The 105,848-nt window shown below is 44.2% G+C and overlaps 1 protein-coding gene and 1 pseudogene across 1 annotated transcript; both read right to left on the bottom strand.

Annotated features, from left to right (window-relative positions):
- Nucleotides 1-4,044: 4,044 nt before the first annotated feature.
- Nucleotides 4,045-4,162, bottom strand: LOC126210905 (5S ribosomal RNA; annotated as a pseudogene).
- A 47,969-nt stretch (nucleotides 4,163-52,131) lies between these two features.
- Nucleotides 52,132-103,552, bottom strand: LOC126210377 (uncharacterized). The gene is made up of 6 exons (XM_049939606.1): nucleotides 103,451-103,552; nucleotides 77,200-77,331; nucleotides 72,951-73,176; nucleotides 64,297-64,382; nucleotides 59,264-59,417; nucleotides 52,132-52,395 (listed from the first exon to the last, which is right to left on the bottom strand). Exons 2-6 carry the CDS (start codon nucleotides 77,275-77,277, stop codon nucleotides 52,301-52,303), a joined length of 639 nt encoding a protein of 212 aa, XP_049795563.1. The 5' UTR covers nucleotides 77,278-77,331; nucleotides 103,451-103,552; the 3' UTR covers nucleotides 52,132-52,300.
- Between the last annotated feature and the right edge of the window lie 2,296 nt (nucleotides 103,553-105,848).

Raw genomic sequence — 105,848 nt, 5'->3', positions numbered from 1 at the left:
CTTCTGCAGACTTCCTGAAATATGTATAAATTTGAATTTTACTATAGTGTTCCCCCTGTCCTGTCTAATAATCTCCCAGTCGATGTCACCGTTTTTCGAGACGTCATTTTTGTAGTCTCTCCAGACGCCTCGTTGTGGAGCTATGATAACTGTCACATCAAAATATTCTCTCCAAACAATTCTTTGTAAATCCTTGAAACCCAATGACTTCGCTTCAGTCAAGATACTAACAAGAATTTGTAAAATGCCATGAGCGGCATTGCAGATTGTGACTTTCTATTGCGATATTTTATGCATAGCGCTATCATGAAAGGAACATACACTGGCCAATACGAATGTAGTTTTTAGGTGGTTTTCCACACTATTCTTGGAGAACGCTAGGCTCTATAATCTGTGACTGTGTTTCGAATAAAATAACTTTGTGTTTGCTCCGGCGCGATGAACTCACTGTGTTGCCTGATTTCTACTCGTGTTAAAGAACCCCCCGCCCCCAGCATCCATCTTTAATTTGCACCGCTGGATAAATAAATAGCTGTTTTAATGTTGTCTTTGCGAAGGTTGCTGAATACCGTAGTTCGAAGACAGGGTAGTCAAGTATCAAGAGTGGGTACAGCTAGACAGAGCATCAGCAAACTTTGCGCTTCTGGTGCGTAAGTTCCTTGATGAACAGCTTCAAGGCGTGGTACACCAGCATCTGCAGCCATACTGAGATAACCACCACGAAGTCCGGTCCTTGACACGCCAGACGACTCATTCTGCATAATGATCAAGTCAGTGTCCGTACAAGAGTAACTGAGAATTGGGAAAAATTGTTGAGCGTTTCAAAGCATAACTCCTGAGATACTCCACAAGGTGTGAAGGAGGACATGCAGAGACACACAGGTTTCTATGCGAGGCACGACGGTGCACATACGTATTAGTTGGGTACATAGTTTTCATGTGTAAGTTTCCAGCTCCATGACTGAGTAGCCAGCATGACAGGCTGCCATACAAGTGGCACATATTCGATTCCCAGCTGAGTAGGAGATTTTTGTCCACTTGCGGACTGGGTGTCGAATTGTCTTCATCATCATATCATCCTCATTGACACGCAAGTTGCCAGGTGTCACCTAAGCTAAAAAGACTCGCAACAAGCGACTGGAGGTCGTAGACACACGAGATTTCATTATAGACTACTGGCCATTAAAATTGCTACACCACGAAGCTGACGGGCTACAGACGCGAAATTTAACCGACGGGAAGAAGATGCTGTGATATGCAAATAATTAGCTTCTCAGAGCATTCACACAAGGTTGGCGCCGGTGGCGACACCTACAACGTGCTGACATGAGGAAAGTTTCCAACCGATTCCTCATACACAAACAACAGTTGACCGGCGTTAACTGGTGAAACGTTGTTGTGATGCCTCGTGTAAGGAGGAGAAATGCGTACCATCACGTTTCCGACTTTGATAAAGGTAGGATTGTAGCCTATCGCGATTGCGGTTTATTGTATCGCGACATTGCTGCTCGCGTTGGTCGAGATCCAATGACTGCTAGCAGAATATGGAATCGGTGGGTTCAGGAGGGTAATACGGAACGCCGTGCTGAATCCAAACGGCCTCGTATCACTAGCAGTCGAGATGACAGGCATCTTATCCGCATGGCTGTAACGGACCGTGCAGCCACGTCTCGATCCCTGTGTCAACAGATGGGGACGTTTGCAAGACAAGAACCATCTGCACGAACAGTTCGACGACGTTTGCAACAGCACGGACTATAAGCTCGGAGACCATTCCTGCGGTTACCCTTGATGCTGCATCGCAGACAGGAGCGCCTGCGATGGTGTATACAACGACGAACCTGGATGCACGAATGTCAAAACGTCATTTTTTCGGAAGAATCCAGGTTCTGTTTACATCATGATGGTCGCACCCATGTTTCGCGACATCGCGGTGAACGCACATTGGAAGCGTGTATTCGTCATCGCCACACTGGCGTATCACCCGGCGTGGTGGTATGGGATGCCATTGGTTACACGTCCCGGTCACCTCTTGTTCGCATTGACAGCACTTTGAACAGTGGACGTTACATTTCGGATGTGTTACGACCCGTGGCTCTACCCTTCATTCGATCCCTGCGGAACCCTACATTTCAGCAGGATAGTGCACGACCGCATGTTGCACGTCCTGTACGGGCCTTTCTGGATACAGAAAATGTTCGACTGCTGCCTGGCCAGCACATTCTCCAGATCTCTCACCAATTGAAAACGTCTGGTCAATGGTGGCCGAGCAAGTGGCTCGTCACAATACGCCAGTCACTACTCTTAATGAACTGTGGTATCGTGTTGAAGCTGCATGGGCAGCTTTACCTGTACACGCCACCCAAGCTCTGTTTGACTCAATGCCCAGGCGTATCAAGGCCGTTATTACGCCCAGAGGTGGTTGTTCTGGGTACTGATTTCTCAGGATCTATGCACCCAAGTTGCGTGAAAATGTAATCACATGTCAGTTCTAGTATAATATATTTCTACAATGAATACCCGTTTATAATCTGCATTTCTTCTTGGTGTAGCAGTTTTAATGGCCAGTAGTGTATGTAAGTTTTGACCTAGTGGGAACTTCACAGACACATTGTAGGTATGGGCATTCACTACAGGTGCCGTTCCAACTGCTATCAACAATGCTGACTTCTCCACTATAATGTGCAAGTCCACGGTTTGTTTCGTTTCCGGAGCTCACACAAGTATCAACGGGATGAGCACGAGACGCATACATGCTTGACACCTGTCATCCACAACGTTAATTTATTCTAGCTATAGTGTGTATGTCTGATGCGAAACTGCGATAGACTGGAAGTAGCAGAACTTCTGAGACCTAAAACTGTAGCTGGGGGTGGTCTGGTCTAGGGATCACTAGCATAGTGTGGAAGCGAATGAAGTGTTTCTGGTAAGGGATTTTTGGTGTCGCACAAAGCAGCTGCTGGATGGACCAGAACTTCCAGACTCGTAGCTGCGTACCACTATCCAGAAGTACACCTTCACAGCTGCAACAGAAGACAACAGCATCAAGATCTCGTCACTTAACAAAGGCTCCAGTGCTTGTGTGGTTCTGATTCATAAGTGAGTTATACACAACTACTAACAATTTGGCATTTTTTAAAAAATATAATGTAGTTTGTAACGCCAACATTGGTATTACCTATACTTAGCTTATCCAACTTCTTTGTGTGCTTTTACTTAATGTGACTTCTGCATCACCAAGCTCTTTGATGTAAGATCTACGTAAATATTTTATTCGTTATTTATGTCACAATAATGAATATGGCTGTAAATTTAAGAGTAGCGTTCTCTAAAAGAATAGAAATGTTAAAACTTTACTCGCAGTACTGGTACTTGCGTAGGGAACTTAGGATTCGAATCATGTAAAACATAGATGGAAGTTTCTCTGCAACGACAACCGCATGTCGGGAATAGAAAAGATGGATTTGGAAGTCGAATTGCAAGATTCCCCTGTGCCAAGAGTTAGTTTGTCGCTTGCAGGCAAAGTGTTCGCATCTTGTATGCTGAAAGAGGCAAGTAGGGAAGCAAGATTATTTAATATAGCCTCGGATGTGGAAGAAATTTGCCTCATTACTCTTGGGATACATAGGTAATCTGCCTACTATGAAAAGCACGCTAAGAACAGAATTTTCAGAGCCTGTTATACAACAACATCTGCTGTCTTTTTTGAGCAGGAAATCGCCACAGCCATCAACTTCGTCTCAGAGATTCAGTTGAGTACTGTGTAACTGAATGGATCATTGCGTGGTTGATTATGCAATAATTAGTTTGTGTTCGATAAATTTTGTGCAAACTAAACTCCTCCCTCACAGGCCATGAAGGCCCAACGGCACCGACCGGCCGCCGTGTCATCCTCAGCCCACAGGCGTCACTGGATGCGGATATGGAGGGGCATGTGGTCAGCACACTGCTCTCCCAGCCGTACGTCAGTTTATGAGACTGGAGCGCTACTTCTCAATGAAGTAGCTCCTCAGTTTGCCTCACAAGGGCTGAGTGCACCCCACTTGCCAACAGCGCTCGGCAGACCGGATGGTCACCCACCCAAGTGCTAGCCCAGCCCGACAGCGCTTAACTTCAGTGATCTGATGGGTACCGGTGTTACCACTGTGGCAAGGCCGATGGCAAATTTTGTCTTGTGCGCCCACATTTTATCCTTAGTAACTTACCTAGACTGCTCCTGTTCCAAGTGCTGCGATATTTCCCGGTTTCCTATTTTATTGAACTGGAAAGTAGATTATTTCTTTGAACTTTAAATAACTTTTGTGGAGCAGTAGTTTTTTTTTAGCATTTACTGAGTTTTGTTTCTTAACTACTCCTTGTATTTTTCACAGAAGGATTGTTAAAGCTTCACCAAGGTGTAATTGCCAAGAAAAGATCTAAAGTGCTTTAGGTTTATTTATAAATAACTCATCTGCTACCAGTCACGATTTTCTTTATTTTATTTTTCGCACGACGCGTTTCGGGAAATGATTCCCCTTTTCAAGTGCGTTTTTTTGTGTTTGTTATGTCATTCCTATGTGATGTTGTCGATGTGTGAGATCCTGATTCGTTTTGTTGACTTTGTTGCAATATAGAAGAAAACACGCCGTTTTTAGTTGGTTGTCGATCTTTTTGTGATGTTAGTGGCGAAAATTGTAAGACTTTGTACTAACAGTTTCCTTATGGTCCATTTGTGCAGAGTCTTATATATTGCAGTAAAGTCAACAAAATGAAGCAGGATCTTACACATCGACATCACATAGGAATGACATAACAAACACAAAAAACGCACTTGAAAAGGGGAATCATTTCCCGAAACGCGTCGTGCGAAAAATAAAATAAAGAAAATCGTGACTGGTAGCAGATGAGTTATTTATAAACAAACCTATTGTTTTCAGAGTTGCAGGCTTTCAGTACCATTTATAATGGATCAAATCTTATAAAGTGCTTTACTTAAATGTCTTTCTTATTCAAATATCAGAACACTATCAAAGTTACCTGAATAAAAGTGTAATCAGTCATAGCAGTTACTTCTAGTGAGCTTAAGAAATAATTAATATGCAAATTTGTAATAATATGTTTTTTCATGTACAGGGTTATTACAAATGATTGAAGCGATTTCACAGCTCTGCGATAACTTTATTATTTGAGATATTTTCACAATGCTTTGCACACACATACAAAAACTCAAAAAGTTTTTTTAGGCATTCAAAAATGTTCGATATGTGCCCCTTTAGTGATTCGGCAGACATCAAGCCGATAATCAAGTTCCTCCCACACTTGGCGCAGCATGTCCCCATCAATGAGTTCGAAAGCATTGTTGATGCGAGCTCGCAGTTCTGGCACGTTTCTTGGTAGAGGAGGTTTAAACACTGAATCTTTCACATCACTATGCGTGAAACTTTCCCGCACGCGTTCAACCGTTTCTTCGCTCACTGCAGGCCGACCCGTTGATTTCCCCTTACAGAGGCATCCAGAAGCTTTAAACTGCGCATACCATCGCCGAATGGAGTTAGCAGTTGGTGGATCTTTGTTGATCTTCGTCCTGAAGTGTCGTTGCACTGTTATGACTGACTGATGTGAGTGCATTTCAAGCACGACATGCGCTTTCTCGGCTCCTGTCGCCATTTTGTCTCACTGCGCTCTCGAGCGCTCTGGCGGCAGAAACCTGAAGTGCGGCTTCAGCCGAACAAAACTTTATGAGTTTTTCTACGTATCTCTAGTGTGTCGTGACCATATGTCAATGAATGGAGCTACAGTGAATTTATGAAATCTCTTCAATCATTTGTAATAGCCCTGTATTTGCAGCAAACATCGTTTTAATACTGTGTTGTAACAATACTAGTCAGCCTTGATCTTAGTCACTAATAGATTTGTTTCTAGTCCTCCATACAAACTGTTGAGCCAGCTTTGCTTTCCAGATTATAATTACTGTAGTAACGAAGTGCAACTACCAATTTTATAACATTTGTGTGTCGTTATAAGTAACTGGCTTCCATTATTCAAACTACTTCTAATGCAGTGATCACATGTCGTGTCAGTGCTCTGTTTAGTTTACAGAAATAGATACTCCCTGATAAAACAAATAATAATCTGAATAAATAAGATAAAGGTTTGAATACCATTTCAATGGCAGTGTTTCCCAATACTTAAACTGATTAAAGATAGTCATGTCTAAGGCTGTAGTGCTCCATCATTAATAATCATTTACCTGCAATGATCATCAGCTTTCTGCTTTCACAAATAGATAGCAAATGTTACTGAGAGCCAGTTATTGCCATAATGTTTTAACACTCCTGTGTTATTCATGACAAACGATTGGTATATTGCTTGCTAAATTGTACTACTGTCTCGTGTCCTATAAGCAAAAATAGCATTCCATTACAAAGAAAACACCATCAGTTATCGTAACTTTCTTTGTGAACAGTGCTAGTAAGTGGTACAACTTTTTCTAATTAGGCTGGCGACCGTTTCCTTTTGCGTAATTGCAGATTATTTTACTGCTAATAGAACCTTCGTTCGATTCTCGTTTCTTCCGTTATTGCTTCTTTCAGCGGCTATCTTTAGATAAATGAACAGTAATCCGATACCTTAACCATTAGTACAGAGTCGCGGACAAATCCAATATTTTTCACATAAGTAATATTATCGTTGTACTGATAATGTAGTTGTAGCCGGTAGTTTATAACCTGTATCTAAACTGTCAAAATAGAATTCTGAAATCAGGAAAGATACCATATTGCTGGGACACGCAAAACGCATCCTCACAGTCTAAACAATACATCACACGCAGCAGTTACATGGCCAGCACTCGTGCAACAACCATGGAACTGATGCCGCATCAGTAGGCGTGATGAACAATACTCGTACAACAGCATTAGAACTGATGTCCCAAATAGCAGTTGAGACCACTAACGGTTCATTTTCACTCAGCTGTCGAAATGAACACTGCCAGCGTTTGTTCACTCAACTTCAAAAACACAGTGCAGTCCAGCAGAATCTGAGGTCCTAGCCAACAGCTGTAGATGGCTCTCATACACGTGCTCCAAAGAGAAATGGACTTGTATCTGGCGTCCGCATCTCGTGGTAGTGCGGTAGCGTTCTCGCTTCCCACGCCCGGGTTCCCGGGTTCGATTCCCGGCGGGGTCAGGGATTTTCTCTGCCTCGTGATGACTGGGTGTTGTGTGCTGTCCTTAGGTTAGTTAGGTTTAAGTAGTTCTAAGTTCTAGGGGACTGATGACCATAGATGTTAAGTCCCATAGTGCTCAGAGCCATTTGAACCATTTGACTTGTATCTGGCATTCCAGCGAAGGATCACAATCACCAGTTACACAGCCTGAACAACGTGGTGCAGCGCTCCTGAATCTGGCATTCCAGTAGCATTTGAGAGGAACAGTGAAGCGTGTCAGTCATGTCCCACCCTGCAATTCAGATGGAGGCTGACGGCTCTTGTTCAGTCTCCGGACCATGAAGTTCAGCAGACGTGGATTTCGTTGCCCAGGCAGTAGTTGAGATACATACTAAGGTCTCCTTTCGACGTAGTGTGTACAACAATGGACTTGGATCTTGAGTCCAAACCACTAGTTGGACACTGGAGGTTCAGAATCACGCAGACTGACTAACACAGCGCAGTGGACCTGAAACTAGCGTTCCAGCCAGTACTGTCCTAAGGTAGTGTCAAAAAGACTTGTTCCCAACTGTTCTCACATATTAGGTATCATTAGAGAAATATGTTATCTTCAATGGACTTGAGTCTGCGATTGTTAAGTGAATGTTGGCAACTCTCTACACAGGCCTTGGAATTGCCGAGGACTCTAAAGGAATTACGTGGGCTGTGACTGTACAGATGCAGACTGTCCGTGTAATGTCTTACTGGAGTAACAAACTGGGTCCTATGGGACAAATGCAAGATCCCTTACTTGCTAATGTCTTACAGCGGTGACAGATTGGGTCCTATTATAAGTATACAGGTGGAGATCCCTTACCTGTACTGAATATGTTTGCGCCCAGACCTAAGTAGCCAGCTGAAAAAGCCACCTCGAGGTCCCTCAAGAAGTAAACCAGGTAGGCGCCGGACGCCACAGCATTCCCATACAACCAGCACTGCACCATGTCCCGGCGGTGCTGCGTGGAGAGAGAGAAAGCATTTATCGATATATGGCAAACTTCGACATAGTTTAGAAACAGTTTCGTAAGTATATACGTCGATATTACACTGTTGATGCATCGGCAGTATCGATAAATTTCCTCAGTATATACCAGTCTTAAACAAATCCATTTTGTATACACTCTTCAGGATAAACACTGTTTTCATAAATGGTTCAAATGGCTCTGAGCACTATGGGACAACATCTGAGGTCATCATTCCTCTAGAACTTACAACTACTTAAGCCTAACTAACCTAAGGACATCACACACATCCATGCCCGAGGCAGGATTCGAACCTGCGACCGTAGCAGCAGCGCGGTTCCAGACTGTAGCGCCTACAACCGCTCGGCCATAACGGCCGGCACTGTTTTCATACATTATGCCAAAAGAAACTTGATACGTATTGAACATCTACATACGAATACTCTGCACCTACTGAGAAATGCATGGCAGAGAGCACATAACATTGTACCACATGTTAAGGTTTCTTCCAGTACCAAATGCGTATGGAAATTTGTCGTCAGATCTTAAGGGACCTAACTGCTGAGGTCATCGGTCCCTAAGCTTGCACACTACTTAATATACACTACTGGCCATTAAAATTGCTGCACCAAGAAGAAATGCAGATGATAAACGGGTATTCATTGGACAAATATATTATACTAGAACTGACATGTGATTACATTTTCACTCAATTTGCGTGCATAGACCCTGAGAAATCAGTACCCAGAACAACCACCTCTGGCCGTAATAACGGCCTAGATACGCCTGGGCATTGAGTCAAACAGATCTTGTATGGCGTGTGCAGGTACTGCTGCCCATCCAGCTTCAACACAATACCACAGTTCATCAAGAGTAGTGACTGGCGTTTTCAGTTTGTGAGAGATCTGGAGAATGTGCTGGCCAGGGCAGCAGTCTAACATTTTCTGTATCCAGAAAGGCCCGTACAGGACCTGCAACATGCGGTCGTGCATTATGCAGCTAAAATGTAGGGTTTCGCAGGGATCGAATGAAGAGTAGAGCCACGGGTCATAACACATCTGAAATGTAGCGTCCACTGTTGAAAGTGCCGTCAATGCGAACAAGAGGTGACCGAGACGTGTAACCAATGGCACCCCATATCATCACGCCGGGTGATACGCCAGTATGGCGATGACGAATACACGCTTCCAATGTGCGTTCACCGCGGTGTCGCCAAACACGGATGCGACCATCATGATGCTGTAAACAGAACCCAGTGATACGAGGCCGTTGGGATCCAGCACGGCGTTCCGTATTACCCTCCTGAACCCACCGGTTCCATATTCTGCTAACAGTCATTGGATCTCGACCAACGCGAGCAGCTATGTCGCGATACGATAAACCGCAATAGCGATAGGCTACAATCCGACCTTTATCAAAGTCGGAAACGTGATGGTACGCATTTCTCCTCCTTACACGAGGCATCACAACAACGTTTCACCAGGCAACGCCGGTCAACTGCTGTTTTTGTATGAGTAATCGGTTGGAAACTTTCCTCATGTCAGCACGTTGTAGAAGTCGCCACCGGCGCCAGCCTTGTGTGAATGCACTGGAAAGCTAATCATTTGCATATCATAGCATCTTTTTCTTGTCGGTTAAATTTCGCGTCTGTAGCACATCAGCTTCGTGGTGTAGCAATTTTAATGGCCAGTAGTGTAACTTAAACTAACTTACGCTAAGGACAACACACACACACACACACACACACACACACACACACACATGCCCGAGCGAGGACGCGAACGTCGACGGGGAGAGCCGTGTTGACCATGGCAAGGCACCTGAAACCGCGCGGCTACACCGCGTTTGATAACTGATTGCTTAAATACCTTTCTGTAACCTGTAATTGGTCTAATTTTGCCCTGGGTTTCTTTATGAGATGAAGGATAGCTCTAGACTGTGACTGAACATTCTTTCTCGAAATACTGTAAGAAGACTTTTGCACCATCATTGGTGTCTTATCTTCAGTTGTCTGCTATTTAAGCTCTTTCGACTTTCCTATAATCCTGTTCCTTGGATCAGACACATCTGCGACCATTCATTCCATTCTTCTGGCATGATAATGTAATCAGGTTGATGTCTTGGCAGCAAATTCGCCTGATGTGAACGTGACGACACACATCTGGGACGCTATCGGGCCCCACTAACAGCTGGGCGTAATACGAGGGCAGGTGCTGAAAAGTAATGCAGAGGAATTTTTTATTCTGTTCTCAATATCAGTTCAGGCATTACGTATCATGCATATTATTTGGTCGATTTTCCCGATTCGCTGATTCCAGTTGCAACCCTTTGCCTCTAGACGGCTCGGAATTGTAGCGAGTAAGATGGTAGTGTCTAATTTTTACTGTTGGCACTACACACGCTGGCAGATGACATTCACCGGGCTTTCACCATACCCACACTTCGCCATCAACTATCCACATTGTGTGCCGTGGTTCGTCACTCCACATACCTTTTTTCCACTTTTCAATCCTTCAATGTTTACGCTCCTTACACCAAGCGAGGCGTCGTTTGGCATTTACCGGCGTGATGTGTGGCTTATGAGCAGCCGCTCGATCATGAAATCCAAGTTTTCTCACCTCCCTCCTAACTGTCATAGTACTTGTTGTGGGTCCTGATGCAGTTTGGAATTCTTGTCTGATGGTCTGGATAGATGTCAGCCTATTACACATTACGATCCTCTTTAACTGTCGGTGGTCTCTGTCAGTCAACAGACGATGTTGGCCTGTACGCTTTTGTGCTGTACGTCTCCCTTCACATTTCCACTTCACTATCACATCGAAAAGACTCGACCTAGGCACGTTTAGGAGTGTGGAAATCTCGCGTACAGACGTATGACACAAGTGACATCCAATCACCTGACCACGTTCGAAGTGTGAGTTTTTCAGAGCGCCCAATTCTGCTCTCTAACGATGTCTAATGACTACTGAGGTCGCTGATATGGAGTACCTGGCAGCAGGTGGCAGCACAATGCACCTAATATGAAAAACTTATATTTTTTCGCGTGTCCGGATACTCTTGATCACATAGTGTATCAAGCCTACTGACGCCATTTCAGAGAGTGAATAATGCTTTACTGAAAATTAATAACAGATTCTCTGCAGACGGAATTTCACAGTACATGTAAATTAGTACTTCTCAGGGTCACATCGCACCATTAGAAATAAAGCGCGAGGATAAATCAATAAACCAAACAGAATATTCTAAATTATTATGTGTTTATATTGGTAAGAACATGAACTGGAAGTTACACGTTGTAGATCTTCTTAAATTTCTAAACTGTGCAGCTTTCACTTTGTGACTAATATCAGATTTTGGAGATGAAGATATTTTTAGTCGCGGCATCTATTCTGGGGTAACTCGTCATTGAGACAAAGTGTGTGTCGCACAGAAGTGTGATTAAGAACGACGTGAGGTGTCCGCTCTAGAATCAATTATTTCAGACAGTTCAGTATACTGACAACGCCCCCACAGTATATTTATTACCCTACGAAGGTCGTTCTCAGCAATGATTCACAGTTTGTAAACAACAGTAACAGTTATGAATATAACACTATAAGGAGAGATTCTTTACACAGTCAGTCACTCAGATGTAGTTTAGTGAGGTATCTAGCCATAAAAACCCTTTACCACCTACCCAGTTACTCACAAAATTTAATGGATGGTAAAACTAACAAGTACAAGCTCAAAACATACCTGCTTGACAAACGTAGAAGAATTTCTCCATATGTAGCAATGTATTTATGTTGTGTATGTGTGTATTTAAGAGAGGAAGTGAGAGAGAGGTGTTGAAAATAGTTAAGTGTTGGTCACTATATGAAAGACAAAAAAGTTGAGAAATCATGCAAATGGTCATAGTGTTGCCTTTCATATTTTCAGCTGGGAGGATGTACTCGCACTATAATTATAGAACTGACTCGTTTCTTATCAAAAGGAGAGCTGGCAATTATGATCAACGAAACGTTCAAATAACTAACTACAATCACTACCTATTTAGAATCTCTCATCTGCCCTGGCATCGTACACAAAGTTAATAATATAATTTAAACACTTACATATTCAAATTCAAACATTATTTGTGGATTGAAAGGTTTCAGTATCTTAAAAGCCAAATTATTTACTGTATTCGGTTGCCGCCAGAGAGGGTGACTTAACAGTCTGTAGCCGAGTGCAGATATATGACCTTTACTTACCCTTAAAGCACCAAAGAACAGCACGAGATCCAGTATAATGGCCGCAACGGGCAGCAGCAAGATTACCACCACAATTGCCAGTCTGACTGCAACAATACAACTTACTGTAACCGACAGGTTCTTCCTCTAGTAACGTTATATATAATAACAAAACTAATTCCGAACAATAGCCCAGTGTTAGAGCAGATTGCCATCTTGGCTACTGAACGAACCCAGAATGATTTTTACTCACCAGGGAACCTTCCCATCGCAACCCCCCCCCCCCCCCCCCCTCAGATTTAGTTATAAGTTGGCACAGTGGATAGGCCTTGAAAAAATGAACACAGATCAATCGAGAAAACAGGAAGAAGTTGTGTGGAACTATGAAAAAATAAGCAAAATATACAAACTGAGCAGTCCATGTGTAAGATATGCAACATGAAGGATAATGTGAGCTCAGGAGCGCGTGGTCCCATGGTTAGCGTGAGCAGCTGCGGAACGAGAGGTCCTTGGTTCAAGTCTTCCCTCGAGTGAAAAGTTTACTTTCTTTATTTTCTCAAAGTTGTGATCTGTTCGTTCGTTCATTGACGTCTCTGTTCACTGTAATAAATTTAGTGTCTGTGTTTTGCGACCGCACCGCAAAACCGTGCGATTAGTAGACGAAAGGAGGTGCCTCTCCAATGGGAATCGAAAACATTTGATCGCAAGGTCATAGGTCAACCGATTCCTCCACAGGAAAACACATCTGATATATTCTATACGACACTGGTGACGGCATGTGCGTCACATGACAGGAATATGTTGTCGACCCACCTAACTTGTACAGTTGGCGAATGGGTAAAAAGATTCTTCTACCTTGCCCGGTTTAGGTTTTCTTGTTGATGTGATAATCACTCCCAAAAAAGTGATGAAGACATAACAGTTTGTCACATAAATTGCAACAAATGAATGCAACAGTTTTACAGTCGCACAGTGTTTCCTGTGCTCTGTCAAAACATATGTTTTTAACGTTTTCAAATTTTTGCGTGTGTAGACCGTCGTGTGTTTCGATGTTTGTTTACGTGTAAAAAAATGGCTCTGAGCACTATGGGACTTAACTTCTATGGTCATCAGTCCCCTAGAACTTAGAACTACTTAAACCTAACTAACCTAAGAACATCACACACACCCATGCCCGAGGCAGGATTCGAACCTGCGACCGTAGCAGTCGCGCGGTTCCGGACTGAGCGCCTAGAACCGCTCGGCCACCGCGGCCGGCTTGTTTAGGTGTAGCGTCCCCATACTACTGCGCAGTTACCTCGCATCGGACGGACGGACAGATAATAAATGTCTGAAAATAAAAAAAAATAAAATTATAACCCGAAGGAACCAAGGACCTCTCGTTCCGCAGCTGCTCACGCTAACCACGGGACCACGGCGCTCCTGAGCGCATGTTATCCTTCATGTTGCCTATCATGCGCATAGACTACTCTGTTTATATATTTTGCTTATTTTTTTCTTAGTTCCACACAACTTCTTCCTGTTTTCTCGATTGATCTGTGTTCAGTTTTTCAAGGCCTATCCACTGTGCCAACTTATAACTAAATCTGAGGGGGGTGCGATGGGGAGGTTCCCTTGTCAGTAGTGTGCTGGAAAGGATGCACCGCCGTGTTTGTTTTAAAATAGTTTGTAATGATATTTTAAATGAAAACCGTAACTATATAGATGCATTTATAGATGGGTATAAGCAGGATGACCCTCTTGGTTGAGTGTATCTTCATGTTTCGTTCACCTAAACCATTTACTGTGTATGATGCACAGTTGCATACGATTTTAAGGACCCTGTAGCAGATGGGACATATACATGTTGAGAAATTTCTTTTCATCACTAAACTCCGTAAGTCTACATCTACATCTACATGGATACTCTGCACATCACATTTAAGTGCCTGGCAGAGGGTTCATCGAACCACCTTCACAACTCTCTATTATTCCAATCTCGTATAGCGCGCGGATAGAATAAACACCGATATCTTTCCGTACGAGCTCTGATTTCCCTTATTTTATCGTGGTGATCGTTCCTACCTACGTAGGTCGGTGTCAACAAAATATTTTCGCTTTCGGAGGAGAAAGTTGGTGATTTTCGCAACGAAAAACGCCTTTCTTTTAATGATGTCCATCCCAAATCCTGTATCATTTCTGTGATACTCTCTCCCACATTTCGCGATAATACAGAACATGGTGCCTTTCTTTGAACTTTTTCGATGTACTCCGTCAGTCATATCTGGTAAGGATCCCACACCGCGCAGCAGTATTCTAAAAGGGGACGGACAAGCATAGTGTAGGCAGTCCCCTTAGCAGGTCTGTTACATTTTCTAAGTGTCCTACCAATAAAACGCAGTCTTTGGTTAGCCTTCTCCACAACATTTTCTATGTGTTCCTTCCAATTTAAGTTGTTCGTGATTATAATACCTAGGTATTTAGTTGAATTTACGGCTTTTAGATTAGACTGATTTATCGTGTAACCGAAGTTTGAGTTCCTTTTAGCACCAATGTGGATGACCTCACACTTTTCGTTATTTAGGGTCAGCTGCCACTTTTCGCACCATTCAGATATTTTTTTCTAAATCGTTTCGCAGTTTGTCTTGATATTTTGATGACTTTATTGGTCGATAAACGACAGTGTCATCTGCAAACAATCGAAGACGGCTTCTCAGATAGTCTCGTCAGGAGATTTCAGTAGTGTTCTCCCATTACGAGCAAACTCTGTTGTCACCACAATGAGGGAGTCCTAAAAAGCAATACCACCCTGCCTCATGAAGGCTCGATCTTCGGTTTTTTTGGCAGAGGAGAATTAACATGTTTCCATTGCTTGGTTTGCTCCTCTGCTTAGGGGTCACCGTGATACATCTAGCACTTGTTGGTGGTGATTTGATGGCTAAATACAACAACTGGCCGGCCGAAGTGGCCGTGCGGTTCTAGGCGCTGCAGTCTGGAACCGCGGGACCGCTACGGTCGCGGGTTCGAATCCTGCCTCGGGCATGGATGTGTGTGATGTCCTTAGGTTAGTTAGGTTTAACTAGTTCTAAGTTCTAGGGGACTAATGACCTCAGAAGTTGAGTCCCATAGTGCTCAGAGCCATTTTTTTACAACAACTGGATAGCCCTGATACAGATGGGACATTTCCTTTCTGTGCAGGTGTCAGCAGTCGTGGATCACAATGGGCGGCATACTTTGTAATAAGTGTAGTAGAAGTTGTTGAAAATCGATGTCTCAAAGATTTTCAATTTTTCCCCTGTCGCCTCAAGCGTGTCTTCAAGAACAAGTGCCGGCTGTTGTGGCCGAGCGGTTCTAGGCGCTTCAGTCTGGAACCGCGCTGCTGCTACGGTCGCAGGTTCGAATGCTGCCTCGGGCATGGATGTGTGTGATGTCCTTAGGTTAGTTAGGTTTAAGTAGTTCTAAGTTCTAGGGGACTGATGACCATAGATGTTAAGTCCCATAGTGCTCAGAGCCATTTGAACCATTTTTGAAGAACAAGTGCCTCATCATCCCTTGCGAGTCCCAGTTCTCATTCAGTCTTGTTTGACCTTGCTGAAGCGTCTGTGCCATCTGACCTCTGTGTCATGTGATGGTTCATTGGAGTTGCACACATCCACCACCTCAGTATGGATTGCTGCAACGTGGTTCCCTTAAAAAAGCACAAGAAAACAATCATATAATACTCCATTTTATCACTGCGTTACGCCCTTGCGAAACTTGGTTATAACTGCCTTGGCAGTGTGCTACGGTACTTTGGTGCTGTGAACTGAATTTTTAGTAGAGGTGGCGGTTATCGCTGAAACACCTGGTTTTCGGTTATACCGGTTTTTTCATCTACATCTTAAACTAACTGTTAAACCGCTCAAAACAACCGGTTTCTCAAATAACTGATTTTCGGCTTTCTGTTGCTATTATTTCAAAAGGAAACGTAGACATCAAACAAAGACTGAGACGTTCTGAGATTCGCTCAGACTTTTGCAATATACGTTGCAAGATACATATAATCAAAATACCAAATAAACAGGTAAATGGAAGAAAAACCAGTCCATGTCCCGTTCACTCCTTTTCCCGGAAAGCAGTGACGGGTTTACTACAAACAAATTCTCCAGTATTCTGCTAATGATTCTAATTTTTTTGAATCTCTGCTCAAAAAGCGTATTCTAATAGAGGCTCACTCCACTGTTTGGTATACGAATAGTACCGAGCGAGGTGGCGCAGTGGTTAGCACACTGGACTCGCATTCGAGAGGACGACGGTTCAATCCCGTCTCCGGCCATCCTGATTTAGGTTTTCCCTGATTTCCCAAATCGTTTCAGGCAAATGCCGGGATGGTTCATTTGAAAGGGCACGGCCGATTTCCTTCCCCATCCTTCCCTAACCCGAGCTTGTGCTCCGTCTCTAATGACCTCGTTGTCGACGGGACGTTAAACAACACTAGCCTAACCTAACCTATACGAATAGTAAGTGCTAAAGAGTGAAAACTGAGGTTGGAGAACTTGAAGTTTGCCGTTTCCAAGTGTAACAATCAGATAAAGGCATATTATGTAGACACAAGCAGCAACTTCTTATTTTTATTGTTAACTGTGAATTAATTGTTAAGTATTTAATTTATTATTGTTACCATAAGTATCTTTCTCTTCATTGTTTCATGGAGAGATAGACAAATAATAAGCTGTAAAATTCGTAGCCTTCTATTTCTTTAATTTTTTCGGATGAAACACTGGTTTTAAATGTATATCTTCACTTCTAATTGTATATCTTCACTTCTAATGGCAATTTGAATATAATTGATTTTTTATTACCAAAACCAAAAATACTCTTTCAAAAAATCTACATCTGTAGTAGATAAAATATAGTGTTTACCAGGAACAATTACGTGACAATAGCTAAAATTTCAGTATTGACTTAATCCACTGGCCAGTATATATGATCCAATCTGTTCATACAAACTCATTCAATAATTATTGATCTATGTGTTGACTGCTTTCATCAGTATCATTTAAAGGCGGTACCAGTCTTTTGAAAGCAAGAGAACTTCCTACCAGAACTAATTCTTTCTGATTTTCATTTAAAAATCAAAAACTGTAACATCACTGCTATGGCAAACGGGTATATTGGTTTTATAACCGGTTGTAAGTAAAAAAAAAACTGTTATAACCGAGACCAAGCAAAAACAGAAAAATATCGGTTATTCATGACTAAAATAACGTCATCTGTTTTAACTGGTGGGCTTTTCCCATCCTTAATGTGCAGTAATGCCTTCAAACAAACCGAATTTAATTACATAACTCTACTTTTTCAAAGTGATAGTTAAAGTTTTGTGCCCACGTATCATAAACATCCATTGCTGTCGTGGGCAACGGTTGACTGGTATGCAGGTAGACAGTGAAGTAAGTATATCATATGTACCTCCGAGACTGTGCTCTGACCCAACGCCGGTGATGAGGGACATCCACTGCCACCAGCTCAGATCAGCGTTCCACGAAATGGACCACGACACGAATCCAATGACCCCGACGTTCCCCAGCTGAAACATAAGACTCCAACTCACCTGAGGTTTCCTGTCTGCATTTACATCACATCCACACTCCGCAGCCAGTCACACAGCGTGTAGCAGAGCTTACAACATTTCCCGGACACAAGCTCTACATCTATAGCTACATGACTACTCTGTGATTCACATTTAAGTATCTGGCAGAGGGTACCTAGAACAACACTGACTCTTTCTCTGCGCCGGCCGTGGTGGCCGAGCGGTTCTAGGCGCTACAGTCTGGAACCTGCGCCCATAGCAGCAGCGCGGTTCCGGACTGAAGCGCCTAGTACTGCTCGGCCACAGCGGCCGGCTGGTTGTCTGTCATACCATACCTCACATCTAGAGAGAAAACTTGCTGAAAATATCTCCAGAAAGGCGTGTGATTTTTTGTCGCAAGAGCGATCTGATTTACGAGTGTTGCTGATACCATCACAGGTGAAAGTGGCATCACCAGTAAATAGTATTAATGGGATTCCTCAGAAATTTGTATTTATCCAACGATAAAATTCGAATAGTCTATCATGATCCCTTTTGAAATGCGTCCGTTGACTTGAATGTTCAGATGAGATATGACTACACCACTTGCTGTTTTTACTATGTTGTAAGATTTAACGTGTGTCTTGACGTGTAATCTAAGCATTGGGTAGCCTCTTATTAAAGTATTTGTCTATGCGTAGTTTTGTATGGAAATGAAACATGGACGAGAAACATGATACTGTGTGTGTGTGTGTGTGTGTGTGTGTGTGTGTGTGTGTGTGTGTGCGTGGAGGAAGGTAAAACATGTAGGGGGGGAGACAACGGTAGACTACAAAAATCTCATTCAACTGACCATAGGTTGCCATATACACTCTAAGATGAAAAAAGGAGCATAATGAAGGAATTATCCGAATGGCATGGAAATCGGTAGATGTGATGTGTATGTACAGACACACAAATGATTACACTTTCAGAAAAAAATAGAATTATTAATTGCCGGCCGGGGTGGCCAAGCGGTTAAAGGCGCTACAGTCTGGAACCGCGCGACCGCTATGGTCGCAGGTTCGAATCCTGCCTCGGGCATGGATGTGTGTGATGTCCTTAGGTTAGTTAGGTTTAAATAGTTCTAAGTTCTAGGGGACCGATGACCTTAGAAGTTGAGTCCCATAGTGCTCCGAGCCATTTTTTAGAATTATTAATTCAAGAGAAAGAAGGCGGGCAACAGTCAGCTTGGTATTCGGCCCCTGTGTGGGGCTCGCCGTCGGGGCCTGGAATCTCATTGACTGGAGTAGAATTCTCTTCAGCGATGAGTCCCACTTCGAAATGAACACCGATGATCAGCAGAGACACGTCTGGAGGCACCCCGCTGTACGTCCCGTCATCCAGGAGCTGTGGTCTGTGCTGCCATTTCTTTTCATTAAAGGACCCCTTTGATTTTTATCCCCAGCACCCTCATAGCGTTGTCGATGTTATTCTATGCCCCGTTTTGTTGCCCTTCATGGCAAACCATCCTGGGCTTACATTTCAGCAAGGTAATGTCCTGCCCGCACACGGCGAGCGTTTGTGTTTCTACTGCTTGTCTACGTGTCTGCCAAATCTCTCCCCAACTGAGAACGTTTGGGGCAGTATTGGTAGGGTCCTCCAACCATATCGGGATTTTGATGATCCAAAGCACCAGTTGGACAGAATTTGGCGCGATATCTCTCAGGAGGAGTCCAGGAACCCTGTCAATCAGTGCCAAGTCGGATAACTGCACAAGGGCCGGAGGTGAGCGGACGCGTTATTGACTTACTGAATTTGTGAAGCTGTTCCCCTTGACTAAATCATCCATTTTTTTCAGAAATTGCAATCAATTGTTTGTCTGTACATGTACATCACATCTACCGATTTCCATCCCGTTCGGATAATTCCTTCATGATGCATCGTTTTCTTCTCTTCTCCTTACAGCGTATATGAGATTGAAAAAGAAGCAAACTGCCTGTAGAAACAGATGTTAACTCGTTCCACCCTAGTATCCATTGTGGACGCTAGTCCTGACGATGGTCTACAAAGCAATACACCGTTTCGAAATCAACAAATATTTGTTGAAAATACGATATGCAAAACTGCAACCAGTCACCTTTTTGAATAATTATGTTTTATTCCATGAACCGGTTTTCGAACCTTTTCAGGTTCATCTTCAGATGGTTTCAGGAAATCATTATTGCTAGCATAATGCTGGGTGCCGGTTCTATGACAAAAAGATGGAACACACTTTAATGTATCGCCACGACCATAGCTTATCTGCAGATATGGATGTAAATTTAGTTTTTTAGGTACTACGACAGTATATGCGGCTTTTTTCGGTTAGTGTCCATCTGTCTGACTCAATTTTGATGTCCACTTGTTATATCACTACACACACTTCCACGCAAACTATATTAATTTACACTCTGACAGCGAGACTTTTCCAGCATTCGCTTTACAACTGTTGCTTATAACAAAGATCTTGACAGCAAGATATGGCACAGGCCTACTTTGCACAGAGAAGTAATAAAAGAAGAACGAATTACATCTCTGTGAAAAGTAGGCCTATGCCGTATCTTTCTGTCAAGATCTTTGTTATAAGCAACAGTTGTAAAGCGCTTGCTGGATGCTGGAAAAGTCTCGCTGTCAGAGTGTAAATTAATATAGTTTGTGTGTGTAGCGATATAACAACTGGACATCAAAATGGAATCAGATGGACACTAACCGAAAAAAGCCGCATATATTGTCGCAGTAAGTAAAAAACTAAATTTACATCCATATCGGCAGATAAGTAACGGTCATGGCGATACATTAAAGTGTGTTCCATCTTTTTGTCATAAAACCAGCACCCAGCATTATGCTAGCAATAATGATGTTGTTGTTGTTGTTGTTGTGGTCTTCAGTCCTGAGACTGGTTTGATGCAGCTCTCCATGCTACTCTATCCTGTGCAAGCTTCTTCATCTCCCAGTACCTACTGGAACCTACATCCTTTTGAATCTGCTTAGTGTATTCATCTCTTGGTCTCCCTCTACTACTTTTACCCTCCACGCTGTCCTCCAATACAAAATTTGTGATCCCTTGATGCCTCAGAACATGTCCTACCAACCGATCCCTTCTTCTAGTCAAGTTGTGCCACAAACTTCTCTTCTCCCCAATCTTATTCAATACTTCCTCATTAGTTATGTGATCTACCCATCTAATCTTCAGCATTCTTCTGTAGCACCACATTTCAAAAGCTTCTATTCTCTTCTTGTCCAAACTAATTATCGTCCATGTTTCAATTCCACACATGGCTACACTCCATACAAATACTTTCAGAAACGACTTCCTGACACTTAAATCAATACTCGATGTTAACAAATTTTTCTTCTTCAGAAACGCTTTCCTTGCCATTGCCAGTCTACATTTTATATCCTCTCTACTTCGACCATCATCAGTTATTTTGCTCCCCAAATAGCAAATCTCCTTTACTACTTTAAGTGTCTCATTTCCTAATCTAATTCCCTCAGCATCACCTGACTTAATTCGACTACATTCCATTATCCTCGTTTTGCTTTTGTTGATGTTCATCTTACATCCTCCTTTCAAGACGCTGTCCATTCCGTTTAACTGCTCTTCCAAGACATTTGCTGTCTCTGACAGAATTACAATGTCATCGGCGAACATCAAAGTTTTTATTTCTTCTCCATGGATTTTAATACCTACTCCGAATTTTTCTTTTGTTTCTTTTACTGCTTGCTCAATATACGGATTGAATAGCATCGGGGAGAGGCTACAACCCTGTCTCATTCCCTTTCCAACCGCTGCTTCCCTTTCATGTTCCTCGACTCTTATAACTGCCATCTGGTTTCTGTACAAACTGTAAATAGCCTTTCGCTCCCTTTATTTTACCCCTGCCACCTTTAGAATTTGAAAGAGAGTATTCCAGTCAACATTGTCAAAAGCTTCCTCTAAGTCTACAAATGATGTAACTTCCTGAAACCATCTGAAGATGAATCTGAAAAGGTTCATGGAATAAAACATAACCATTCAATAAAAGTGACTGGTTGCAGTTTAGTATATCTTATTTACATTCAATATACAGTCACGGTTCTAAAATATTCGTAATAGATAAGCATAATCAACAAATATTAGTCGAAGAAAAACAAAGTTCGTTTGCTGTGGCTGAGCAGTTCTAGGCGCTTCAGTCCGGAGCCGCGCTGCTGCTGCGGTCGCAGGTTCGAACCCTGCCTCGGGCATGGATGTGTGTGATGTCCTTAGTTAGTTAGGTTTAAGTAGTTCTAGGTATTGGGGACTGATGACCTCAGATGTTAAGTCCCATAGTGCTCAGAACCATTTGAGCTTTTCAACCTTAAATATGAAATTGTTCTGCCAAGAACAGACCGAAGAATCCCTCTTATGTTGTATGTCTTTACTTTGAAACTCACCAAACTGATGGAGGCTATGAGGAGCGTCGCCAACCGCAGGTCGGTGATAATGCAGCAACAACTGGCTGTTCTACAGCACATTCTGGCCGGTGAGTGGTTTCTGTTGGTCAGCGATGCCAGAGATGTATTAGTACATGATCAGAGGAAAAGAAAATTAATCATAGGCGCCTATAAAATAATAATGTAGTGCTAATCTTTAAAAATACAAATACTCATAAAACAGTTTCTAAAATATTTGTTGTCGTTGTTGTTGTTGTTGTTGTTGTTGTGGCGGTGGTGGTGGTGGTGTTGATAATGGTGATGATGATGATGATGATGATGATGATGATCGGCTTCAGTCTGGAGACTGCTTTCATGCATCCTGCATGCTATTCTATCCTGTGCAAGCTTCTTCATCTGCCAGTACCTACTGCAACCTACATCCTTCTGAATCTGCTTAGTGTATTCATCTCTTGGTCTCCCTATACGATTTTTAATTTCCACGCTGTACTCCAATACTAAATTGGTGATTCCTTGATGCCTCTGAATATGTCCTACCAAGCGATCCCTTCTTCTAGTCAAGTTGTGCCACAAACTTCTCTTCACCCGAATCCTATTCATTACCTCCTCATTAGTTATATGATCTACCCATCTAATCTTCAGCATTCTTCTGAAGCACCACATTTCGAAAGCTTCTATTCTCTTCTTGTGCAAACTATTTATCGTGCACGTTTCACTTCCATATATGACTACTCTCCATACAAATACTTTCAGAAACGACTTCCTGACACTTAAATCCATACTCGATGTTAACAAATTTCTCTTCTTCAGAAACCCCTTTCGTGCCATTGCCAGACTACATTTTATATTATCTCTACTTCGGCCATCATGAGTTATTTTGCTGCGTAAATGACAAAACTCAAAAATGGCTCAAATGGCTCTGAGTACTATGGGACTTGACATCGGAGGTCATCAGTCCCCTAGAACTTAGAACTAGTTAAACCTAACTAACCTAAGGACATCACACACATCCATGCCCGAGGCAGGATTCGAGCCTGCGACCGTAGCAGTCGCGCGATTCCAAACTGAAGCGCTCGGCCACCGCGGCCGGCCGACAAAACTCATCTACCACTTTTAAGTGTCTCGTTTCCTAATCTAATTCCCTCAGCGCCACCTGATCAAATTCAAATACATTGCAGTACTTTTTACCTTTTTTTACGCTTATCTACTGTCCTCGTTTGAAGACACTGTCCATTCCGTTCAACTGCTGTTCCAAGACCTTTGCTGTCTCTGACATAATTACAATGTCATCCACAAACCTCAAAGTTTTTATTTCTTCTCACTGAACTTTCATTCCTACTCTAAATTTTTCTTTGGTTTCCTTTATTGCTTGCCCAGTGCGCAGATTGTATAACATTGCGGATAGGTTACAACCCTGTCTCATTCCCTTCTCAACCGTTCCTTTCGTTTCATGCCCTTCGACTCTTATAAATGCCGTTTGGTTTCTGTACAAGTTATAAACACCCTTTCACTCCCTGAATTGTACCCCTGGCACCTTCAGAAATTCGAAGAGTGTATTCCGGTCAATATTGTCAAAACCTTTCTGTAAGTCTACGAATGCTATACGTAGGTTTCACTTTTCTAAGACAAGTCGTGCGTTCAGTATTGCCTTACGTGTTCCTAGACAGGGTGAGTCAGTAACTACTGCCACTAAGAATAACTACGAAAGTATGAAAAGAGCTGAAAAGTTTGCCGGACAAATGTTGCATGGGAAAACGGGGTCCATAATAAGACGTTGGTTTTTTGTTGCTAGGTGAGTTCGCTTCAGAGATAAGAAGGTCAATTTTGTTTTTTTAAATGGGATGATGTAGTTTGGTACTTATTTTCTGATAGCGGATATCGAAACGAATCCAATGATGTGTAACAGTAAGGTGTTTGGAGGTAAACTAAGGTAAAAAAGGTGGCATGAACGTCCATTTACAGAAGGTGTTCGAAGTGATGACCATTGGTGTCAATGCAGTGCTGCAATCTTCTTCTCATGGTTTGAGTGGTATTCCTTATCACATCAGCACTTATCGAAGCACATGCTCTGACAATTCTATCACGCAAATGTTCATGTGTAGTTGGAATGTCTTTATAAACAATGTCTTTCACGAATCCCGACAAGGAAAAATACAGAGGCGTCAAGTCTGGCGAACGAACCAGCCACGACACATCTCCTCCGCGTCCAATCCAACGATTTGGGAATTGTCTCTGCAACTCATTTCTAGCCATCAGCGAAAAATGTACCGGACACTCATCGTGTTGATACCACATTGTGTCCTTGTTCCTAAAGGTATCTCCTCCAATAACAGACCTAATGTTTCCTGCAGGAATGTGGTGTACTTCCTTCTATTAAGAATTCGTTCGAGGAAATAGGGGCCTGTAATTCTGTCCTCCAGAATCCCACACCATACATTCAGCAACCACGGTTTTTGATGTGCAGCTTGCCGCAGACAACATGGATTTTCAGTTTCCCAATAATTCATGTTATGCGAATTTACATTTCCATGGTTCGTGAATGTAGCCTCGTCAGTAAATAAAATCAAATTTATAGCTGTGTCATCGCCGTGAATCTGAAGTTGAACCCATCGGCAGAATTCAGTTCGACGCATACAATCTGTGCCAGTTAATTCTTGGTGGAGACTGATGGTAGTAAGGATGATATTTATGGCGATGTATGACACGAACAACACTACTCTGGCTCGTGCCAGATTCCCTTGCGATTTGACGCGAGCTAACACAAGGATCTCAAACCTCAGTGGCAAGAGTACCAATTTCCGTTCTAGCGTTAGTGACTTTCATTTGCCGGATATGTTTCCGATGCCTTAAAGATGCAATTGTCCTCAAATTATCTTACACATATTTAAATGTACAACATGTGGGGTGAGTACTTTGAGGATAAGTTTCTAGCTCTCAATGAATTTCGTTAGCATTCTCCGTAAATGAGAAGCATATCGACTTGTTCTTTGGAGGAATATATCATTCACATTCGCTTGATTCGACGATACTAGTCTTACCGTTCCTATTAGTGTTGTATTGCGAAACCGTCGAATTGTGTTTACATGTCAATGGCACGTTGGATGAATACTCCGTATCGGGGAATATTTGCTATTTTCATGATATACGAGAGAGAATTGTCAGAGCATGTGCGTCGATAAGTGCTGATGTGATAACGAATACCACTAGATCCATGATAAGAAGATTGCAGCACAGCATTGATACCAATGGTCATCACTTCGAACACCTTCTGTAAATGGACGTTCATGCCACCTTTTTTACCTGCGTTGACCTCAAAACACCTTACTGTTACACATCATTGGATTCGTCTCAATAGCCGCTATTAGAAAATAAGTACCAAACTATAGCATACCATTATGGCCCCCGTTTTCCCATGCAAAATTTGTCCGACTAACTTTTCAGCTCCTATCATACTTTCGTAGTTATTCTTGGTGGCAAGAGTTAGCGACTCACCCTGTATTTTCATACAAATAATAAGTTACGGAATTACAAACTTTTGTTAAAATTGCTCCAGGCGTTCTTCATTTGTGCTTTTATCACGACCTTTCATCTCCCATTCCCCGCCATAGGGCCGCTGGGATTGTCTTACAGTCACAATATTACTATTATAATTTTTTTTTAATGCTACATGTGATACGTGTGCCCAGTTCGGCACAAGTTGCTTCAGGCGCTACAGAATTAGGCTGTTACGTAACTGTCTTTCCACCCACCTCCGTTCCACCCCTTTGACTGAAACATCATCAGGATCATCACTAATGAATTCAGCGACCCAGACAACTATAGATTCGATACTAATATAGGTCGTTTTCAAATATTCTTTTTATTTCGTGGGGCCGGCCGAAGTGGCCGCGCGGTTCTGGCGCTGCAGTCTGGAACCGCGAGACCGCTACGGTCGCTGGTTCGAATCCTGCCTCGGGCATGGATGTTTGTGATGTCCTTAGGTTAGTTAGGTTTAACTAGTTCTAAGTTCTAGGGGACTAATGACCTCAGCAGTTGAGTCCCATAGTGCTCAGAGCCATTTGAACCATTTTTTTTTTTTTTATTTCGTGGCTTCTCAACCCAACCCCATAGGAGTTGTAGTGGTATATTACCCCACATTTTTGTACATATAATTTAAATAATTACTCATGCACATAAAAATATGGTTGAAACTGCTCCATACATTCTTGAATTATGTTTTAATGCCACTACATTATCACCTGCACCGCCACCCTTATGGGGGTGGGAGCTTTCTAGCCCGACGGTGCTTCTTTCCATATAGTAAGCGACATGTGTACTAAGTGTGATTGACATCGATGCAGTGGCTTAGGAGATGTGGAATATATGTACGTATTTGTTTGGACAGAAAAATAACTTAAGATGGCCGAAGTATATAAAACATATAGTGGCCTCGGAAAGAAAAGCGTTAGGAACTCTTTGCTGAAGCTGTTTGTCTGGAGTGTAGCTTTGTGTGGAACATAGACGACAAGCAGTTTAGACAACAAAAAAATAAAAAGTTTTTAATTACGGTGTTACAGTAGAATGCTGGAGATTGGATGGGTAGACTGTGTCTGTTGATGAACAGATTCTGAGTCATGAAGCAATCACCAATTCGGTATTGAAGTGTAGGAGGTAAGAATTGTAGAGGGAGACAAAGAGAGGAATACAGTAAGCAGGTTCAAATAGATACAGGTTGCTGTAGTTATTAGTAGATGGAGAGGCTTAAAAAATGGTTCAAGTGGCTCTGAGCACTATGGGACTTAACTTCTAAGGTCATCAGTCCCCTAGAGCTCAGAACCACTTAAACTTAACTAACCTAAAGACATCACACACATCCATGCCCGAGGCAGGATTCGAACCTGCGACCGTAGCGGTCGCGCGTTTCCAGACTGTAGCGCCTAGAACCGCTCGGCCATCCCGGCCGGCGATGGAGAGGCTTCCACAGAATAGAGTACATGTAGAGCTACATCAAACCCGTTTCCGGGATAATGACGACAGTAAGAACAAGATACACGGAAGGGTTTCATGTATTATAGTAGTATGTTGTGCTCTTTTGTGTTCCCCATGATTCATGTACACTGCTTGACAATTGCTAAGGAGCAACTGACAATTGCTAAGCAACCGACAATTCCTACGGCATACTCAACCAGTGATAGTAAAAGGAAAGGACAGAAAAAAGGAAGATTAAGATTTAATGTCCCGTCGACGTCGAGGTCATCAGAGGTGGAGCAAAATCTCGGATTGATTCAAGGATAGAGAAGGAAATCGGCCGTGTCCCTTCAAAGGAAACATCCCAGTATTTTCTTGGAACGATTTACGGGAATCACGGAAAACCTAAATCGGGATGGATGTACGCACGGTTGCACGTCGTCTTCCCGAATGCGAGTTGAGTTTGCCAACCACTGCGCCCGCTTCGCGCGGTATATGTAAGCTAGTAAAAGGAAACATAAAGGGCGAGACGTGTTAACTGCTGCGATACATTGGCACGAAAACTGTATGCTTTCGACAGATCATTCAATACGGTATGTGACGAAGCTGGTTGTGGAACCGATTAGTGAGTTATTGTTTTTGGTGCGGAAACATGTCTGCAAGAGATTATTTGAATGCTTAGGATAGTAGACGAGCAACTGGACGGCTTGAAGCCGGTCAAAGTGTCACTGCTGTGGCCACACTGATGGTTGTGTCCAAAAGCTGCATCTCGCGATTAAAAAAGGCAGCTGAAGGCGAAGAAAATGGTATGCGAAAGCGAACCACCACACCGCAAAAGGGTCGATACGAGCCCCCCTACCGAGCGAGGTGGCGCAGTGGTTAGACACTGGACTCGCATTCGGAAGGACGACGGTTCAATCCCGCGTCCGGCCATCCTGATTTAGGTTTTCCGTGATATCCCTAAATCACTCCAGGCAAATGCCGGGATGGTTCCTCTCAAAGGGCACGGCCGACTTCCTTCCCCATCCTTCCCTAATCCGATGAGACCGATGACCAAGCTGTCTGGTCTTCCCCAAACCAACCAACCAACCAACGAGCCCCTAGTGGCGAAAACAGACGCGTCTCTGCCCGAGCCATTTCTCGGCGATTAAATCGAGCCTGTTCAGTGCATACCACTTCAACCACGCATCAGCGTGATTAGACGTGGCAGAAGCAGCAAGCACCGGCACGCGAGTGTGATCCTCAATCGGAAGCTGATGTCAACACATCTTGTTTATGTGACCCAAATTTTACTGCGAACAATTGGACTTTCTGAAGAGTATGGGATACCACCTTCGTCAATCAGCTACTTCTCTTTTATTTACCGAAGGCATTAGCCTTTGTATTGTGACTGTCAAATTGCTTAACTGTACTGGGCACAATCTTTAGGCTTTAATGGCGCACACATTCCATTTTTCTGTCTTGATTCCGAAGATATTTCAGGAACGATGCGAACTGCAACTCAACACAGTTTTAACTACCTTTTAATCTAATGGTTGCAAAAATATAATGGAAACGACTGTGACGGTTTGAACTTCCTCTGCTCGTAAATATGCATTTGTTTATCCTTTTTTCAATTCTATGTACATTGATGGCTATATCCCGTTGCTTCTCGGAAGGTCAAATAAGTGAACAAATAAAAATCAGCAAGCAGTTCTCACAGCAGGCCCTCGACACCGCCTTGTTTTAGTGCTGAATTGTAGGATCTGTACCTTTTTACTGAATACGATGGTCGTGTAAAATGTTTATTAAACCGTATATAAAAATTCAATTAGACGTCATTGTGCAGTAAATCACGCGGCAGCCTGCGACAAATATATCGACTATCAACGAGAGGCAATCATCCGTCAACTGAAAGCCAGCTTTTCAAGCGAAGTAAGTTACCACTTAATAATAAGATTTGTTTGTACACTACTGACCATTAAAATTGCTACACCACGAAGATGACGTGCTACAGACGCGAAATTTAACCGACAGGAAGAAGATGCTGTGAAATGCAAAGCATTCACACAAGGATGGCGCCGGTGGCGACACCTTCACCATGCTGACATGAGGAAAGTTTCCAACCGATTTCTCATACGCAAACAGCAGTTGACCGGCGTTTCCTGGCGAAACGTTGTTGTGATGCCTCGTGTAAGGACGATAAATGCGTCCCATCACGTTTCCGACTTTGATAAAGGTCAGAGTGTAGCCTATCGCGATTGCGGTTTATCGTATCGTGACATTGCTGCTCGCGTTGGTCGAAACACAATGACTGTTAGCAGAATATGGAATCGGTGGGTTCAGGAGGGTAATACGGAACGCCGTGCTGGATCCCAACGGCCTCGTATCACTAGCAGTCGAGATGACAGGCATCTTATCCGCATGGCTGTAACGGATCGTGCAGCCACATCTCGATCCCTGAGTCAACAGATAGGGACGTTTGCAAGACAACAACCATCTGCACGAACAGTTCGACGACGTTTGGAGCAGTATGGACTATAAGCTCGGAGACCATGGCTGCGGTTACCCTTGATGCTGCATCAGAGACAGGAGCGCCTGCGATGGTATACTCAACGACGAACCTGGGTGCACGAATCGCGAAACGTCCTTTTTTCGGATGAATCCAGGTTCTGTTTACAGCATCATGATGGTCGCATCCGTGTTTGGCGACATCGCGGTGAACGCACATTCGAAACGTGTATTCGTCATCGCCATACTGGCGTATCACCTGGCGTGATGGTATGGGGTGCCACTGGTTACACGTCTCGCTCACCTCTTGTTCACATAGACGGCACTTTGAACAGTAAGCCGGCCAGGGTGTCCGAGCGGTTCTAGGCGCTACAGTCTGGAACCGCGTGACCGCTGCGGTCGCAGGTTCCAATCCTGCCTCGGACATGGATGTGTGTGATGTCCTTAGGTTAGTTAGGTTTACGTAGTTCTAAGTTCTAGGGGACTGATGACCTCAGATGTTAAGCCCCATTGTGCTCAGAGCCATTTGAACTATTGTTTTGAACAGTGGACGTTACATTTCAGATGTGTTACGACCCGTGGCTCTACCCTTCATTCGGTTACTGCGAAACCCTACATGTCAGCAGAATAATGCACGACCGCATGTTGCAGGTCCTGTACTGGCCTATCTGGGTACAGAAAATGTTCGACTGCTGACCCGGCCAGCACATTCTCCAGATCTCTCTCCAATTGAAAACGTCTGGTCAATTGTGGCCGAGCAACTGGCTCGCCACAATACACCAGTCAATACTCTTGATGAACTGTGGTACCGCGTTGAAGCTGCATGGGCAGCTGTACCTGTACACGCCATCCAAGCTCTGTTTGACTCAATCTCCAGGCGTATCAAGGCCGTTATTACGGCCAGAGGTAGTTATTCTGGGTACTGATTTCTCAGGATCTATGCACGCAAGTCGCGTGAAAATGTAATCACATGTCAGTTCTAGTATAATATATTTGTCCGATGAATACCCAGTTGTCATCTGCATTTCTTCTTGGTGTAGCAATTTTAATGGCCAGTAGTGTAATATGGTGGCAGTGGAAGGAGTAATACAAAATTCCTCCCTTTCAACAAATTCCCTGTCTGTTTTGAGAGCTCGTGCTACTGATATTATTTGATCAAAAATTCCATATTTTTTTAGGACGTTGATCAACCAGGGAGGAACTCTTCTGTGAGAATTAGCTTCAGAATTTCTCATCAGATAGCTGTGCACTTGAAACCATTGGCACAAAGTGAATTTATTACAGAACGCCTTGTGATAGCAGCGGAAGAGCTGTACCCACTAATGGTTCCACAGCTACAGTCCGTATGACCTTCTCGAGCCACCATAATGCGGCGAATTGGAGAATTAACAGAAGATTTGGATGCTCAGCTGACAACGAATGTTAAAGACTGTGTTCTATTTTCTTCGTCTGTGGATGGCTTTCTTGACTTGTCAGACACGTCACAGCTGGTAATCTTCATTAGGACAGTGAGCAAAATGCTTGAAGTTCGCGGGAAGGTGTAAGATCTCACCCCATCGAAGGACACAACAACAGGTCAAGACATGTTCTATGCGCTTATGGAGAAGTTTGGTCTGCCGTTGGGAATTATTGACTTTCCTAGCGACAGACGGTGCTCCAGCTATGTCTGGCGAAGTCAGTGTCTTAGTAAGGCGCATCCAGAGAAAAACGAAGTATCGTTTTCTACTGGTTATCCCTGATCACTGCCTGATTCATCAACAACATTTGTGTTACAAAAGTGTAAAACTGAATAATGTAATGACCTTGGGAGTCAAAATCACTGTTTCTATTTGAGCAAAAATATTCCATTAGCGATGGTTCAAAGCGTTTCTGGGCGATTACGAAGATTTCCCTCATTTCTGTGAGGTTCGCTAGCTCAGCCGTGCTAAAGTTCGGGTAGCGCTTCATGGAACTGCGCGAAGAATTATCGTTATTCATGGAAACGAAGGAGGAAAGTGTTCCTGAACTGTCGGATGATAGATGGATTTGTGATTTAGCCTTTTTAACTGTTGCAACAGAGCATCTTCGCAACTTGTGTGTATCACTTCCCTGAAAGGATAACCTCATCATCCATTTCTGTGACGAAATACAAGAATTCAAGATGAATCTGTCCCTCTGGGAAAGGCAGCCTGTGGCTACAAACGTCTCTTACTTTCCGAAGCTGTCAGCCTTAAAAAACGTTGCCAATGCTGCAGATTTTGGAGCGTATAAAGATCTTCTAAGAAAATTGCGTACTCAATTTTTAAAACAAGATTCATTGATATTTCGCGTTTGTAAGCAGGTTTAGCAAGTTTTGCTACTCCAGAATCTGTGGACGTCGATTCTGTAAGACTACCTCTCCAAATGAAAAGCATAGATCTTCCGTGCGATTCAAAACTGAAAGATAGGTATCAGAGCAGAAAGAGTGTAAGTGACTTTTACAAACATTTGTTATAGAAGCGTTACCCAAACCTTTATCGTCATGCATCGTGGATGCTTAGTCTGCTCGAGTCAGCGTCCAATTCTGAGCATTTTTTTCCCCCTAATGAAACTGCGTGAAACACGATTGGGATGCTCCATATAAAATTATCATCTGAAATGTGTTTTGAGACTGAGCTGTGCTTAATCAATCATCCCAAACATCGAAGCTCGCACACAGAGAAAAGTAAATAAATGTATAAAGCCGCAATAGAAAACTGCGTTGGATTAATTTCGTATATTGCCTCTCTTATTCAGTTTTCTAGTTTTGCTCTCCAATTTTCTATCATCCATTAACTTTGGTATTTAGTGCGTATTTACATTCCTTTTCTCCTTTTTTAGTTACTGTCAATGTAAATGTTTTTGGCTTTAAGACTACTTTAATAAGGGTCTTAATTAATCGTTCAACAAAATGGTTCAAATGGCTCTGAGCACTATGGGACTAAACATCTATGGTCATCAGTCCCCTAGAACTTAGAACTACTTAAACCTAACTAACCTAAGGACATCACACAACACCCAGCCATCACGAGGCAGAGAAAATCCCTGACCCCGCCGGGAATCGAACCCGGGAACCCGAGCGTGGGAAGCGAGAACGCTACCGCACGACCACGAGATGCGGGCAATCGTTCAACACGTTTAATTAGAATTATGGGTCCCTTTCACTGTTCCTTTAGTATGCGTACCCCAGTTGCTCACCAGAGTATTTACTTACTTGTGACTAAATAATTTCAAATGCTGCCTTCCACAGAAAGAGAATAAGTCAGATTTGCACAGCGCCCTTTTGGCTGCCACTGACAAGCGAGCAGTCACTGCGTTTACATGTGACACATCTTCCGGAAGACGAAAATGGAACTTCAGAAACAGTTTTTCGCTGTCGTGGTTACCTGTTAAGGACTGAGGTGGATTTGCTAGTTCAGCTGAATATGGCGTCTGGGAAACAGCTGATACATTATATGATTTAGCCAGCACAGTCGGTAATACTCTTCAATTAGACGAGATGTAAACATCTTCATTCTAATACTCCTACTTATCCTTCACTGTACAATAAGCCGCTCTGGCCGTATTAGCCGAAAATTTTTAAAAACAAGACAAAAATTGATAGCCCACGCTCGTTTCAAAACCGGATGCGTTTACATGGGAGCGAAAATCGACTGTGGAATTGTAGAACCGGTAACCAGAAGTAGATTTCCAGAATCGATTTTGCAATGTTTACATGCCCACACCTAAGCAGAATTGGGAAACCGGTTTACGAAGTACGGGTTCTAGAGCACCATGTAAACGGGGCTCCGCGTTCCTGCTCGCCTACGGAGCCGGAGCAAAGAGAGGAATCACAAAAATGGCTCTGAGCACTATGGGACTTAACATCTGAGGTCATCAGTCCCCTAGAACTTAGAACTACTTAAACCTAACTAATCTAAGGACATCACACACATCCATACCCGAGGCAGGATTCGAACCTGCCACCGTAGCGGTCGCGCGGTACCAGGCTGAAGCGCCTGGAACGCCTCGGCCACAACGGCCGGCTAGAGTAATCACACTGCACTATACAGCGCTACCTTGAACGGCCCTACTTGAAAGACATGCTTCTCGACGAGTTTCACCTCTCAGAACCGTGCAAGTACTGAAAACCGGCCTGAGAGAGGGTGAAACAATATCCCCGACAGTTCGGTAGCCAGCATGAGTCACAGTTGCAAATCTGCATCAGTGGTTGAGGACGGCATATTCCATACTGACAATCACAAACCCCCCTCAGATTTAGTGGTAAAATGGCCCTGTGGATAGACCGTCGAAAACTGAACGCAGATGAAGCAAGAAAACAGGAAGAAGGCGTACTGAACAGTTGTTGTTGTTGTTGTTGTGGTCTTCAGTCCTGAGACTGGTTTGATGCAGCTCTCCATGCTACTCTATCCTGTGCAAGCTTCTTCATCTCCCAGTACCTACTGGAACCTACATCCTTCTGAATCTGCTTAGTGTATTCATCTCTTGGTCTCCCTCTACGACTTTTACCCTCCACGCTGACATCCAACGCTAAATTTGTGATCCCTTGATGCCTCAAAACATGTCCTACCAACCGATCCCTTCTTCTATTCAAGTTGTGCCACAAACTTCTCTTCTCCCCAACCCTATTCAATACCTCCTCATTAGTTACGTGATCTACCCACCTTATCTTCAGCATTCTTCTGTAGCACCACATTTCGAAAGCTTCTATTCTCTTCTTGTCCAAACTAGTTATCGTCCATGTTTCACTTCCATACATGGCTACACTCCATACAAATACTTTCAGAAACGACTTCCTGACACTTAAATCTATACTCGATGTTAACAAATTTCTCTTATTCAGAAACGATTTCCTTGCCATTGCCAGTCTACATTTTATATCCTCTCTACTTCGACCATCATCAGTTATTTTACTCCCTAAATAGCAAAACTCCTTTACTACTTTAAGTGTCTCATTTCCTAATCTAATCCCCTCAGCATCACCCGATTTAATTTGACTACATTCCATTATCCTCGTTTTGCTTTTGTTGATGTTCATCTTATATCCTCCTTTCAAGACACCGTCCATTCCATTCAACTGCTCTTCCAAGTCCTTTGCTGTCTCTGACAGAATTACAATGTCATCAGCGAACCTCAAAGTTTTTACTTCTTCTCCATGAATTTTAATACCTACTCCGAATTTTTCTTTTGTTTCCTTTACTGCTTGCTCAATATACAGATTGAATAACATCGGGGAGAGGCTACAACCCTGCCTCACTCCCTTCCCAACCACTGCTTCCCTTTCATGTCCCTCGACTCTTATAAGTGCCATCTGGTTTCTGTACAAATTGTAAATAGCCTTTCGCTCCCTGTATTTTACCCCTGCCACCTTCAGAATTTGAAAGAGAGTATTCCAGTTAACATTGTCAAAAGCTTTCTCTAAGTTTGAACGGTAAAAAAAAAAAAAAAAAAAAAAAGGAAAATAGAAACAGTGGATGGTCCATGTTCAACATACGCAACATCAAGCAACGCTGAATAAACGAGGCGTCGTGATTGTGTGGTAATGGTGTGGGGCTGCAAAGCGGGAGATCCATGTTCAAATCTTTTTCGTGCTTTTTTTTTTTATTCCACAAAATTATGAACTCGCCGTCCCGCCGCTCATGTATCTGTTCTCCTTCTAGAGTCTTAGCAATTGTTATATATACATTGGTTAAAAAAAATATGAGCCATGTAGTAGGAAAGTATTGCGGTAGCGATGAATAGTGAGAGCAGGTGAGGTGTCGCATAGACCTCTCACAGAAACAAAAACAACAACTAAATTGCTGCAAACTATACAAGGTGCGACAAAGTAATGAGACTGATTTTCTTTGCAAGATGTGGCAACCCTGCAGGCTTGCATAGGCGCAATATCTCTGACCTTGGTCTATAACCTGCTTGTGGTCCATGCGGCACATCGATGCAGCTGCTCAGTCGTGAGTTGTGCTGTAATAAGTTAACACGTGTTTGTGTCTCTCGTTACAGAAATGGAACCGCATAATACTGCGCAACGGTATGCCATTTCTTTTTGTGTTAAACTGGGTGAAAACTCGACGACAACTTACAGTAAGCTTCAGAAGGCTTTTGGAGAGGAGGTTATGTCAAGAGCTCAAGTTTTTCGATGGCATAAAATGTTTAGTGAAGGCAGAACGAATGTTGAAGATGAAGACCGCAGTGGACGACCATCATGCTCACGGATAGATGTCAACTTAGCCAGGGTACGTGAACTCGTACGATATCATCGAAGATTATCCGTGAAAATGATTGCAGGCGAACTGAACATCCGTGGAGAAACGGTTCGTCTAATAATAACATTGCTGATAATTGGATCTGCATCACGATACTGCGCCATCCCATAGTGCTCTGTCAGTACAGCAATTTATAACCTCCAAACAAGTTTCAGTACTACCACAGCCACATTATTCACCAGATATCACTCTGTGCGACTTATTTCTATTTGCAAGAGTCAAAACGGCAGTCTAGGGACGCCATTTCCAAACAACACAAGATGTCCAAAAAGCTGTGACGAGGGTCTTGGAGGATAATACAGAAGATGAGTTCCAGAAATGTTACCATCTATGGCAGAAGCGCTGGAGAAAGTGTGTGCTATCAGAAGGGAACTACTTTGAAGGAGACAACACTATACTTGACTAAAACGATAAGCAACATTCTTTTTCACATCAGTCTCATTACTTTATTGTCGCATCGCGTATTACAAGAAAGGAAATAAAGTGTCAGAACTTACAAAACGTTACCCAAGTGTCATAACATGCGGTACTTGTGTAGAACAAATAAGAGGTACTTACATCTGGAGGTCCCTTCCTTACACCTCGCTGTTGCAAACGGACGTTACACAACGACACAGACACAAATCTGAATGCACCGACCAGACGCATCAATAACTAGACGGACAGCTAATAATTTCGCAAAAAAAGAAAATGGTGCATGAGAGAGATTTGAAACAGGGCAATCCACCACCATGACCGCACGACCACGATGCCACGTTCATTAAACGTCGGCCGGCCGCGGTGGTCTAGCGGTTCTATGCACGCAGTCCGGAACCGCGCGACTGCTACGGTCGCAGGTTCGAATCCTGCCTCGGGCATGGATGTGTGTGATGTCCTTATGTTAGTTAGGTTTAAGTAGTTCTAAGTTCTAGGGGACTGATGACCACAGATGTTAAGTCCCATAGTGCTCAGAACCAACCATTAAACGTCGCTCAATGTTGCACATGTTGATTCTGGACCGTTCACAGTTACCATTTTTCTTCTTTTTTCCCCAGTTCACTACACCTTTTTCCTGTTTTCGTGCTTGAACTGTGTTCGGTTTTTGAGGGCCGCTAAATCTGAGGGGGTGGGGGTGGGGGGGGGTGGGGGGATGCGATGGTGAGTTTGCCTTGTGAGAGGCCGATATGGACTATGGACCTCTATGTTGCGAGACTGACCAGTGTCAAACAAAAACTGTATTTATTTCTGTCATCCTGCTTTCTCACTTTGTAAAATCTTAACCATTTGTCGCCATGAATATATCACTCCGCCTCGTTTCATGTCGTCCATCATTTTCCTCGATTGTTGCTGTCCAACAATATCTCTGTTCCTTAGCAATTGACAGGCAGTGCACTACGCTGGAGTATAGAATTTAACTTGAAACTATAGTGGTACTATTTTTTTTACATCTTGTACGCTGCTACAGTCGATTCCCTTTCAGACGGAAACACAAAGGCAACGAATTATTATTTCTGAACCAGAGCATACACCGTTTGCATTTAGAATAACCAGCCCAGAAAACAGAGATGACGTACTTACGGTTCAGGTTTTGATGGCCCTATGGTCCCCTTTCCTGCCTCGTGTATGTGGTGCGGAGTTGCTGGCCGCGAGCCTACTGTCACACATTGAAGCGCGTCTGCTCCAGCTATCGCTTTGTGCAAACCCTCCACCCCTCCAGCTGAGTCAGCCAGCCGCTTTCCTGCCAAGCCAGCTCCAGGGAGCGGTGGTTTCCGAACATTCTGTATCAGAACCAGATGAGCGCCGCCTGCGGAGCCTCAGACGTTAGCTCAAGAAGTCTAGAGAGAGACCAAGAGAGGAATGCAATAATCAGGTTGAATTGGATGTCGTAGTAGGTATTCGGAAATGAAGAGGCTTGCACAGGATGCGATAGGAAAGCTGCGTCAAATTAGTCTTTTTGCAGAAGACTACAATAACAAAAACAACCACAACTTACATACATGCAACAATTTTTAGGAAAAAAAATATGTAGCCTATATACACTGAAAAGCCAAAGTAACTGTCACATGGGCCTAATATCGTGTAGGGCCCCCGCGAGCACGCAGAGTAACATGGCATGGACTCGAGTAATGTCTGAAGTAGTGCTGGACGGAATTCACACCATGAATCATGCAGGGCTGTCTATAAATTCGTTAGAGCACGTTGCAAGGTATCCCAGATATGCTCAATAGTGATAACGTCTAGGCTGTTTGGTGCCCAGCGGAAGTGTTTAAACTCAGAGGAGTGTTCCTGGAGCCACTGTGTAGCAGTTTTGGACGTGTGGGGCATCGCATTGTCCTGTTGGAATTGTTCAAGTCCGTCGGAATGCACAATGAACTTGGATGGATGCAGTTGATGAAACAGGATGCTTACGTACGTGTCACCTGTCAGAGTCGTATCTAGACGTATGAGGGCTCCCATATCACTCTTACTGCCACGCCCCACACCATTACGGAGCCTCTACCAGCTTGAACAGTCCCCAGCTGACATGCAGGGTCCGTGGTTTCATGAGGTTGTCTCCATGCCCGTACAGGTCCATCCGCTCGATACAGTTTGAAACGAGACTCGTCCGACCAGGCAACATGTTTTCAGTAATCAACAGTCCAATGTCGGTGTCGACGGGCCCAGGCGAGGCGTAAAGCTTTGTGTCGTGCAGTCATCAAGGGTACACGAGTGGACCTTCGGCTACGAAAGCCCATATCGATGATGTTTCGTTGAATGGTTCGCAGGCTGTGACTTGTTGATGGCCCACCATTGAAATCTGCAGAAATTTCCGGAAGGGTTGAAATTCTGTCATATTGAACGATTCTCTTCAGTCGTCGTTGGTCCCGTTCTAGCAGGATCTGTTTTCGGCCGCAACGATGCCGGAGATTTAATGTTTTACCTCATTCCTGATATTCACGGTACACTCGTGAAATGGTCGTAAGGGAAAATCCCCACTTAATCCCTACCTCGGAGATACTGTATCCCATCGCTCGTGCGCCAGTTATAACACCACGTTCACATTCACTTAAATCTTGATAACCTGCCGTTGTAGCAGCAGTAACCGTTCTAACAACAGCGCCAGACACTTGTTTTCTTATACAGGCGTTGCCAACGGCAGCGCCGTATTCTGCCTGTTTACATATCTCTGTATTTGAATACGCATGCCTATACCATTTTCTTTGGCACTTCAGTGTAAATGATAACAAGTGTTCATGAAAGATGGCGTATTGCCATGGTTACGTTAACATTCACCTATGAGGATGTTGCAAAATAATCGTAAATCATTGTTAAGTTTCTCTATATTGTGATTTCTCTGTATAACTTTACGTTTTCTTAGATTTCTTTTAAGCTCTTATCGGCTCAAGCCAAATACGAGGAACGTCCAATAAGTAATGAAACAGATATCTTTTTTCTGAACTCATGTTGATTTTATTCGGGATTCCAATACACCATATTATTTCGCAGTCTTTTGGCTACAAAACCCTATTTTTGAACATAATCTCCGTTCTTGCGATGTCCTTACAACTTACTGGGAGGCCCTGTATGCCACATGGTACCACACCATGAGCCGACGGCGGAGCCTTCTTGTTGCATCAATAAGCTGCCCATCATTCACGTACCGTTTCCCACGGAGTTCATCCTTCATTGAGCCAAAGAGATGGCAGCCGGAAGGTCCGAGATCCGGGCTGTAGGGCAGACGAGAAAGAACAGTCCAATGAAGCTTTGTGAGCTCTACCAACAGAGACGTCCGTTTGAGCAGCGAGGTGTTTGTTAGTGATCCATCGATGTCGAATGAGTGTGTCCACACGTCCCAACATTGCAGAAGTCACAGCTGTGTTCGGTCGGTCGGCACGCTGGAGATCGGACAAGTTTGTGCGACCCTGTTGTAATGATTACAGACGTCTCGCACAACGACTCACCGTGCTTTTGTTCACTGCCAGGTCTCCACAGACATTCTGCAAGCGCTTATGAATACGTGTGATTTTCTGATTTTCTGCCGAATGAAACTCTGCTGCCTGCTTGTAACGCACTTATGTCGCAGGCGCCATTTTGAATGCGACGTACAGCGCCGTCACCTTCTGGCGTTAGGAACTTGTTTATTCTGTATAAGAAGTAGTAGTAAATAATAATAGTGATGCTGTAACTGTTTGTTGGTAATATTTACTGACAAAATGCAACCTAACGCTAGATTGCGTACTTACGGCTATCCTGTGTTGCCGTTTTTTAGTACGACTTTAAAAGAGAGAAAGATTATTAATTGATCGCCGATGCGTCGGTTCTCGATTGTGTTCAGGAGACGTACGGATTGGTTACGAGAATAATTGACCTTTTCACCCGGATTGCCTTCAGGCAGTCAGAACCTTAGATGAAAATACCTAAGGGACCTATTTGAATATAAAAATGGAAATGAAAGCAAATTAGTGGAATTTCGTAAGAGAAAGATTAACAGATCGGAAGTTGAACATATTAGTAGTCTCCCAAATACAATCGAGACATCGCTATAAAGAGCAAAGCTCATATAAAATTTGAACATCATTTTTTGTTAACGGAAGAAAAGAATAAGAAGAAAATTACTGCATTGTAAAATATTAATATATTTTGAACAAATTGACTTTAAACGTCTAAACATTGACAAATACACAATAAATACATGACTTAATCTGATATTTCTTTTGTGCATGGCGCAGTCCAATAATCGCTGCTTTGTCAGTCCGTTCCTTCGTAAAATTAAATGTCCTTGCATGCGCGTAAGAACATTATATCCTAACCAGAGCTACCGAAAGGTTTGTTCGTCGTTTCACATAGTTTTTACACAAAATAAAAAATACAACTTGTAGCAATGCTATATAGTACGTCTTAACATGTCGGCGACCAAAAGTACAAAAGATAATGAAGTCTCTAGAATATTTATTAACAAAGATAGATTGTTCTTTCTTCTGTTTCGCAGCTTCTTGATATCAAGTGCTGAGGCAATGATTTTATATATCTGCGCCCAGCGGGTCATAGTGTTTATTTAGAGTATTTAAACGCTGGACACGCGTCTTGGTATCGGCGCATATTAAAAAAAAAATATTTCGTCTCTTTACTCTCGCGCTGTGATGCTTAGCATTTTTACGAACTACAGCTCGTTGGCTGTCCTTTTCTATTATGACAAATATCTCATATGCAAAGTATCTGAAATCAAATAATATTACAACCTGTCTGAACTTCCTGAAACTATAGGTTCTGAAGCGGGCATATTCCATGTCCCAAAACAAATTCCACATTTTTTGAACCGAAGTTGGCCGTGAAAGGAAATGGGTTGCATTACTTATTAAACACCCCTCCTAATAATAAAATGAAGAAAAAAACCATTGCCTGTCTATGGCGCATTGTGAGTGGTCAGCGATACTACGCTTTTCAACAGTTCGATAGTATGTGACCATTGTCGCCAACTTCCAAGTGAAAGAATACAAAAAAAGTAAATAACGTCAAACAGAAATATTACGTGCAAGCGTGCCCAGCCTCGTTCGGAATGTTACGTAATACTAGAGGTTGGTGAGGGGCTCTGTCCCACATCTATTTTCTGATTGTTTTGGTAAAGTGACCGCTGGTATCCGGTGACTCGTTCCAGAGTACTAGCCGTTCGTTTAATTTCTTACCCCCATTCATCTTTGCGTGTGTACGGCAGTGAAGATATTGGCACTGTGGTGTCACCGCCAGACACCACACTTGCTAGGTGGTAGCCTTTAAATCGGCCGCGGTCCGTTAGTATACGTCGGACCCGCGTGTCGCCACTATCAGTGATTGCAGACCGAGCGCCGCCACACGGCAGGTCGAGAGAGACTTCCTAGCACTCGCCCCAGTTGTACAGCCGACTTTGCTAGCGATGGTTCACTGACAAAATACGTTCTCATTTGCCGAGACGATAGTTAGCATAGCCTTCAGCTACGTCATTTGCTACGACCTAGCAAGGCGCCATTATCAGTTGCTATTGATATTGTAAAGAATGTACAGACAAGAGCTACGTTCAACATTAATGGATTAAAGTTAAGTATTCCACCAGCTACATCCTTTTTTTCTAGTCTAACTTCCTTGTCCTGTTGCAGACCTCACGCCAGCCTGCGTGAGCTAAAACGCGTGCCTTTAGGCTTCCTCTTACATTAGTGGGTTGGCCCTCTTGCCAATCCACAACAGGCACAGTCAGGTCAAATGTTGTCCCTGTGTGCTGTATGTCTTGTTCGCAAACAGACTTTATCCATGCACTCGTGGCATTTCCTACTTCGTGTTGACGACAGTAACGCCCGCTTTAGTCTTTGCATTCAGTACACCTCGGTTCTCTCTTGGGTTTTGTTTTTCCAGCAGTGTTAGTTGCGCCTTGACAGTGACACACTGCGGTCGGATAGGCTCATTGAGGAAAAGTTGGGCGATTAGCATCTCGTTATGCGTTGTCTGAACGCAATGTAGTATCGCCACAACCGCACTATGCTGGGCTCTTCTCGCAGCGACAGCAACCACGTCAAACTACTTTAGTATCTGAGAGTTGAAACTTCCTGTAGCTAAGCCATGTCTCCGCACTATCCTTTCTTCCAGGAGTGCTTGTTCTGCAAGGTTCGCAGGAGAACTTCCGTGAAGTTTGGAAGGTAGGAGACGAGGTACTGGCGGAATTAAAGCTGTGAGGACGGGGCGTGAGTCGTGCTAGGGTAGCTCAGTTGGTAGAGCACTTGCCCGCGAAAGGCAAAGGTCCCGAGTTCGAGTCTCGGTCCGGCACACAGTTTTAATCTGCCAGGAAGTTTCATATCAGCGCACACTCCGCTGTAGAGTGAAAATTTCATTCTATCTGAGAGTTGTTACAATCCTCCCAGGTTTGAATTGCATATTTTGCTGACTGCCCATGACAGGTTATTGTGAAGGTATTTACGCAGAAACAAAGATTATTCGCGAACAATCCGAATAAATCACAGTTATATTATTGGAACAGAAAGCCAAATCAAACATCTTTCAGCCGTCTAATTTCCAAACTGTTATTTTATTTGGCTACCAGTTTCGGCGATTTACTATGCCATCTTCAGGAACCCTGACCGACGTGTAGGAAGATTCCAACCTCGGTTCCGGTCAAAATAGGTCCAGACTTGTGTCTGTAGATTTCTGTTTGATACAGCAGATGGCTTTAACAAGCAGAAATCTAGTCTGGACCTATTTTGACCAGAACCGAGGTTGGAATCTTCCTACACGTCGGTCAGGGTTCCTGAAGATGGCATAGTAAATCGCCGAAACTGGTAGTCAAACAAATAACAGTTTGGAAATTAGACAGATGAAAGGTGTTTGATTTGGCTTTCTTTTCCAATAATGTAACTGATTTATTCGGTTTGTTCGCGAATTATCTTTGTTTCTGCGTAAATACCTTGACAATAGCCTGTCATACACAATCAGCAAAACGTGCAATTCAAAACAGGGAATAATCTAAGAACCCTCTGATGCTAATCAGATGACGTGGTTGGTGTCGCTGAGGGAAGAGTCCAGTATAGCGCGGTTGTGGCGATACTACATTGCGTTCAGAGAACCCATAACGAGATGCTAATCGCCCAACTTTTCCTCAATGAGCCTATCCGTACCGCTGTGTGCCACTGTCAACGTACAACTGGAACGTACAGCTGGAAAAACGAAACCCAAGAGAGAACCGAAGTGAACTGAATGCAAAGAGTAAAGCGGGCGTTACTGTCGCCAACACCAAGTAGAAAATGCCACGAGTGCATGGATAAAGTCTGTTGGCGAACAAGACACACAGCACACAGGGACATCATTTCGTATGATGTGCCAATATCTTCAATGCGGTACAGACGCAAAGATGAATGGGGTAAGAAATTAAACGAACGGCTAGTACGTTGGAACGAGTCACCTGAGACCAATGGTTACGTAGACCAAAAGAATCAGAAAATAGAAATGGGACAGAGTCCACTCACCAACCTCTAGTATTACGTAACATTCCGAACATAGAGGCCTGGTATTCTTCCGTTATTTATAGTTCACACATCAACTTTTCTATGCTCAGAAAATGCTTGCAGAGTCTGTGCAATCTTAATCACTTGGAACCACACGTTATTTACTCCAACTTAACACATTAGTCTTACTGACTATTAGTTCCTAGATAGTTGAAATCCTCATTTTCATATATTGGCTGTCTAGAAAACACGTGATCGTAAACTCCACTTACGGTCTTCAGCCATCCGTTCCTCTCATTTTCCAGAGATTCAACGTCTCTGAAAGTACCACTTACACAACAGAATATATAATGATAATTAAATTGACACCCTAGCTGCAAACAGGCGTCGATTTACTTCATTGGGGACATGTTGAAAATGTGTGCCCCGCCGGGACTCGAACCCGGGACCTCCTGCTTACATGGCAGACACTCTATCCATCTGAGCCACCGAGGGCACAGAGGATAGTAAGCAGGAGATCCCGGGTTCGAGACCCGGTCGGGGCACACATTTTCAACATGTCCCCAATGAAGTACATCGACGCCTGTTTGCAGCTAGGGTGTTCATTTAATTATCATTTCATTTCTAGCAAAGATGCATGGTCATCTACGGTAACTGTTCTTTCGAGAACAGATATTACCGTTATTTATTTAATTACAATATGGCTTCCCGGCCGTTGACCTTCTTGTGCGAACGAACACGCTATGCCCGAACTCGTACGGGACTTGGTAGATTAATCCGCCGCGAGTAATGATTATGATGGGCAAACATCTATAAGGCGCACTACGAATTTAGTGGTGTGGACATGCGAATGTGGGTCTCACAGGGAGCGTGCAAGGGATAAGTCCCTGCAGGCGCACTATCCTCTGTGCCCTCGGTGGCTCAGATGGATAGAGCGTGTGCCATGTAAGCAGGAGATCCCGGGTTCGAGTCCCTGTCGGGGCACACATTTTCAACATGTCCCCAATGAAGTAAAGTAAATCGAGCCTGTTTGCAGCTAGGGTATCCATTTAATTATCATTTCATTTCTAGCAAAGCTGCATCGTCATCTACGTAAATGTTCTTTCGAGAACAGACATTACCGTCATATATATAGATAGAATATATAATGTTCGAACGTGTGTGAATTCCAAGGGACCAAACTGCTGAGGTCATCGGTCCCTGGACTTAACATTACTTAAATTAACTTATGGTAAGAACAATATATATATAATTCTTACCTGCATACAAATTTATGTAGTTTACATAAAAATAGGTAATATTCTTTTCATCGGTGGAAAGTCTGATACTTCAGACAGCACTATCAGCTGAGTCATTAATGTAAGACATGAAGAGTGCGCCCCGAAGAAACATCCGTGGTGCGCACCAGATATTACTCCTGTCCAGCGTGCTATTTGAACAGAGCAAGTAAAGACTCCCTAGAAATCACACAATGAGTTTTTATCCCATTTTTCATGACCAAACGGAAATCGGGAAATAGACGAATTGGCTATCAAACTGACTAGCGTGTGGTCAAGTTTTACATAAAACTGTTTACTTCCTTAAAAGTAGTCAGAGTAAATTACGAAAAACTTTATTAGTGGTTTGACGGAAAACTGAAATATTTCAACAATAGTGGCTGCTAGCGAAGTAAATAAAGTGCCAAAAAGTTCGTCTCTTCAAGACCTAGCTATTCCGCGCATAAAAAGTTGTATTGGTGTGTCATGCAACTATCAGCAAGAAAATATTGAACTAAAAAAATTCAAAAGAAATGGTCAAAAGTTCTGTGAAATATTTTGTCTGAAAGTAGTAAATAAATACAGGTAAACGTGTGTTGCGCGTTTGAATGGTGTTAAATAAGAATTTAAAGTCAACGTTTAACTTAAAATCTTAAAGTTTTAAATGTAGTGGATGGTAACTGTCTTGTGGACTATGTAGACCGTGCTGTCTTATTTACTGTACATGATTTCGAACACCACTGGAAGGTGTCTCAATTTTTTCTAAACTGTTTTATTTTTTTAATTTTAGACACTCCATTTCACAAAACGTTTCTCCAGTTCTTTCTCTCAACAACAAAAAAAATTCATTGCGAAGAGTCAGTATTGCCGCAGACATGACATACATGAATACATATTTTTAGCTAATTTAGGAGCGATGCTGGTGTTTAAAAATTGTAAACCCACATGCATTCGCATGGAGCCCCTCCACTACATTCTTAGTTATGTATGTCATTGACAATAAGACAGAGAGACCAACTTTAAAACAACATTATGTTCTCACCAGTTGTCGTCGACTTTTCATGTTCCTAATGTCACATACTGTTGCACGCCAGAATACTTGTTGCCTATGCTCGATATTAACTGCTGCTTTCTATTTTTTGTTTCAGGTAAGTTCTGCCCGACAGTCGAGAATTGAATAATTTACTGCTTTAACTGGTGAGTAACTCAACGTTTTTAATGCAGAAAATAGTCCAGCATTTTTAGAGGTATCGTATACGCCTACGTCATTAGAGAGTCAAAGCCTGAAAACTGTTTACTTCTACGACGCCTCGTTGTGCAAAGTAACTGTGACATTTGTCTGCCGCAAGCCCTTGTGTCAGCGATATACAACTTGTAGTACTTATTTTCTAACTTCTCACACTCACCTTCCATCCTCTCACGAGTTTCATAAACTTCGCCACTATTTCTTCTAACATTATGGTTCCAGTCAAAACAGATCAAAAATGTACCTATATATTTTTCAATAGCAGGATGCGAGAAGTTAATTTTTGCTTCTTTGCTTTTTGCACTATAGTTTGAATGAAATACCAAAAATAGTATGCATCTGGCTATCTGTAATAAACCTACATCTTAAAATGTATCCTTGAAGTCTTTATGTATGATATGCAATAAGATGCGAAAATCGTGAATAAACATCAGTTGATCTTTTTTTTCTTTATTGTTAATTACACACCTGATACAGGTAGGCCAGCAGCGGCATACTACACTGCTCTTCGGCCACAGATGAAACCAATGATACAAAAGGAGACAGTCGCAGAACAGACATGGTGGATATACAAACGTAGACATACAAAATTAAAACACACGGAGCCGTTCACGGGCACAGAGTCCAAAATAAAAATGTTCAGGCATGTGGATACACACAGAGATGACAGGTGACACACGCGAACGTTGGAGCACAAACGATTAAGCACTAGAATACTTGAGCACGAACTCGACGTCAGACACAAACACTAGACAATGATCTCCGGCGCGCGAAAGTTCACTATATGTGTACAACTCTAGGGACCTGCCAAAAGGGAGAAAAAAGGGGGGGATGGAGAGGGGAGTGTAGATGCCGGTGGCAGAGGAGGTTGGAGGCAGGGGAAAGAAGGTAGGGGGATAGGGGATGCCTGGGGGAGGAGGGAGGGAGGAGGGAGAGAAGGGAGAGAGGGTGCCCTTGGAAAAATACACAGGGTGCTGTAGAGGAAGATCAAAGTTGGTAGGAGGGGTAGATGGAGGGGATGAGGGCATCATCAGGGAGGGGGAGTTGGTGGAAGCCACCTTGGGCGAGGGTGTGGAGAGATGGAGAGCAGGTGGGACGTGGAAATACAGGCGCGGCAGCGGACGGGGGTGGCAGAGGATGGGAGAGACAAGCGGGTGAGGGGGATCAAGTTTGTGGGAGTTGTAGAGGATCCGTATCTATTCAAGGAAAAGGAGGTGCGGGAACAGAATAAGGTCATATAGGATCCACATGGTGGAGGGGAGACGGATGCGATAGGCGAGGCGGAGCACATGGTGTTCTAGCATTTGAAGGTATTTGTAAAAGGTAGGAGGGGCGGAGATCCAGGCGAGATGAGCGTAGCAGAGGATAGTGTGGATGAGGGATTAATAAGTGTGGAGGATGGTGGAGGGGTCCAGACCCCATGTACGGCCAGGAAGGAGCTTGAGGAGACTGAGTCGGGAGCATGCCTTGGCTTGGATTGTCCGGAGATGGGGGGTCCAGGACGGTCGAGGGTGACGCCAAGGTACTTAAGGGTGGGGGTGAGGGCGATAGGACGGCCATAGATGGTGATATAGAAGTCGAGGAGACGGAAGGAAGAGGTGGTTTTGCCTACAATGATCGCTTGGGTCTTGGAAGAATTGACCTTGAGTTGATCGTCGTTCTTATGGATTTATACATGTCATTCGTGTGGAAGGAAGAGAGGAAGCTGACATGATAAAGTCAGAAAAATATGAAAACGGACGGCATTTAAAACCTCTGCATATCTGTCGTCGAAATGTTAAGTATGAGGGGCGTTCAATAAGCAAAACAATCCTTTTTTTCCCCTCTCAGTCAGTTTCAGTCGAAATACAATATTTGTTGTGGGGCATCGTGGAATATTCCCGCTCAGCTCTTATTGTTTCATGACGTTCTGATAGGTGGCAGCGCTATAGGTAGCCTTCAAAATTGCATCTTGCGAAGTATGTGCAACAAATATGTAACGTAGCTACAGCCAGTATTGCCTATGTTCGTCAGTGAAAATGGACTCGGTAAGCAGCCTATCAGTAAACAGAACCTAACCTACATAACACTGTGTGAGTGTTGTATGAGTGTCCCTTTCACTGTCATTTAAGCCCTTAACAGATCGTTACATGAAGAACTTGAACTAACATTTGGATGAGCTACCTCACTGCGTATTTGAATATGAAAAACTACAGGAACAAATGAACCTGTAACAATGACTGCGTTTTTTAACTAGAATTTACAAGTGATACTGAATCTGACTTTTGCAACGGAATTTACTGTATTAGAGTACATGACATGTTGCGGTGTGTCAGTGTCTCTGTATTGGTCCTAAGTTTTTGCACTCACCTCGTTAGATGACTACCTTTCTCCATGTGGTTCACAGCAATTCGCAGCAGAATGCAGCAGCAGCGGCTAAGGTTTATTGTTACTAAGAATGAATTTAATAAAAAGGAGTTTGCTTGAATCCTGCTAAGTACTAAATTACTCATGAGAAGGAATTTCATAAATCAAGTCTATTTAAAACTTCAAAATCATCATAACCCACAACCAATAATAGACAATGACAATTACAATGACATAGGTATCAATAATGGCTGAGTGTCAGAATAATACATTATTTCAATTTCAAAGTTACATTTACATTTAATAACAACAATATTTATTTATTAATTAGATGTGGAGAATAATTCTTGGAGGATAAGGAGTCTTCTTTAACTGACAAGCAAAACATAGGACTGTTGCAAACTCGGGCCAACAATCACAAGCCTAACCCTGTAATTGCTTTTGCGCTATTCTTGCGAATTTTACCTTTAATTCCATCTTCAAGCGTAGTTAAGCCATCTAAATCTCTCCTTGATATGTAAATGAAATCAGGCCTTGAGTGTTGTAGATCTGGCATCAACGACATGAGGGCAGCGCGACACGCCTTCTGTCTCCGAGCTCTCGACCGACACTACTACTTCCACTTTCGCAGACAGACCTCGTCTCACAACAATGCTTAAAATCGCGCTCCCATGTTTCGCCGTCAGATTGTTACTATCGATATCTGAGTGCTCACACAATGCAAAGAATAGCGTTTAGTTGGATATATTGTTTACAATGTAATACAGAGTCTGACAGTCTGTAACGGAGGTACGTTTCAAGCAAAGATCTGTCGTTGAGAGTCTTTTGGCGGGAAAGCAGAGCATCGCAGATATTCATAGGCATTTTCAGAATGTGTGCTGAGATCTAGCAGTGAACAAAGGCACGGTGAGTCGTTGGGCGAGACCTCTGCCATCATCGCAACAAGGTCCTGCAAACTTGTCCAATCTCCCACGTGCCAGCCAGCCACACACAGCTGTGACTCCCGCAATGTTGGAACGTGCAGACACTCTCATTCGATGGGGTCGACGGATCACAATAAAACACCTCGCCGGTCAACTGGCCGTCTCTGTGCTGACACACTCGCCCATCAGATGGGGTGCTCAGCTGATGTTTGGTTTGTGGGGCACTCAACTGCGTGGCCATCAGCACCCGTACAAAGTCCAAATTTTGACACAGTCCAAATTTTGACACGGTCCAAATTTTGGCAAAGTCCAAATTTTGACAGTCCAGATTTTGACACAATCCAATCGAGCCACTGTCTCGAACTATGATGATGAGGATGAAATGATGAGGACAACGCAAACACCCAGTCCCTGGGCAGAGATAATCCCCAACCCGGCTGGCAATTGGACCTGGGAACACGTGATGCAGTGACAGCAAACGGTGATCAGAAGTGTGTGCTATTCTGAGATAATTGAAAAAAAACGACCTCAGCGTATTCGTTGCCACAAAAATGCAAATGTTCTCCTTCTCCAGGAAAATGCAAGGCCTTATACAGGTCTGCGTACACTAGAGGAGCTCACAAAACTTTATTGGACTGTTCTTCCTCATCCTCCCTACAGCCTGGATCTGTTTGACGCAATGAAGGATGCACTCCACGGAAATGATGGGCAGTTTATCGATGCAGCAAGACGTTGGCTCTGACGTCGACCAGTAGAGTGGTATTATGTGGCCATGCAGGCCATTTCAGTAAGGTGGCGTAAAGCCGTCACATTGAAAGGAGATTATGTTGAAAAATTGTTTTATAGACAAAAGGATGGGAAATAATATGTTGTATTGCAGTCCTGAATAAAATCAACCAACATTCACAAAAAAAGGTGTTGCATTGCTTGTTGGACGCCTCTTGTAGACTTTATTAATCTTTTACATTACTTTTGCTCATAAAAATATGGAAAACAAGGTTCTGTACAATACGTATTGTTCCCTTATATGGTTTAAATGGCTTTAACAAGGGAACCTCTCCATCGCACCCCCCTCAGATTTAATTATAAGTTGGCACAGTGGATAGGCCTTGAAAAACTGAACACATATCAATCGAGAAAACAGGAAGAAGTTGTGTGGAACTATGAAAAAAATAAGCAAAATATACAAACTGAGTAGTCCATGCGCAAGATAGGCAACAGCGAGGAGAGTGTAAGCTCAGGAGCGCCGTGGTCACGTGGTTAGTGTGAGCAGCTGCGGAACGAGAGGTCCTTGGTTCAAGTCTTCCCTCGAATGAAAAGTCTACTTTCTTTATTTTCGCAAAGTTATGATATGTCCGTTCGTTCATTGACGTCTCTGGTCACTGTAATAAGTTTAGTGTCTGTGTTTTACGACCGCACCGCAAAACTGTGCGATTAGTTGACGAAAGGACGTGCCTCTCCAATGGGAACCGAAAACATTTGATCGCAAGGTCATAGGTCAACCGATTCATCCACAGGAAAACACGTCTGATATATTCTGTACGACACTGGTGACGGCATGTGCGTCACATGACAGGAATATGTTGTCGACCCACCTAACTTGTACACTTAGCGAATGGGTAAAAAGATTCTTCTACCTTGCCCGATTTAGGTTTTCTTGTGGATGTGACAATCACTCCCAAAAAAGTGATGAAAACATAAGAGTTTGTCACATAAACTGCAACAAATGAATGAATGCAACAGTTTCACGGTCGCACAGTTTTCCCTATGCTCTGTCAAAACATATGTTTGTTTAGGTGTAGCGTCCCAATACTACGGCGCAGTTACCTCGCATCGGACGGACGGACGGACGGACAGATAATAAATGTCTGAAAATAAAAAATTAAACTTTTCACTTTTCACCTCTCGTTCCGCAGTTGCTCACGCTAACCATGTTGCCTATCTTGCGCATGGACAACTCAGTTTGTATATTTTGCTAATTTTTTTCATAGTTCCACACAACTTTTTCCTGTTTTCTCGATTGATCTGGGTTCAGTTTTTCAAGGCCTATCCACTGTGCCAACTTACAACTAAATCTGAGGGGGGTGCGTTGGCAGGTTCCCTTCTAAGCACTATGGCACTTAACATCTGCGGTCATCGGTCCCCTAGACTTAGAACTACTTAAACCAAACTAACCTAAGGGCATCACACACATCCATGCCTGAGGTAGGATTCGAACCTGCGACCGTAGCAGCAGCGTGGTTCCAGACTGAAGCGCCTAGAACCGCTCGGCCACAGCGGCTGGCTTGTTCTCTTATACAAAGTCACCTGTAGTTCCTATACATTCGTTATAAACGCTTAGAGTGTTTAAGCAATCACTTCAATTACAAGTGCTATTGGTGGCTGGTTATAGTCAATCTGCTATACAGTAACACAACAATGACAGATTTGTCACATAATGTTTATTAAAAAATATATACAAAGTTTGTTAGTGATAAATGTCGGTGTATGCATGAGAGACATGGCAGGTGGACAGTTCTGGAGAATGGACCCTGCTGGATCACTGTCCAGCTGTCATCACAGTCCTCAGGAGGAGGATACGGGGTGATGCTCAGTCGTCCTGTTGGGAGATCCTCCTGGCGATTCCAGTTCCTACCAGCTGGCGGTAGTAGCTGAGCACCACCAGCAAGCTGTAGGCTGCACCCACTGGAACATACACCAACATCATGCTGACATTTGTCACACTCTAGACATGCCAATTCTGCTAGCTCCCTTTTGCCATCAGATCCCAGTACACACACAGCTCACTATCTGGCACGCAGCACTGCATTCTAGACACCGGAATACCATCAGCGAACAGTAGGCAGTGCCCTGAGGAACGCATGCAACCTATTCTCTGGTATACGACGAATGTGAGAAAAGTACTAATTTTTTATCTACCAAATTTTTTTTTTTTCAAACATCAATATTGTCCAAAGTACAGGGCTATTACAAATGATTGAAGCGATTTCATAAATTCACTGTAGCTCCATTCATTGACATATGGTCACGATACACTACAGATACGTAGAAAAACTCATAAAGTTTTGTTCGGCTGAAGCCGCACTTCAGGTTTCTGCCACCAGAGCGCTCGAGAGCGCAGTGAGACAAAATGGCGACAGGAGCCGAGAAAGCGTATGTCGTGCTTGAAATGCACTCACATCAGTCAGTCATAACAGTGCAACGAGACTTCAGGACGAAGTTCAACAAAGATCCACCAACTGCTAACTCCATTCGGCGATGGTATGCGCAGTTTAAAGCTTCTGGATGCCTCTGTAAGGGGAAATCAACGGGTCGGCCTGCAGTGAGCGAAGAAACGGTTGAACGCGTGCGGGCAAGTTTCACGCTTAGCCCGCGGAAGTCGGCGAATAAAGCAAGCAGGGAGCTAAACGTACCACAGCCGACGGTTTGGAGTATCTTACGGAAAAGGCTAAAGCAGAAGCCTTACCGTTTACAATTGCTACAAGCCCTGACACCCGATGACAAAGTCAAACGCTTTGAATTTTCGGCGCGGTTGCAACAGCTCATGGAAGAGGATGCGTTCAGTGCGAAACTTGTTTTCAGTGATGAAGTAACATTTTCTCTTAATGGTGAAGTGAACAGACACAATGTGCGAATCTGGGCGGTAGAGAATCCTCATGCATTCGTGCAGCAAATTCGCAATTCACCAAAAGTTAACGTGTTTTGTGCAATCTCACGGTTTAAAATTTACGGCCCCTTTTTCTTCTGCGAAAAAAACGTTACAGGACACGTGTATCTGGACATGCTGGAAAATTGGCTCATGCCACAACTGGAGACCGACAGCGCCGACTTCATCTTTCAACTGGATGGTGCTCCATCGCACTTCCATCACGATGTTCGGCATTTCTTAAACAGGAGATTGGAAAACCGATGGATCGGTCGTGGTGCAGATCATGATCAGCAATTCATGTCATGGCCTCCACGCTCTCCCGACTTAACCCCATGCGATTTCTTTCTGTGGAGTTATGTGAAAGATTCAGTGTTTAAACCTCCTCTACCAAGAAGCGTTCCAGAACTGCGAGCTCGCATCAACGATGCTTTCGAACTCATTGATGGGGACATGCTGCGCCGAGTGTGGGAGGAACTTGATTATCGGCTTGATGTCTGCCGAATCACTAAAGGGGCACATATCGAACATTTGTGAATGCCTAAAAAAACTTTTTGAGTTTTTGTATGTGTGTGCAAAGCATTGTGAAAATATCTCAAATAATAAAGTTATTGTAGAGCTGTGAAATCGCTTCAATCATTTGTAATAACCCTGTAGTTTACATCGGCAGCTGTGCACTGTTGGAGTCATTGTCTTGGTAACTGCTCTGAAACGCTTGAACTGGTAGGTCCTTTTACAAGTTGGTCACATTCTTTCGTATGTTCTGTAGAGGCCTAAAATGACATCCTTTTAAGACATCTTTCTACGTTGGGGAAACAAAATCGTCACAAGGACTCAGATCAACTATATAGTAGGGCATAGTATGTTACAGGCTAGCCAGCTGAACTACACCGACCACTGTTCCTTCTGGCGTAAGTTACACTAAAAGTTGAATACCACCAGCCTACTATAGACGGCGCCCCTTAGCAAACACATGATAGACCCTTTGGAATACGATACACACAGCAAAATTGAATACCACTACCCTCTTGTAGGCGATTCTAGCGGGAGCAGGTACAATAAACACTCGGGTACTGATCATGTAGAAACCTCTGTATCAACGTTCTTTTTTTGCCTTACTCTGAGATTCATTTTGGCGTTACTGTTGTCGTGTGCCAAGCATGAGTATTTCTCTGGATTAAGCGACTGGCTGCAGGGAGTCGGCTGGCCCAAGTGAGAGGGAGTCTTGGTCTAACTGTGTCGTTAAAAGCCCCTTATAACAAATGTTAAGGCTGGGGATTAGACCTGAATGACGAACATTGAGTGTTTTATAATTTCTGACTTTATTCAGGGGCTATCCTCAGCCTAGTACGCATCTGCTCTAAATGTATCCACGAAAGACCAAGTCTTTGCAAGGAGTCGGCGAGTAACTAGCACCATTCGGCCTATTAAAGGACCTGTCAGTGCTAATCGCTTCTGCAGCCGGGGCAGGACACGCATGAGTCCTCAGCTACCCAGGCTAGAACTCCATCTTCCGTTCCAGACTACAGCAGATACCGCTGCTCACCCGTGTTTCTGCCAATGCTGCTACCTCTCCACCTCCACTAAGACCTGCCTGCCCTGTCTATTCTCTGCTCCTCTGTGCTCTAAAACTGCCATGACTCCCTCTTTGGAACATCTGCATCCGAGTTTTCCCTTCGCCACCTGTCAGACTTGGCGTAATGTTGAAGGGCCCTACTTATGCTCTGTTTCTCAGGAAGTACGGGAGGTGCCTCTTGTAAATGTTGCCCTGGACCTGCTATAGGCTCTTCATGACATACATGTGCCCCTTCCATATCTTCTTTCGCTTACCTCTTTCTTACTCTAGCTCTGAATGACATTTTACGGCTTACAGTGCTATTTCTCAAGTGTGGCTGCCGTCCCCATGGCACCACCGACCAAAAACATTGCTTCTACGTAACATACAGTATCTGTCATTTCAAGTAAGTCTCTTGTCGTGCTCTGGTGCTGTCTGCAGGCCTCATAACTTTCCCCTTGTTATGCTGGTGAAGCTCTCCCCTGTTATTAACTCTTAAGACTTTGCCGTTATTTTCTTGACAAGGCACTTCGTCGATGTTTACTGCTCATGTTCTGTTCACACTGAATTCTATTGTGAAATTAACGAACTACGTGTGGTTTCTTGCAAAAGAGTGACTGAATGCTGTAGTCTTGTCAGGTGAAATAAAGAAATAAATAAATTATGTAAAGCGCCAATCAGCAGTCTCAATTTTGCTGGAGAAGGTAGAAAAATCGTGGATATTCGTGTCTGTGGGATTGCAATACATTCCTAGCGCTGAAACTGTGTCAGCACCTTACAGAAGACATATATGCAGACATCACTTGCATGGTCATGCTGGGGCATTGCGGAAAGCAAGGAGTATTTTTTATTTGATCGCATCCAAACAATGGTAGAGGTTTCAGCTGCGGCAGTGAGTAGATTCGTATGCGGAAAGCAAGGAGCATTTTTATTTGATCGCATCCAAACAATGGTAGATGTTTCAGCTGCGGCAGTGAGTAGATTCGTATGGCCGTGCTACTGCCGTGCCCCTCCGCCCTCTGGGAAGCCATGTACTGAATACAAACACCTAAAATGGCTCCTTGCACCTTACCAGTTGCGTTTTCTTTCACGATCTCCACAGAAACCATTGAAAACTACGACACAAATGTCCAAGCTATTACAACATGACCAATGTCCAGTGTGAAGATCAAAATGGTTCAAATGGTTCTGAGCACTATGGGACTTAACATCTGTGGTCATCAGTCCCCTAGAACTTAGAACTACTTAAACCTAACTAACCTAAGGGCAGCACACAACACCCAGTCATCACGAGGCAGAGAAAATCCCTGACCCTGCCGGGAATCGAACCCGGGAACCCGGGCGTGGGAAACGAGAACGCTACCGCACGGCAACGAACTGCGGACCCCAGTGTGAAGAGGAGGAGACAGTTTTGGTTGTACACCTCCACAGGTGTTCTCCATCTATAAACATGACCTCTAGTAGGTAACTGTGTAGACACACATCCACAGGGCCCCATTACAGGTTAGTCAGTAGTCCACTTTTTTACACCTGAAGGACCACTGAAGCCTCTGTCTCATAGATAACTGTGTACTGAGAGGTTTAGCAAAGGTACAGGAATGGACAACGTAGTATGGACTCAATAGAATAAGTTTAGGATATTATAGAATCTTAATAATTTTAAAACTAGATGCTTGGATCATCCTTTGTAGACAACTTCACTTGGCACATATCTTGTATGCTTTGACAAGTCATAACACATGTTGCGGAAATTATGAGCTCACATGAAAAAATGTTAGTCACCCCCTTAAAGGAGCACTGTAATTGGTGTAGAACTAGGAATACCTACTGACAGTCACATAATCATCTACACCCACAGCAGCAAAGCGTAGTGTATGTGCCAATCGCATGTACAGAATCAGTACAGTAAGATGTGTAGACATGCAGACATAACAGAATGGCATGGATGTGCTGAAGTCCTCACTGTGAATGAAGCTGCTATATTTGTTAGTGTACCAAGATGGACTGCCCAGTTTGTCTACCACGAATGGTCCAACACTCACTCACATGTAACATGGCATAAGAGCAGATATGGATGGTACAGAACTAACATGAGAAGATCGTTTCAACCACCACCATCACAGCAGTTATGTGTGTGTGCCAGTCGCCTCTGTAGGATCAGCATAGTAAAATGGGTAGATGTGGAGATGTAACAGAGTGGCATGGATGTGCCGAAGTCCTCACTGTGAATGAAGCTGCTATATTTGTTAGTGTGCCAAGATGGACTGCCCAGTGTGTCTACAACGAATGGTCCAACACTCACTGACATGTAACATGGCATAAGAGCAGATATGGATGGTACAGAACTAACATGAGAAGATCGTTTCAACCACCACCATCACAGCAGTTATGTGTGTGTGCCAGTCGCTTCTGTAGGATCAGCATAGTAAAATGGGTAGATGTGGAGATGTAACAGAATGGCATGGATGTGCCGAAGTCCTCACTGTGAATGAAGCTGCTATATTTGTTAGTGTGCCAAGATGGACTGCCCAGTGTGTCTACAACGAATGGTCCAACACTCACTGACATGTAACATGGCATAAGACTACATGTGGATGGTACAGAACTAACATCAGAGGATCATTTCAACCACCACCATCACATCAGCTATGTGTGTGTGCCAGTCACGTCTGTGGGATCAGCACAGTAAAATGGGTAGATGCAGAGATGTAAGAGAGTGGCATGGATGTGCCGATGTCCTCACTGTGAATGAAGCTGCTATATTTGTTAGTGTGCCAAGATGGACTGCCCAGTGTGTCTACAACGAATGGTCCAACACTCACCACCATGTAACATGGCATAAGACTACATGTGGATGGTACAGAACTAACATCAGAGGATCATTTCAACCACCACCATCACATCAGCTATGTGTGTGTGCCAGTCACGTCTGTGGGATCAGCACAGTAAAATGGGTAGATGCAGAGATGTAACAGAGTGGCATGGATGTGCCGATGTCCTCAAAACGAATGAAGCTGCCATATTTGTTGGTGTAAAAACACAAACTGCCCAAGAGTGTCTACAACGAATGGTGCAACACTCACTGCCATTTAACATGGCTTAAAAACAGATGTGGATGGTGTAGATCTGGTACCAGAAGGTCATATCACCACCACAGCATCAGTGTATGTGTGCTAATCCCTTCTATGGGATGAGTGCAGTAACATGTAGAGATGTAACAGAATGGCATGGATGTGACGAAGTCTCACTGTGAATGAAATTGCCATATTTGTTAGTGTACCAATACAGATAGCCCAGTGTGTCTACAACGAATGCTGCAATATTCACTGCCATGTAACATGACATAAGAACAGATGTGGATGGTGTGGATCTGGTACCAGAAGGTCATATCAGCCACCATCAACACAGCACCAGTGTATATGTGCTAATCCCTTCTATAGGATGAGTGCAGTAAGATGTGTATATGTAGAGATGTAACAGAATGGCATGGGTATGCCAAAGTGTCGCTGTGAATGAAAGTGCCATATTTGTTAGTGTACAAACACAGACTTCCCAGAGTGTCCACAATGAATGCTGCAATACTTACTGCCATGTAACATGACATAAGAACATATGTGGATGGTGTAGATCTGGTACCAGAAGGTCGTATTACCACCATCACCACAGCACCAGTGTATATGTGCTAATCCCTTCTATGGGATGAGTGCAGTAAGACGTGTAGATGTAGAGATGCAATAGAATGGCATGGATGTGCCAAAGTCTCAGTGTGAATGAAGTTGCCGTATTTGTTAGTGTACCGGCACAGACTGCTCAGAGTGCCTACAACGAATGGTGCAACACTGATTGCCATGTAACATGGCATAATAACAGATGTCGATGGTGTAGAAATGGTACCTGATGGTCATATCGCCACCATCACCATTGCACCAGTGTATATGTGCTAATCCCTTCCATGGGACCAACACAGCAAGATGTATAGACATGGAGATGAAAATGAATGGCATGGCCTTGTCGGTGTCCACATTGTAATTGCTAGATTTGCTGGTGTATCAATGCTGACTGCCCAGTGCATCCATGAGAACTGGTGTACCACTTGCTGTTACGTAGCATGGCGTAAGATCGGCGACCAGCTGTGGGATCGTCTTGCAATAAATCTCTGCCTTCACGAAAGCTTTACTGCCACTCGAAACCACGACTTTTCTTGAAAGTGCCTCGCCTGCATGTCCTTGCTTAATCATCGTCTACGTTTCACTAGGGCTTTTCCCAAGCTTAATGCAGAACTTAGTGTTTGCTTATCACTTTTTCTAACCCCTACGGTAAAGTCAAGAAGGGTGATAAGAGAGCGAACGCACCTGTTAGGACGACCGCTACGGAGAGCAGGACGAAGCCTCCAATAACGAAGTCGACGTAGAAGATGGAGCCGTCTATGACGATCTGCAGCAGCGTGCGGCTACACGTCGTGCCGAAGAAGCCGAACAGCCAGATGAGCACGTGGCGCGCGGAGTCCTGCGGCAACACAGAGGAGCGTCCAGCGTGAGCAACACTCGCGGCTCAACGGTGGTCGTTACGAGGGTTATAATCACTGCTTTTACAGAAACTACAAAGAGAAGAAATTTTTTGGTACAAATCATTTTATTCATTATATCCGTAGTGACTAAAAGAAGGGATCGATTGGTGGGACAAGTTCTAAGGCATCAAGGGATCACCAATTTATTATTCGAGGGAAGCGTGGAGGATAAAAATCGTAGAGGGAGACGAAGAGGTGAATACACTAAGCAGAAGCAGAAGGATGTAGGTTGCAGTAGTTACTCGGAGATGAACAGGCTTGCACAGGATAGAGTAGCATGGAGAGCTGCATCAAACCAGTGGATGACGAACTGCGACCGTCATTTAAACTGACGATCTACGTATGTGGATACTATATGCGGCAAGTTCCTTTTTTTTAATTTAATACGATTTTTTGTTCCGTTAAGTAGTTTTCCAGTCACTGCAGGCTCATCATCATATGGAGGTCCAATTGAAACTGTTTTTGGAGTATAGGGTCGTGGTGACGTCGGGAATAACGGAAATTTAGGTATGAGTTAACGAAATGTGTAGGGAAGGAAAAAATGATTATGTTTTACGATACTGAAGTTAATAAATCAATCAAGAAGGCTAGGAGAGTAGTGGGTAGATAAGCAAATTGCTGGCATCCCACTTAAACAGTGAATGAACGTCATTCAGCTCCAGTATGATGTACAGTCGTGGACAAAACGAGCGAGACCCCTCGCCTTTTCGTTATGCTGATGTGCACAGCTTTAAAGTCTGCTACACAGCATAACAGGCAAGGCGACGAAGTGCTACCAACATAATATGCACAGGCGTGAAATTGAAAAACTATCCGAACTTTTTCAGACTGTTTTCAATCATGTGTAAGACTATATTAATGCCGATTAGTGTGTTAAACACAACACTTAAATATAAGATATAAATGAAAGAAGAAACGCTAATTAATATGAACTGTACTAATAAAAATGAATTTTAGCTTATCGAGATAACGTAACTGTTTTAGTAAGACAAAGTACCCCAGATCGTAACGAATTAGCAAAATATTATGCGCATTCAGTGTCACACATAAGTCAATTCAGTTATTGACAGAAGCGGAAAAAGTAGGCAGTAACAAGTATGAAATTCTACAAGAGTTTCATATTGACATCCACAGGGCACCGGCACAGAATAAAGGTAGCAATAAAACGTATTGTGGGCGCAAGAATTTCTTAAAATTGCTTTACTGATAGTCAATCTGCCTTCATCGAGATTAGAACCGAAAACAAACCACACCTCCCTTGCAGTAGCAAACATCTTTCACTACGCTAGCAGACAACCCAGGAAAACAGCCCTCTATTATTACCCCAGACATGAATAAGCCGGCAATTTCGCAATGAAAATGGGAAAAATGATTTGCAGTTTCTGTTCCATAGAGCTTTCTGGACTCAAAAACATGTATTTCCTACCTTCATGTCACCGCTTATATAACAATCATTCGGGATGTTTATCAAATTAATAAAATACTGTTATTAGCGAGTAAATTTAGTAGGATAATTCTGAAATACCCCTGGAAATAAACGGCGACATAGCTGCCAAACGTATTCTACAATGTTTCGAATTCTCCATTAGACTCGGCACAAGCAGAAAACGTTCATTAGCCCAAGTGTTTCTTAAGCTGACTAGCAATGGGAATGGTCACACTTCTAAAACGCGGTGGCATTAATACTGGGATCTGAATTACCAGGTGTATAGGCAAATGGATTTTATTTGCATTCCTGTAAACGTGATTTGGATCGAAAGCTTGGCTGCGATTAATATGCTTGATATATCGACTGCAACTAGAACATTTCGAATACAGAGTAGCGGGAATTATTTATGCGGTCCTCATCCTCAGTAACAGTCGTAGCTATTTTCGTTGTTAGGATTTCGTCTCAGGGTTCGCGCGGCTCCCCCCCCCCCTCCCTCCCCCTCCCCCGTGGCCGCCGTCGGAGGTTCGAGTCTTCCCTCGGGCATGGGTGTGTGTGTTATCGTTACCGTGAGTTAGTTTAAGTTACATTAAGTAGTGTGTAAGCCTAGAGACCGATGGCCTCAGCAGTTTGGTCCCATAGGAACTTAACAATTTTTTTTTAAAGTAACTGACGACAGCAGAAGTTCAAAAAAATGGCTCTGAGCACTATGGGACTCAACTGCTGAGGTCATTAGTCCCCTAGAACTTAGAACTAGTTAAACCTAACTAACCTAAGGACATCACACACATCCATGCCCGAGGCAGGATTCGAACCTGCGACCGTAGCGGTCTCGCGGTTCCAGACTGCAGCGCCAGAACCGCGCTGCCACTATAGCAGAAGCACGAGGCCTGTTCAGAAAGTAAGCTCCGATTGATTGCCAAATTGAAACCACAGTGAACATCAGAAATGTTTTACTTGTAACAATTAGCTACACCTTTCAGCTACTTCTCTACGTAGTCGCCGTTCTGACTTAGACTTTTGTCATAGCGTTGTACCAACTTTTCAATAGCCTCATCATAGAAGGCAGCCGTCAGTGCTTTCCGCCAATTCTCCACGCTGGCCTACACCTCGTTGTCTGTGTCAAAATGTTGTCTTCAAAGACAGCGGTTCATGTGACCAGAGATGAAACTCAGGGGGAGACAATTGCGGACTATATTGTGGGTAATCTCACATTTCCATTTGAAAACGATGCAGGAGCATCTTCATTGCCCCTGCAGAATGCGGCTGAGAATTGTCTTGAAGAAGAAACAGCACGACAGTTAAGTAATGTTAGCTGCATAGCTTCAGGCGAAATTTCTCACCAGGCCCTCGTACTTGGCGGCAGACACTATTTTCTAGACATCTTTACGCACTCACTGCGAGCTCAGGAATGAGAAGAGCGACGTGATGCTAACTGGGGTTATACTAGAGACACTACCCAACACATCTGTGCAAAGCTTTATCGGATTTTCATAGTCGTTTCCATTTCGCGACCGATCGGAGCTTACTTTCTGAACGCCCCTCGTATATAAGCTAAAGAGGCCAAGCGCAAGAAATGCTTAAAGAGGTACATGTTAAGATCAAATATAAATTTAAGTGTGGGGAAGTCTTTTCTAGAAGTGTCGGTCTGGAGTGAAGCCTTGTATGGAAGCAGAAAGTGGACAATAAACTTGTGTAGACGAGAAGAGAATACAAGCTGTTGAAATGTAGTGTTGCTGCTAAATTTTGAATACTGGATGGGTAGATGGGGTAACTAATTTAGAGGTACTGAATGAAGGAAGAAGCTTAGTGGCACATTACATTGGGCTGTAAGAAATCATCTCTGCGGATTCAAGACTAAAAAAATAACAGGTGTTTTCGATCATATCTCCGACTACAGCCAGCATTCCATTTTGGCCATGTGTATATTTTCCGTTAGACTGTGTCATTCATTCCACAATTGTGCTTATAATGTGCCGTCTTCCCGAATATTGTAGCGAACCACGAACACTAAAGGATCTACATGAAATATATTTGCAGTTGCGATTATGGAGATCAATCAGCTGTACAATCGAATGACGACAATGAAAATTTTACCGGACCGGGACTCGAACCCGGATTTCCCGGTCGCCTTACCATTTAGCTATCCGAGCACGACTCAAGCTTTTTTTTTTTCACTTTGTTCGTTGTTGATGGTTGTGTTTGGTCGTTGCGGATGTCACATGACATCCAGTCAAGTTCGTTTGTTGATCCTTCCATTCAGTTTTTTATTACAGATGCCAACCGGCTCTCTCACCGAACACGCTGAGCTACCGTGTCGCCATCGGCTAGAACCAAACTTCCATATGTCGTCAACCATGTGTCTACAACCTGTAATCGTACATCCATTACGTATATTACCGTACAGGGGAGACATTTTACTTGAAAGCCTCTTGCCCGGTATCGACGGGTAAATATGATATTGGTGCCTGTGTTACGCATGTCCGAAGGAGCTTTGCATCGTAATTCGGAATAAGAAAGGTGCTGCAGCATCATACGAAAAGATCTCGTCAAAGGATCTTCTCCACTGGAGCTACAAACAGGAGGAAGTTAGTGGCAAGGAAAGACTGTTGTCAAGCTTACAAACGATTCCAGCAATAACTACAATAACAGTCATCATCATTCTGGTTCAAATGGTTCAAATGGCTCTGAGCACTATGGCACTCAACTGCTGAGGTCATAAGTCCCCTAAAACTTAGAACTACTTAAACCTAACTAACCTAAGGACAACACACACATCCATGCCCGAGGCAGGATTCGAACCTGCGACCGTAGCGGTCGCGCGGTTCCAAACTGTAGCGCCAGAACCGCTCGGCCACCAACGGCCGGCGATCATCATTCTGGATTATTCCCAATTGTAGGAAGTTACCACCTTTATAGCAACACGTTTCAAACGTTTCTGCCTGCCCCTGTGGCCGAGCGGTTCTAGGCGCTTCAGTCCAGAACCGTGATGCTGCTACGGTCGCAGGTTCGAATCCTGCCTCAGGCATGGATGTGTGTGATGTCCTCAGGTTAGTTAGGTTTAAGTAGTTCTGAGTCTAGGGGACTGATGACCCCAGAAGTTCCATAGCGCTTAGAGTCATTTAAACCGAACGTTTCCAGTCGCTGTTTCTGGTGCTACGGAAGAATGTTCTGTGACAAGTAGACAGATAATGTATTGAATAAAGAAGGGTTATAATCAACAGGTCACGAATCTCCATACATGACATATTAATGGGACTTCCGTTACGGTACTCAGGAGTAGTTAAGTTGGTGCTGAATGTGCCCTAAAGGGCATTAGAATATGCAAAAAGTGTCATATCAAAGCTGGTGGTTGTAGTAGGTATGTGGAAGAGAGACTTGTAAGATCTTACCTTATTGGCTGCGAACATGAGCAGTATGTTGAGGATGAAGTTGATCGTCTCCGTGATGCTGAGTAGTATCATGCACCACCTCCAGACTGCAAACAAAAGCATGCGTCTGTGAGCAAACAGATCGCTGGCCCGTCTTAAAGGCGGTTTTGAGAAACTTTACACAGTTATGGTGAAGTGGTTAAAATTTCTGGTACAAAATCTGTTAATGGGCTATAAGGATGGTGAAGACTTCTGCACATGAATAAACACAAGGAAGATACACGCTAGTCATGGTATCCTGGACTGCTATCAATGGAATACATAGCCATAAAAATCGAACGGGTGTTTGACTGAAATTAATTACGAGTAATATGTTGCATTGTTAGCGTTCCAAAGAGGCAATAGATTCTGGATACCTGTTAGTTATTTAACAGGTTCCACGTACGCTGTGAAGCACAGAGAAAGCTACGAAGTCGTTCACATGACTGTACCAGCACGGCACGGTAGTCGGTCGGCATTACGTCCATCTCCGGTAGACGGCATCTTGTACACAACGGCAGGGAACTTAACTTCATCACAGCTCAGCCAAGTAGCACGAAATGTTTTTAAATTATATACACAAACCTTCCTCGTGAACCACTCTACCTTTCACTAAAAACCTGATCAAAACACCTAACGTAATTCCTGGCATTGTTGACGGATTACGAATGCAGTTTAAGTTTCTAAGAGCAATAAAATGTTTGTGGTATAACTTAAAACTGATAGTTTTTTTGATTTTTTTTCCTTTATAAGAGGCTAGGGGCATGAAAGGGAAGCAGTGGTTGGGAAGAAGAGAAATTTGTTAACATCGAGTATAGATTTAAGTGTCAAAAAGTCGTTTCTGAAAGGATTTGTATGGGGTGTAGCCGTGCATGGGAGTGAAACGTGGGCGATAAATAGTTTAGACAGGAAGAGAATAGAAGCTTTTGAAATGTGGTGCTACAGAAGAATGCTGAAGATTAGATGGGTAGATCACATAAGTAATGAGGAGTTATTGAATAGAATTGGGGAGAAGAGAAATTTGTGGCACAACTTGACTAGAAGAATGGATCGGTTGGTAGGACATATTCTGAGGCGTCAAGAGATCGCCAATTTAGTATTGTAGGGCAGTGTGGAGGGTAAAAATCGTAGAGAGAGACAAAGAGATGAATACACTAAGCAAATTCAGTAGGGTGTAGGCTGCAGTAGATACTGGGAGATGAAGAACTTGCACAGGCTAGAGTAGCATTGAGAGCTGCATCAAACCAAGTGTCTGGACTGAAGACCACAACAACAACAGCACGGGGAAGCCTTGCTTGGTACCAAATTTCCTAATTCTAAATCAGTGGAAAGTTCTATGTAGGTTTTGATAAGTGATGTCGCGAGTTTCAATAAATGGCTGTATCTTTCGATTGTATTGAATTTGAAGTTTGCAGCTCTTACACCGCAAAGGGACCGTAGTCCTGAGTATTAGATATTCAATTTGATAGCTCCTCAATTTCAGTTTGATACTTCTACCTGTTTCTGAGCAAAAAGGGTCTTAGTAGTCGGGCAGACAGACGGACAGCAAGTGTATCGTTCTTATTGACTGAGGTATGCAAATGGTCCCAGAATTAAACTCTGTACTCTGAGGTGACAATAGACATAGGGTACCTCTTGTGTCTATAGCCGCCCATAATTGCGACAGCGTTGCCGGCGGAGGATTTTGTGCACGGACAGACCTCTCCATTATGTCTTACAAATGTGCGGTGAGATTCAAGTCGGGCGATCTGCGTGGCCAAACCATTCGCTCGAACTGTCCAGAATGTTCATCAAACTAAATGCGGACAGTTATGACCCACTGACATAGCGCATTGTCGTCTGTGACGGTATAAACCCGCGTTATTAGATGAATATTACTAGTATGAAAGGATTGCTTTGTGGACAGCGAGCGCGCTACATGGTGCGCGATTCGCGGAAGCGCGTGGCGCGCCAGCGCGAGATTTGCAACGGTCGCCGGGCGGCCACGTGGCCCGCAGCTTGGGGATTGTGTGGTTTTTCGCGCATTACGCGAAAACTATGTAACTTACGGTGAAGAGCGATGCGGTAGTGGATTGGATCAGCAATATGCACCTTCTGAAAGATAGATCTTTATTTCGAGTCACGAGACGCAAAAGTTATAGTAACCTCAAAATCGGTTAATATCACGAATACTTAAAGATTAATAAAAATAGTAAATAACAACTTACAGGGATGAGCGAGCACTCATTAAAATGTTTCGTCATAGCGGATGGAGTTTCGTAGTCATATGTTAAGATTCATATGTAATTAAGCCCGTAAAGAGCAATAAACAAAGTTTGAGGGAAAATTGTTTATAAAATTCAATAGAAAATTTATGACGTAAAGAACGGCACTATATAATATTTTGGGTGGCATCACACGTATTTTAAACTAGTTAAGTTATACTATACACTTAACTTGCAATAGCTTTCATTGTTTGCAAATTATTAACATTTATCGCCCATAATTTATTAATCATTATAGATATGAAGATTTTGAGGGGGATTGGGTTGTTTGGGGAAGGAGACCAGACAGCGAGGTCATCGGTCTCATCGGATTAGGGAAGGATTGGGAAGGAAGTCGGCCGTGCCCTTTCAGAGGAACCATCCCGGCATTTGTCTGGAGTGATTTAGGGAAATCACGGAAAACCTAAATCAGGATGGCCGGACGCGGGATTGAACCGTCGTCCTCCCGAATGCGAGTCCAGTGTCTAACCACTGCGCCACCTCGCTCGGTGTAGATTTTGAGCAGCGCAATGTGTAGATCGCTATTTTTTAACGTCTGAAAACGGTGCTATATGCAGTTCTATGTAAAAACTTGGCAGCACAGATGTCAACAAACAAATTTGCGCTAAGTGGCGAAATTTTGCAGAAACTAAAACTTGATTTACGGGCGATAGAATAATCCTATATATTAATGTAATGTACTAAATTAAATGTACTTTTTAGCGCGGTTCCGATGGTGTACTTATTTCTGTCGAGGGATGTATGTATCAAAATTTGTAACCTTAACTGGTGATATTGGTACTTGCATAACCAGTGGGTTGACGTTCGAGCCTACATAAGCGAGCGGCCATCTTGGCCATGGGTCAGTCGTTGGTCAGTCGTTCTGGCGGGTGGGTGGCCCATGTGATCGTTAGAGAATTCTTTTTCACGCCGATTTATTTCGACATCGACAAAGAGTATTGCTTAATACTGCAAGTGTGCAAGCATATCTTTGGTGAACTGGAAGTGCTACGATTATTTGTGTGAGAACGATTTACGAGGTATACATCGTCGTAAGTGAACATGTGGCGAATTGTGATTTCGTGCCAAAACTGTTAGAACAAAGACGACAGTGGGACTTGTGGTTCTGTTCGAATTATTTCAATAATTTTCGTTTATAGCAGCCTACACTACTGCTATTGGGGGCTCGCAGTCAATTTATTATTAAAGTAAAACTGTAAACCGTCTCACCAGTGCTAATTGCATTGTGTGAAAGAAAAGGACAACGCCAATAAATAGTGATCGAACTGTGTCGTGAAAAACCGATTTTGTTATAATAATCGCCTAATTTTTGTTCCCTAGCATACACTGTACTTATGTCTGAGTGAATAATTAATTCAAAAACTATAACAAATGCGCGGGTGTGGAAGTGTACTAATGCTCCAAGTGTGGAAATCATCCCCTGAGACTTACGTGAGAGCCAAAATTTGCAATAACGTTTTTTTTAATCAACGTTTTTATATGCACATTTCGTGTGAAAAAGCTTCAACCGCACTTCTTTATGTTTACCGCCCCGCCGTACCTTCATAAATATTCCATTGTTCTTTGGGAACAAGTAGTCCAGGAATGGCTGTACGAGGTGCATTCAAGTTCTAAGGCCTCCGATTTTTTTTCTAATTAACTACTCACCCGAAATCTATGAAGCTGGCGCTACTTCTCGACGTAATCACCCTGCAGACGTACACATTTTACACAACGCTGACGCCACGATTACATGGCAGCGGCGAAGGCTTCTTTAGGAGTCTGTTTCGACCACTGGAAAATCGCTGAGGCAATAGCAGCACGGCTGGTGAATGTGCGGCCACGGAGAGTGTCTTTCATTGTTGGGAAAAGTCAAAAGTCACTAGGAGCCAGGTCAGGTGAGTAGGGAGCATGAGGAATCACTTCAAAGTTGTTATCACGAAGAAACTGTTGCGTAACGTTAGCTCGACGTGCGGGTGCGTTGTCTTGGTGAAACAGCACACGCGCAGCCCTTCCTGGACGTTTTTTGTTGCAGTGCAGGAAGGAATTTGTTCTTCAAAACATTTTCGTAGGATGCACCTGTTACCGTAGTGCCCTTTGGAACGCAATGGGTAAGGATTACGCCCTCGCTGTCCCAGAACATGGACACCATCATTTTTTCAGCACTGGCGGTAACCCGAAATTTTTTTGGTGGCGGTGAATCTGTGTACTTCCATTGAGCTGACTGGCGCTTTGTTTCTGGATTGAAAAATGGCATCCACGTCTCATCCATTGTCACAACCGACGAAAAGAAAGTCCCGTTCATGCTGTCGTTGTGCGTCAACATTTCTTGGCAACATGCCACACGGGCAGCCGTGTGGTCCTCCGTCAGCATTCGTGGCACCCACCTGGATGACACTTTTCGCATTTTCAGGTCGTCATGCAGGATTGTGTGTACAGAACCCACAGAAATGCCAACTCTGGAGGCGATGCTTTCAACAGTCATTCGGCGATCCCCCAAAACAATTCTCTCCACTTTCTCGATCGTGTCGTCAGACCGGCTTGTGCGAGCCCGAAGTTGTTTCGGTTTGTTGTCACACGATGTTCTGCCTTCATTAAACTGTCGCACCCACGAACGCACTTTTGACACATCCATAACTCCATCACCTCATGTCTCCTTCAACTGTCGATGAATTTCAGTTGGTTTCACACCACGCAAATTCAGAAAACGAATGATTGCACGCTGTTCAAGTAAGGAAAACGTCGCCATTTTAAGTATTTGAAACAGTTCTCATTCTCACCACTGGTGGTAAAATTCCTTCTGCCGTACGGTGCTGCCATCTCTGGGACGTATTGACAATGAACGCGGCCTCATGTTAAAACAATGCGCATGTTTCTATCTCTTTCCAGTCCGGAGAAAAAATATCGGAGGCCTTAGAACTTGAATGCACCTCGTACATGGGCTCCAAGTAGCCGCACATAACCAGGATCCAGTGCAGACAAAGCTCACACCATGATGGTGGCATCAGCAGCTTGCACAGTGCCTTGTTTATAACTTCGGTTCATGGCTCTCTGGGGTTTGCACCACATCGAATCCCACCATCAGCTCTTACCGACCGGGATCGGGACTCATCTGACCAGGCCGCAGTTTACCAGTCTGTAGGGAAGCAGCCTACTTACGTCATATAGAATTCGTATGCTCATCATTGTGTACCAGCCTAGTCCGCTGTAACTAGTTATGACGTCACGAATGTTGAGCAATACCTTAAAAGTAAAGTAAATAATCTGGAAAGTTAATAGCATGTCATGAGTGATGCTAAAATAATATTGTTTAAGTTTCAGTTTAGTAACTTTAACAGTTTTCGATATTTGGACGTTTTGCGTAAAAATCATCAGTGCAACAGCAAGGAGCTAGAAATTTCAAAATTTATATTCGGGTTCCTTTTTCATTGTAATTTAATGGAAACAGCATGCTGGATCTCACAAAGTAATATTTTGGTTGAAATTCACGATTTCCTGTTTTTGTGTCCTAAGCGTATGGAAGCAACATAGATCAAGTAAGTGATTAGATAAAGCTAGGATGTTTAGATGTAGGTATAATGGAGATAGGCTATAATAACAAAGACGTGAGAAGTTTGCAAAAGGTAGCTATAAAACTATAGCAGTAGCACCTCCCCAAAGGGCAAGTTCAGAGCTCATCTATTGCATGCAGTGCAACTAAAATAATTCTCTCGCCAAAAGTATTTAGCATAGCCACATCAGAATTTTATTACAGATACTTACCTGTGTCCTGATTGCACAATTAAATTGAGAGCTTCATTGGCCTTCACCGTGCGTTTGATGAGTATTAAGATCAAATTTTGACGAGCATTCTGTTTAAACATTTACATCGACAATTATTATTGAACAGTTTCATTATCTAGAGATAATACGATCCGCACAATAGACTCTGAACAGCTCTGATACTACAAGAGTTGATAGGGTAAACTTTTGTCTGGAACTTTAAGCTTTATTGTTTTCAGAATATAGTGAAACTTGTTATAGTAAACTACATTTTCTATGAATTCCAGACATCATCCTAAATCCTCAGCATAATGAACTTCAATGATCAACAACTTTGTTTCTCCATCAGAGTGGGCACAGTGAACTTTAATTACAGGCATCTCATTTTTGCTAATCACTTTCTGGTTGCCAACATTGTAGTTAAAAAGCCTGTGTTGAGAACGGCAACAAAACAATAGAGATAAACTTTTCCACTCACCACCCCACAAGTCGCCTAGGGTCCAACCGATATGGTCATGAGCCCAGGAGAGGACCTGCAGTCGATTTCTTGCTGTTAGCAAAACGCACTCGCTTCAATCGTTTCCTACCAGAGAACATTAACCGCCCCAACGGATACGTCCGTCGAAATCCGATACAGATTTCTATAGTTGTTTCACGCAGTGTTGCTTGTCTGTCAGCACTGACATCTCTACACAAACGCTGCTGCTCTCGATCATTAAGTGATAGCCGTCCACCAGTGAGTTGTCCGTGTTGAGAGCTAATGCCGGAAATATGGTGTTCTCGTCACACTCTTGACAGTGTGGATCTGGAAATATTGAATTCCCTAACGATTTCCCAAGTGGAATGTTCCATAAGTCTAGCTCCAACTATGATTCCGTGTGCAAAATCTGTTAATTCCCATTGTGCGGCCATAATCACTTCACAAACCAACATGAGTGGCCCAAAAACTGAACCCTGTGGAACACCAGTACTAATTACAGGAAGTAACGATACAGGCTCAAGGCTTTGGAGTTGTTCGAGGCGTGACTTACTGTTAGTGATTTTCTACCTTGTGTATACGATATTACCACCACGTCTACATGTGCATGCCGCTATCCCGAGCTTGTCATCTCAGTGCAAGTTTGTAATAGAGAAAAACGTTTTTTATATGATATAATTAAAAATTGACGGATTTCAGAATTTTTCCTTTACTTGGGCTGCGAAAGCTTGGTTTTTGCCAGATTTCATGATTCTAAGGCAATGAGAAGTAACCTGTAGATTGTGATGGGTGACTTTACGAGTTTCAATAAATGGTTGTATCTTTCGACTGCAAGGGACTGTAGACCTTTGTATATGATATGAATATCAATTTAATGCCTCGATTCGTGTCTGAGGAAAAGTCGTCTTAGCAGTTGGACAGGCAGACGAATAACAAAGTGACCATATAAGTGTTCTGTTTTTACCAGCTGAGGTACCGAAGCTTGAAAAACATGAGTGGTCCCAAAACTGAACCCTGTGGAACACCAGTACTAATTATAGGAAGTAACGATACAGGTCCAAGGCTTCGGAGTCGTTCGAGGTGTGACTTACTATTAGTTATTTTCTACCTTGTGTATACGATATTACCACCACTTCAACATGTGCATGTCGCTATCCCGAGCTTGTCATCTCAGTGTAAGTTTGTAATGGCAAAAAACATTTTTATATGATAGATTTAAAAATTGACAGTTTTCAGAATTTTTCCTTTACTTGGGCTGCAAAACTTTAGTTTTTGCCAGATTTCATGATTCTAAGGCAATGGGAAGTATCGTCTAGGTTGTGATGGGTGACTTTACGAGTTTAAATAAATGGTTGTATATTTCGATTGCAAGGGACTGTAGACCTTGGTATATGACAGGAACATCAATTTGATGCCTCGACTCGGGTCTGAGGAAAAGTCGTCTTAGCAGTTGGACAGGCAGACGAATAACAAAGTGACCATTTAAGTGTTCCTTTTTTACCAACTGAGGTACAGAAGCTTGAAAAACATGAGTGGTCCCAAAACTGAGCCCTGTAGAACACCAATACCAATTATAGGAAGTAACGATAAAGGCCCAAGGCTTCAGAGTCGTTCGAGGTGTGACTTACTGTTAGTGATTTTCTACCTTGTGTATACGATATTACCACCACGTCTACATGTGCGTGTCGATATCCCGAGCTTGTCATCTCAGTGGAAGTTTGTAATGGTGAAAAACATTTTTATATGATATAATTAAAAACTGGCAGTTTTCAGAATTTTCCCCTTACTTGGGCTGTGAAACCTTTGTTTTTGCCAGATTTCATGATTCTAAGGGAATGTAGGTTGTGATGGGTGACTTTACGAGTTTGAATAAATGGATGCATCTTTCGATTGGAAGGGACTGTAGACCTTGGTATACGACATGAACATCAATTTGATGCCTCAACTCGTGTCTGAGGAAAAGTCCCCTTAGCAGTTGGACAGGCAGATGAATAACAAAGTGACCATGTAAGTGTTCCATTTATACCAACTGAGGTATGGAAGCTTGAAAAACATGAGTGGTCCCAAAACTGAACCCTGTGGAACACCAGTACTAATTATAGGAAATAACGATAAAGGCCCAACGTTTTGTGGTCGTTCGAGGCATGACTTACTGTTAGTGATTTTGATCCGCAAGGTAAGGGGCACAGGGTGCTCGTAGCTGTGGTGGTGGCTCGTGTCGTTGCTGCCTAGTGGCCCTTCGTCCTCGTCCCCAGACGGCATTGAGGTCCCAGTCAACTCCTGCTCCTGGAACGCCAACTCGCCGCGCAGATAGTCGTAGCGCTCTGACAGCTCCACGGCGCCCACTGAGTACATGGTGACCTGCAGGCCCGCCAGGATCTGCAACAACACACCACGCCACACTTGTCTAACGACCCACCAGCCACAGTGCCTCCATTTTTTTCTTTTTATTCATCAGTAGTCTTCTTCTTAATGGTTTGATGTGGCCCACCATTTCAGAGCAGCACTTACAACCTACATCCTCAATTATTTACTGGGTGCATTCAAATCTCTGTTTTCGTCTACAATTTTTGCCCTGTACAGCACACAGTCTAGCGTGGCTATAGCATCATCTCAAACAATATAGTAGTGGCAGAAATCCACGTCACGTAGTCGAGTCGACAGGACCCATTTAGCACCCTGAATCACTTCGAACACCTTCTGTAAATGGACATTCAAGGCACCTTTTTGACCTTCTTCTTGACATTACTGTTACACATCATTGAATTTATCTCGATAGCTGCTATCAGAAAATAAGTACCAAACTATAGCATCCTATTTAAAAAACAAAGTTGACCATATCTCTGAAGCGACCCCACCTAGCAACAAAAAACCAACGTCATATTGTGGCCCCCATTGTCCCATGCAACTTTTGTCCCACGAACTTTTCAGCTCCTATCATCCTTTCGAAGTTTTTCATGGTGCCAACAGTTAGTGACTCACCCTGTGTACTGAACAGTAGGGGTGAAAGACTACATCCCTGTCTTGTGCCCTTTTAATCCGAGCACTTCGTTCTTGGTCTTCTACTCTTATTATTCCCTCTTGGCTCTTGTACATATTGTGTATTACCCGTCTCTCCCTATGGCTTCTCAAGATTTCGAATGTCTTGCACCATTTTACATTTTCGTTTTTCTTCCAGGCCAACAAATCGGAACATGTCTTGACTTTTCTTTAGTCTTGCTTCCATTATCTGCCGCAACGTCAGAATTGCCTTTCTGGTGCCATTACCCTTCCTAAAGCCAAATGATCGTCATCTAACACCGTCCGTTTTCTTTTCCATTCTTCTATATATTATTCTTGTCAGCAGTATGAATTCATGAGCTGTTAGGCCGATTGTGTTCGCTAATTCTCGCACTTGTCAGCTCTTCCAGTATTCGGAATTGTGTGCATGATATTCTTCCGAAAGTCAGATGGTATGTCGCCAGACTAAAACACACATCGAAAAATGTTTTGCATCACCCCGGTTCCCAGAACTGTGGATATTGTATCACTGACACAGTCCATTTGACTGATCAGAGATGTCACTAAACCCGCCTAAAAATGTAAACAAACATGCATGAGCTGCGCCTACTAAAAGAGTGGGACCGACAGCCAATCAATTCCAGTCATACCACCAAAAACGAGGTACACGGCTCGTGTTATCTGTAGTTCAACGAGGCCTAGATGGTCAATACCACGGTTCGATCGCGTCCGCATTGTTACTTTGTGGCAGGAAGGGCTCTCAACAAAGGAAGAAGTGTCCAGGCGTCTCGGAGTGAACCAAAGCGATGTTGTTCGGACACGGAGGAGATACAGAGAGACAGGAACTGTCGATGACATGCCTACCTCAGGCTGGCCAAGAGCTACTACTGCAGTGGATGACCGCTACTTGGCTTGGAGAAACCCTGACAGCAAAGCCACCATGTTGAACAATGCTTTTCGCGCAGCCACAGGACGCCGTGTTACGACTCAATCTGTGCGCAATAGGCTGCATGATACGCAACTTCACTCCCGACGTCCACGACGAGATACACCTTTGCAACCACGACATGCAGCGCGGTACAGATGGGCCCATCAACATGCCGAATGGACCGCTCAGGACTGGCATCACGTTCTCTTCACCGATGAGTGTCGCACATGCCTCCAACCAGACAATCGTCGGAGATGTGTTTGGAGTCAACCCGGTCAGGCTGAACACTTAGACACACTGTACAGCGAGTGCAGCAAGGTGGAGGTTTCCTGCTGTTTTGGGATGGCATTATGTGGGGCCGTCGTACGCCGCTGGTGGTCATGGAAGGCGCCGTAGCGGCTGTACGATACGTGAATGCCATCCTCCTATCGATAGTGCAACCATATCGGTAGCATATTGGCGAGGCATCGTCTTCATGGACGACAATTCGCGCCCGCATCGTGCACATCTTGTGAATGACTTCCTTCAGAATGAGATTTTCACTCCGCAGCGGTGCGCTGATATGAAACTTCCTGGCACATTAAAACTGTGTGCCGGACCGAGACTCGAACTCTGGACCTTTGCCTTTCACTTGGTAGAGCACTTGCCCGCGAAAGGCAAAGGTCTCGAGTTCGAGTCTCGGTCCGGCATAAAGTTTTAATCCGTCAGGAAGTTCAGACTTCCTTCAGGATAACGACATCGCTGGACTAGGGCGTCCAGCATGTTCTCCAGACATGAACCCTGACATGCCTGGGATAGATTGAAAAGGGCTGTTTACGGACGACGTGACCCAGCAACCACTCTGAGGGATCTACGCCGAATCGCTGTTGATAAACAGTGCCTTGAGGAACTTGTGGAAAGTATGCCACGGCGAATACATTGATGCATCGATGCAAGAGGAAGTGCTACTGGGTATTAGAGGTACGGTGTGTACAGAAATCTGGACCACCACCTCTGAAGTTCTCGCTGTATGGTGGTACAACATGCAATGTGTGGTTTTGATGAGAATTAAGAAGGGCGGAAATGATGTTGATGTTGATCTCTCTTCCAATTTTCTTTGTAGGTTCTGGAACTCTCGGAACTGAGGTGATGCAAAACTTCTTTTGATGTGTGTGTTTCCAAATGTTTGAGTAATTGTAGTAACAGTAAGTTCTGTTGAGCGTGTTTTGATTCTTTTGCTGCCATCTTCGCTCTCAAGATCATGAATTTATAAGGTGCGGCGTCTCTCCCCTACAGATCTGGATACATGCCGCAATTAAATCCGATATATCTGTGGCATACTTTTTCGTGATGGGTATTTGCGAATAACAGTGTTAAATAAGTGAAAACATTTCTGTTTTCCTTTTATTTTCGTTCAAATGACTTAACACCCATTTTTAGGTAGTTATTTCAGTCTCATGAAGATCAATGCACGATATTATTCAGTATTCACGATTAGAAATATCTTCCAGTTACTTAAAATTTGCCGGCCGGTGCGGCCGAGCGGTTCTAGGCGCACCAGTCTGGAACCGAGCGACCGCTACGGTAGCAGGTTCGAATCGTGCCTCGGGCATGGATATGTCTGATGTCCTTAGGTTAGTTAGGTTTAAGTAGTTGTAGGTTCTAGGGGACTGATGACCACAGCAGTTAAGTCCCATAGTGCTCAGAGCCATTTGAACCATTTTGAACTTAAAATTTAATCGCAGAATACTGACAAAATAAATGTATACACACAGGTTTTCACGTAAAAACAGGGTAGTTGTGCGGTTTTTTAGGATGTGGCGTTTCACCCGTATGATAAAGGATAGACGCTGCATCGTAAAGATATTTTCATGGTCAAATATTTTGTTTAAATGTTACATTGAATAAAATCAAAAAAATTGTATCCGTTAAACAAGTGGAGTTTTCAGTTGTGCAAAAAAATTCACACGAAAAGTTCGCTGCGGGACTTCACACATGCGATTTTGAAAATGCGCGCCATCTCTCCCGGATTTACCCTAATTTGAGGAAAAAGTTTCTGGGAATGTACGTTTGGAGCACAACATTGTATGGTAGTGAGGTGTATCCAGAAATGAGGAGAAGCAAAGCGTTTCTAATGATACGGAAGGATGGTAGAAATTAGGTGGGCTGATAAAATAACGAGGTAGGTCCTCCGTAGAAACGGTGAGGAAATGTGGAAAATAAGACGGTGTGGCTGGATGACAGGACATGAGTTAAGACATCAAGGAAGGAGCAGGAGAGAGAAAAAACTGTAAGAGAAGAGAGAGAGTGGAATGTATTCAACAAATGAAAGAGGACATTGGATGCAGGTGCTTCTCGAAGGTGAGTAGGCTCGCGTAGATGAGGACTCCATGGCGGACCACATCATCCTAGTCACAAGGCTAACGCCCTCTCCCTTCTCCCTGCCCCTCCACCACCCCCCCCCCCCAAAAAAAGTAAGAAAAACAGGTACTCACCGCAAACACGACGGCGATGATGAGGGTACCTGTCTTGAGTGTGCACCCGCAGCAGCACTGCTTCAGCATCACCACCATGGTGGACACCACGGCGTCACCAACAGTCTAGCAGGAGTGGCCGAACCAGGAGACCTGCGCGCAGAGAACAACACAGTCAGCATTGTGCAATCTGTACAATTGTCTGAGTGCACGAACCCCAGTTAAAAGTAAACTGCAGTAAAGTCGGCATTTTCAACTTGTTTGAAACAGAAATCTGAGATGCATCAACCTCCATCAAAGACAAACAAGACATTTGACCACCGTTAAATTTGAATGTAGTTTTCGCGAAATGGTTCAAATGGCTCTGAGCACTATGCGACTTCTTCTGAGGTCATCAGTCGCCTAGAACCTACAACTAATTAAACGTAACTAACCTAAGGACATCACACACATCCATGCCCGAGGCAGGATTCGAACCTGCGACCGTAGCGGTCGCTCGGCTCCAGACTGCAGCGCCTAGAACCGCACCGCCACTCTGGCCGGCTTTCGCGAAATGACCAGGGTTTTATAAGCATGTGGTATAATGATGGCGGCGCGTTTCGATGTAGTGTATGCATCATACATCGTACCCTACACCTCAGATGAACCCAGAGAGTTTATTAATTTATGAATAATACTTACCAGGGGCAGAATAAAATAGTGACACAAAGAATTATAGACGTTGGCTGTGAGTGGCCTGTGATTGAAATCAATATGGAAACACGAAAATTTGTACCAGACTGGGACTGAAACCCAGGCCTCCTGCTTACTAAGCAGTTACTCTGATCACTAAGCCATCCTAGCACAGAGGTCACTGCAACTGCATGGACTGCTCCAGCACGCCTCCCGTCAGACCGAGATGGTCAGCTTATCCAACCACTACTAACGTAGTGCCCCTCGCCTATTATCCTCATTACTCATGGCATTTCACCGATTTACACACACACACACACACACACACATCTATATACACTAGGTGATCAAAAAGTCGGTATGAATTTGAAAACTTAATAAACCACGGAATAATGTAGATAGAGAAGTAAAGATTGACACATGTGCTTGGAATGACATGGGGTTTTATTAGAACCACCCCATATTGCTAGATGCGTGAAAGATCTCTTGCGCGCATCGTTTGGTGATGATCGTGTGCTCAGCCGCCACTTTCGTCATGTTGGCCTCCCAGGTCCCCAGACCTCAGTCCGTGCGATTATTGGCTTTGGGGTTACCTGAAGTCGCAAGTGTATCATGATCGACCGACATCTCTAGGGATGCTGAAAGACAACATCTGACGCCAATACCTCACCATAACTCCGGACATGCTTCACAGTGCTGTTCACAACATTAATCCTCGACTACAGCTTTGTTGAGGAATGATGGTGGACATATTGAGCATTTCCTGTAAAGAACGTCATCTTTGCTTTGTCTTACTTTGTTATGCTAATTATTGCTAGTCTGATCAGATGAAGCGCCATCTGTTGGACATTTTTTGAACTTTTGTATTTTTTTGGTTCTAATAAAACCCTATGTCATTCCAAGCATGTGTGTCAATTTGCACCTCTGTATCTAAATTATTCCGTGATTTATTCAGTTTTCAAATTTATGCTGACTTTTTGATCACCCTGTATATATACACAGAGTGGTCCATTGGTCGTGACCGGGCCAAATATCTCACGAAATAAGCGTCAAGCGGAAAAACTACAAAGAACGAAACTCGTCTAGCTTGAAGGGGGAAACCAGATGGCGCTATGGTTGGCCCGCTAGATGGTGCTGCCTTAGGTCAAACGGATATCAACTGCGTTTTTTAAATAGGAACCCCCATTTTAATTACATATTCGTGTATTACGTAAAGAAATATGAATGTTTTAGCTGGACCACTTCTTTCGCTTTGTAATAGATGGTGCTCAAAATGGCTCTGAGCACTATGGGACTTAATTTCTAAGGTCATCAGTCCCCTAGAACTTAGAACTACTTAAACCTAACTAACCTAAGGACATCACACACATCCATGCCCGAGGCAGGATTCGAACCTGCGACCGTAGCGGTCGCGCGGTTCCAGACTGCAGCGCCTTTAACCGCTTGGCCACCACGGCCGGCGAATAGATGGTGCTGTACTAGTCACAAACGTAATGGTACGTGGTATCACGTAACATTCCGCCAGTGCAAACGGTATTCGCTTCGTGATACATTACCCGTGTTAAAATGGACCGTTTACTAATTGCGGAAAAGGTCGATATCGTGTTGATGTACGGCTATTGTGATCAAAATGCCCAACGGGCGTGTGCTATGTATGCTGCTCGGTATCCTGGACGACAGCGTCCAAGTGTCCGGACCGTTCGCCGGATAGTTACGTTATTTAAGGAAACAGGAAGTGTTCAGCTACGCATGAAACGTCAACCACGACCTGTAACAAATGATGATGCCCAAGTAGGTGTTTTAGCTGCTGTCGCGGCTAATCCGCACATCAATAGCAGACAAATTATGCGAGAATCGGGAATCTCAGAAACGTCTGTGTTGAGAATGCTACATCAACATCGATTGCACCCGTACCATATTTCTATGCACCAGGAGTTGCATGGCGACGACTTTGAACGTCGTGTACAGTTCTGCCACCGGGCACAAGAGAAATTACGGGACAAAGACAGATTTTTTACTCGCGTTCTATTTAGCGAGGAAGCGTCATTCACCAGCAGCGGTAACGTAAACCGGCCTATTGAGATAGCCGTACTAACGTCTCTGAGTGTTTATCACCGTGTTTGATACGAGTGGCTAGTGTAACGTACCGCACCCACTGCGTCTGCTACGTATACTCGGTGACGTCACGGGGTCAGACTTGGTGACCTTTCCCGGGACGATCCGGGCCGCGGCGATATCCCAGCCCGCTCGCATCTAGACGCCTGTCCCGCTCCCACGGAAACCAAACACTGGGCACTAGGCTCGCGTGGACAAACAACACACTGCCGGCGGAATGCTGCGGACAGTTTAAGTTGTACAGCGGGGCGCTTCAGACGGACGAGCTCACAACCAGTAATGGTTCAAATGGTTCAGATGGCTCTGAGCACTATGGGACTCAACTGCTGAGGTCATTAGTCCCCTAGAACTTAGAACTAGTTAAACCTAACTAACCTAAGGACATCACAAACATCCATGCCCGAGGCAGGATTCGAACCTGCGACCGTAGCGGTCTTGCGGTTCCAGACTGCAGCGCCTTTAACCGCACGGCCACTTCGGCCGGCTCAACCAGTAATGTGGCAAGGAAAATACTGTACCAGCATTCGCTCTCCAGCTTACGGTGGGGAGCAGAGGGTACACGCGCTAACACTGTCATTTCGTCACTTTCCTGTCGGATTCGCGAAAGGTGCGCGGGAGGAATTACTGTGAAAAGACTGCGTTCCATGTCGATTTTCTCTGATTTTTCTCGTCGGGGTCATTTCGTGAGACGAGTGTGGGAGGTTGTACGATGGTCACTCCAAAAGAAATCCACACTATTTTTGTAAAAATACTGTTTTCATTCTGCATGTGTGAACGTTTTACAGTGTGTAGATACATCCTTCCCGCTTGTTTTCAAACTTAGTTCAACCTGTTCCCGTGAGTGGCGCCGTCACAGCATGTCTTCAAGATGGCTGCTACATTTGACGTTTGTCAGAAGCAACGTGCTGTCATAGAATTCCTGTGCTGTGAAAACGAGACAGTGGGAAACATCCACAAGAGGTTGAAAAAGGTGTACGGAGATGCTGCTGTCGATCGCAGTACAGTTAGTCGGTGGGCAAGCAGGTTACGTGATGAAAGCGGGCACGGCAATATTGAGGATTGTCCTCGCAGAGGCAGGCCTCGTACTGCACACACTCCAGACAATGTGCAGAGAGTTAACGAATTGGTGACTGCTGGTAGGTTCCCAGGATGTTGACAGTGGCTCACAAAGAAACAAGAAAAACGGTATGCAGCGAACTTTTGGAACAGTACGAGAATGGTGGAGATGAATTTCTTGGAAGAATTGTGACAGGTAATCATTTTTCACCAGAGACGAAGAGGCAGTCAATGGAGTGGCATCATGCAAATTCACCCAAGGAAAAAAAAATTGAAAATCACACCTTCTGCTGGAAAAGTTATGGCTACCGTGTTTTTCGATTCCGGAGGACTCTTTCTTGTGGACATCATGCCAAGTGGAACCACCAACAATTCTGATGCATATATGACGACACTGAAGAAATTTCAGGCTCGACTGAGTCGTGTTCGACCACATCGGCAAAAGCAGGATGTTTTGCTGTTGCACGACAATGCACAGCCACATGTCAGTCAAAAATCCATGGAATCGATCACAAAAGTCGAATGGACAACACTGAAACACCCGCCTTACAGTAGTCCTGACCTGGCTCCATGTGACTATCATCTCTTTAGGAAACTGAAAGACTCTCTTCCTGGTTTGAAGATGATCCCTTGTGCACGCGGCCAAACAGTGGTTCCAACAGGTTGGTCCAGAATCTTACCGTGTGGGTATACAGGCGCTGGTTCCAAGATGGTGTAAGGCAGTTGAGAGGTATGGAAATTATGTGGAGAAATGAAAATATTGTTCCTAAAGGATGTATCTACACACTGTAAAACTTTCAAACATGTAGAATAAAAGATGGATTTAAAAAAATTAGTGTGCATTTCTTTTGGAGTGACCGTCGTACGTCGCCAGGAAGGAATGCTATGGGAATTTTAACAGTAAATTTATCAATCAACGTCTACATCTATACTCTGCAGACCAACGTGTGCTGCATAGCAAAAGGTACATACCATTGTACAAGTTATTACCGTTTCTTCCTGTTCCATTCACGTATGGAGCGCGGGAACAATGATTCTTTGAATGCTTCTGTGTGTGCAGTAATTACTCTGATCTCGTCCTCACAATCCCAGTGTGAGTGGTATGTAGGCCGTTCTTAGTGGCATCGTTTGTAGCCGGTTCTCGAAACTTTGTTAGCAGGCTTTCTCGGTATTGTTTACGTCTATCATCAAGAGTCTTCCAATTCAGTTCCTTCAGTATCTCTGTGACGCTCTCCCACGTATTAAACAAACCTGTGAACATTCGCGCTGTCTTCCTCTGTATACGTACAATATCCCCTGTCAATCCTATCTGGTACGGGACCCATACACTTGAGCAATATTCTAGAACTGGTCGGACGAGTGACTTGTAAGCAATCTCTTTTGTAGAGTGATTGTACTTCCCCAGTATTGTACAAGTAAACTGAAGTCGTTAACCCACTTTACCGACGAGTGAAACTATGTGATCATTCCATTTGATATCTCTACAAAGTGTTACACCCAAGTATTTGTATGAGTTGGCCGATTCCAACAGTGACTCTCTGATATTATAGTCATAGCACACTACGTTTTTTCGTTTTGTGATGTGTAAAGTCTTACAATCCTGAACATTAGAGCAAGCTGCCAATCTCTGCACCACGCTGAACTCTTATCAAGATCTGACTGAATATTTATGCAGCTTCTTTCAGATAGTACTTCATCACAGAAAACTGCATCATCTGCGAAAGGCCTTATTTTACTGTTAACATTGTCTGCAAGGTCATTAATGTATAACATGAGCAGCAAGGGTTCTAACACACTTCCTTGGGGCACATCCGAAGTTAGTTCTAAATCTGACGATGACTCCATCCAATGTAACATACTGTGTCAAATGGCTCTGAGCACTATGGGACTTAACATCTTAGGTCATCATTCCCCTAGTTAGAACTACTTAAACCTAACTAACCTAAGGACATCACCACAGCCGTGCCCGAGTCGGAATTCGAACCTGCGACCGTAGCAGCAGCGCGGTTCCAGACTGAAGCGCCAAGAACCGCTCGGCCACAGCGGCCGGTGCTCAGTGTTGTCTCGACATTGCGAGGAGAATGTTCGTGTCATGAAAGTACCTCGCGTTGTGAACATAGATTTTTGACTTTTTGGCGTGGTTCGTGATACTCGGGCTTAGCCAAATTTCCAGTTTGGTGATTGTCTTACTGAATTTGGCCTGCTCTCAAGCTTGAAGAGAACAACCGAGCAGCAGGTAGCTTCGATCTTCATATTTCGAGGGTTGATCTTCGCAGTATCGAGTGGTCAAGCCACTGATTCTGTAGAGATGTGAAGGATAACACTTGTGTCCATTACATATTCTTATACACTCCTGGAAATTGAAATAAGAACACCGTGAATTCATTGTCCCAGGAAGGGGAAACTTTATTGACACATTCCTGGGGTCAGATACATCACATGATCACACTGAGAGAACCACAGGCACATAGACACAGGCAACAGAGCATGCACTATGTCGGCACTAGTACAGTGTATATCCACCTTTCGCAGCAATGCAGGCTGCTATTCTCCCATGGAGACGATCGTAGAGATGCTGGATGTAGTCCTGTGGAACGGCTTGCCATGCCATTTCCACCTGGCGCCTCAGTTGGACCAGCGTTCGTGCTGGACGTGCAGACCGCGTGAGACGACGCTTCATCCAGTCCCAAACATGCTCAATGGGGGACAGATCCGGAGATCTTGCTGGCCAGGGTAGTTGACTTACACCTTCTAGAGCACGTTGGGTGGCACGGGATACATGCGGACGTGCATTGTCCTGTTGGAACAGCAAGTTCCCTTGCCGGTCTAGGAATGGTAGAACGATGGGTTCGATGACGGTTTGGATGTACCGTGCACTATTCAGTGTCCCCTCGACGATCACCAGTGGTGTACGGCCAGTGTAGGAGATCGCTCCCCACACCATGATGCCGGGTGTTGGCCCTGTGTGCCTCGGTCGTATGCAGTCCTGATTGTGGCGCTCACCTGCACGGCGCCAAACACGCATACGACCATCATTGGCACCAAGGCAGAAGCGACTCTCATCGCTGAAGACGACACGTCTCCATTCGTCCCTCCATTCACGCCTGTCGCGACACCACTGGAGGCGGGCTGCACGATGTTGGGGCGTGAGCGGAAGACGGCCTAACGGTGTGCGGGACCGTAGCCCAGCTTCATGGAGACGGTTGCGAATGGTCCTCGCCGATACCCCAGGAGCAACAGTGTCCCTAATTTGCTGGGAAGTGGCGGTGCGGTCCCCTACGGCACTGCGTAGGATCCTACGGTCTTGGCGTGCATCCGTGCGTCGCTGCGGTCCGGTCCCAGGTCGACGGGCACGTGCACCTTCCGCCGACCACTGGCGACAACATCGATGTACTGTGGAGACCTCACGCCCCACGTGTTGAGCAATTCGGCGGTACGTCCACCCCGCCTCCCGCATGCCCACTATACGCCCTCGCTCAAAGTCCGTCAACTGCACATACGGTTCACGTCCACGCTGTCGCGGCATGCTACCAGTGTTAAAGACTGCGATGGAGCTCCGTATGCCACGGCAAACTGGCTGACACTGACGGCGGCGGTGCACAAATGCTGCGCAGCTAGCACCATTCGACGGCCAACACCGCGGTTCCTGGTGTGTCCGCTGTGCCGTGCGTGTGATCATTGCTTGTACAGCCCTCTCGCAGTGTCCGGAGCAAGTATGGTGGGTCTGACACACCGGTGTCAATGTGTTCTTTTTTCCATTTCCAGGAGTGTAGTTGACGTTGTACGTTGTCATGAAAGTTTTATCTCTGAATACCAAGTTATTTGGGAAATGCATTTTGAATCCCTCCAAAGTTTGGTCCTCTTGTCATCTGGGAGGTTTCCGATATTCTGTACCAATCATGAATTCCTCCTTTAGTTACAGTGATTACGAAGCCTGTGTAAGGGAGACATACAAAGAAAGTTATTTCTTCCGTGATGTCACCCTTTGCTAATTAGTCAACATTTTCGTTGTGTCTGATACTGGAATGCCCTTTGACCAAGACATCTTTCACTCTTTTGTACTGTTCGATACACTAACAGCTTAGTTCCTGTCATAGCGAAGAGGTAGTATTACGGGCAGTCACATGAAAGTGAGACTGTGCATGTACGGAAGTATGTCGGGTCGACATTCGTTGTCGTAATGCGGAAACGGAGAGATTTATCTGACGTCCAGAAGGGCGTGAAAATTCCACATTATGTAGGATACTTTTGATCGGATACTGGTACATTTAGAACTCTTTAAGAATAAAATAAGGCTATCTGAGACGGATGTTGGACTCCCTTGTTTTACAAGTACCGAAATTACCTTTTCCTGTGTCTCTGCGGCGTCTTGGCTTCGGCTTTGTGGGCGGCTTGATGTAGAGCCCTCACTGCTTAATTAGGAAGTGCCACAGAGAGAGTTTAAGTCGCCTCGCGTATAAAGCCCACAAACCAGCCCGTTGCACAGAGTGGTGCAGTATTACTGCGGAGGTCGCCTTTAAGATCTTATCCAACGGTGCTGTTGCGGTGCGACAGTACTATTGACTTAATTTGTTTCTTTCTCATTTGTTATTGTTAAGACAGCATTAGCTCAGTTGTTAGCAGTGCAGTTTGCTTGCAGTAAGTGTTTAAGTCAACTTGTCTGTGAACGCTGGAAAAATGCTAATAATTTTCACAAGTTTAGACGGCTCTAAATGAAGAAAAAAGTGGACTCTTAGCTGAATGGAAGTGGTAGGATAAAAGGAGCGTTTATTGTTCAACATTTAGATGTACATTAATTACCTTAGGTCACATATTGACTTTGTTACATTTTTTCGTGAAGGTCGGCGAATTACCTTTTTTATTTGCCGGTTTTCACTTGAAATATCTGCAGTGATTATCTTACTCAGATGCCTGAGACCTGAAGTATACTTTAACAACATCGTCTGACAAGTATATTACAATCATGTCATTTCAGTCACAAGTTTTTATTCTAGAAATATCTACATCTAATCATCACAAGTGCGGCTGCTTCTTTTTATAACGAATCAGTGTTTATTTTTCTTCGTGTTGATATTACGTTATTGTCTATAGTCTGCTTTCCTCCAAATGGTGTCCTGAAACACCTCAAAAACATTCGGAACCCTAGTTCGTACAGATTTTTTGTGCATAAAATAAATGTCAGAGAGTTTTCTTCTCAGAAAATCACGGCCGTTTTCGGGCACTTGACGCGGTAACGAAAGTATGTAAACGGAGCAGACGTGGACGGATCACCCTAGTGAAGGTATGAGCTGTAAATGGAGAAATCCAAAGAGGTTAACAACTTTGACAAAAGACAGATTATTATTAAGCAGAGCCTGTGAACGAGTATCTCGAAAGCGGGGACGCTGGTCGAATGTTCACGTGCTACTGTCGTGAGCATCTACGGAAAGAGGTACAAGTACAGTGAAACTACCACTATGCGCTAAATGCTTGGACGTCCACGAATCTTCAGAGAACTTGGGTTCCGCAGGCTTGTCTGCTGTGTAAAGTAGGATATATGGTGATCTGTGGCATCTCTGCCGAAAGAGAACAGTGCTGGTGCACACACAAGTGTTTCGGAGCACATCGTTCATCGTAGGTTGTAGAACACGGAGCTCCGCAGCAGATCACCCCTACGTGTTCACATGTTGACCCAACGACAATTAGGATTGCAGTGGGCACGGGACCATCGGGATTCGACGGTCGATTAATGGAAACGTGTCGGCTCTTCTGATGAATCTCCTTCTTGCTACACTACGTAGATGGTCGTCTCTACAAACGCCGTCATCGAGATGAACGGCGACTCGGACGCAGGCTGCTGGGAGCAGTATTATGCTATCGGAGACATGCTCCTGCGCTAGCATGGGTCCTGTGATAGTAATCGAAGACACGCTGACAGCTGCGAACCTCCTACATCCCTTAGTGCTTGATGTGTTACCCGACTTCGACGTCATGTTTCCGTATCTTAGTGGTTTGAGGAACATTATAGTGAACTCACGTATATGCCTCGGCGACCAAATACGCCTGATGTATATCCTGAGGAATCTATCTGGGTGGCTATCACCTCTTACGCAAATCAGCGCGAATTATTTACGCAAATTGCAAAACCTGTGCGTAGACATCTAATGCTAAATGCCCCACAAACCTACCAACAAATTGTTGGATCCCTGATACTCAGAATCAGTGAAGTATTTCGTTTCAAAGACGGACAAACAAGCTATTCAGCAGTTGGTCATAATGTTTAAGTTCATCAGTATATGTGATCTGTGCCTCAGCTCTGCTGTTACTAGTACTGAAACTTCTTTATTTTAATGTGTGTGTCTGGACTTAAACTGCAGAATGGCTGAGAAGATGAAACTTCTACGTTATTTGATTCTGAAACAGCTGAGTAAAACTGAACGTACTGCGCCTATTTTCTCTTTACTTTTTCTTATCATGTCAACACTGACCCACAATATTCTAGCGCAATCTAACTGCTCAAAAAAATTACAACCTGACTTGAAATAATTAATTCAAAAGAATGGCCCTGGCAAAAAAGAAATCTTAACAATAACATATACACTCCTGGAAATGGAAAAAAGAACACATTGACACCGGTGTGTCAGACCCACCATACTTGCTCCGGACACTGCGAGAGGGCTGTACAAGCAATGATCACACGCACGGCACAGCGGACACACCAGGAACCGCGGTGTTGGCCGTCGAATGGCGCTAGCTGCGCAGCATTTGTGCACCGCCGCCGTCAGTGTCAGCCAGTTTGCCGTGGCATACGGAGCTCCATCGCAGTCTTTAACACTGGTAGCATGCCGCTACAGCGTGGACGTGAACCGTATGTGCAGTTGACGGACTTTGAGCGAGGGCGTATAGTGGGCATGCGGGAGGCCGGGTGGACGTACCGCCGAATTGCTCAACACGTGGGGCGTGAGGTCTCCACAGTACATCGATGTTGTCGCCAGTGGTCGGCGGAAGGTGCACGTGCCCGTCGACCTGGGACCGGACCGCAGCGACGCACGGATGCACGCCAAGACCGTAGGATCCTACGCAGTGCCGTAGGGGACCGCACCGCCACTTCCCAGCAAATTAGGGACACTGTTGCTCCTGGGGTATCGGCGAGGACCATTCGCAACCGTCTCCATGAAGCTGGGCTACGGTCCCGCACACCGTTAGGCCGTCTTCCGCTCACGCCCCAACATCGTGCAGCCCGCCTCCAGTGGTGTCGCGACAGGCGTGAATGGAGGGACGAATGGAGACGTGTCGTCTTCAGCGATGAGAGTCGCTTCTGCCTTGGTTCCAGTGATGGTCGTATGCGTGTTTGACGCCGTGCAGGTGAGCGCCACAATCAGGACTGCATACGACCGAGGCACACAGGGCCAACACCCGGCATCATGGTGTGGGGAGCGATCTCCTACACTGGCCGTACACCACTGGTGATCGTCGAGGGGACACTGAATAGTGCACGGTACATCCAAACCGTCATCGAACCCATCGTTCTACCATTCCTAGACCGGCAAGAGAACTTGCTGTTCCAACAGGACAATGCACGTCCGCATGTATCCCGTGCCACCCAACGTGCTCTAGAAGGTGTAAGTCAACTACCCTGGCCAGCAAGATCTCCGGATCTGTCCCCCATTGAGCATGTTTGGGACTGGATGAAGCGTCGTCTCACGCGGTCTGCACGTCCAGCACGAACGCTGGTCCAACTGAGGCGCCAGGTGGAAATGGCATGGCAAGCCGTTCCACAGGACTACATCCAGCATCTCTACGATCGTCTCCATGGGAGAATAGCAGCCTGCATTGCTGCGAAAGGTGGATATACACTGTACTAGTGCCGACATTGTGCATGCTCTGTTGCCTGTGTCTATGTGCCTGTGGTTCTGTCAGTGTGATCATGTGATGTATCTGACCCCAGGAATGTGTCAATAAAGTTTCCCCTTCCTGGGACAATGAATTCACGGTGTTCTTATTTCAATTTCCAGGAGTGTACATTTCATTAAGCACTTACCTCACAAGAATCTTCATTACGCGAACTACTGCAAAACAGCGAGTGTCAAAACTGTTAGGTAAATAAAAGATTCTAACTACTAAAGCCACTAACTACTAATAGGCATATGGTTAGCAAAGGAAAGATTTTGGTGCAAACCAAATAATGTATTTTTTACCTTAATAATGTGACATCCATTTCAGACACGAATATAAATCGTCATTGACATCTTGTACAAAGGTATATAATCATGAATAATATGCATTCTCCAAGTCGAACATGTACAGGTCGTTAGCCTACGCTAACACTTCCGACCTCTACCCTCCATCAATGCTAACTTCCCACACCTAACATCCATCACTGCTGGCTGTTCACCTTCAACTGCCCAACAGTGCTTCCATCACTGCTGGTGACTAACTTCCAACTGCCCAACACTACTGGCGATTAACTTCCAACAACGAGTCCAACCAGCCACAGAGTCTCTTACAAAGAAAGCGCAGTCAGAGAGCCAATGCAAAGCGCTACACTCTGCTGAGATAGAAGCAGCCCACTTACAGTACAGCTGCGTAATCTTCTTGGTTTCCACCTTCCTCATGTTCTCTCTTCGCTTTCATATTTTCGCACCAACAGCAAAGACCAACCCAAACGCCAAGCTATAAAACTAAAAACACTCGTCAGTCAGTCATTAGTAACAAATGTCCACAGGGCAAAAACCCTAACGAAATGACCCTCAAAAGATGAGGAAGCAAAAATAGTGCGAGAGAGAGAGAGAGAGAGGGGGGGGGGGGGGGAGGATATGGACCCGGTACTTCGCCTGAAAATGACGAGTAGGAAACTAGTCGGAACGTTGCCGCAGAACGATGCCTTGACTCGACTGATAACAGGCGGCGGCTTCATCATATTTCACATTTATCTGTACACGTATTTCATCCGTATATCTAGTGAATTTCGCCCGGCACTTTCATCTTAACTCGGAAGAAATTTGTAATTCTGCCAGTAATTGATCGTCGTTCGAGAAAAAAGGATTTCTTTGACAACTGCCTAATTGTGTGCTGTTTTATATAATGCGCTTCTAGAGAGGACGTTAAACATGAGTCGATACTGAGCCGTTTGACGTGATCCCTGGCCAGTAAACACGCCGGCAAAATTATTGACTCGCTTCAGTGCTAATTCTCACGATGTGGATGATGCACTTAACAACGCAAATAGGAGACTGAATGCGCTTCATTCTTCTAAAGTACCGCTACTTCCATCAAATTACAGGAAAGACACAGCAGCACGTCGTTACCGGTCTTTCTACTCCTTCTCACTGCCATCACCCCCCTATCGATATTAGGGTATCTTGCTCCCAAAGTACTTTTATATAAACAGTGAATCATGTATGTAGCAAACAAACGAACGAACACCGTCCGAACAGGGCATGAAGGCTAACACTCCCGACCGGCCGCCGCGTCATCCTCAACCCTGTAGCGTCACCGGATGCAGCCATCGTGTGGTCAGCACACCGCTCTCCCAGCAAGCGTTAGTTTTCCTGACCGATGCCGCTATTTCTCAGTCAAGTTGCTCCTCAATTGGCCCCACAAGGGTTGAGTTCACCCCACTTGCGAAAGCTCTCGGCAGACCTGGACGGTGACCCCTCTACCCCCCCCCCCCCTCCCAAATGCTAGCCAATCCCGACAGCGCTAAACTTCGGCGATTTGACGGGAACCGGTGTTACCGCTGCAGCAAGGTCTTCGGCATAATGTATCAAATTTGAATGAAACTACTGCAAACGTTCCTGACTTAAGCTTCGATGTCATCCCTTTTTAACACCCAACCCTACGCGGTGTTAACTGGTTCTCGCTATATTCTAGCGTGCTTACGCAGTTGACCAAAGTTTCATCGCAATGGGATGACTAGTGTAGGAACGCACAGAACATGAGCAATGAAACATTCATTTTTATATATTACGTTGCTGCGTACAGCTGGAACTGGTGTTCACTCCAGGTTCTAACGATTAATATTCTTTGGAGTTGGGTCACAACTGGAGCGACAGAACATTATTCACATTTTCGGTTGTTTGTGTTTTACGGGCACTAGGCCGTGGTCCAAAGCATAGTTCTCTCCCTAAAGTTTCGTCTTCCAATGCTGTTGACATCATCAGTAGCTTTAACGACACAAACGTTCATGATCTGCGGTGCCATTTGAAAACTGAAGTTTTTTTGTTGTTTGACTCGGGTGAGCCGCCGAAACTGGGGGCCTAAAATAAAAATCCCCTGAAAATACCAGTTATATAGCTAAAACTCATGAGTGCAGCTCTTGAATACGTATCTATCTAAATAATCATATAATGCAGGCTTTCGCGGCCGGTATGTGCATTTTTGGTGATATTCATTATATGGTCATTAGGCCGTGGTCAGAGGCATAATTCTTTGCCCAAAGCTTCGTCTTCAGTGTTGCAGGAGCCATCAGAGGTTATAACAATTGTGATAGCAAGGTTTTATCAAATTCTAATCATTACTATTATAAGAGGTACAGACAGGCCGTAGAAATTCAAAAACGCAAAAAGGACATTAACAGAAAAAGAAGAACGATTGAAATTGGGCAAGTTGTAGGTCTTAGTACAGAATTGCAGAATATACTGATATAGCGATATGCACGTATACAGGTGGCGTTAGTATCGCGTACACAAGGTATAAAAGTGCAGATCGTTTGTCATTTGTACTCAGATACGTGCAAAGGTTTCGTACATGACTATGGCCGCCCGACGGCAATTAACTGAGTTTGAATGCGGAATGGAAGTTTCAGCTAGACGCATGGGGCACTGCGTTCAGGAAATTGTAAGGGAATTCAATATTCCGTAAGTATCAAGAATGTACCGAGAATGCCAAATTTCATGCATTATGTGTCACCAGGGACAAAGCAGTGTTCGACGGCTTTCACTGAACGACCGAGAGCAGCGACGTTTGCGTGGAGTTGTCAGTGCTAACAGACAAGCAGCAATCAATGAAGTAACAGTAGAAATCAATGTGGGACGTTGGCCGATCGTATCCGTTAGGACAGTGTGCTGAAATTTGGTTTTAATGACCTAAGGCAGCAGACGACCGACTTGGGTGCCTTTGCTAACAGCACGACGTGGCCTGCAGCCCCTCTCTGTGTGACCATATCGGTTAGATTCTAGACGATTGGAAAACCGTGCCCTTGCCAGATGACCCACGATTTCAGCTGGTAAGAGCTGATAGTAGGGTTCGCGTTTGTGGCGGAAACCCTTCGGAGCCAACAACCCAAGTTGGCAACAAGCCACTGAGCAAGCTGGTGGTGGCTCCTTAATGGTGCGGGCTGTGTTTACATGGAATGGGCTGGGTCCTCTGGTGCAACTAAACGGATCATTGACAGGAAATGGTTATGTTCGGCTTATTGGAGCCCATTCATGGACTGCATGTTTCCATGACAGTGCGTCATGTCAACGGGACACAATTGTTCACGACTGGTTTGGAGAACATCCTGGACAGGTCGAGGGAAAGATTTGGCCCCCCCAGATCGTCCGACATGAATCCCATCGAACATTTATGGGACAGAATCGAGAGGTCAGTTCGTGCAAAAAATCCTGCACCGTCAACACATTCGTAATTATGGACAACTGTAGAGGCAGTGGTTGCTCAATATTTCTGCAGAGGACTTCCAACGGGTTGTCGAGTACATGCCATGTCGAGCTGTGGCACTAAGCTGGACAAAGGGATGTCCGACACCATATTACCCTTGGCTTTTGTACCTCAGTGCATATGGACCACTAAACTTCAACGAGAAAATTAAATCTACCGTTGCCGCAGTGGATACACCGGTTCCCGTGAGATCACCGAAGTTAAGCGCTGTCGGGCGTGGTCGGCACTTGGATGGGTGACCATCCAGGCCGCCATGCGCTGTTGCCATTTTTCGGGGTGCACTCAGCCTCGTGATGCCAATTGAGGAGCTACTCGACTGAGTAGTAGCGGCTTCGGTCAAGAATACCATCATAACGACCGGGAGAGCAGTGTGCTGACTCCACGCCCCTCCTATCCGCTACTGAGGATGACACGGCGGTCGGATGGTCCCGGTAGGCCACTCGTAGCCTGAAGACGGAGAGCTTTTTTTTTAGTTTATATTTATACTTTACAAGCATGTATTAAAATAATATACTGGAATCTGACAGCCGATTTGGTCAAGTCCATACGCAAATGTAGCCATATTGGAAAAAATCTTATACTATGTAAAACTGGATGACAACTTCCGATGTTTGTAGAAACGGGCAGAATTTTATCTGCCCTCTTGAAAGCGGTCAGAAATTAATAAATGGAGGCATTACTTTTAGATCGAGACTATCCATGAATGCCATGCCTTGAATGAAAAGTTTATCCGAGAGCATTTGGCTTCCAATGCTAACGGCATCTCCCCTGTCTTCACTGAAGGTGCGCTCATAGGCGTAGAATGCATGGCTTCAACAGAGGAACAAATGGCTCTGTATTGAACCGTGTTCAGTATACACCTAAAGAAGCTGTTGAATCCTTGCAGCACTATATTTTCGAAGCACCAACAGAACGGAACAAATAATTTCGGTTTGGTTCCAAGGCGTGCAAATTGTTATAAATCTTAAAAGGAGAATATTCAGATTAGCAGTAAACCGATTGGTACAAAAAGAAATTCGTTTTCCCTGTTTCTGTGAAATTGAAAAGGCAGTCCTCGCAGAGGGGTACTTGGTAAATCTTTGCACTGGGTGACGCGTCTTGTGCCATCTGCAAATAAAAAGCCATATGGATCATGTAACGCGTCCTCTTATATTATTATGTTTTGCTATTGTTATTGTGGATGTCGCGTAATTAATATTTCACGTGAAGCGCTGTTGCGACACAGGCAGAGATCAATTGTAGAAACTAAGCCACTGAATATTACAAATAATGTTATTAAAGAATACGGCCGACTGACAAAAAGAGGGCACGTACATTGGGGAATGAGTGGTCAAAAATAAAAAAAAACGTTAATACTGCGTAGGAAATGAGTCTTAAATATAGTTACACATGTACACACTCATATGTATGCGAACATATGAACGGGATAGAGGCACGTACATTTTGAGTGCAATCATCCCCCGTGGCCTGGATAAAAAGAATTACAGTTAAATGCATTTATTCACCTTAGAATGTAAGTGCGTTGACTTCGAAATTAAATGAAAAGAAAGACTGCAGGTTCTGAATGTCGCGGCAAATATATTGATATTGACGGTAGCGGCCACGAAAGGAAAAAGATGAACACTTTCACGTAACTCTATTGTTGAGCAGCGTCGCCGTGAAGATCGTCGCCTCCATCTAAATTCTCTGTATAAAATTGAAATAATAGTAATAATTTTCCAGAATTTCAGGAGCTGGGACCCATGGTATCACAAAAGACGAAATCGCTCTGCTTCAAAATCACTTTCATTATTTAACCCAGTTTTTATCAGTAAGAAATGGCAGAACACGTGTTAACACTAGAACAGGATAACAGCGAAAGGTATTCTAAAACTAATAAACGAAGAGCGTTAAGCTTCTTTTGTTCAGCAAATGCTATACGCATTAATCTCTGGTAGTTGAACTAGTGTCTATACATTCATAAAAAAATTTTATATAATTCCTTTACAATCACGTGTTTATATATGAGCTATTCGGCGCCGTACGGAAGTTGCTTGACGCTAAACACGTGACTCTGTACTCCCTGACCGACGCGGTCCGCTTGTTGTGCCCATTATGCAACACCGGCACGAAAAAAGACCGCTCCACTTATCTCCTCACTGAATGGAAAACACAACTTCTGCCTCCACTACTATCGCTTCTCTTATTTTGCTTACCCAACCGATTCCACAGACTGGTACCCCTCTTGTGAACTTTCCATGTAACTGGTATTCCGAAATAAGCAGTGAATCTTTACAACGATGTATCGAAACTGCACAGCTGTGATATTCAATGACATCGAATACGCTGCTAAACACTGTTCGTAATGTACATTAAGCAGTAATTTATGTGGCACCCGTAAAAACTTTCAGTAAGATTTAAAGAGAACACATCAACTTTCAGTCACGATCCATTCAAGTCGATAATGATTCTTAGAGTAGTAGTAAAACTGTATGTTCTTACTCGGATATCGTACGATAAAATGATTGTAAGTGCAGTTCCTGTCACGTTGCTAATGGTAAGCTTGACGCTTTTATACACTCCTGGAAATTGAAATAAGAACACCGTGAATTCATTGTCCCAGGAAGGGGAAACTTTATTGACACATTCCTGGGGTCAGATACATCACATGATCACACTGACAGAACCACAGGCACATAAACACAGGCAACAGAGCATGCACAATGTCGGCACTAGTACAGTGTATATCCACCTTTCGCAGCAATGCAGGCTGCTATTCTCCCATGGAGACGATCGTAGAGATGCTGGATGTAGTCCTGTGGAACGGCTTGCCATGCCATTTCCACCTGGCGCCTCAGTTGGACCAGCGTTCGTGCTGGACGTGCAGACCGCGTGAGACGACGCTTCATCCACTCCCAAACATGCTCAATGGGGGACAGATCCGGAGATCTTGCTGGCCAGGGTAGTTGACTTACACCTTCTAGAGCACGTTGGGTGGCACGGGATACATGCGGACGTGCATTGTCCTGTTGGAACAGCAAGTTCCCTTGCCGGTCTAGGAATGGTAGAACGATGGGTTCGATGACGGTTTGGATGTACCGTGCACTATTCAGTGTCCCCTCGACGATCACCAGTGGTGTACGGCCAGTGTAGGAGATCGCTCCCCACACCATGATGCCGGGTGTTGGCCCTGTGTGCCTCGGTCGTATGCAGTCCTGATTGTGGCGCTCACCTGCACGGCGCCAAACACGCATACGACCATCATTGGCACCAAGGCAGAAGCGACTCTCATCGCTGAAGACGACACGTCTCCATTCGTCCCTCCATTCACGCCTGTCGCGACACCACTGAAGGCGGGCTGCACGATGTTGGGGCGTGAGCGGAAGACGGCCTAACGGTGTGCGGGACCGTAGCCCAGCTTCATGGAGACGGTTGCGAATGGTCCTCGCCGATACCCCAGGAGCAACAGTGTCCCTAATTTGCTGGGAAGTGGCGGTGCGGTCCCCTACGGCACTGCGTAGGATCCTACGGTCTTGGCGTGCATCCGTGCGTTGCTGCGGTCCGGTCCCAGGTCGACGGGCACGTGCACCTTCCGCCGACCACTGGCGACAACATCGATGTACTGTGGAGACCTCACGCCCCACGTGTTGAGCAATTCGGCGGTACGTCCACCCGGCCTCCCGCATGCCCACTATACGCCCTCGCTCAAAGTCCGTCAACTGCACATACGGTTCACGTCCACGCTGTCGCGGCGTGCTACCAGTGTTAAAGACTGCGATGGAGCTCCGTATGCCACGGCAAACTGGCTGACACTGACGGCGGCGGTGCACAAATGCTGCGCAGCTAGCGCCATTCGACGGCCAACACCGTGGTTCCTGGTGTGTCCGCTGTGCCGTGCGTGTGATCATTGCTTGTACAGCCCTCTCGCAGTGTCCGGAGCAAGTATGGTGGGTCTGACACACCGGTGTCAATGTGTTCTTTTTTCCATTTCCAGGAGTGTAACTTTATCATTACATACTCACTTAAGATTAGTGTCAAAAAAAAAAAATTAAAAAAACGTGGCAATCTTTAGTTGCCACGTCAGTGTTTAATAATACATCATCTTGTACAGGGTTTTGGATGTAAATTGCCCTAGTGGGCCGGCGACCGTTAATTACTTCCCTTTCGTTCATTAGTGTAACTTTTGGATTCATGATCCGGGGTACCCCTTTCTGTCCCGTGTTGTTCGTGAGTGAATGCCCAAAATAACTTCCATTTTCCAAATTATAGCCCTGTTCGGTTTAATTACTTTTAATTTTAGTAGACTTTCCATCAGAAGGGTCGGATGTACACTTTCCTCCTACCTATCGGTATCACTTCTTCAGGAAAGGTAGCCTTATACTATCCATTAGGCATACACGCGATCCACGGTCATATTTTATATCGCAAGCAGGATAGACCGATTAGTAAGAGGGAGGTTACACGTGTAACAGGACTATAATTTGGAAAATGGAAGTTACTTTGTGCATTCACTCACGAACAACACTCGACAGAAAGGGGTACCACGTTTAACCTCTCTCTCACGTTATGTCTTGGCCACCAGATTCGTCTGCTGTGGACCTGGTGGAAAACGCCTGGGACGCTTTCGGGCACAGCTCCGCGCCCATAGAACACCGTCTCGAAATTTTTCGGGAATTTCGTGCCGTGTGCGTGGACATCTGGCGTCGCATACCTCCGGGAGCCTACGAATGACTTGTCGCGTTCATACCGGGGAGAGTTGCTGGTGTATTACGTTGCAGAGATGGAGCAACACACAGCTAAGAAAGTTGGTTAGCGTACATTAACTGGAAACAGATGTGGTTTAGGGAAACTAAAACATTTCCGTGAGGTGGAGTGTTAGGTGCAGTGCCTTCTGACTGTGCAAGCGTGCCTGAGTTTTTTGTTGACTTCCAATGGTGAGAGACACAGCTGTTAACTGCGACATGAGACGCACTCACAGACGCATGACAGATTGTGTTTTTCTTCATAGCAGTTCACTGAGTATTCCTCACGGTAACGCCCCAAGGGTCGTAACTGCTTCGGAGATACATCTCCGAAAACACCCAACATCCTCCGCAGGAGGCAGTTAACGAAAGTGTATATACTTTGTTTACTGAGGATATTAGTGGTCCTGATACGCTCACCTGAGAAACGAAAGAAAGAAACCTCCGGGGTTAACGTGCAGCTGTACCGATACCTGATGATGACATTAAATAAAGTGAACACTTTTTTTACTGAAATATTTTTGATTATGCGCAAAGACTTTGATTGAGGCGTATGTAAAGAAAAAAGGAACTAAAATTAATTTAAGAATAATGTTGATAAGATCGGCATGGAAATTGTATAATAATAAAGAAACTCTTTGTTCTGTGTAATTAGACTGTAAAGATTATATTTGTTAATCATTGCTGGCCGGCCGGAGTGGCCGAGCGGTTCTAGGCACTACAGTCTGGATCCGCACGACCGCTGCGGTCGCAGGTTCGAATCCTGTCTCGGGCATGGATGTGTGTGATGTCCTTAGGTTAGTTAGGTTTAAGTAGTGCTGACCTCAGAAGTTAAGTTCCATAGTGCTCACATCCATTTTTTTGTTAATCATTGCTCAAGGACAAAGAATTCGCTATTAGTTTTCTCTTGTTCTGGAATGCACGCAACGGTCTGCGATCGAACATTGTGAGTCTGTAATAATTTAATAATTGTTAAAATGTGTTATAGATAGAGTAATTATTTCTTCACTTAAATAGACATCCTGTCCCATGCAGAAACTAGTATCTTTTCTAATTTTCAGTGCCTGCAGTAGCGCGGAAAGATCGCGCAGTAGAAGTTATTGTTGGCCGCCATTACCGGCCGTAACATTTATTTTAATGTTTCCATACTTTCTCTCAGGAGTAAACGCCTGAGAGTGCGTAAATAATTTCTTTTTGACAGGCCTTACTTGAATATATTCCATGTGCAGTATTTATCGTAATTTGTGGACTACCAGTTTGATTCAAACAGGCCGCTTCACGGCTATCGATTAGAATTTCAAAGACAATATTTTGAGGTAAGAAATAATAAATAATTTATGGTCCTTAGAAAGAGATACCAATATTTTACCGACACCTGCAAATAATAATATTTTTTCATGTTTAAGTTTATCAAAGATTCCTTGAGACATTTACATTTTACATGTAACACTTTAAGGCACCTCACGCCACACATACGTAGCAATGTTGTGCGCCGTTATTTAAAACAAAAGTTATTTTAATTAACGAATCAGAGCAGATTTCAGTATACTCGTATTGTTCCCCGTTTCTAACTGGAATTCTATCCTTTCCTGTAGTATATATTTCACAGAGTGCTTTTCAGTATAATTGCGGCCCCCCCTCCCCCCCCCCCCCCCCACACACACACACAGATAGGATAGATGCCATTTAAGGTACCTGTACACATCCGCCAACAAGCCTGCACCATTGCTTTAAAAAGACGCGGTCGCTTCGTTCCTCATTTTTTCTCAATGCTAGCTTGTTACAGGAAATAGAAGTAATCATACATTGGTTTGTAGCAGGATTTTGAAGCACATGAACTACCTCGGGTAAAAATTACTATTGACACACAACTACGCGGATTCAGAAAACATCGTTTTTGTGAAACACAGCGTACTCTTTATTTACAAGAATTAATGAGTATTACCGAAAGCAGATCTCAAGTTAATTCTGTATTTTTAGATTTCTAATACCGTCACTCACAAGCGGCCTGTAATCGAGTCGCGTGCCTGCGGAGTATCGGTCTCAGCTGTGCAAGTGGATTCGTGATTTCCTGCCAGAAAGATCACATTGTGCGAAGTCAGCTAGTAGAACGGACGTGATATCTGCGGTCCTCAAGGGAGTGTTTTTGGCGCTCTACTCTTCTTACTGCATATAAACGATCAGCAGACGATCTGAGCAGCACTCATGGAGTTCGTGCGTATGAAGCTCTAGGGACCGATGACCGTTGCAGTCTGGTCCCTTTAATCCCACAAACCGACCAACCTGATGAAGCTCTCGTTCACCGTCTAGTAGTCATCGGATGATCAAAACGAATTCGAGAATCATTTCGACAAGATATCGGTATGATGCACAACGTGGCAGTTGAACTTGAACAGTAAAAAATGTGAAGTCCTCCATCTGAGTACTAAAAAAAGATCGTCCACTTTCAGGCATACGACAAATAACACAAATTTAAAGGTCAAACAATGGAAACTCCAGGTAGAAACTGTGGTGTCACCGCCAGACACCACACTTGCTAGGTGGTAGCTTAAATCGGCCGCGGTCCATTAGTACATGTCGGACCCGCGTGTCGCCACTGCCAGGATCGCAGACCGAGCGCCACCACAAGGCAGGTCTCGAGAGACGTACGAGCACTCGTCCCAGTTGTACGGACGACATTGCTAGCGACTACACGTACGAAGCCTTTCTCTCATTTGCCGAGAGACAGTTAGAATAGCCTTCAGCTAAGTTAATGGCTACGACCTAGCAAGGCGCCATTTGTACCTTTGCATGTATCTCAAGATAGTCTCACTTGTATCATCCAGAATGCTGTATACCAAAGGACAATATAAAAGTTAAGTGTTCTAGTAGCTACGTTCTTTTCTTTATCACATTCATTACGAATCCTGTTCCAGACTTAACGCCAGACGGCGTGAGTTGACGCGTGCCCTTTCGGCTACTTCACTGTGGACTGGCTGCCTTAACAGTCCACTACATTAGTGGTGGCGCTCGGTCTGCGATCCTGACAGTGGCGACACGCGGGTCCGACATGTACTAATGGACCGCGGCCGATTTAAGCTACCACCTAGCAAGTGTGGTGTCTGGCGGTGACACCACAGAAACATCAGCAATGTACGAAGAGACAGTTTGCTACTTACCTTAAAGAAGACACATCAAGTTGTAGATTATTGGTTCAACTAAATATCTAGTAATTATAATTAAAAACAATTTAAATCGGAACCATCACAGAAATCGTTGTTGGGAAGGCGAATCAGTGACTGTGTTTTATTGGCAGAATACTCAGAAGATGCAACAGATCTACTAAACACGGCAGTGCAGTGTTTTTATTTTACGGTGTCTGTGTGGCTTGATACAATGTTCCCTCGGACATGGCTACACCGTAGGCACGCAGCTCCATTAGTAGCTGCTTGTGAGGAACTGTGTCGAAAAAACCTTCTGGAAATCTATAAATGCAGAATCAACTTGAGATCTCCTGTCGATAATTGTTCTAGATATTCTACGAGGTATGTAGTTCAAAATAGTTTGTCTGATCTTCCCACTGTTAATAAAGTCAGTTAAAACAGACGGATCCAAATGTTTCGATTAACGAACCGTCTTATCGCAAAGCCACGTGCTGGTCATCATACTCACGTGACCTCCCAGGCTTTCTCGCCGTGTTTGACAAATAGCGTAGTTCCGGGTGTTCAACCAAGCTGTTTTCTTAAGTGAACCAGACCATTAGAACAGTTGAGTAGAGATGCAACACAACTGACTAAAACAACTAAGCAAATCTGCTGTCGCAGACCACTGACTGGGATGTAACCATGTAATACAATACAATAGACCGGCAACGTGGTGCAAAAATGTGGTTCAAATGGCTCTGAGCACTATGGGACTTAACATCTATGGTCATCAGTCCACTAGAACTTAGAACTACTTAAACCTAACTAACCTAAGCACATCACACAACACCCAGTCATGACGAGGCAGAGAAAATCCCTGACCCCGCCGGGAATGGAACCCGGGAACCCGGGCGCGGGAAGCGAGAACGCTACCGCACGAAACGTGGTGCAGACGGCAGGTTCCTAGGAGGGCGTAGTCAATTTTCCGTAACTCGCTAGCAAGTGGGAGGGGATGAGTACCTCGTGCCCAACCGAAAAAACTTTAAAAAAGAAAAAAATCGTCAATTGTTGTTGAATTAGATCAACAACTTGCTTTTTATAAGGGTGCTGATGTGTAAGTATGGCCCAGGACCTGACGATATCTTTCAGCACACTCTTAGCAGTATCAAAGTACTTTCAGTAATGTGTACTACTGAACTCATGACCACCACAAAGAAGAATTTTAAAGATACAAATTTCGTTCACTGTCGTTGATTTTTACTCTCAGTATACTTTTCAAGCAGATGTTGTGTTAGTAAGGCTCTGAACCTCGAAATATTGAATAGGGTATTCATTGGGAAAGTGAAATCTGCTATTGAGACTTAAATTTTTGCATGAGGTTTGACTGAAAAATTTAAAAGATATTTGGCATCTGGTAGAAGTCCGCCCCCCGGTAGCTGAGTGGTCAGCGCGACAGAATGTCAATCCTAAGGGCCCAGGTTCGATTCCCGGCTGGGTCGGAGATTTTCTCCGCTCATCATCATTTCATCTCCATCGACGCGCAAGTCGCCGAAGTGGCGTCAGATCGAAAGACTTGCACCCGGCGAACGGTCTACCCGACGGGAGGCCCTAGTCCCACGACATTATATATATATTATCCGGTAGAAGAATTTATTACAAACGATACATTTAATTTTTAGAGTTTTAGAATATAAAGGAACTGACTAGATTACAATTTTTTCAAAAGGTGGGCATAAAGTACCTCCTCCCTCCCTCCCTTTCTGCCCCTTGGCATTGCGAGGGTTAACAAGCCTGTCGTAATAAATGCGTCGGATGACCTGCTGGCGACAATAAATGTATCACGGATATAAAGAGAAGAATAGCCTTGGCAAAGCAAGCTTTCCAAAATAAAAGGAATTTACTAACAGATAATCATATAAGCCTAGAAAGTAGGAAGAAGTTTGCCAAAACTTTTGTCTGGAGTGTCTTAACATTCGGATGTGAAGAGTGGACTCTGGGAAAGACAGAGAAAAAGAGACTGGAAGCAATGGAAATGAGGATGTGGAGAAGAATGACGAAAACAAGCTGGATAGATAGAAAAAGTAATGAACAGGTCTTAAGTGAATGAGACCAGAACGCTGCTAAATTATATAGGAGGAAGAAAATCAAAAATAATATGGCACATAATGAGACACAACCAGTTCCTAAAGAATGTATTTGAAGGAAAAGTTTTAGGGAAAAAACCAAGCGGCAGGCCAAGAGCAACGTATTTTAATAACATCAAAGAAAAATGGTTCAAATGGCTCTGAGCATTATGGGATTTAACATCTGAGGTCATCAGTCCCCTATAACTTAGAACTACTTAAACCTAACTAACGTAAGGACATCACACACATCCATGCCCGAGGCAGGATTCGAACCTGCGACCGTAGCAGCAGCGCGGTTCCGCACTGAAGCACCTAGAAGCTCGGCCACTCCGGCCGGCCATCAAAGAAGATATGGGGATAAAATCGTATGAAGAAACTGAAGAGGATGACAATGGAGAAAGGGACGTGACTAAATCGACAAGGCATAGCCTTTAGTTTATGATGATGACGATGACTTGTTATAACTGGACGGGGGCTTCAACTTTAACAAGGCTTGGCGTCCGGAACAGTGCTGAGAAAATATACGTAACACGAAATGTCATTGCGGGCTGCGAAAAACAAAAAGAGCATCAAAGGGCGTAGTGGGTGTCGGGAGTCGAACTCGGCTAAAAATAGCGGCGTGAGACCACCAATAGTTCAGTGGGGTTGCATTGCGGGCAGCGAGCACACATAACAACAAAACTGGCAGCACCTGAAGAGGAGGGTCGCGTCGGTCGTCGGAATATCGTGTGTAGAACGGAATCAGCAACTCGGTTGAATATCCGGAAGTACACCGTTAGCCACATTTGTCGCTGGCTCTCCCATTTGCCACTCAGCTTACCTCGGCGAAGTGCGCGTCGTGGTGTAGCACAGTGCGATGATGCGGTCGCGGAGCGGGTCACAAGGCGACTGTTGCGACCCCGCGTGCTGTGATAGCCGCGTGATGCCACCAGAAGGGGGCGGAGGGGGAGGAGGGGGGGGGGGGAAGGAGAAGAGGAGGAGGCTGGACCATTATGCGGGCCACAAGTGGCAGAGGGGCTCCTCTCATGTGTATTCCGCGAACGTCGGTACAAAAACACTCTGCACAAGAGCCATTCACTTCGATGTTGAAGTTTTTACCTGATACCATGGCAGAAGCTACGAAGGTTGCCCAGAAAGCAATGCACCGAATTATTTTCTTCAAGAAATCTTTATTGAACATAATGAGAACTACACACACGAAAGAATGGTGTTTTATTTGCACGCCTTTTCTTTCCACGTAATCTCCATCCCATGCCTTTCTCGAGAGCGAAACGAGGGCGTTTATGCCCTGTCGGTACCAAACCTTGTCCTGGTGGCGGAACCAGTGCTTCACTATGTTAATCACCTCCTCATCGCCCTCAAAATGTCTTCCATCTTTTAATAGCCCAAACATCTATACCTACATTTCTACATCTACATTTATACTCCGCAAGCCACCCAACGGTGGGTGGCGGAGGGCACTTTACGTGTCACTGTCATTACCTGCCGTTCCTGTTCCACTCGCGTATGGTTCGCGGGAAGAACGACTGCCGGAAATCCTCCGTGCGCGCTCGAATCTCTCTAATTTCACATTCGTGATCTCCTCGGGAGGTATAAGCAGGGGGAAGCAATATATTCGATACCTCAACCAGAAACGTACATTGTACATGAGTGCAGGCAGCGGTTGTCTCGACAATGTGCGATCGCGAGAAAACCGCGCTCCGGAAAGCTCTGGTGCGTTTTACTTTATCCGCAGCAACAGTTGAAACCGCAGAGACATAACTAACTGTTACAAGTCGGAACCTTCAAGGACAGCTCCGAGCAAGACACTTTAACGTGGATTCCACTGACCCCAAACCAGCACCATTTCCGACTTCATTGGTGTCAAGAGAGAGCTTATTGGAGGGCAGAGTGAAGATCTCTAGTGTCTTCTGATCAAAGCTGCTTCTGGCTCGGTGCCAGTGACCGCCGTGTGTTAGATAGGAGGAGGCCAATTGAAAGCATGCAGCCAACCTGTCAGCAACCTGAAGTTAAGGTTTTTGGTGCGATATCATGTGACAGCGGGAGCAGTCTCGTGTTTCTCTCACCCACCCTGTCTGAAAATTGTGCGTCAATCTGGCGATTCGACCGGTTGTGCTGCCATTCATGAACAGCATTCTACCAGGTGTTTTCCAACAGGATAACGCTCATCCACATACTTCGGTTGTAACTCAATATTTCTACAGAGTGTTGACATTTTGCGTTGGCCTGCTCGACTGTGAGATCAGTCACCAATCGAGAATGTATATGGGACGTCATCTGCTACTAGCATTAACCGTCCCTGTATTGACGGACCAAGTGCAACATGCTCCATCCTACAAACTGACATCCAGCGCCTGTACAACAATGCATGCACGATTGCATTCTTCTGGCTGCTACATCGGCTGTTAATGTACCAGCATTTTACATTTGCAACGGCTTATCTCCCGCTTACATTAACCTGCGATCTTGCAGTTTCAATCACGCACTCATTTTACCTAAATAAATTTACTTCCGAAATTTCATTACGGTACACTGATTAATTTTTGGTGCTACGATTTTTCTCCGTCATTGTATTCTCGGACCAAAGGACAGCAGCTTATTTGCCGACAGATTTTCCCTCTATTGTAATTGAAAAACGAGCGTGTTACGAATTTTAAGATTTTATGAATTGTTCGACTTGTCCCTAAAATTTTAGGGCTACGTTTCTTACGTTTTTCAGAGTGACTGGCTCATCCTTGCTTTTTTTGCAAATTGTCAGCCAGCCACACTTTCCTGTGAATCTGTTTTAGTTTTCTTCTTGTCTTTTTGCTCAATAGTTTTAGAACATCTGAAAAGTTCTATCGCTCTCTTCCACGATGCGAGCTAGTGTGACAGTGCAGGTCATCATAGGTGATATTGAGGAGTGAGTGCGATTTTATCTCAGATTGCTTTTTATCTCTATTTTCGCATTTTCTCCGTTTTAACCACATTCGTTTCTCCTAATTTCGTATGAACGCTAATAAATTCGCCGTTGAGCGCTCCTAACCCATAAACGCACACACAAAAAGACGTAACAGACGTCTGTTAATAACGTAGTTTTGGAATAAAGACAAGGATATATCTAAATATCGATATGACAGTATCAGGTACGTGATGTTTCTAATCGATACTTTTCCTGCCTATATATCGGCAACATCGAGAATTTGTGGCGGTATAATCGGAAAATATGGTTTCACCAT

This window comes from Schistocerca nitens, chromosome 10 (genome assembly GCF_023898315.1).
Source record: "Schistocerca nitens isolate TAMUIC-IGC-003100 chromosome 10, iqSchNite1.1, whole genome shotgun sequence".
Classification (NCBI taxonomy): Eukaryota; Metazoa; Arthropoda; class Insecta; order Orthoptera; family Acrididae; genus Schistocerca; species Schistocerca nitens.
Note: the sequence above shows the minus strand (reverse complement) of the source record. Positions and strands in the feature narration are given on the sequence as shown.

Excerpts from the sequence above, each read along its gene's own strand:
- LOC126210377 (XM_049939606.1), bottom strand. The coding sequence starts at position 77,277 with ATGGTGGTGATGCTGAAGCAGTGCTGCTGCGGGTGCACACTCAAGACA. Across the intron at positions 64,383-72,950 it reads GCGGATCAAAATCACTAACA|TCTGGAGGTGGTGCATGATA; the intron begins GTAAGTCATGCC and ends TTTTGTTTGCAG. Across the intron at positions 52,396-59,263 it reads CGTAGCGGTCGTCCTAACAG|TGGGTGCAGCCTACAGCTTG; the intron begins GTGCGTTCGCTC and ends TGTATGTTCCAG.